This window comes from Mixophyes fleayi, chromosome 12, assembly GCF_038048845.1.
Source record: "Mixophyes fleayi isolate aMixFle1 chromosome 12, aMixFle1.hap1, whole genome shotgun sequence".
In the NCBI taxonomy this organism is placed as follows: domain Eukaryota; kingdom Metazoa; phylum Chordata; class Amphibia; order Anura; family Limnodynastidae; genus Mixophyes; species Mixophyes fleayi.
This window is the reverse complement of record NC_134413.1, coordinates 18,756,770-18,900,948: the sequence shown is the minus strand read 5'-3', so window position 1 is coordinate 18,900,948 and position 144,179 is coordinate 18,756,770. Positions and strand designations below refer to the sequence as shown.

General features: G+C 39.8%; 1 protein-coding gene across 8 annotated transcripts; it reads right to left on the bottom strand.

Moving 5' to 3' along the window:
- Positions 1-62,796: 62,796 nt before the first annotated feature.
- CEP170B (centrosomal protein 170B) lies at positions 62,797-124,085 on the bottom strand. Of its 8 annotated transcripts, none has more exons than XM_075193520.1 (23): positions 123,982-124,085; positions 118,628-118,733; positions 108,422-108,543; positions 105,100-105,240; positions 95,025-95,114; positions 93,938-94,016; positions 90,029-90,087; positions 89,350-89,488; positions 88,565-88,678; positions 85,724-86,197; positions 83,702-84,471; positions 82,539-82,718; positions 81,936-82,074; positions 79,244-80,968; positions 77,048-77,288; positions 76,438-76,597; positions 72,389-72,427; positions 70,456-70,596; positions 67,555-67,643; positions 67,343-67,436; positions 66,534-66,585; positions 65,214-65,356; positions 62,797-65,023 (listed from the first exon to the last, which is right to left on the bottom strand). In XM_075193520.1, exons 4-23 carry the CDS (start codon positions 105,202-105,204, stop codon positions 64,922-64,924), a joined length of 4,935 nt encoding a protein of 1,644 aa, XP_075049621.1. In that variant the 5' UTR covers positions 105,205-105,240; positions 108,422-108,543; positions 118,628-118,733; positions 123,982-124,085; the 3' UTR covers positions 62,797-64,921. The 8 variants fall into 8 exon arrangements, with proteins under 8 accessions (XP_075049621.1, XP_075049622.1, XP_075049620.1 ...); XM_075193521.1 differs by lacking the exon at positions 123,982-124,085 and adding an exon at positions 123,801-123,875; XM_075193519.1 differs by lacking the exon at positions 123,982-124,085 and having other exon boundaries at positions 118,628-118,827.
- Between the last annotated feature and the right edge of the window lie 20,094 nt (positions 124,086-144,179).

The following is a 144,179-nucleotide window of genomic DNA, read 5'->3' as shown; positions in this document are numbered from 1 at the left end:
TTCAATTAAATATGATTTATCCACTTCTGAAACAAAAATTGAGGTTGAAAAAGATAAAGTTGAACAAATTTCCCCTGAAACTAAAATGAAAGTAACAGTCCATGAAGAGAAAATACAAGTTATCACACCAGAAACAGAAGTAAGAACATTGGATTCTTCAATAAAAATGGATAAGAGTACAGACAAAACAGAGACTGTAGAAGAGATCACAAATATTGTGGGTGAAGTGACAACTACAGTCATAGAAGAGGAAAAGGAAGCAACCGGATGGAAATTGCCCACATTCAAAGTTCCACTCTTTAGTGCGAAGGAAGTTCAAATAGAATCTGTTCTACATGAGCCCAGAGATACAACTCCACAAACCGAAGTGGATTCTACTGAAACATTGATAACAGAAATTACAACTTCAGAATCTGAAATAAAAGACCATGACACTACAGAAGAAGTACGTCAAATTAGTGTAGACACAGAAGAGACAAAAGTAGACATTTCAGTGTCTGAGAGTGAAGCAAAATCCTTAGATACAGAAAGAGAATCATCAGGATGGAGTCTTTCCACATTCAAACTTCCCAAAATACCATTCTTTAGCACATCTGAAGTTAAAACAGATGATTTGGAAGGAAAATCTTCAGAAATTGACAGTGAGATAGAAACTAAGCAATTGTCTACTGAGGTTGTAACCACTGAAATCAAAACACATGATTTGATTGAACATATAACCAAATCAGAAGAAAGTGTAGACACAACCGAAACTAGAATGGATAGTTTGGTGGAAGAGGTTGAAGAGGAAACAGTGCAAAAAGAAAAAGATCCAAGTTGGAAAATACAATTAACATCTTTCCAAGTTCCATTCTTAACTAAATCTGATCAATCCGATAGTGTAATTTCGAAAACAATTTCAGTAACCACTGAAGTTGGAAAAAGTGAGCTCAAAACAGAGACTACTACTGAAGAGTCAACTGAAGCAACTGAGTCTGGGCTTCTGCCAGCAGAGACCATACCCTCTATTCCAGAAATCACAAAAACCGTGACTGCAAAAGTTGTTGGGGAGAAATTATACAGTGAGGCAGTCAAGTCATTGGCTTATAAAGAGAAAGTAGCAGTGGAAGAGGTTGACATTGACAAGGAATTGGAAATTGAAGTAAAGGAAATTACAACAGAGTTCATTGACACTGATAAACAATCACCTACAGAGAAAAGTGTGAAAGCAAAGGACAAAGTTAAAAAGCACAAGAAAAAGATTACAAAGGTAGAGAAAACAATTACAACTATAGCAAGCCCTGGAATAGATTTAATCACCCCTTCAATTAAATATGACTTATCCACTTCTGAAACAAAAATTGAGGTTGAAACAGATAAAGTTGAACAAATTTCCCCTGAAACTAAAATGAAAGTAACAGTCCATGAAGAGAAAATACAAGTTATCACACCAGAAACAGAAGCAAGAACATTGGATTCCTACATAATAATGGATAAGATTACAGACAAAGCAGAGACTGTAGAAGATATCACAAATATTGTGGGTGAAGTGACAACTACAGTCATAGAAGAGGAAAAGGAAGCAACCGGATGGAAATTGCCCACATTCAAAGTTCCACTCTTTAGTGCGAAGGAAGTTCAAATAGAATCTGTTCTACATGAGCCCAGAGATACAACTCCACAAACCGAAGTGGATTCTACTGAAATATTGATAACAGAAATTACAACTTCAGAATCTGAAATAAAAGACCATGACACGACAGAAGAAGTATGTCAAATTAGTGTAGACACAGTAGAGACAAAAGTAGAAATTTCAGTGTCTGAGAGTGAAGCAAAATCCTTAGATACAGAAAGAGAATCATCAGGATGGAGTCTTTCCACATTCAAACTTCCCAAAATACCATTCTTTAGCACATCTGAAGTTAAAACAGATGATTTGGAAGGAAAATCTTCAGAAATTGACAGTGAGATAGAAACTAAGCAATTGTCTACTGAGGTTGTAACCACTGAAATCAAAACACATGATTTGATTGAACATATAACCAAATCAGAAGAAAGTGTAGACACAACCGAAACTAGAATGGATAGTTTGGTGGAAGAGGTTGAAGAGGAAACAGTGCAAAAAGAAAAAGATCCAAGTTGGAAAATACAATTAACATCTTTCCAAGTTCCATTCTTAACTAAATCTGATCAATCTGATAGTGTAATTTCAAAAACAATTTCAGTAACCACTGAAGTTGGAAAAAGTGAGCTCAAAACAGAGACTACTACAGAAGAGTCAACTGAAGCAACGGAGTCTGGGCTTCTGCCAGCAGAGACCATACCCTCTATTCCAGAAATCACAAAAACCGTGACTGCAAAAGTTGTTGGGGAGAAATTATACAGTGAGGCAGTCAAGTTATTGGCTTATAAAGAGAAAGTAGCAGTGGAAGAGGTTGACATTGACAAGGAATTGGAAATTGAAGTAAAGGAAATTACAACAGAGTTCATTGACACTGATAAACAATCACCTACAGAGGAAAGTGTGAAAGCAAAGGACAAAGTTAAAAAGCACAAGAAAAAGATTACAAAGGTAGAGAAAACAATTACAACTATAGCAAGCCCTGGAATAGATGTAATCACCCCTTCAATTAAATATGACTTATCCACTTCTGAAACAAAAATTGAGGTTGAAACAGATAAAGTTGAACAAATATCCCCTGAAACTAAAATGAAAGTAACAGTCCATGAAGAGAAAATACAAGTTATCACACCAGAAACAGAAGCAAGAACATTGGATTCTTCCATAAAAATGGATAAGAGTACAGACAAAACAGAGACTGTAGAAGATATCACAAATATTGTGGGTGAAGTGACAACTACAGTCATAGAAGAGGAAAAGGAAGCAACCGGATGGAAATTGCCCACATTCAAAGTTCCACTCTTTAGTGCGAAGGAAGTTCAAATAGAATCTGTTCTACATGAGCCCAGAGATACAACTCCACAAACCGAAGTGGATTCTACCGAAACATTGATAACAGAAATTACAACTTCAGAATCTGAAATAAAAGACCATGACACTACAGAAGAAGTACGTCAAATTAGTGTAGACACAGTAGAGACAAAAGTAGAAATTTCAGTGTCTGAGAGTGAAGTAAAATCCTTAGATACAGAAAGAGAATCATCAGGATGGAGTCTTTCCACATTCAAACTTCCCAAAATACCATTATTTAGCACATCTGAAGTTAAAACAGATGATTTGGAAGGAAAATCTTCAGAAATTGACAGTGAGATAGAAACTAAGCAATTGTCTACTGAGGTTGTAACCACTGAAATCAAAACACTTGATTTGATTGAACATATAACCAAATCAGAAGAAAGTGTAGACACAACCGAAACTAGAGTGGATAGTTTGGTGGAAGAGGTTGAAGAGGAAACAGTGCAAAAAGAAAAAGATCCAAGTTGGAAAATACAATTAACATCTTTCCAAGTTCCATTCTTAACTAAATCTGATCAATCCGATAGTGTAATTTCGAAAACAATTTCAGTAACCACTGAAGTTGGAAAAAGTGAGCTCAAAACAGAGACTACTACTGAAGAGTCAACTGAAGCAACTGAGTCTGGGCTTCTGCCAGCAGAGACCGTACCCTCTATTCCAGAAATCACAAAAACCGTGACTGCAAAAGTTGTTGGGGAGAAATTATACAGTGAGGCAGTCAAGTCATTGGCTTATAAAGAGAAAGTAGCAGTGGAAGAGGTTGACATTGACAAGGAATTGGAAATTGAAGTAAAGGAAATTACAACAGAGTTCATTGACACTGATAAACAATCACCTACAGAGGAAAGTGTGAAAGCAAAGGACAAAGTTAAAAAGCACAAGAAAATGATTACAAAGGTAGAGAAAACAATTACAACTATAGCAAGCCCTGGAATAGATGTAATCACCCCTTCAATTAAATATGATTTATCCACTTCTGAAACAAAAATTGAGGTTGAAAAAGATAAAGTTGAACAAATTTCCCCTGAAACTAAAATGAAAGTAACAGTCCATGAAGAGAAAATACAAGTTATCACACCAGAAACAGAAGTAAGAACATTGGATTCTTCAATAAAAATGGATAAGAGTACAGACAAAACAGAGACTGTAGAAGAGATCACAAATATTGTGGGTGAAGTGACAACTACAGTCATAGAAGAGGAAAAGGAAGCAACCGGATGGAAATTGCCCACATTCAAAGTTCCACTCTTTAGTGCGAAGGAAGTTCAAATAGAATCTGTTCTACATGAGCCCAGAGATACAACTCCACAAACCGAAGTGGATTCTACTGAAACATTGATAACAGAAATTACAACTTCAGAATCTGAAATAAAAGACCATGACACTACAGAAGAAGTACGTCAAATTAGTGTAGACACAGAAGAGACAAAAGTAGACATTTCAGTGTCTGAGAGTGAAGCAAAATCCTTAGATACAGAAAGAGAATCATCAGGATGGAGTCTTTCCACATTCAAACTTCCCAAAATACCATTCTTTAGCACATCTGAAGTTAAAACAGATGATTTGGAAGGAAAATCTTCAGAAATTGACAGTGAGATAGAAACTAAGCAATTGTCTACTGAGGTTGTAACCACTGAAATCAAAACACATGATTTGATTGAACATATAACCAAATCAGAAGAAAGTGTAGACACAACCGAAACTAGAATGGATAGTTTGGTGGAAGAGGTTGAAGAGGAAACAGTGCAAAAAGAAAAAGATCCAAGTTGGAAAATACAATTAACATCTTTCCAAGTTCCATTCTTAACTAAATCTGATCAATCCGATAGTGTAATTTCGAAAACAATTTCAGTAACCACTGAAGTTGGAAAAAGTGAGCTCAAAACAGAGACTACTACTGAAGAGTCAACTGAAGCAACTGAGTCTGGGCTTCTGCCAGCAGAGACCATACCCTCTATTCCAGAAATCACAAAAACCGTGACTGCAAAAGTTGTTGGGGAGAAATTATACAGTGAGGCAGTCAAGTCATTGGCTTATAAAGAGAAAGTAGCAGTGGAAGAGGTTGACATTGACAAGGAATTGGAAATTGAAGTAAAGGAAATTACAACAGAGTTCATTGACACTGATAAACAATCACCTACAGAGAAAAGTGTGAAAGCAAAGGACAAAGTTAAAAAGCACAAGAAAAAGATTACAAAGGTAGAGAAAACAATTACAACTATAGCAAGCCCTGGAATAGATGTAATCACCCCTTCAATTAAATATGACTTATCCACTTCTGAAACAAAAATTGAGGTTGAAACAGATAAAGTTGAACAAATATCCCCTGAAACTAAAATGAAAGTAACAGTCCATGAAGAGAAAATACAAGTTATCACACCAGAAACAGAAGCAAGAACATTGGATTCTTCCATAAAAATGGATAAGAGTACAGACAAAACAGAGACTGTAGAAGATATCATAAATATTGTGGGTGAAGTGACAACTACAGTCATAAAAGAGGAAAAGGAAGCAACCGGATGGAAATTGCCCACATTCAAAGTTCCACTCTTTAGTGCGAAGGAAGTTCAAATAGAATCTGTTCTACATGAGCCCAGAGATACAACTCCACAAACCGAAGTGGATTCTACTGAAACATTGATAACAGAAATTACAACTTCAGAATCTGAAATAAAAGACCATGACACTACAGAAGAAGTACGTCAAATTAGTGTAGACACAGTAGAGACAAAAGTAGAAATTTCAGTGTCTGAGAGGGAAGTAAAATCCTTAGATACAGAAAGAGAATCATCAGGATGGAGTCTTTCCACATTCAAACTTCCCAAAATACCATTCTTTAGCACATCTGAAGTTAAAACAGATGATTTGGAAGGAAACTCTTCAGAAATTGACAGTGAGATAGAAACTAAGCAATTGTCTACTGAGGTTGTAACCACTGAAATCAAAACACTTGATTTGATTGAACATATAACCAAATCAGAAGAAAGTGTAGACACAACCGAAACTAGAGTGGATAGTTTGGTGGAAGAGGTTGAAGAGGAAACAGTGCAAAAAGAAAAAGATCCAAGTTGGAAAATACAATTAACATCTTTCCAAGTTCCATTCTTAACTAAATCTGATCAATCCGATAGTGTAATTTCAAAAACAATTTCAGTAACCACTGAAGTTGGAAAAAGTGAGCTCAAAACAGAGACTACTACTGAAGAGTCAACTGAAGCAACTGAGTCTGGGCTTCTGCCAGCAGAGACCGTACCCTCTATTCCAGAAATCACAAAAACCGTGACTGCAAAAGTTGTTGGGGAGAAATTATACAGTGAGGCAGTCAAGTCATTGGCTTATAAAGAGAAAGTAGCAGTGGAAGAGGTTGACATTGACAAGGAATTGGAAATTGAAGTAAAGGAAATTACAACAGAGTTCATTGACACTGATAAACAATCACCTACAGAGGAAAGTGTGAAAGCAAAGGACAAAATTAAAAAGCACAAGAAAAAGATTACAAAGGTAGAGAAAACAATTACAACTATAGCAAGCCCTGGAATAGATGTAATCACCCCTTCAATTAAATATGACTTATCCACTTCTGAAACAAAAATTGAGGTTGAAACAGATAAAGTTGAACAAATATCCCCTGAAACTAAAATGAAAGTAACAGTCCATGAAGAGAAAATACAAGTTATCACACCAGAAACAGAAGCAAGAACATTGGATTCTTCCATAAAAATGGATAAGAGTACAGACAAAACAGAGACTGTAGAAGAGATCACAAATATTGTGGGTGAAGTGACAACTACAGTCATAGAAGAGGAAAAGGAAGCAACCGGATGGAAATTGCCCACATTCAAAGTTCCACTCTTTAGTGCGAAGGAAGTTCAAATAGAATCTGTTCTACATGAGCCCAGAGATACAACTCCACAAACCGAACTGGATTCTACTGAAACATTGATAACAGAAATTACAACTTCAGAATCTGAAATAAAAGACCATGACACTACAGAAGAAGTATGTCAAATTAGTGTAGACACAGTAGAGACAAAAGTAGAAATTTCAGTGTCTGAGAGTGAAGTAAAATCCTTAGATACAGAAAGAGAATCATCAGGATGGAGTCTTTCCACATTCAAACTTCCCAAAATACCATTATTTAGCACATCTGAAGTTAAAACAGATGATTTGGAAGGAAAATCTTCAGAAATTGACAGTGAGATAGAAATTAAGCAATTGTCTACCGATGTTGTAACCACTGAAATCAAAACAATTGATTTGATTGAACATATATACAAATCAGAAGAAAGTGTAGACACAACCGAAACTAGAGTGGATAGTTTGGTGGAAGAGGTTGAAGAGGAAACAGTGCAAAAAGAAAAAGATCCAAGTTGGAAAATACAATTAACATCTTTCCAAGTTCCATTCTTAACTAAATCTGATCAATCCGATAGTGTAATTTCAAAAACAATTTCAGTAACCACTGAAGTTGGAAAAAGTGAGCTCAAAACAGAGACTACTACTGAAGAGTCAACTGAAGCAACTGAGTCTGGGCTTCTGCCAGCAGAGACCATACCCTCTATTCCAGAAATCACAAAAACCGTGACTGCAAAAGTTGTTGGGGAGAAATTATACAGTGAGGCAGTCAAGTCATTGGCTTATAAAGAGAAAGTAGCAGTGGAAGAGGTTGACATTGACAAGGAATTGGAAATTAAAGTAAATGAAATTACAACAGAGTTCATTGACACTGATAAACAATCACCTACAGAGGAAAGTGTGAAAGCAAAGGACAAAGTTAAAAAGCACAAGAAAATGATTACAAAGGTAGAGAAAACAATTACAACTATAGCAAGCCCTGGAATAGATGTAATCACCCCTTCAATTAAATATGACTTATCCACTTCTGAAACAAAAATTGAGGTTGAAACAGATAAAGTTGAACAAATTTCCCCTGAAACTAAAATGAAAGTAACAGTCCATGAAGAGAAAATACAAGTTATCACACCAGAAACAGAAGCAAGAACATTGGATTCCTACATAATAATGGATAAGATTACAGACAAAGCAGAGACTGTAGAAGATATCACAAATATTGTGGGTGAAGTGACAACTACAGTCATAGAAGAGGAAAAGGAAGCAACCGGATGGAAATTGCCCACATTCAAAGTTCCACTCTTTAGTACGAAGGAAGTTCAAATAGAATCTGTTCTACATGAGCCCAGAGATACAACTCCACAAACCGAAGTGGATTCTACTGAAATATTGATAACAGAAATTACAACTTCAGAATCTGAAATAAAAGACCATGACACTACAGAAGAAGTATGTCAAATTAGTGTAGACACAGTAGAGACAAAAGTAGAAATTTCAGTGTCTGAGAGGGAAGTAAAATCCTTAGATACAGAAAGAGAATCATCAGGATGGAGTCTTTCCACATTCAAACTTCCCAAAATACCATTCTTTAGCACATCTGAAGTTAAAACAGATGATTTGGAAGGAAAATCTTCAGAAATTGACAGTGAGATAGAAACTAAGCAATTGTCTACTGAGGTTGTAACCACTGAAATCAAAACACATGATTTGATTGAACATATAACCAAATCAGAAGAAAGTGTAGACACAACCGAAACTAGAGTGGATAGTTTGGTGGAAGAGGTTGAAGAGGAAACAGTGCAAAAAGAAATAGATCCAAGTTGGAAAATACAATTAACATCTTTCCAAATTCCATTCTTAACTAAATCTGATCAATCCGATAGTGTAATTTCAAAAACAATTTCAGTAACCACTGAAGTTGGAAAAAGTGAGCTCAAAACAGAGACTACTACTGAAGAGTCAACTGAATCAACTGAGTCTGTGCTTCTGCCAGCAGAGACCATACCCTCTATTCCAGAAATCACAAAAACCGTGACTGCAAAAGTTGTTGGGGAGAAATTATACAGTGAGGCAGTCAAGTCATTGGCTTATAAAGAGAAAGTAGCAGTGGAAGAGGTTGACATTGACAAGGAATTGGAAATTGAAGTAAAGGAAATTACAACAGAGTTCATTGACACTGATAAACAATCACCTACAGAGGAAAGTGTGAAAGCAAAGGACAAAGTTAAAAAGCACAAGAAAAAGATTACAAAGGTAGAGAAAACAATTACAACTATAGCAAGCCCTGGAATAGATTTAATCACCCCTTCAATTAAATATGACTTATCCACTTCTGAAACAAAAATTGAGGTTGAAACAGATAAAGTTGAACAAATTTCCCCTGAAACTAAAATGAAAGTAACAGTCCATGAAGAGAAAATACAAGTTATCACACCAGAAACAGAAGCAAGAACATTGGATTCCTACGTAATAATGGATAAGATTACAGACAAAGCAGAGACTGTAGAAGATATCACAAATATTGTGGGTGAAGTGACAACTACAGTCATAGAAGAGGAAAAGGAAGCAACCAGATGGAAATTGCCCACATTCAAAGTTCCACTCTTTAGTGCGAAGGAAGTTCAAATAGAATCTGTTCTACATGAGCCCAGAGATACAACTCCACAAACCGAAGTGGATTCTACTGAAACATTGATAACAGAAATTACAACTTCAGAATCTGAAATAAAAGACCATGACACTACAGAAGAAGTACGTCAAATTAGTGTAGACACAGTAGAGACAAAAGTAGAAATTTCAGTGTCTGAGAGTGAAGTAAAATCCTTAGATACAGAAAGAGAATCATCAGGATGGAGTCTTTCCACATTCAAACTTCCCAAAATACCATTCTTTAGCACATCTGAAGTTAAAACAGATGATTTGGAAGGAAAATCTTCAGAAATTGACAGTGAGATAGAAACTAAGCAATTGTCTACTGAGGTTGTAACCACTGAAATAAAAACACATGATTTGATTGAACATATAACCAAATCAGAAGAAAGTGTAGACACAACCGAAACTAGAGTGGATAGTTTGGTGGAAGAGGTTGAAGAGGAAACAGTGCAAAAAGAAATAGATCCAAGTTGGAAAATACAATTAACATCTTTCCAAGTTCCATTCTTAACTAAATCTGATCAATCCGATAGTGTAATTTCAAAAACAATTTCAGTAACCACTGAAGTTGGAAAAAGTGAGCTCAAAACAGAGACTACTACTGAAGAGTTAACTGAATCAACTGAGTCTGTGCTTCTGCCAGCAGAGACCATACCCTCTATTCCAGATATCACAAAAACCGTGACTGCAAAAGTTGTTGGGGAGAAATTATACAGTGAGGCAGTCAAGTCATTGGCTTATAAAGAGAAAGTAGCAGTGGAAGAGGTTGACATTGACAAGGAATTGGAAATTGAAGTAAAGGAAATTACAACAGAGTTCATTGACACTGATAAACAATCACCTACAGAGGAAAGTGTGAAAGCAAAGGACAAAGTTAAAAAGCACAAGAAAAAGATTACAAAGGTAGAGAAAACAATTACAACTATAGCAAGCCCTGGAATAGATTTAATCACCCCTTCAATTAAATATGACTTATCCACTTCTGAAACAAAAATTGAGGTTGAAACAGATAAAGTTGAACAAATTTCCCCTGAAACTAAAATGAAAGTAACAGTCCATGAAGAGAAAATACAAGTTATCACACCAGAAACAGAAGCAAGAACATTGGATTCCTACATAATAATGGATAAGATTACAGACAAAGCAGAGACTGTAGAAGATATCACAAATATTGTGGGTGAAGTGACAACTACAGTCATAGAAGAGGAAAAGGAAGCAACCGGATGGAAATTGCCCACATTCAAAGTTCCACTCTTTAGTGCGAAGGAAGTTCAAATAGAATCTGTTCTACATGAGCCCAGAGATACAACTCCACAAACCGAAGTGGATTCTACTGAAATATTGATAACAGAAATTACAACTTCAGAATCTGAAATAAAAGACCATGACACTACAGAAGAAGTATGTCAAATTAGTGTAGACACAGTAGAGACAAAAGTAGAAATTTCAGTGTCTGAGAGGGAAGTAAAATCCTTAGATACAGAAAGAGAATCATCAGGATGGAGTCTTTCCACATTCAAACTTCCCAAAATACCATTCTTTAGCACATCTGAAGTTAAAACAGATGATTTGGAAGGAAAATCTTCAGAAATTGACAGTGAGATAGAAACTAAGCAATTGTCTACTGAGGTTGTAACCACTGAAATCAAAACACATGATTTGATTGAACATATAACCAAATCAGAAGAAAGTGTAGACACAACCGAAACTAGAGTGGATAGTTTGGTGGAAGAGGTTGAAGAGGAAACAGTGCAAAAAGAAATAGATCCAAGTTGGAAAATACAATTAACATCTTTCCAAATTCCATTCTTAACTAAATCTGATCAATCCGATAGTGTAATTTCAAAAACAATTTCAGTAACCACTGAAGTTGGAAAAAGTGAGCTCAAAACAGAGACTACTACTGAAGAGTCAACTGAATCAACTGAGTCTGTGCTTCTGCCAGCAGAGACCATACCCTCTATTCCAGAAATCACAAAAACCGTGACTGCAAAAGTTGTTGGGGAGAAATTATACAGTGAGGCAGTCAAGTCATTGGCTTATAAAGAGAAAGTAGCAGTGGAAGAGGTTGACATTGACAAGGAATTGGAAATTGAAGTAAAGGAAATTACAACAGAGTTCATTGACACTGATAAACAATCACCTACAGAGGAAAGTGTGAAAGCAAAGGACAATGTTAAAAAGCACAAGAAAAAGATTACAAAGGTAGAGAAAACAATTACAACTATAGCAAGCCCTGGAATAGATTTAATCACCCCTTCAATTAAATATGACTTATCCACTTCTGAAACAAAAATTGAGGTTGAAACAGATAAAGTTGAACAAATTTCCCCTGAAACTAAAATGAAAGTAACAGTCCATGAAGAGAAAATACAAGTTATCACACCAGAAACAGAAGCAAGAACATTGGATTCCTACATAATAATGGATAAGATTACAGACAAAGCAGAGACTGTAGAAGATATCACAAATATTGTGGGTGAAGTGACAACTACAGTCATAGAAGAGGAAAAGGAAGCAACCGGATGGAAATTGCCCACATTCAAAGTTCCACTCTTTAGTGCGAAGGAAGTTCAAATAGAATCTGTTCTACATGAGCCCAGAGATACAACTCCACAAACCGAACTGGATTCTACTGAAACATTGATAACAGAAATTACAACTTCAGAATCTGAAATAAAAGACCATGACACTACAGAAGAAGTATGTCAAATTAGTGTAGACACAGTAGAGACAAAAGTAGAAATTTCAGTGTCTGAGAGTGAAGTAAAATCCTTAGATACAGAAAGAGAATCATCAGGATGGAGTCTTTCCACATTCAAACTTCCCAAAATACCATTATTTAGCACATCTGAAGTTAAAACAGATGATTTGGAAGGAAAATCTTCAGAAATTGACAGTGAGATAGAAATTAAGCAATTGTCTACCGATGTTGTAACCACTGAAATCAAAACAATTGATTTGATTGAACATATATACAAATCAGAAGAAAGTGTAGACACAACCGAAACTAGAGTGGATAGTTTGGTGGAAGAGGTTGAAGAGGAAACAGTGCAAAAAGAAAAAGATCCAAGTTGGAAAATACAATTAACATCTTTCCAAGTTCCATTCTTAACTAAATCTGATCAATCCGATAGTGTAATTTCAAAAACAATTTCAGTAACCACTGAAGTTGGAAAAAGTGAGCTCAAAACAGAGACTACTACTGAAGAGTCAACTGAAGCAACTGAGTCTGGGCTTCTGCCAGCAGAGACCATACCCTCTATTCCAGAAATCACAAAAACCGTGACTGCAAAAGTTGTTGGGGAGAAATTATACAGTGAGGCAGTCAAGTCATTGGCTTATAAAGAGAAAGTAGCAGTGGAAGAGGTTGACATTGACAAGGAATTGGAAATTGAAGTAAAGGAAATTACAACAGAGTTCATTGACACTGATAAACAATCACCTACAGAGGAAAGTGTGAAAGCAAAGGACAATGTTAAAAAGCACAAGAAAAAGATTACAAAGGTAGAGAAAACAATTACAACTATAGCAAGCCCTGGAATAGATTTAATCACCCCTTCAATTAAATATGACTTATCCACTTCTGAAACAAAAATTGAGGTTGAAACAGATAAAGTTGAACAAATTTCCCCTGAAACTAAAATGAAAGTAACAGTCCATGAAGAGAAAATACAAGTTATCACACCAGAAACAGAAGCAAGAACATTGGATTCCTACATAATAATGGATAAGATTACAGACAAAGCAGAGACTGTAGAAGATATCACAAATATTGTGGGTGAAGTGACAACTACAGTCATAGAAGAGGAAAAGGAAGCAACCAGATGGAAATTGCCCACATTCAAAGTTCCACTCTTTAGTGCGAAGGAAGTTCAAATAGAATCTGTTCTACATGAGCCCAGAGATACAACTCCACAAACCGAAGTGGATTCTACTGAAACATTGATAACAGAAATTACAACTTCAGAATCTGAAATAAAAGACCATGACACTACAGAAGAAGTACGTCAAATTAGTGTAGACACAGTAGAGACAAAAGTAGAAATTTCAGTGTCTGAGAGTGAAGTAAAATCCTTAGATACAGAAAGAGAATCATCAGGATGGAGTCTTTCCACATTCAAACTTCCCAAAATACCATTCTTTAGCACATCTGAAGTTAAAACAGATGATTTGGAAGGAAAATCTTCAGAAATTGACAGTGAGATAGAAACTAAGCAATTGTCTACTGAGGTTGTAACCACTGAAATCAAAACACATGATTTGATTGAACATATAACCAAATCAGAAGAAAGTGTAGACACAACCGAAACTAGAGTGGATAGTTTGGTGGAAGAGGTTGAAGAGGAAACAGTGCAAAAAGAAATAGATCCAAGTTGGAAAATACAATTAACATCTTTCCAAGTTCCATTCTTAACTAAATCTGATCAATCCGATAGTGTAATTTCAAAAACAATTTCAGTAACCACTGAAGTTGGAAAAAGTGAGCTCAAAACAGAGACTACTACTGAAGAGTCAACTGAATCAACTGAGTCTGTGCTTCTGCCAGCAGAGACCATACCCTCTATTCCAGATATCACAAAAACCGTGACTGCAAAAGTTGTTGGGGAGAAATTATACAGTGAGGCAGTCAAGTCATTGGCTTATAAAGAGAAAGTAGCAGTGGGAGAGGTTGACATTGACAAGGAATTGGAAATTGAAGTAAAGGAAATTACAACAGAGTTCATTGACACTGATAAACAATCACCTACAGAGGAAAGTGTGAAAGCAAAGGACAAAGTTAAAAAGCACAAGAAAAAGATTACAAAGGTAGAGAAAACAATTACAACTATAGCAAGCCCTGGAATAGATTTAATCACCCCTTCAATTAAATATGACTTATCCACTTCTGAAACAAAAATTGAGGTTGAAACAGATAAAGTTGAACAAATTTCCCCTGAAACTAAAATGAAAGTAACAGTCCATGAAGAGAAAATACAAGTTATCACACCAGAAACAGAAGCAAGAACATTGGATTCCTACATAATAATGGATAAGATTACAGACAAAGCAGAGACTGTAGAAGATATCACAAATATTGTGGGTGAAGTGACAACTACAGTCATAGAAGAGGAAAAGGAAGCAACCGGATGGAAATTGCCCACATTCAAAGTTCCACTCTTTAGTGCGAAGGAAGTTCAAATAGAATCTGTTCTACATGAGCCCAGAGATACAACTCCACAAACCGAAGTGGATTCTACTGAAATATTGATAACAGAAATTACAACTTCAGAATCTGAAATAAAAGACCATGACACTACAGAAGAAGTATGTCAAATTAGTGTAGACACAGTAGAGACAAAAGTAGAAATTTCAGTGTCTGAGAGGGAAGTAAAATCCTTAGATACAGAAAGAGAATCATCAGGATGGAGTCTTTCCACATTCAAACTTCCCAAAATACCATTCTTTAGCACATCTGAAGTTAAAACAGATGATTTGGAAGGAAAATCTTCAGAAATTGACAGTGAGATAGAAACTAAGCAATTGTCTACTGAGGTTGTAACCACTGAAATCAAAACACATGATTTGATTGAACATATAACCAAATCAGAAGAAAGTGTAGACACAACCGAAACTAGAGTGGATAGTTTGGTGGAAGAGGTTGAAGAGGAAACAGTGCAAAAAGAAATAGATCCAAGTTGGAAAATACGATTAACATCTTTCCAAATTCCATTCTTAACTAAATCTGATCAATCCGATAGTGTAATTTCAAAAACAATTTCAGTAACCACTGAAGTTGGAAAAAGTGAGCTCAAAACAGAGACTACTACTGAAGAGTCAACTGAATCAACTGAGTCTGTGCTTCTGCCAGCAGAGACCATACCCTCTATTCCAGAAATCACAAAAACCGTGACTGCAAAAGTTGTTGGGGAGAAATTATACAGTGAGGCAGTCAAGTCATTGGCTTATAAAGAGAAAGTAGCAGTGGAAGAGGTTGACATTGACAAGGAATTGGAAATTGCAGTAAATGAAATTACAACAGAGTTCATTGACACTGATAAACAATCACCTACAGAGGAAAGTGTGAAAGCAAAGGACAAAGTTAAAAAGCACAAGAAAAAGATTACAAAGGTAGAGAAAACAATTACAACTATAGCAAGCCCTGGAATAGATTTAATCACCCCTTCAATTAAATATGACTTATCCACTTCTGAAACAAAAATTGAGGTTGAAACAGATAAAGTTGAACAAATTTCCCCTGAAACTAAAATGAAAGTAACAGTCCATGAAGAGAAAATACAAGTTATCACACCAGAAACAGAAGCAAGAACATTGGATTCCTACATAATAATGGATAAGATTACAGACAAAGCAGAGACTGTAGAAGATATCACAAATATTGTGGGTGAAGTGACAACTACAGTCATAGAAGAGGAAAAGGAAGCAACCGGATGGAAATTGCCCACATTCAAAGTTCCACTCTTTAGTGCGAAGGAAGTTCAAATAGAATCTGTTCTACATGAGCCCAGAGATACAACTCCACAAACCGAAGTGGATTCTACTGAAACATTGATAACAGAAATTACAACTTCAGAATCTGAAATAAAAGACCATGACACTACAGAAGAAGTACGTCAAATTAGTGTAGACACAGTAGAGACAAAAGTAGAAATTTCAGTGTCTGAGAGGGAAGTAAAATCCTTAGATACAGAAAGAGAATCATCAGGATGGAGTCTTTCCACATTCAAACTTCCCAAAATACCATTCTTTAGCACATCTGAAGTTAAAACAGATGATTTGGAAGGAAAATCTTCAGAAATTGACAGTGAGATAGAAACTAAGCAATTGTCTACTGAGGTTGTAACCACTGAAATCAAAACACATGATTTGATTGAACATATAACCAAATCAGAAGAAAGTGTAGACACAACCGAAACTAGAGTGGATAGTTTGGTGGAAGAGGTTGAAGAGGAAACAGTGCAAAAAGAAATAGATCCAAGTTGGAAAATACAATTAACATCTTTCCAAGTTCCATTCTTAACTAAATCTGATCAATCCGATAGTGTAATTTCAAAAACAATTTCAGTAACCACTGAAGTTGGAAAAAGTGAGCTCAAAACAGAGACTACTACTGAAGAGTCAACTGAATCAACTGAGTCTGTGCTTCTGCCAGCAGAGACCATACCCTCTATTCCAGAAATCACAAAAACCGTGACTGCAAAAGTTGTTGGGGAGAAATTATACAGTGAGGCAGTCAAGTCATTGGCTTATAAAGAGAAAGTAGCAGTGGAAGAGGTTGACATTGACAAGGAATTGGAAATTGAAGTAAAAGAAATTACAACAGAGTTCATTGACACTGATAAACAATCACCTACAGAGGAAAGTGTGAAAGCAAAGGACAAAGTTAAAAAGCACAAGAAAAAGATTACAAAGGTAGAGAAAACAATTACAACTATAGCAAGCCCTGGAATAGATGTAATCACCCCTTCAATTAAATATGACTTATCCACTTCTGAAACAAAAATTGAGGTTGAAACAGATAAAGTTGAACAAATTTCCCCTGAAACTAAAATGAAAGTAACAGTCCATGAAGAGAAAATACAAGTTATCACACCAGAAACAGAAGCAAGAACATTGGATTCCTACATAATAATGGATAAGATTACAGACAAAGCAGAGACTGTAGAAGATATCACAAATATTGTGGGTGAAGTGACAACTACAGTCATAGAAGAGGAAAAGGAAGCAACCAGATGGAAATTGCCCACATTCAAAGTTCCACTCTTTAGTGCGAAGGAAGTTCAAATAGAATCTGTTCTACATGAGCCCAGAGATACAACTCCACAAACCGAAGTGGATTCTACTGAAACATTGATAACAGAAATTACAACTTCAGAATCTGAAATAAAAGACCATGACACTACAGAAGAAGTACGTCAAATTAGTGTAGACACAGTAGAGACAAAAGTAGAAATTTCAGTGTCTGAGAGGGAAGTAAAATCCTTAGATACAGAAAGAGAATCATCAGGATGGAGTCTTTCCACATTCAAACTTCCCAAAATACCATTCTTTAGCACATCTGAAGTTAAAACAGATGATTTGGAAGGAAAATCTTCAGAAATTGACAGTGAGATAGAAACTAAGCAATTGTCTACTGAGGTTGTAACCACTGAAATCAAAACACATGATTTGATTGAACATATAACCAAATCAGAAGAAAGTGTAGACACAACCGAAACTAGAGTGGATAGTTTGGTGGAAGAGGTTGAAGAGGAAACAGTGCAAAAAGAAATAGATCCAAGTTGGAAAATACAATTAACATCTTTCCAAGTTCCATTCTTAACTAAATCTGATCAATCCGATAGTGTAATTTCAAAAACAATTTCAGTAACCACTGAAGTTGGAAAAAGTGAGCTCAAAACAGAGACTACTACTGAAGAGTCAACTGAATCAACTGAGTCTGTGCTTCTGCCAGCAGAGACCATACCCTCTATTCCAGAAATCACAAAAACCGTGACTGCAAAAGTTGTTGGGGAGAAATTATACAGTGAGGCAGTCAAGTCATTGGCTTATAAAGAGAAAGTAGCAGTGGAAGAGGTTGACATTGACAAGGAATTGGAAATTGAAGTAAAAGAAATTACAACAGAGTTCATTGACACTGATAAACAATCACCTACAGAGGAAAGTGTGAAAGCAAAGGACAAAGTTAAAAAGCACAAGAAAAAGATTACAAAGGTAGAGAAAACAATTACAACTATAGCAAGCCCTGGAATAGATGTAATCACCCCTTCAATTAAATATGACTTATCCACTTCTGAAACAAAAATTGAGGTTGAAACAGATAAAGTTGAACAAATTTCCCCTGAAACTAAAATGAAAGTAACAGTCCATGAAGAGAAAATACAAGTTATCACACCAGAAACAGAAGCAAGAACATTGGATTCCTACATAATAATGGATAAGATTACAGACAAAGCAGAGACTGTAGAAGATATCACAAATATTGTGGGTGAAGTGACAACTACAGTCATAGAAGAGGAAAAGGAAGCAACCAGATGGAAATTGCCCACATTCAAAGTTCCACTCTTTAGTGCGAAGGAAGTTCAAATAGAATCTGTTCTACATGAGCCCAGAGATACAACTCCACAAACCGAAGTGGATTCTACTGAAACATTGATAACAGAAATTACAACTTCAGAATCTGAAATAAAAGACCATGACACTACAGAAGAAGTACGTCAAATTAGTGTAGACACAGTAGAGACAAAAGTAGAAATTTCAGTGTCTGAGAGGGAAGTAAAATCCTTAGATACAGAAAGAGAATCATCAGGATGGAGTCTTTCCACATTCAAACTTCCCAAAATACCATTCTATAGCACATCTGAAGTTAAAACAGATGATTTGGAAGGAAAATCTTCAGAAATTGACAGTGAGATAGAAACTAAGCAATTGTCTACTGAGGTTGTAACCACTGAAATCAAAACACATGATTTGATTGAACATATAACCAAATCAGAAGAAAGTGTAGACACAACCGAAACTAGAGTGGATAGTTTGGTGGAAGAGGTTGAAGAGGAAACAGTGCAAAAAGAAATAGATCCAAGTTGGAAAATACAATTAACATCTTTCCAAGTTCCATTCTTAACTAAATCTGATCAATCCGATAGTGTAATTTCAAAAACAATTTCAGTAACCACTGAAGTTGGAAAAAGTGAGCTCAAAACAGAGACTACTACTGAAGAGTCAACTGAATCAACTGAGTCTGTGCTTCTGCCAGCAGAGACCATACCCTCTATTCCAGAAATCACAAAAACCGTGACTGCAAAAGTTGTTGGGGAGAAATTATACAGTGAGGCAGTCAAGTCATTGGCTTATAAAGAGAAAGTAGCAGTGGAAGAGGTTGACATTGACAAGGAATTGGAAATTGAAGTAAAGGAAATTACAACAGAGTTCATTGACACTGATAAACAATCACCTACAGAGGAAAGTGTGAAAGCAAAGGACAAAGTTAAAAAGCACAAGAAAAAGATTACAAAGGTAGAGAAAACAATTACAACTATAGCAAGCCCTGGAATAGATGTAATCACCCCTTCAATTAAATATGACTTATCCACTTCTGAAACAAAAATTGAGGTTGAAACAGATAAAGTTGAACAAATTTCCCCTGAAACTAAAATGAAAGTAACAGTCCATGAAGAGAAAATACAAGTTATCACACCAGAAACAGAAGCAAGAACATTGGATTCCTACATAATAATGGATAAGATTACAGACAAAGCAGAGACTGTAGAAGATATCACAAATATTGTGGGTGAAGTGACAACTACAGTCATAGAAGAGGAAAAGGAAGCAACCAGATGGAAATTGCCCACATTCAAAGTTCCACTCTTTAGTGCGAAGGAAGTTCAAATAGAATCTGTTCTACATGAGCCCAGAGATACAACTCCACAAACCGAAGTGGATTCTACTGAAACATTGATAACAGAAATTACAACTTCAGAATCTGAAATAAAAGACCATGACACTACAGAAGAAGTACGTCAAATTAGTGTAGACACAGTAGAGACAAAAGTAGAAATTTCAGTGTCTGAGAGGGAAGTAAAATCCTTAGATACAGAAAGAGAATCATCAGGATGGAGTCTTTCCACATTCAAACTTCCCAAAATACCATTCTTTAGCACATCTGAAGTTAAAACAGATGATTTGGAAGGAAAATCTTCAGAAATTGACAGTGAGATAGAAACTAAGCAATTGTCTACTGAGGTTGTAACCACTGAAATCAAAACACATGATTTGATTGAACATATAACCAAATCAGAAGAAAGTGTAGACACAACCGAAACTAGAGTGGATAGTTTGGTGGAAGAGGTTGAAGAGGAAACAGTGCAAAAAGAAATAGATCCAAGTTGGAAAATACAATTAACATCTTTCCAAGTTCCATTCTTAACTAAATCTGATCAATCCGATAGTGTAATTTCAAAAACAATTTCAGTAACCACTGAAGTTGGAAAAAGTGAGCTCAAAACAGAGACTACTACTGAAGAGTCAACTGAATCAACTGAGTCTGTGCTTCTGCCAGCAGAGACCATACCCTCTATTCCAGAAATCACAAAAACCGTGACTGCAAAAGTTGTTGGGGAGAAATTATACAGTGAGGCAGTCAAGTCATTGGCTTATAAAGAGAAAGTAGCAGTGGAAGAGGTTGACATTGACAAGGAATTGGAAATTGAAGTAAAAGAAATTACAACAGAGTTCATTGACACTGATAAACAATCACCTACAGAGGAAAGTGTGAAAGCAAAGGACAAAGTTAAAAAGCACAAGAAAAAGATTACAAAGGTAGAGAAAACAATTACAACTATAGCAAGCCCTGGAATAGATGTAATCACCCCTTCAATTAAATATGACTTATCCACTTCTGAAACAAAAATTGAGGTTGAAACAGATAAAGTTGAACAAATTTCCCCTGAAACTAAAATGAAAGTAACAGTCCATGAAGAGAAAATACAAGTTATCACACCAGAAACAGAAGCAAGAACATTGGATTCCTACATAATAATGGATAAGATTACAGACAAAGCAGAGACTGTAGAAGATATCACAAATATTGTGGGTGAAGTGACAACTACAGTCATAGAAGAGGAAAAGGAAGCAACCAGATGGAAATTGCCCACATTCAAAGTTCCACTCTTTAGTGCGAAGGAAGTTCAAATAGAATCTGTTCTACATGAGCCCAGAGATACAACTCCACAAACCGAAGTGGATTCTACTGAAACATTGATAACAGAAATTACAACTTCAGAATCTGAAATAAAAGACCATGACACTACAGAAGAAGTACGTCAAATTAGTGTAGACACAGTAGAGACAAAAGTAGAAATTTCAGTGTCTGAGAGGGAAGTAAAATCCTTAGATACAGAAAGAGAATCATCAGGATGGAGTCTTTCCACATTCAAACTTCCCAAAATACCATTCTTTAGCACATCTGAAGTTAAAACAGATGATTTGGAAGGAAAATCTTCAGAAATTGACAGTGAGATAGAAACTAAGCAATTGTCTACTGAGGTTGTAACCACTGAAATCAAAACACATGATTTGATTGAACATATAACCAAATCAGAAGAAAGTGTAGACACAACCGAAACTAGAGTGGATAGTTTGGTGGAAGAGGTTGAAGAGGAAACAGTGCAAAAAGAAATAGATCCAAGTTGGAAAATACAATTAACATCTTTCCAAGTTCCATTCTTAACTAAATCTGATCAATCCGATAGTGTAATTTCAAAAACAATTTCAGTAACCACTGAAGTTGGAAAAAGTGAGCTCAAAACAGAGACTACTACTGAAGAGTCAACTGAATCAACTGAGTCTGTGCTTCTGCCAGCAGAGACCATACCCTCTATTCCAGAAATCACAAAAACCGTGACTGCAAAAGTTGTTGGGGAGAAATTATACAGTGAGGCAGTCAAGTCATTGGCTTATAAAGAGAAAGTAGCAGTGGAAGAGGTTGACATTGACAAGGAATTGGAAATTGAAGTAAAAGAAATTACAACAGAGTTCATTGACACTGATAAACAATCACCTACAGAGGAAAGTGTGAAAGCAAAGGACAAAGTTAAAAAGCACAAGAAAAAGATTACAAAGGTAGAGAAAACAATTACAACTATAGCAAGCCCTGGAATAGATGTAATCACCCCTTCAATTAAATATGACTTATCCACTTCTGAAACAAAAATTGAGGTTGAAACAGATAAAGTTGAACAAATTTCCCCTGAAACTAAAATGAAAGTAACAGTCCATGAAGAGAAAATACAAGTTATCACACCAGAAACAGAAGCAAGAACATTGGATTCCTACATAATAATGGATAAGATTACAGACAAAGCAGAGACTGTAGAAGATATCACAAATATTGTGGGTGAAGTGACAACTACAGTCATAGAAGAGGAAAAGGAAGCAACCAGATGGAAATTGCCCACATTCAAAGTTCCACTCTTTAGTGCGAAGGAAGTTCAAATAGAATCTGTTCTACATGAGCCCAGAGATACAACTCCACAAACCGAAGTGGATTCTACTGAAACATTGATAACAGAAATTACAACTTCAGAATCTGAAATAAAAGACCATGACACTACAGAAGAAGTACGTCAAATTAGTGTAGACACAGTAGAGACAAAAGTAGAAATTTCAGTGTCTGAGAGGGAAGTAAAATCCTTAGATACAGAAAGAGAATCATCAGGATGGAGTCTTTCCACATTCAAACTTCCCAAAATACCATTCTTTAGCACATCTGAAGTTAAAACAGATGATTTGGAAGGAAAATCTTCAGAAATTGACAGTGAGATAGAAACTAAGCAATTGTCTACTGAGGTTGTAACCACTGAAATCAAAACACATGATTTGATTGAACATATAACCAAATCAGAAGAAAGTGTAGACACAACCGAAACTAGAGTGGATAGTTTGGTGGAAGAGGTTGAAGAGGAAACAGTGCAAAAAGAAATAGATCCAAGTTGGAAAATACAATTAACATCTTTCCAAGTTCCATTCTTAACTAAATCTGATCAATCCGATAGTGTAATTTCAAAAACAATTTCAGTAACCACTGAAGTTGGAAAAAGTGAGCTCAAAACAGAGACTACTACTGAAGAGTCAACTGAATCAACTGAGTCTGTGCTTCTGCCAGCAGAGACCATACCCTCTATTCCAGAAATCACAAAAACCGTGACTGCAAAAGTTGTTGGGGAGAAATTATACAGTGAGGCAGTCAAGTCATTGGCTTATAAAGAGAAAGTAGCAGTGGAAGAGGTTGACATTGACAAGGAATTGGAAATTGAAGTAAAGGAAATTACAACAGAGTTCATTGACACTGATAAACAATCACCTACAGAGGAAAGTGTGAAAGCAAAGGACAAAGTTAAAAAGCACAAGAAAAAGATTACAAAGGTAGAGAAAACAATTACAACTATAGCAAGCCCTGGAATAGATGTAATCACCCCTTCAATTAAATATGACTTATCCACTTCTGAAACAAAAATTGAGGTTGAAACAGATAAAGTTGAACAAATTTCCCCTGAAACTAAAATGAAAGTAACAGTCCATGAAGAGAAAATACAAGTTATCACACCAGAAACAGAAGCAAGAACATTGGATTCCTACATAATAATGGATAAGATTACAGACAAAGCAGAGACTGTAGAAGATATCACAAATATTGTGGGTGAAGTGACAACTACAGTCATAGAAGAGGAAAAGGAAGCAACCGGATGGAAATTGCCCACATTCAAAGTTCCACTCTTTAGTGCGAAGGAAGTTCAAATAGAATCTGTTCTACATGAGCCCAGAGATACAACTCCACAAACCGAAGTGGATTCTACTGAAACATTGATAACAGAAATTACAACTTCAGAATCTGAAATAAAAGACCATGACACTACAGAAGAAGTACGTCAAATTAGTGTAGACACAGTAGAGACAAAAGTAGAAATTTCAGTGTCTGAGAGGGAAGTAAAATCCTTAGATACAGAAAGAGAATCATCAGGATGGAGTCTTTCCACATTCAAACTTCCCAAAATACCATTCTTTAGCACATCTGAAGTTAAAACAGATGATTTGGAAGGAAAATCTTCAGAAATTGACAGTGAGATAGAAACTAAGCAATTGTCTACTGAGGTTGTAACCACTGAAATCAAAACACATGATTTGATTGAACATATAACCAAATCAGAAGAAAGTGTAGACACAACCGAAACTAGAGTGGATAGTTTGGTGGAAGAGGTTGAAGAGGAAACAGTGCAAAAAGAAATAGATCCAAGTTGGAAAATACAATTAACATCTTTCCAAGTTCCATTCTTAACTAAATCTGATCAATCCGATAGTGTAATTTCAAAAACAATTTCAGTAACCACTGAAGTTGGAAAAAGTGAGCTCAAAACAGAGACTACTACTGAAGAGTCAACTGAATCAACTGAGTCTGTGCTTCTGCCAGCAGAGACCATACCCTCTATTCCAGAAATCACAAAAACCGTGACTGCAAAAGTTGTTGGGGAGAAATTATACAGTGAGGCAGTCAAGTCATTGGCTTATAAAGAGAAAGTAGCAGTGGAAGAGGTTGACATTGACAAGGAATTGGAAATTGAAGTAAAAGAAATTACAACAGAGTTCATTGACACTGATAAACAATCACCTACAGAGGAAAGTGTGAAAGCAAAGGACAAAGTTAAAAAGCACAAGAAAAAGATTACAAAGGTAGAGAAAACAATTACAACTATAGCAAGCCCTGGAATAGATGTAATCACCCCTTCAATTAAATATGACTTATCCACTTCTGAAACAAAAATTGAGGTTGAAACAGATAAAGTTGAACAAATTTCCCCTGAAACTAAAATGAAAGTAACAGTCCATGAAGAGAAAATACAAGTTATCACACCAGAAACAGAAGCAAGAACATTGGATTCCTACATAATAATGGATAAGATTACAGACAAAGCAGAGACTGTAGAAGATATCACAAATATTGTGGGTGAAGTGACAACTACAGTCATAGAAGAGGAAAAGGAAGCAACCAGATGGAAATTGCCCACATTCAAAGTTCCACTCTTTAGTGCGAAGGAAGTTCAAATAGAATCTGTTCTACATGAGCCCAGAGATACAACTCCACAAACCGAAGTGGATTCTACTGAAACATTGATAACAGAAATTACAACTTCAGAATCTGAAATAAAAGACCATGACACTACAGAAGAAGTACGTCAAATTAGTGTAGACACAGTAGAGACAAAAGTAGAAATTTCAGTGTCTGAGAGGGAAGTAAAATCCTTAGATACAGAAAGAGAATCATCAGGATGGAGTCTTTCCACATTCAAACTTCCCAAAATACCATTCTTTAGCACATCTGAAGTTAAAACAGATGATTTGGAAGGAAAATCTTCAGAAATTGACAGTGAGATAGAAACTAAGCAATTGTCTACTGAGGTTGTAACCACTGAAATCAAAACACATGATTTGATTGAACATATAACCAAATCAGAAGAAAGTGTAGACACAACCGAAACTAGAGTGGATAGTTTGGTGGAAGAGGTTGAAGAGGAAACAGTGCAAAAAGAAATAGATCCAAGTTGGAAAATACAATTAACATCTTTCCAAGTTCCATTCTTAACTAAATCTGATCAATCCGATAGTGTAATTTCAAAAACAATTTCAGTAACCACTGAAGTTGGAAAAAGTGAGCTCAAAACAGAGACTACTACTGAAGAGTCAACTGAATCAACTGAGTCTGTGCTTCTGCCAGCAGAGACCATACCCTCTATTCCAGAAATCACAAAAACCGTGACTGCAAAAGTTGTTGGGGAGAAATTATACAGTGAGGCAGTCAAGTCATTGGCTTATAAAGAGAAAGTAGCAGTGGAAGAGGTTGACATTGACAAGGAATTGGAAATTGAAGTAAAAGAAATTACAACAGAGTTCATTGACACTGATAAACAATCACCTACAGAGGAAAGTGTGAAAGCAAAGGACAAAGTTAAAAAGCACAAGAAAAAGATTACAAAGGTAGAGAAAACAATTACAACTATAGCAAGCCCTGGAATAGATGTAATCACCCCTTCAATTAAATATGACTTATCCACTTCTGAAACAAAAATTGAGGTTGAAACAGATAAAGTTGAACAAATTTCCCCTGAAACTAAAATGAAAGTAACAGTCCATGAAGAGAAAATACAAGTTATCACACCAGAAACAGAAGCAAGAACATTGGATTCCTACATAATAATGGATAAGATTACAGACAAAGCAGAGACTGTAGAAGATATCACAAATATTGTGGGTGAAGTGACAACTACAGTCATAGAAGAGGAAAAGGAAGCAACCAGATGGAAATTGCCCACATTCAAAGTTCCACTCTTTAGTGCGAAGGAAGTTCAAATAGAATCTGTTCTACATGAGCCCAGAGATACAACTCCACAAACCGAAGTGGATTCTACTGAAACATTGATAACAGAAATTACAACTTCAGAATCTGAAATAAAAGACCATGACACTACAGAAGAAGTACGTCAAATTAGTGTAGACACAGTAGAGACAAAAGTAGAAATTTCAGTGTCTGAGAGGGAAGTAAAATCCTTAGATACAGAAAGAGAATCATCAGGATGGAGTCTTTCCACATTCAAACTTCCCAAAATACCATTCTTTAGCACATCTGAAGTTAAAACAGATGATTTGGAAGGAAAATCTTCAGAAATTGACAGTGAGATAGAAACTAAGCAATTGTCTACTGAGGTTGTAACCACTGAAATCAAAACACATGATTTGATTGAACATATAACCAAATCAGAAGAAAGTGTAGACACAACCGAAACTAGAGTGGATAGTTTGGTGGAAGAGGTTGAAGAGGAAACAGTGCAAAAAGAAATAGATCCAAGTTGGAAAATACAATTAACATCTTTCCAAGTTCCATTCTTAACTAAATCTGATCAATCCGATAGTGTAATTTCAAAAACAATTTCAGTAACCACTGAAGTTGGAAAAAGTGAGCTCAAAACAGAGACTACTACTGAAGAGTCAACTGAATCAACTGAGTCTGTGCTTCTGCCAGCAGAGACCATACCCTCTATTCCAGAAATCACAAAAACCGTGACTGCAAAAGTTGTTGGGGAGAAATTATACAGTGAGGCAGTCAAGTCATTGGCTTATAAAGAGAAAGTAGCAGTGGAAGAGGTTGACATTGACAAGGAATTGGAAATTGAAGTAAAGGAAATTACAACAGAGTTCATTGACACTGATAAACAATCACCTACAGAGGAAAGTGTGAAAGCAAAGGACAAAGTTAAAAAGCACAAGAAAAAGATTACAAAGGTAGAGAAAACAATTACAACTATAGCAAGCCCTGGAATAGATGTAATCACCCCTTCAATTAAATATGACTTATCCACTTCTGAAACAAAAATTGAGGTTGAAACAGATAAAGTTGAACAAATTTCCCCTGAAACTAAAATGAAAGTAACAGTCCATGAAGAGAAAATACAAGTTATCACACCAGAAACAGAAGCAAGAACATTGGATTCCTACATAATAATGGATAAGATTACAGACAAAGCAGAGACTGTAGAAGATATCACAAATATTGTGGGTGAAGTGACAACTACAGTCATAGAAGAGGAAAAGGAAGCAACAGGATGGAAATTGCCCACATTCAAAGTTCCACTCTTTAGTGCGAAGGAAGTTCAAATAGAATCTGTTCTACATGAGCCCAGAGATACAACTCCACAAACCGAAGTGGATTCTACTGAAATATTGATAACAGAAATTACAACTTCAGAATCTGAAATAAAAGACCATGACACTACAGAAGAAGTATGTCAAATTAGTGTAGACACAGTAGAGACAAAAGTAGAAATTTCAGTGTCTGAGAGGGAAGTAAAATCCTTAGATACAGAAAGAGAATCATCAGGATGGAGTCTTTCCACATTCAAACTTCCCAAAATACCATTCTTTAGCACATCTGAAATTAAAACAGATGATTTGGAAGGAAAATCTTCAGAAATTGACAGTGAGATAGAAACTAAGCAATTGTCTACTGAGGTTGTAACCACTGAAATCAAAACACATGATTTGATTGAACATATAACCAAATCAGAAGAAAGTGTAGACACAACCGAAACTAGAGTGGATAGTTTGGTGGAAGAGGTTGAAGAGGAAACAGTGCAAAAAGAAATAGATCCAAGTTGGAAAATACAATTAACATCTTTCCAAGTTCCATTCTTAACTAAATCTGATCAATCCGATAGTGTAATTTCAAAAACAATTTCAGTAACCACTGAAGTTGGAAAAAGTGAGCTCAAAACAGAGACTACTACTGAAGAGTCAACTGAATCAACTGAGTCTGTGCTTCTGCCAGCAGAGACCATACCCTCTATTCCAGAAATCACAAAAACCGTGACTGCAAAAGTTGTTGGGGAGAAATTATACAGTGAGGCAGTCAAGTCATTGGCTTATAAAGAGAAAGTAGCAGTGGAAGAGGTTGACATTGACAAGGAATTGGAAATTGAAGTAAAGGAAATTACAACAGAGTTCATTGACACTGATAAACAATCACCTACAGAGGAAAGTGTGAAAGCAAAGGACAAAGTTAAAAAGCACAAGAAAAAGATTACAAAGGTAGAGAAAACAATTACAACTATAGCAAGCCCTGGAATAGATGTAATCACCCCTTCAATTAAATATGACTTATCCACTTCTGAAACAAAAATTGAGGTTGAAACAGATAAAGTTGAACAAATTTCCCCTGAAACTAAAATGAAAGTAACAGTCCATGAAGAGAAAATACAAGTTATCACACCAGAAACAGAAGCAAGAACATTGGATTCCTACATAATAATGGATAAGATTACAGACAAAGCAGAGACTGTAGAAGATATCACAAATATTGTGGGTGAAGTGACAACTACAGTCATAGAAGAGGAAAAGGAAGCAACAGGATGGAAATTGCCCACATTCAAAGTTCCACTCTTTAGTGCGAAGGAAGTTCAAATAGAATCTGTTCTACATGAGCCCAGAGATACAACTCCACAAACCGAAGTGGATTCTACTGAAATATTGATAACAGAAATTACAACTTCAGAATCTGAAATAAAAGACCATGACACTACAGAAGAAGTATGTCAAATTAGTGTAGACACAGTAGAGACAAAAGTAGAAATTTCAGTGTCTGAGAGGGAAGTAAAATCCTTAGATACAGAAAGAGAATCATCAGGATGGAGTCTTTCCACATTCAAACTTCCCAAAATACCATTCTTTAGCACATCTGAAATTAAAACAGATGATTTGGAAGGAAAATCTTCAGAAATTGACAGTGAGATAGAAACTAAGCAATTGTCTACTGAGGTTGTAACCACTGAAATCAAAACACATGATTTGATTGAACATATAACCAAATCAGAAGAAAGTGTAGACACAACCGAAACTAGAGTGGATAGTTTGGTGGAAGAGGTTGAAGAGGAAACAGTGCAAAAAGAAATAGATCCAAGTTGGAAAATACAATTAACATCTTTCCAAGTTCCATTCTTAACTAAATCTGATCAATCCGATAGTGTAGTTTCAAAAACAATTTCAGTAACCACTGAAGTTGGAAAAAGTGAGCTCAAAACAGAGACTACTACTGAAGAGTCAACTGAATCAACTGAGTCTGTGCTTCTGCCAGCAGAGACCATACCCTCTATTCCAGAAATCACAAAAACCGTGACTGCAAAAGTTGTTGGGGAGAAATTATACAGTGAGGCAGTCAAGTCATTGGCTTATAAAGAGAAAGTAGCAGTGGAAGAGGTTGACATTGACAAGGAATTGGAAATTGAAGTAAAGGAAATTACAACAGAGTTCATTGACACTGATAAACAATCACCTACAGAGGAAAGTGTGAAAGCAAAGGACAAAGTTAAAAAGCACAAGAAAAAGATTACAAAGGTAGAGAAAACAATTACAACTATAGCAAGCCCTGGAATAGATGTAATCACCCCTTCAATTAAATATGACTTATCCACTTCTGAAACAAAAATTGAGGTTGAAACAGATAAAGTTGAACAAATTTCCCCTGAAACTAAAATGAAAGTAACAGTCCATGAAGAGAAAATACAAGTTATCACACCAGAAACAGAAGCAAGAACATTGGATTCCTCCATAATAATGGATAAGATTACAGACAAAGCAGAGACTGTAGAAGATATCACAAATATTGTGGGTGAAGTGACAACTACAGTCATAGAAGAGGAAAAGGAAGCAACCAGATGGAAATTGCCCACATTCAAAGTTCCACTCTTTAGTGCGAAGGAAGTTCAAATAGAATCTGTTCTACATGAGCCCAGAGATACAACTCCACAAACCGAAGTGGATTCTACCGAAACATTGATAACAGAAATTACAACTTCAGAATCTGAAATAAAAGACCATGACACTACAGAAGAAGTACGTCAAATTAGTGTAGACACAGTAGAGACAAAAGTAGAAATTTCAGTGTCTGAGAGGGAAGTAAAATCCTTAGATACAGAAAGAGAATCATCAGGATGGAGTCTTTCCACATTCAAACTTCCCAAAATACCATTCTTTAGCACATCTGAAGTTAAAACAGATGATTTGGAAGGAAAATCTTCAGAAATTGACAGTGAGATAGAAACTAAGCAATTGTCTACTGAGGTTGTAACCACTGAAATCAAAACACATGATTTGATTGAACATATAACCAAATCAGAAGAAAGTTTAGACACAACCGAAACTAGAGTGGATAGTTTGGTGGAAGAGGTTGAAGAGGAAACAGTGCAAAAAGAAATAGATCCAAGTTGGAAAATACAATTAACATCTTTCCAAGTTCCATTCTTAACTAAATCTGATCAATCCGATAGTGTAATTTCAAAAACAATTTCAGTAACCACTGAAGTTGGAAAAAGTAAGCTCAAAACAGAGACTACTACTGAAGAGTCAACTGAAGCAACTGAGTCTGGGCTTCTGCCAGCAGAGACCATACCCTCTATTCCAGAAATCACAAAAACCGTGACTGCAAAAGTTGTTGGGGAGAAATTATACAGTGAGGCAGTCAAGTCATTGGCTTATAAAGAGAAAGTAGCAGTGGAAGAGGTTGACATTGACAAGGAATTGGAAATTGAAGTAAAGGAAATTACAACAGAGTTCATTGACACTGATAAACAATCACCTACAGAGGAAAGTGTGAAAGCAAAGGACAAAGTTAAAAAGCACAAGAAAAAGATTACAAAGGTAGAGAAAACAATTACAACTATAGCAAGCCCTGGAATAGATGTAATCACCCCTTCAATTAAATATGACTTATCCACTTCTGAAACAAAAATTGAGGTTGAAACAGATAAAGTTGAACAAATATCCCCTGAAACTAAAATGAAAGTAACAGTCCATGAAGAGAAAATACAAGTTATCACACCAGAAACAGAAGCAAGAACATTGGATTCTTCCATAAAAATGGATAAGAGTACAGACAAAACAGAGACTGTAGAAGAGATCACAAATATTGTGGGTAAAGTGACAACTACATTCATAGAAGAGGAAAAGGAAGCAACCGGATGGAAATTGCCCACATTCAAAGTTCCACTCTTTAGTGCGAAGGAAGTTCAAATAGAATCTGTTCTACATGAGCCCAGAGATACAACTCCACAAACCGAAGTGGATTCTACTGAAACATTAATAACAGAAATTACAACTTCAGAATCTGAAATAAAAGACCATGACACTACAGAAGAAGTACGTCAAATTAGTGTAGACACAGTAGAGACAAAAGTAGAAATTTCAGTGTCTGAGAGTGAAGCAAAATCCTTAGATACAGAAAGAGAATCATCAGGATGGAGTCTTTCCACATTCAAACTTCCCAAAATACCATTCTTTAGCACATCTGAAGTTAAAACAGATGATTTGGAAGGAAAATCTTCAGAAATTGACAGTGAGATAGAAACTAAGCAATTGTCTACTGAGGTTGTAACCACTGAAATCAAAACATATGATTTGATTGAACATATAACCAAATCAGAAGAAAGTGTAGACACAACCGAAACTAGAATGGATAGTTTGGTGGAAGAGGTTGAAGAGGAAACAGTGCAAAAAGAAAAAGATCCAAGTTGGAAAATACAATTAACATCTTTCCAAGTTCCATTCTTAACTAAATCTGATCAATCCGATAGTGTAATTTCAAAAACAATTTCAGTAACAACTGAAGTTGGAAAAAGTGAGCTCAAAACAGAGACTACTACTGAAGAGTCAACTGAAGCAACTGAGTCTGTGCTTCTGCCAGCAGAGACCATACCCTCTATTCCAGAAATCACAAAAACCGTGACTGCAAAAGTTGTTGGGGAGAAATTATACAGTGAGGCAGTCAAGTCATTGGCTTATAAAGAGAAAGTAGCAGTGGAAGAGGTTGATATTGACAAGGAATTGGAAATTAAAATACAGGAAATTACAACAGAGTTCATTGACACTGATAAACAATCACCTACAGAAGAAAGTGTGAAAGCAAAGGGCAAAGTAAAAAAATATAAGAAAAAGATTACAAAGGTAGAGAAAACAATTACAACTATCGCAAGCCCTGGAATAGATATAACTACCTCTTCTCTCTTACCCCTTGATGAAATATCTCCTGAAACGAAGATGGGTGTAACAAGCCAAGAAACAGGTGCTAGTAATTTGAACATTTTTATAAAAACTGAAGAGAGTGTAGAAGCAAATGATAATGTTCATGATAGCACATACTTTTTTGATAAGGTGAGAACTATATCTACACAGGAGAAATTCAAAATTCCACTATTTACAGCAACAAACGTCAAAGCAGAATCTGCTGTAGATGAGGTCAGATGTAGAACTATAGAAACCAATGATGAGTTCCTAGCTGACAAATTAACAACAGAAATTGCATCTTCAGAAATTGAAATTAACAGATACGATGCTTCGAAAAGAGCATCTCAAGATCGTGTATATTCTTTAGTTACTGTAGCAGGCAGTTCAGTTCCTGTGAGTGAAGCAGATGCCACAAATGAACAAAAATCAGATCCAGTTCTAAAGACATCTGGAGTTATAAATCTTCAAAAAGACACTTTATCCACAGCTTCAGAATATGACCTCAATGCAAGTAGCACACATCATGAAGCTTCTTTTAAGACAGAAGAACATCCATATTTCAAACTTTCTATAAAGGACTTCATCAAGGTTACTGTCGATAGATCAAAAGTAGACAATATTGCTGATAGTACTGATACACCTTCAGGTACGCTGGTTATTCCGTGTGATGATAAGCCTCCATCCATACAAAGTCCTAACTCAGACACCACAACATCAACAAGTGTTGAAGGTACTACAGCTTCAATGGCAAAAGTTGGTGTCAATGTCATTGGAGAAAGTATTAATATGACCACTGAAGATTTTAAAATGAATAAGCGAGAACTTTCTATTGGAAAATTAGATAGTGGTCCTGAAGATTCTGAACAGAAGGATCTAAAATCGAAATCAAAAGCTTGGCTAGATGGAAAAAGATCTTATTCAACAGATGTGTCTCACAGTGAAAGGCAAGTTAATGTGTCATTCCAAAGTAACCTACAGAAGCCTGATGGCTCAGGTACTGAGAGAAGACGCAGAATCCTCTTTCCTCAGCTTTCATATCCAAGATTTGGCATTACAGTTCTTCAAGAAAGTATTTCAATTGCAGATGAGGATTCTCCCACTTTTGACATGAGTTTACGCAGCGTGTCGGAAGGAGAGCTCAGCTTTACTTATCCCAAATCACAAAAAGAAGAAGAGACAGGAGATACAGCTGAAGCTCAATTAGCTAGTCTACCCAAAGAAAACAAAAACATTTCTTTGGTGACTGAAAGAGACAAACAAAATATTGGTCGCAGACTTAGGATAAATGAAGACATCATTAAAAGTATAGATGACATAAATGTAAAAGTACAACAGCTAATTCTAGAGGATGAAAACCCCACAACAGATTCCTTTGAAGAAAAAGATATCACTCAGTTCAGTTCAGTTGCCATTATGGAGTCGAAAGAAAAAGATACTCCAGGTGGCCCTTTTTCTCCTACATCCAAAGCACTTGAAAACATGGAATCAAAAGAAGATCACAACATTTTATATCAGTCTCCAATTCCAGAAACATCTAAAATATTTTTGCCTCGGTTTTCAACACCAAAGCTCGGTGTTGCTGTTATTCAAGAAAGCATTCTTATAGGAGATGATGAGAATACAAGAACTAAGCTGGATTACTCCACTCTAGAGGAAAGTATTATATCTAATGTTTTAACAGAGGAAGAGGTGGTTAAAACTGTAGAAGAACGTACTGAATCTCCAGGATGGAAATTCCAAATGCCAACATTAAAGATGAATATATTTAGTAAATTTGACAAAAAATCTGATAATATTGCCACAGAGTCTATGGAGATTGCTCCTGCTAAAGAGACCAGTGTACTCAAAGGTGATAAAGAGGACAGTATAATAAAGATCGACAGTGAAACACAGAAACCAACTGGAGAAAAACCTAGAAGTCCATTCAAGCTGCCATCTTTTAAGCTCCCTTCTCTTACTTTAAGAGGAAAGAAGGAGAAAAGCAATGAGAATATTTTTTCCATTTCATCAAGCGTAGACATAGGTTTAGACGATGACAAACCATCCTCTCAATATGACTTATCTACTGAAATTCAACAAAATACGGATGATGAGAAAGTAAAAGCTTTGGAGGATAAGAGCGAGGCTGGATCGGATTCTGAAAAGGCAAAGGCAAGTTTATTTAGTATAAAGGAAGATGAACCAAAGAGTAAATTCCCTATACTAGAATTTCCTAAGCATTCAACGACCACCTCAACTGACAATGTTGACTTCAATGCAGAATCATTCAACTTTAATGTCTCTCAAGATGATAGAAGCAAGCCTGAAGAAACAGATGTCCAGAATGATACTAACATGCCTGTGTTTGATTCTACAGTTGAGTTTCAGAGACTAAATAAAAGTGAAATAGATCAGAGGGTAATGCTTGAAGCTATTTCTGCTGAAGAAATCAAGATTGCATTTCCTTATTTCAAAACACCGGTGATTTCTGCTGCTGTTCCCCAAGAGGTCATTTCCAATACTAATGCCAAAAATGACGACTTCAATGTAGAGTCACAAGCAGAAGAAAATAAGGAAGGACAAGCCACCATTAGAGTTTATAAAACACCACTTCTTAAAACCAAGGCAATAGATGTAAGCGGCAACTTACCAGATACTGAAGATGATCCAATTGTTTCGGAGGTAGAAAAAGACATTCCTGTTTCTCTGGAACACAAGATCAAAGAATCTAAAATCAAACCAACGAAAAAAGGATTTAAATTATCCTTCCCAAAAGTGAAGATGCCTGTTTTAGCATTTTCTGCTCCACAAGATGAAAAAGAATCTTTCAATATTGTTGCTAGTCACGATGAGTCCGGATTAATTCTCCCAGAGTATGACCTGAGCAGCGAGGAGCAATTGCAAACTGTGGGTATTAGTTGTGTCGCAAATCAGTCTATCTTGGACATAACTGAAGCACTGCAGCCAAAGGAATCAGTAAATGCTGAAGATACTGCTAGGTCTAAGGACACGGGAATGTATGACGTTATTGATAAACTTGGTAAAAGTCTAATGGGTAAGAATGAAAAACTGCAGGATGACAGTCCATTGACCACAAGTTCTGTTGAAAAGAAAGACAAACTAACCACAAATACTAAGGAGACTGAAATACCATCTGTAGAATCTAGTCCTGGCAGTGAAGGTGTTGGATTAGAGACAGTCAAAATCTCCCAACTAAACTACATTAGATGCAGTTTCCCCTCACCAGATGCAATTATGGAGACATCAGAAAAAAGTGATAAAGATTTAATCTCAGACAGCAGTTCAGCCGAAATTCAAAGTGAATATGAAAATGTGTCTCCAGATACAAGCAGGACAACAGCTGGAGAAAATAAGTTGTCTTCTGGAATTGTGAAAGAATATGAGATTTCCTCATCTGAAATGCAAACTCCAACATATGGTTTTTCACTTTTAAAGGTCAAATTACCTGAGGTGAGCACCGCAGTTAACACCCAAGATTTAGAAAGTCAGATTTCAGATGGCCAAGAAAAAAGTCAAGATCAGCCTGTGATCTCTAAGGAAAAGAGTACAAAACATTCCCAGTCCATGGAAAGTGGGGTAGACATCTCCACAGGAGAGCTCATTAAAGGTGACCAAATTGTGTCATCTAAAGTCCACGTACCAAAGATGAAGTCATTTACAATTGAAGTAAAGTCATCCAGCCAAACAGCCGTCTCTAGTTTCCCTCTACATTCAAAAGAAGAGATTGCAACAACTGAAGATACCATTCATAAGCAAGAAAGCATACAAGAAAAAGAATCAAATCCAAAATCACCAAGCAAGTTTAGGTTCTGGCTACCCAGCATTGGCTTTTCTTCTTCAGTCGATGAGACCGAAAGCAGCAAAGGTGATCTAGGAGAGCAAAAGCAGGAAGATTCAAAATCAGAAAAAGGTTCATCAACATCTAAAGGGAAAGTTCCTTGGTATAAATTTCCCAAACTAGGATTTTCTTCTACAGAAAAGCAAAAATCAGTTGACCAAGCAAAGGTGGAGAAAGAAGTGGATACTACTGTGGCTAAAACCGAAAATAAAGAGAAACAAGACACCTCAGTAGTTGAAGGTGCAGAGGCATCTTTGGCAGAACCTGAAATCTTCACAATAGAAGAAAAAGACCCTGAAGATAGTTCTTCCCAGTCAGCAAAATAAGTGGAAGTCAACAATAAAATAAAATTAGATAATGTCACAAATCAGGGTCTTAGCTGCACTTACCACATCCGCCCCTGTCAACAGCTACCCGGTTCCCTTATGGTCGCCTGCAGCATTCCTGTCCATCATACTGTTTGTTCTGCTGCATGGGCACGGCCATCTTGGATGCAGTCAGGTGATCATTCCAGAGCAACCAGATTCAGCAGCTGTGATCACATGAACTGTGCAGCCAATAGTTGTTTGGTACACCCTATTTAAACCAGTTGCTGAGATCTGTTCATTGCCAGAAGCACACTTCTCTCCTGAGGATATTTCTTGGCTCCAGGTTCCAGTTGTTCATGCACTGTTCCTGATTCCCTGTGTTACAAAGTGATCATCTTCTGCGTACATCCTGCACTCTAAAGAGCATATATTTTTACAAGTATTCTGCAACTACTTTGCACTTCCAAGCTGCTCATCTTCCTGCAATATTCTACTTCAGCAAGTTCGCTTACCTCAGTAAGAAGTTTGCACCATCCAGTATCTATTCTGCAGTACCAGTGGCTTTACCGGTATCACCTGTTCTGTTGCTATGGCTGGTTCTGAGTCTCTAGGGCTTATATCCAGTTCTGTGTATTTGTGGGTTCCAGGTCTGTGGCTGCCACGCAGACCTGACTTTGCCATTCCATGTCATGGTTCTGACTTCCTAGTCCCTGTCTCCAGTTCCAGTTTATTCTGTTTTGCTTTTCTGTGTGTTTCCTATCGGAGTTCTTATTAGTGGTTCCAGTCCTGTGTGCCTGGCTACAGGAGCCGGGATTGAGTTCCCACGAACAGTTCCAGTCAGTTATTACGCCAGATTCCAGTTCAATACTGAGTCACAGACTCCGGTCCTTAGATTCCTATACTGGTTGTGCTACTCTGAGGACTCTAGATAAGTAGAGAGATCAGCAAGGCCACTAGGTTCCGTTTTCAGTCTGCTCCAGCTAGACCCAAGGGTCCCGAATCGGATTGAGAAATACAGACGACCGTAACACATATTTTGTTTCTCATTTTGGACTCCAAATCTACGATACTGTGAATTAAAATAATGGAAATCCCAATACCGCTCAATGAAAACAAAACACAATGATTTTTGTTGCCACCATCCATACTAATATATTGATGTTGATCAAGTAAGAGACGTGGCTGCCAAACACATTTAATTTAGGATTGATTTTCATATGGAACCCGTGCAAATAAATGTAATGATGTCTTATGCGGTATAAAAAAAAAGATTTTCTGAAAAAAAAATTTGGGTGGTTGCAGTGAAAAATATTGGTGCACCAAATTTTCAAGATAAAAAACCACAAACTTTTTACTATTTCTCTTATTTTATGTTAAGATAAATATATTAATGATTTAAGTCATTGGCTTCCAACTTCTTGTGGCACAGTTATAATTCAGCTTTTTCATGACACTCCAAAGTTAAATTTTGTTGTGAATAAAAATGTAATCTTGCGAAAATATGAGAAACAAAGACAAATCATTTTCCAAAAAATGTCAAAAAGTTTGAGCAAAAATATATAATTTCCATGGTATACATGTTTCCTTATAACACATATTTTTTTATGACACACAATACTATGATATAAACATAAACATGTTCTGTAGTGGAATAAAAATATCAACCTGCGTATAAAGATCTATCAAGCTAGCTTAAACGTTTAACATCATAATTAAATATCAACCCTAGAAACAGAACCAAGATTGGCCTTAATATTTATTAAGATGGTCATCTATAATAATATAATAACAAAGGGAAAACGTTGACCTAAACAGAATTCTATCTTGGTGAAAAGTCATATACCAAATATTATTAGTTATAAACATAAGTATGGGATGTATGAAGTGCCAAACACTATCAACTAAAGTAGCCAACTACATGCATAGAAAGTTGCAGTTGGTTTTAAAAAAAAAACCATAGAGTTGTATCCCGAAGGAGTCCGTTGGGTGTTGACTGACACCGTATATATATTCACCGCGATGGCTTTGTGGGTGCACAGCACCTAGGTACATCCTGTGTGCCATCTCCATGACTATATGATTGTATAGTCCGTCGAGTGTATCCACTTGGTATGGTGCCAGCATTGGTCAGCTGGTAAGTGGATTCACAATTGGGAAGCATTAGTCACTAAGTTATTGCCAATCGGGCTAATTTCTTATTGAGTGGCTACTGGATATATATCATAATTACACTACTACGTCATCAGAACTTCCATTGCTTGATATATCAGAATTCTTTCCGTATTTATGCTGCTGATGAGTTTTAATTAATTGCAACTTTTTAGCTGTATGGTAACTACTACAGAGTCTAGTGTTTTGTATTTCAACCTCCCTAAATGTATAACAAATAAAATTTGGCTTACAGCTTCTTGCCAAGATTGTGTACTTTTGAGGTCTGCTTTCCTTATATTATACTCAATTAAAATGAATGCTGTTTTTAATGGTCATGTATTACTATTTTGAAAAAACAAAAATACATATTTCAAAAAGCTGCCACCACTGATTAAAAAAGCCTATTGCCATTGTTCTATGGCACATCATTTAAAATCGACCAACAGTGTTGTAGATAACTTATTATTTTATAGTCTGCATGCTCTTTTGTTTCAACTGCTGTACATCGAAGCACCCAAATGCTTTCTAGAGAGACAACAATGACATCTGCAGGCTAGAAAAGGGTACTGCACGCCATTAAATGAATTATAGTGGAACAAAATTATAATAATTCAACTTAAAAAAGATAAATAAATTGAAAAGTTCAATTATAATATTTACGATACACAGCATCACACCTGAAGTCCCTTTTTTTCTGTTTAATTATAAATTAAGCCCTTTGTATGTCCATTGATTGACTGTTTAGTTATTACCCTGCTCTGTACCAACATCTGAGTGCAATCAGGTGAACTTAATACGTAGAAAATGTCTTTCATCTATAAATTAAAGTCAAGATGGATAAAAATCTTAGTGACATAAATCAAACTGTACTTGCACTGCTTAAACTGTATTTGTACTATGTGCTGGCGACTACTGTTTTTGTAAATATAGGAGCATATTTTCTGGAATATAACCTCAAGCTGAATCATTATTAATAATAACAATCCATTGGTTTTACATAAGTGACCAACATCTACTGTGAAGTGCTTGAATTTATTTATCATAAAGGTATAGTTTTATAAGCAGTACATTGAATTTTTTTCATCATCCTTAAAGTGTCAGTGCTTGCGTTGGCTTAAATCCTATCACTGATACACTGATAAATCATATCACTCATACAGTGATAGAATCAAAGTATGATTGTTCTTTTGTTTGCAACAGCTGTAGATTATTCTAGGTGGGGATCTAGTTTGTATTGTATGTAGCCAAATAAATTAATCATGTAAAGAAAAAAAGAAGGCTTCACGCTTTCTTGCAGGTTGTAAGCCCAATTATTTTGCAAGTTCAATTGGAAAAAGTACAATATTTTGTTACATATAACAGGACTTCTCTTTAATAGTCGGGGGGAATTAAATATTCATCTTACGTATGTTTTGATCACATTATCTAACATATATATATATTGATGAAAAGTGTCCGATAGCAAGTGATTTTATTGTAAAATTAAGTTTCTGATTAAGAAGTTTATAAACAGAGCAAGTTACACTTAAGAACATTTCTAAGTATCCTCCTTTGTAACAAAAGCAACACTTCCCAGGTTCTGGCAAATTCTAAAATATTTACAAGTACACAAAAGACATAGACAGGACAGGCTTGCAGGACAAAGGGGGAAAGTGTGACTCTTTTATGAAAGCAACATGACATTTGAAATAATTTGCACTGCAATTGATCAATTTGCCACTGGAATTATGTGTTCAGTGTTTCAGTGCTAAATGGTCTCCAAAGTTACCTGTGTATTCCTTATATACAGGTAGCTACCAAATGAAAGGAAATACTGACATCATTTATTTTACTTGCCCCAAGATGAATGTACCCAAATAATCGAGCACCTATTTTCAATATTTGTTGTATCCCTCATTTATTCAAGTGTTTTATTTTTGTATTGTGGTAGTTACCTGTAATTATGTTTAACATGGGACATTCCTGATAAGGAATTTGTTATCCAGGGGTGTATTATTTAATGCAATAAAGGGGCTTATGTGGGAGCCTAGACAATATGAATGCATGATTATCAATATCAGCCTATATAACGTGTGTACTAACCACATTATAAAGTATGTTACTGCTTTTATACAATAACATGTATATGATGAATGTTCTCTGTTTACAATATAAGGGTTAAATACTGATCTTTAAATTAACCAAAAATATTATCATTCTGGAAAATGGAATTTAATCTTCTTGCCTCTACTGTTATATATATATCTGAGCTCATCAAACAATATATTCTGTATATAAAAGCTTTAGGGAAGGTGTCAACATTCTTGTATCAATATGTATTATTTACTGCCAAATGGTTTTAAGAATATGAAATATATCTCAATATATAATAAAGACAATATGTTTTTTACTATTTGTGGTGTGTGTGTTACTATTGGAAATAAAGATGTTTACACGCATGACAGTATGGAAACTAAAGGAGAGACCACTAAGGTCTTTATCTTAGCTGTTTGCTAAATTTATGCAGAATTATTATTATTAATATTATCTCTATCTATGTAGATAGACAGATAGATAGATAGACAGATAGATACATATGAGATAGATAGATAGATATGAGACAGATAGATAGATAGATAGATAGATAGATAGATAGATATGAGACAGATAGATAGATAGATAGATAGATAGATATGAGACATAGATAGATAGATAGATAGATAGATAGATAGATAGATAGATAGATAGATAGATAGATAGATAGATATGAGACATAGATAGATAGATAGATAGATAGATAGATAGATAGATAGACAGATAGATACATATGAGACAGATAGATAGATAGACAGATAGATACATATGAGATAGATAGATAGACAGATAGATACATATGAGATAGATAGATACATATGAGACAGATAGATAGATAGATATGAGATAGATAAGAGATAGATAGATAGATAGATAGATAGATAGATACATATGAGATAGATAGATAGATAGATATGAGATAGATAGATACATATGAGATAGATATAGATAGATAGATAGATAGATAGATAGATAGATAGATAGATAGATACATATGAGATAGATAGATAGATAGATATGATATAGATAGACATGAGATATATAGATAGATAGATACATATGAGATAGATAGATAGATAGATAGATACATACATACATACATACATACATACATACATACGAGACAGATAGAAAACACTGATACAGGATATATAGACGTCCCTGTACTTATGCTTACAATCTAAAGGTGTTACAAACCGCTGTGGTGTCCTGAGCTGCCATGGTTCATTGTTTACAGTGGGGCCGCATCCCGGCTGTCGCCATGACGACCAGGATGTCACTTCCTCTTTGTATCGGCTGTCACCTAGGAAACGGCTTGGACACTGTCCCAGCAAGTAGGGCAGCCGGGTGCTTCCATACTAAGGTTGCTGAGCTCCTATTGGTCCATGCCAGTATTTAAGGCAGGAAGGGCTTAGCTTCCCTGCCGGTTACACCGTTTGAGACTGTCAGTTGCTGACCTGTTCCCTATCCTCTGGATATCTAGTTGTTCTGTTTGATTCCTGTTGTGACCCTTGGCGTGTTTCTGACTCTGACCTCTGATTGCCCTGACCTCTGGCTCTGTTATTTGGATTTTCCCTGCTCTCTGCCAGCCCTGACCTTTGGCCTGTCCCTGACCACCCTGCTTGCTACAGATCCCTGACCTTGGCCCACTCCTCACCATCGCCTCCTACCTACTAGCTGCGGTACTGTATCCAAGTACCTGTGAGCGCAACAAGCTCTACGATCAAGGCGGCTGCTATAGCCGAAGAGCCGTCAGCGGTTCTGAAAGCTCATCAGTAGCCGCTAGCCGTAACAAAAGGAAGAGATAAATGTGAAAATACGGATAATGCGGACATGGTTAGATTCACTAAGGAGGAAAGAAGGGAAGGTGTACGTCTGTCACAGATGGGTCTTTCCCCAGACTTAAGAGAAAAACTTAAGGAGGAGCAGAGAATATGTGAGAAACAGCAGTTGCTTTAAAGCTGTGGGATAAAATGAAAAAGAGAGAATGGGGCATATTGTAAATTGTGATAAAGTATAGCCAACAGAAGTCTGGAATAGCTCAGAAATAAATAAGTTCAAGTCCATCATACCTTAACGAGTATAGGAAATTACCCTCTTCAGATAGTCATTAGTTTGGTCCAATAGATGTGCTACTGTCATTTCTGTTGAATTAAACTCTGACCACAAGAGCATGCAATTAAGTAATTAAGTAAAGTAGCTGTCATAGATCAAGGAAGAAAACAGCACCTTCCTATCTTGGATTAATTTAATCGAGATTTACAAGAAAGCAATAATACAGAGCCAACGCTGAACAACTTTTCAAATGTAATAATTCCATATACCAATCTATGCATAAGGCACATAAATGTAGCTGTTTTTTACTGCAGATATTGTAAAGGGTTAAATGTACCAATTCAACTATAATTTGGAGAAATGTAGTAGATCATCATTAGGGTTTCTCTTTCCACCAATTATTAGTCATTGACTAAAGTGTAAGTTAGAGTTATCTGCACATTAGCTCAACTCTATGTCCTACTTCTAACTTTTTCCTATTGTCACAACTATAAAGTGTCATTTGCAGAAACTTTTGGAAAATTTCACAGTGCTGAGGTGTTTCATCAAACCACAACCAAGGCTGTTTCAAGGGTCTACTGAACTACAAACTCTATTCATCTGCTGGACCCACGGAGCCAAACAGCTCAACTGTCATAGCTGTTTAGCTGCTGGTCCCACTGAGTCAACCGTCATTGCTGTTATATCTATTCAGTTGCCCACTAAGCTCAACTGCGATTACTGTTGCCATGGAAAAGAGAGGAAACGTTGTGGACACAAAAAGGCACTCCGATGCTATTAAGAAGATTATAAAATACAAGGATTTACACCTTTATTATTTGTATTCTTAAAAACAATTTAGAATTATACCCCTAGCATATAGATAAACCTTGGTCCATAGCAGTGAAATATTAAAACATAGAGAGAGGTAAGTGATCAGAAAGAAAATTGTGTGTATAAAAACTAGTCAACCCCTAGGTGGGGCCAGTAATTGAAATCCCTTAACAATAAGCACTAATATAATGACAAAATTTGTTACATTTATTAGTATATATCCATGTCATAGGCTAACCACTTGTGTGACTCTGACAGATTCGTGAGCAATTGTATTATATTAAAATATTCAACTGTGTGTGTATTGGTGTCTATGTCACTATTTATTGCACATACACTCATAATATTTGCACATTCCAGGTATTAATCAACCCGAAACAAAAATAATTAGCTGCCAGTAGTTACACTTAATTAAAAAGGATTTCTTTAAATATCTTCTCCACAGAACAATTGCACAGTATTTTTAAGGGATACAGGGGCAGTCTGGGCTGGGGGGCATCTGCCCAATGGGCTGGTCCCATAGTGGGCTACCTTGGGCTGTGTCTCTTGGCCACCTGCATTTGTTTTCCCTTTAAAATAAGCTGCTAAATCGAGTCCTGCCCCCTGGGCAGATATTTGCCAGCCCTCCCCTGAAGGGATATATCCTTGCTTAATCCCTTTCTGTCTTTCTGAAACGAATATAATTTCCAAAGGGTACTGCACTGGCAGTCCAATGAATGTCTGATGTTGTTTTTAACTGGTGTTAATTTAATAGCCTTTAGTCAAATGTGTTAGAGATATTATTTTTCACATAGGTGTTAATATATTCCTTATTAGAAAAAGCAGTCTCCTGCCGTAGTAATCTCAGACACTAATAGATTGGTTATCCCCAATCTTGTGGTTAAATCTCTACCTATAATACGATAGATACTGCATAAGATGGCTATACTTATATTAGGCCTAATAGAGAACTGAGTTCAGGATCCAAAATATAAACTAGCGAATATCGATATGAACATTTAGGAAGCGATTGTCATGGAGCACTAGTGGCACTGCCTCTTACTGGTCCCACTGCCAGGTTGTGACGTCATACGTAAAAGTCAGTTACCCGATGTACGTTTCAATCAAGGGAACCCGATTGTTGGCATAAGCCTTGCCTTTATACCGGAGATCAGCCAATCCAGTTGTTGATCTTTTATGGACATATCAAACAGCCTGTCAGATTTACATATGCTCGTTTCACTTGTTTATACACCAAAAAGGACATTAATAAGGATGGATTATTTTATAATATCAAAATCTTCAATCGAGAATATATGAAAGAGGGGAATTAAGGTAAAATTAATGATCATAGGTATAGATTAGATTATTATATTGATCTGAATAAACATAAAGTCATGTATCATGTAGTTAATATTCTAACTGTCCATGTCCATAGATACAACACTTACAATAAATTTCCTTTATCTTGACAAATTAATTTTGATAATAAACTTAATAAATTAATTCATTAAATATAAATTAAATTGTGCTATGAAATACATTTACAGTGTGAACTTAATTGTAATAGTGAACATAATAACTAATATTAATAAATATAATAATGAGTGATTAAATTGTACTTTATCATTTTATATTGTACATGAATTGAAGAATTAAGTAAATATTACCATTTAATGTGAATAGAAAAGAGACAGTGAAAGGGTGGGAATTGTATGACATGATTGGGCAAAATAAAAATTGATAATTATTATATACAAAAATGTGTCAACTAATCATTTATTAATTTATTAATAAGTGATGTGTTGAAAATAAGATGTAAAAGTGAATAATAATATAATATAACCAAATAATGTAAATAAATGGTGCGACCATGTGATATAAGTGAATATAATTCAAAACATTATTAATAATTCCAATAGTGACATTACATAGCTATGTCTGAGGAACATATTAATCTCACTGCATTTAATTAATGGTTCAAAATATCCCATATATAGGAGGCTCCTTGCATAAATTTAAATAGTGGAATTACATGAGCATAATTCAAAGTTCAATTGAGATCATTAAATTCCATTCATAATCAAAATGTCCGCTACATCCATACATTGAAATATTCATTTATGAATATGTACTCTCAAATTGATTATCCATTTATCTACATTATATTCATAATAATATGATTGGACAGATTAGATTAGCCAAAAAAACTTGCATGGCTGACACTCTCATTACAGCCATTTGGTATCAGAGTTCAACATAAATATACATCTGCTCTCCCTCTGAAGTAATTATTAGTATCTCCTTCTTTTAACCCCAATTGAATTATCTCCTCCTGTTAATCCACGTGTTGTCCCCCCATGCTTAGTCAAAAAATGTCCTGCTACGGAGGTAAATTGCTTAAATTTGTCTTTATCAGTTCTTGCGTTCCTTATCGTGCCTACATGTTCCAAGATTCGCAACTTCATAGCTCTACTGGTCATGCCCACGTATAAGTTTTTACATGGACACCTGAGAACATACATAACTCTCTTTGAGTTGCAGTTGAGGAACTGGTCAATCTTATGATTTTCCCCATTTTTATCATAGAATTCCGAAGTTTTAGTCATATAGTCACAGGCCTTATAGCTTCTACATTTGTATGACCCTTTCATCTGTAAAGATGTTCTTCACTGGTGAGTGTAATGACTCTTGACTAATCTATCTTTTTTTTTTTTTTTTACGGAAACTAAGTTTATTGAGTGTTATAAAATATTTGCTGGGGGTACAGAAAAAAAACAGGGGAAGGGAAGGGGAAGACATAGATCAGGGGGGAAGGGGTACATAGTGGGTATGGAACACAACAATGTATCATAAAACACTGGCAATCTATACAGACACCTCTCTGAAGTAGTCAAATACAAGTATAGTCAATTGGCTAATAAAGATAGATTTCAAAACCATAAACATATAAGTCACACCTTCTTTTACCATATGGAAATCAGCCCATTCTAAACATGTACTTAAACCTAAACACTCTGAACTTCTTAGATAAAAAAACATAACGAAAAACCAAACACCAAAAAAAAAAGAAAAGAAACCCCCCTCCCATTAAGGCCCAGGAGGACCAGTCATATCGAACTGAAGGGGGGACCGAGGTGGGGCTCCCTCTCCCTCCATAACATAAATATGCCACCTACACCATTTCACTAGTGGGGAAGTGGACAAATCTATATTTTAAATTCTTGGCTCGTCGACATGTCAAGTTCACCCTGTCATCCAAAATGGCTCTTATGCCCTTATCATTCAGCAAACAGGCCAATGCTTCTGTAAGATTTGACGGATCTCTTTCCACTTACAGTAATAATCACCAATGAAACAAATTTTATTGGGTTCTGTTTTCCGTTCTGTTGGGTATAGAAGACTATCCTGATCCCTTATTTTAGCTTAATTGAATGTCCTTTTTATCATACATTTGCTGCAACCTCTCTCCAGTAATCTGTTCTTAAGTTCCTCAGATCCTCTCAAGAAATCCTGAACATTAGTACAATTTCATCTGATCCTTAGAAGTTCCCCTTTGGGGATATTATTGACTACTGGAGGAAAGTGGAAACTCTCCTTATCTAGGACACTATTTGTTGCTGTCTCTTTTCTAAATAGATCTGTCTCAATGATACCTCCTGTTCCTTTTCTCACAGTAATATCCAGAAAGTTAACCTTTTCCAAGTTCATATCATAGGTTAATTTTAAGTTGTTTTCATTAGTATTGCGAATATTAAGTAATTCCTCAAACTTCAATACATCACCCCTTCCAAAGGATTAAAATATCATCGATATAATGAGCCCAGGTTATTACATGATCTGTATAGTTTTTCAATTCCTCTCCAAAAACAGTTTCCCTCTCCCAACCGAGATAGAGATTGGCGAAGGTTGGCGTGTGTTGCTCCCATCGCCGTCCCATGAATTTGGAGGTAGAATTTATCATCAAAAATTAAAAACTTTTTAGTCAAAATGAATCTCAATAGTTCCACAAGAAAATTTCCAAATGCCACATCACTACTCGTCTGTAGAAAGTATCTGGTGGCCTCAATTCCCGTTGTGTGACTAATACTAATATACAAACTTTCCATGTCACATGTAATCAGCCATACATCCGGATCTATTGTTTTTTCCATCCATCATTTTTAAGATATCCATTGTGTCCTTGACATGATAGTAGGGAGCCGAAATATTTCCTGAGATGTACATCAAGGAAAATACTTGCCTGTTCAGTCAAACTACCTATTCCGTACACAATTGGTCTACCTGGTGGGATCTTTTGGTTTTTATGAACCTGCGGTAGTAGATATATAGTTGGAATTCTAGGATTAGTTACCTGTAGAAACTCAAATTCAGTTTTATTTATAACCTGTATGTCAAAGGCTCTTTTGAGGATATTATCATATAATACTTTAAATTCTTCTAGAGGATTAAAAAAAAAAAAAAAGAGGACAATAACAATTAGTATCTCTTGATTGTCGATACATTTCTTGTTTATGCATTGTTATAGGCCAGATGACGACGTCCCCCCCTTTATCCGAGTGTTTAAAGACCACATCATTCCAAGCCTCCATTTCTTTTAAGCCGATTTTCTCCTCTAGTTTTAAGGTTATCAAAATCCTTGGATACTAAACTTCCGAAGACCTTAATTTCTGTGCAATTAACATCATTTGGAAAAAATACAGATTTTTTTTTCTTACAGATATGTCTAGTTTCTTGAGTAAGATTCTGTGATACAGGGACTTGTTCTTCAATTAGTTGTTCCAACATTTCTACAGCTTCCAATGCCCCTGCATTCTCAAACAGAGAGGTAAATTCCATCCTAGTAGTATTGTCCAAAGTTGAATTATCTTGTTCATTTTTACTAAAACAATTGGACAATTTCAGTACACAGGTAAAAAGATGCAAGTCTTTCTCCCATCTAAAGCGATCAAAGATTGTGACAGGGGAGAAGGATAGGACCCAGCCAAATAATTTCAAATGTGTGTCAGTTAAAATTCTATCCAAGAGGTTAATAATTTGTAGGGATTTATTTTCTATTTGCCTCTCCGTTGTCGCCGAGTGTATTTGCGACTGTCCTTCCATCCCCACTGGTTTCTGTCCCTTAGATTTCTTATTCCCTGTCCTGGTGGCTTTGTGCCTCCTTCGTCTCCTGATCTGTGAGGATTTCCTAAGAAATTCCTGCTGGAGAATTGGCTTCTGTCTCTACTCTGAGACCTGCTCCTATTTCCCTCAATATCTGAGGTTTCCAACTCTGAGGAGTCATAGCTCATAGATGGATCCTTATTGTTAGTATTGTATACTTTTCTACTCCACTTAAAGATGTTTCCTTCCAAATAATCTTTTATGATCACAAATAAATTTGTCCCTTTTTTTTCTCCATGATCAAACTGTTCCAAATCATTTTTATATTTGGTGCTGATTTGTTCTATTTCTATTTTTGTACCTAAATGCGCAGTATATCCTAAACATATAGGGTGTGGTTTCAACTGTCTACAGTGGATGGAAGAATAATTACATTTCACTTAAAAGAGCTGTAGTGGAAAGTTAGGATTACACTAAACAATGTATTTCATCTTAATGCTTTATATTATTATTATTATTATCCTTTATTTGTTAGGCGCCACAAGAGTTCCGCAGCGCCGTACACAGCATAAACAGTAGACTAAACAAGGTGAAACATTACACACAGTAAACAAAAAATACCAAAACTTCAGAGACTCCAGGCAGGCTAATGCAGTAAAGACAGAGCAGAAGAACAGGTATGGAGAACAAAGGGAAGAGGGCCATGCTCAAATGAGCTTACATCCTAAGGGAGGGTAGACAGAACACAGGCACACAGGGAGCAAGTTGAAGAAGTGGTGAGAGAACAGGGGGGCTGGGAGGAGAGAGGGGGAGAGCAGGCGGAGGAGATGAGATGAGGGGGTTAGGTGTAAGGTTGGTAGACTTTTAGGAACAGGTAAGTTTTGAGTGCCTTCTTGAAGGAGGACAAATTGGGAGAAAGACGGATAGAGCGAGGGAGGCCGTTCCAGTGAAGGGGGGCAGCACGGGAGAAGTCTTGGATTCTGGAGTGGAGGAGAGGCGACAGTAATTGGCCGAGCGCAGGGGGCGGGCAGGGGTGTGAATGGAGAGGTTAGAGATATAGGGGGCGGTAGACTGGGAGAGAGCCTTGAAAGTGAGGGTCAGGAGTTTGAAAAGGATTCTGTAAGGAATGGGGAGCCAGTGTAGGGCAAGGCAGAGAGGGAAGGCAGATGAGGAGCGGTGAGAAAGGAAGATGAGCCTTGCAGCCGCATTGAGTATAGAGTGGAGGGGGGCGAGATGGGAATGGGGAAGGCCGGTAAGAAGGAGGTTGCAATAATCAAGGCGGGAGATGATGAGTCATCTGTGAACTTCACTTTTGGGATTAAGTGAAGCCTTTATAATGGTTCTCTATCCAACCACAAAATAAACTCTGATGATACCAGAATTATTGGCTGTTGAACAATTAGTGTAAAAGTACAATATTGGGTTTATTTCAGTGTCATTCACTGACAAGACAACTGGAATGTGTTACACAGTCCTTTTCACCTACAGTCGCACTGATTTTTTGGGGGGACAGACCACATACTGTACAAACATTTCAAATGGCCAAAGGATATTTCCACTTTTTGGGTAGAAGATTTTAAAAAAAGTTTCATCACCTTAAATGTGGGGATCCCTCCTCTGAGACCACCATCCTCTGCACTGTAGGTATTTCTAAGGAAATGAAGCCTCAAAAAGGAAGGTCTGATTTGGAGTAGGCCACAAGTAGAGCCCTGTCATAGCATCATTGCACCACCAATAATGATTGACACTGGGGGCTAGATTTACTAAGCTGCGGCTTTGAAAAAGTGGGGATGTTGCCTATAGCAACCAATCAGATTCTAGCTATCATTTTGTAGAAGGTACTAAATAAATGAAAGCTAGAATCTAATTGGTTGCTATAGGCAACATCCCCACTTTTTCAAACCCACAGCTTAGTAAATCTAGCCCTGGGACTTTGAGCATTGGCAACCATAGCTATTGATAACGGTGGCAGGAGGCAGGTCTGACATACAGCTCTGCTTTAGGTTAACTTCAAATCATGTCCTCCTTTGGGGGCTCCAGATTTGTTAATGGATTCCTACAGTACAGAGGATGCAGGTCTCAGGGGAATGTCACCCACAGTGACGGTAAGGAGGATTAAGGAGGGTGGGGCGTACTTTTTAAAAAGGTTGAGTTATTTTTTAAGACTTGTGGAATCAAACCAGGCAACATTTAGTTGTGTAGAATGCTTCATATATTGCATTTATGAAAATGAATCAGCAAAAATGAAGTGTTTACCTGCACATTCCCTTCCTGGAATGAGAGCTCCTCTTCTATTGAGGTGCCCAGAGCAGATCAGCTGTTGCCTAGGCTTCACCTTTGGTACGGATCATCATCTGTTGCAGGCGGTGGTAATCATTAATCATTTTTACGATTACCACTATTCAAACGGTTATTAGAAATTTAAAGCTTTAAATTTCTATTGACAGATGTCAATCGGAATCACTTGCTGTCAGCTTGGAGCTCCCATCTGAGAACTCCAGTGTCGGGTTGAAGATAAGTCTGTTTTCTTTTCCAATCAGTTTTTCAGAATTTTTGGATTTTCTTTGCAGGCCTTCTCCATGTCGGAGTAGTGAACATCGGTAAAACGCACCCAACCCGTTGCAGAACAGTGCTAAGCTCGGCACAGTCAGAAAATGGTGCTTCTCTTCTCATGCAATAGTCGAACTACTGGTATAAGATAGACACTAATGGCATGAGTTGCATATAAGTGCATTTGCACAATGTAAAAATAAATTTTGATGCACTGTTTGCGAACAATATGAACCCATATTTTTGATGGCAAATACCTTACACCCGAGGCCCCTTGTGCTAGAAAAGGCATTTCATGGGCTTAATGTGCCATTGCAGGATAGCTAGGACGTGCAGATGCAAGTTAAGTAGGCCCCTTTCAGATGCATCTACTTTTGAGTTACATGGATCTTGAAATACATAGCTATGAAAGCTAAATTTTGACCTCCGAGCATGGGAAATCCCTTGGTTATAAATTTAACTGCACTGCCGCTAAGAGGTCATCTGTGACTGGAGCTCTTAACAAGGCTAGTCTAGCAGTATCTGTGGAGGTTTTTATTTTATGAAGACTAGGATTGTTTACATGCGAAAATGTTCTGGTGACAATCTTATGATTAGAGGAGGAAATAAAAGAGGGTCCCCCTAGTGAATTCAGCCCTGTACTGACTGGCCTAGGCCTGGTTTGGTATTGTGGTAGGGAAATCCTGTGTTCCAGGTTTCTCTGTGCCACCAGTCTGGACCAGTGGCGGATCCAGGGGGGGCGATCGGGGCGATCGCCCCCCCCCTAGCAGGGGCTAGATGCCGACAGCTGCACACTGTGCAGGTCCGTTCGGCAGTGACAGTGTGCTGCCCGGCTGCTCTGATTGTTTTAAACACATTCAGAGCAGCGGGGCAGCACACTGCCACTGTAGAGCGGACCTGCACACATACTGTGCAGCCGCCGGCAGCCTTAGAAATCAGAAAGGGGACGGGGCCTAAATCGCGCCCCCTAAAATCGCCCCGGGTATATCAATTGTCTAGATCCGCCCTTGGTCTGGACTGACATAACTATGTCCAGGTGTTGCCAATTTCCAGGGGTCCTCCCATTTTAGCAATGCCAGCCAAAGCTGGACACGTTCGACTTTTAGCCATTTAACATTTAAAGAGAATGATATGCTTTTAATGTACGATATGCTTTAAGCGTATGGAGGGATACACATATCTTAAATTATGGGTGGCTCTGAATAGCAAGTAAATTACGTCTTTTAAATGGATGCAAGTTACGCTTACGTTTTAAGCATAAATAACATCCAACTCTACATAAGGCCCTCAGTGTATTTGGAGGTATACCCGACAGTCCTCATCTTCACACAATTGCTTTTGACAGGTGTTTTCGCTAATAGGACTCCATTGGTAAGTAACACCATACAAAGTGGAAAACCAGAGGTTATGGGTAAGTATTGTACTGAATTGGTAGACTCAAAGAGAGCTGTGGAGACAATAAAAGTCTCATGGTAGCTCCATGGAATTCGTACTGGTATCTCTGCTAGCTGTAATTGCTAGCTCATGACTATCCATGTATGTGTTATTATGCTTATCGTGTTCATGTATCTGTTAGTATGTTTACTATATTCATGTAGGTCATATCTGTAAGATGATAGATAGACTGATGCTACGGATTCTGTAGCCCCCTATAATTGATGGTAATACCCACAGAAGTCTCCAGTGTATTCATTTTCAATTACTTTCCACCTCTCTGCAACAAATTCCCCAATTTCTAAACTCCCTCCTCCACATTTGACAGTCCGAAATCTTAATCACTCCCTAAGCAATAGCCCTTGATCAAGTGACTCTAGCTCTTCTCTTCTCTTCTCTGATCATACTTTCATCCATGGCACATTAAGGAACCTCTCTGGCTTCCAAACTTCTTCCACAAAGTAGAATGGCAAAAGTCTTGTACTTCCCATGAATTCATCTCTGCTCAGGCTGCTAGCCTCAAATATCTATAATACCAGTGTTCTCCCCAGCACCTATTTCCCGGGTGCTCCACCTGGCTGTTTTTTCTTATCACCCGGCACTTGGAGCCCAACAGAGCCCTATAATAATATATTACTATTGTTTCTCATGTTTTATCAGACATTACGTTAACACTTCAGCCATCAGTGTGTGTTAGACCAGTCCTGGCAGGTGTGGGCAATAAGCTCCAACAATTTTCAATTTTATTACTGCAAAGTATTACACTGCCCCCACCTGGCTTCTTCGTAATGTCACCTGGCTGACAAAGTTTTCTTGTGCGAACACCGTCGGCACATACAAATTTCTTCTCAACTCTCCCACACTGCTGTTATTACTGTAGAGCTAGGACTCACAGTCATTGCCAGAGCTACCTCTCCAGGGTGGAAGTTGTTCTTAATAGCCCGAACTTTATGAGTTAAAGGGGTTTCTAGGTGATGAAAACTTGGTTCTCTAAGCAATTTTTGTAGCTGTCCAAGGGAAATGCTTTATCAGATACGTTATCTTATGTCTACAAAATAGTGAATAGGCCTATTATATTCAAGATGGTCAAGTTAAGTTCAGCTCCTTATATACCAGACTTGTGTAATCACCAAGAATAAAGGAATGTGTACCAAAAAGAAAACAGATTTCTCAGTTAAATCTATTTGTGTACTTTGTGTTTACCTTTTCTTTTTTTCCTTATTTAAAGCTATAAACGTGCAGGTACTTCATTGACACCAGGACTTGCCTCTGTGGGCAGCACGGTGGCTTAGTGGTTAGCACTTCTGCCTCACAGCGCTGGGGTCATGAGTTCAATTCCCGACCATGGCCTTATCTGTGTGGAGTTTGTATGTTCTCCCCGTGTTTGCGTGGCTTTCCTCCGGGTCACCGGGTTCCTCCCACATTCCAAAAACATACTAGTAGGTTAATTGGCTGCTATCAAAAATTGACCCTAGTCTCTCTCTGTCTGTATGTGTATATTAGGGAATTTAGACTGTAAGCTCCAATGGGGCAGGGACTGATGTGAATGAGTTCTCTGTACAGCGCTGCGCAATCATATAAATAAATGGTGATGATGATGTGATTTTTCACTATTCTGCATTACTGGTGCAGTAACATAACCTGAGGTGTCGGTGTATGCTGAACTTTTGCCATTCTACCAATGCGAATGTTAAAATTGTCCTTCAGCCAGTAAGGAGTTCACATGTGCTGTGGTTTTATAACGCCGCCTCTCATAGTGCTAATTATAGTTTCTGTTCTTGGGACCTACTGTGTTTTGGTTTGTTCACTGTTGCGGACCCTGTGTAGACTATGCTATTTGCCTGCCTTGACCTAAGATTATCACTCGACCAGGGGCGGATCTAGGCAACTGCTCTACCCGGGGCGATTTTAGGGGGGGCGATTTAGGCCCCGCCCCCTTTCTAATTTCTAAAGCTGCTGACGGCTGCACAGTATGTGCAGGTCCGTTCAGCATTGGCAGTGTGCTGTCCCGCTGCTCTGATTGTGTTTAAAACACAATCAGAGCAGCCAGGCAGCATACTGTCACTGCTGAACGGACCTGCACAGTGTGCAGCCGTCAGCAGCAAGCCCCTGCTAGGGGGGGGGGGGGGCGATCGCCCCGATCGCCCCCCCCCCCTGAATCCACCACTGCACTCGACCAAATACCCTACTTTAGGGTAAACACCCTCCTTGTTTGTGTTGAACGATAAGAATAATGTGTTTCCAAACACACTCCTATACTATCCACCACATCTCTTCCCTTAAAAAATAAGTCATGTTCTTGTACATGTCTGTTATTCTGTTTTTGTTGTCTCATTACATATGAAGGTCATAAAATTATCCCTTATTCCTCCTAACTTCTCCATTCTAGGAATGGGTCTGAAGTTCCTCCAAACAAACCAATTGTGGCTACGAATACAGAACTACCCATCCTACCCCATGACTGCTAAAATGTTGGGCGTTCATCCCCCATTGCTGTAACGCCACTCTAAACCTAGGTGGACATCATCAATAGTAAAGCTACAGTTCTATACACAAAAACACAAGAATGTTGGAGTACATAAATATCTTCCTATACAAGAAATGTAGTTGTGTTCTAATATAACAAATAAAATAAATGTGATTATGCAAGTTATATATTAATACAGTTAGGGGCAGATTCAATTAATTAAAAATCCGAACGAGGTGCCAACAGACCGTGAGACACCTTGCGTGGATTACTTTTTACAGAAGTAATCCTGACTTCACGTTACTTTTTACCGTAATATCGGTAAAAAAAATGCATCCGCGATGTTAGGACAATTGAGTCTGCCCCTGTGAATGAATGTTGAAATTTCGATGCTCAAAATTGAAGTTACTATAATTCTGCAGCAAGCTGAACGTTCACTGTTACACCAACATAAACATAGCTGTTTGACATGTTTAGATAGATTTAAACCATCATTTTGTAAACAGCAACGCGTTTCTCCACACCGGCCCAAATAACTTCCTCTTCTCCAAAAAAGCATTTTTTTATGACCCAGATCATAAGACGCCAGATGAAAACAAACCAATAAATTACAATGTTGCATGAAAAAAAAATGATTTATTACAATATTTTATGGAAAATTAGATAAAATAGCAATCTATTGTCTCAAAAACAAACATTACCACTTTTGAACAGAATGTACAGATGAAATGAAAATAAATTACCATTCAAAATAAACAAAAGGTCTGAATAATCATAAACATTTGTAGCCGTAAAATTTTAGCTAGAGGGTGAGAAAAAAAAATATTCAAGTTTCATATAATTAATTCAATTTACGGTCATAGAGTCATGTTGCATCTGTGTGGCATGCAAATGGAATGATCTTGTAGATAAAAAAACAGCAGCAAGACAGTAAGACCTTATGATTCTGCAATACATAGCATTGCAAGCCCTGTGAAACTGAAGTGTGTATAGACGCACAATATTTTCAGCACAGGACACATATAAACCAAATTAAGTTTCTTTTCACTTTTTCTAGATTTGTCACAATACCATTAGAGCATCAGATTCCATATTTTCCAAAAAGGCAATATACAGAGTACCAGAAAGCAAAAACAGATATTATTCTCATGCACCATGAACATAAAATATTATTATATTTATTTTACATAAAGCACTCCTAAAAGGACTGTAAATATCCCACAGCTGTGCAATAATAAAAAAAATAACACATTCTCATAGAATATTTTAGATGTAAGCATTAATCACATCGGTCTGTTTTATTTTTTACATTAACCTTTACCCAGTTTTCAAGTACCCAGGATGAGAATGAATCCTATTGTGTCAAATGCTATACCAAAGAAGAAACAAAAAACAAACAGTCATATAAAGAGACATATACAGAGTACTAAATAAAATTAGTGCAAGAATAGAAAGTGTAAAAAAAAAAAATGGAAAACAAACACTTTAAAATATTAATAAGCTACAAAGAAAACAATGTCTTATTTTAAGGCATCATAGATGCATAAATAGATAAAGAGGATGGGGCATGGGTAATGGAATACTCATGAATTGCAGCAATATGAGAAAAGACATTCGCTCAACTGAATAAATTGACTCTTATTAACAAGAATTGTACCCTTAAAGTGCCTCAATGACCTAACATGGAGGCAGCCCTTCGTGTGCGGAGCAGATAAATACAATACATGAGAAGGCAAACTCAAGTTTCAGTGAGGTAACTAGATCTTAGCGAGTGGATAGGCTGCCTTCTGATGCCTCAGTGAGGTCACAAGGTCCTAGTGAGTGGATAGGCTGCCTTCTGATGCCTCAGTGAGGTCACAAGGTCCTAGTGAGTGGATAGGCTGACTTCTCATGTCTCAGTGAGGTCGCTAGGTTCTATTAAGTGGATCCCTTATCATGTCTCAGTGAGGTCAATTAGTCCTATCGAGTGGATATGCTGCCTTCTCATGCCTCAGTGAGGTCGCTAGGTCCTAGTGAGTGGATCCCTTCTCATGCCTCAGTGAGGTCGCTAGGTCCTAGTGAGTGGATAGGCTGTCTTCTCATGCCTCAGTGAGGTCACTAGGTCCTAGTGAGTGGATCCTTTCTTATGCCTCAGTGAGGTCATTAGGTCCTATCGAGTGGATAGGCTGCCTTCTCATGCCTCAGTGAGGTCACTAGGTCCTAGTGAGTGGATAGGCTGCCTTCTCATGCCTCAGTGAGGTCACTAGGTCCTAGTGAGTGGATAGGCTGCCTTCTCATGCCTCAGTGAGGTCACTAGGTCCTAGTGAGTGGATAGGCTGCCTTCTCATGCCTCAGTGAGGTCACTAGGTCCTAGTGAGTGGATAGGCTGCCTTCTCATGCCTCAGTGAGGTCGCTAGATCCTAGTGAGTGGATAGGCTGTCTTCTCATGCCTCAGTAAGGTCGCTAGGTCCTAGTGAGTGGATCCCTTCTCATGCCTCAGTGAGGTCGCTAGGTCCTAGTGAGTGGATCCCTTCTCATGCCTCAGTGAGGTCGCTAGGTCCTAGTGAGTGGATCCCTTCTCATGCCTCAGTGAGGTCATTAGGTCCTAGTGAGTGGATCCCTTCTCATGCCTCAGTGAGGTCATTAGGTCCTAGTGAGTGGATAGGCTGTCTTCTCATGCCTCAGTGAGGTCGCTCGGTCCTAGTGAGTGGATAGGCTGCAGTCTAATGCCTCAGTGAGGCAACATGAGCTCATATTTAGAATGACACATACCTTGCACCTGCAGCCCCTTATGCTAGGGGAGATGTTTCAGGGGTACATGTAAAAGTGCAGGATAGCTAGGGCATGCAGATGCAAGTTAAGTAGGCCCCTTTGAGATGCATCTAATTTTGAGTTACATGGATCTTGAAATACATAGCTATGAGAACTAAATTTTGACGTCCGAGCATGGTAAATCCAGTGGTTATAAATCTAACTGCACTGCCGCTAAGAGATCATCTGACAGGAGCTCTCAACAAGGCTAGTCTAGCAGTATCTGTGGAGGTTTTTATTTTATGAAGACTAGGATTATTTATATACGAAAATGTTCTGGTGACAATCTTATGATTAGAGGAGGAAATAAAGAAGATCCCCCTAGTGAATTCAGCCCTGTACTGACTGGCCTAGGCCTGGTTTGGTTTTTAATTTAAGACTAGGGGATATTTTTACTAAACTGTGGGTTTGAAAAAAATGGATATATTGCCTATGACAACCAATCAGATTCTAGCTGTCAATTTGTAGAATGTACTAAATAAATAACTAGAATCTGATTGGTTGCTTTAGGCAACATCTCCACTTTTTCAAACCTGAAGTTTAGTAAATATTCCCCTAGGATTGTTTACATCTGAAAATGGCAACAGTTCTGGTGCCAATCTTATAATTAGGGGAGCATATAAAGAGGACCTAGGGAATTCAGCCCTTTGCTGACTGGCCTAAGGCTAGTTTGGTACTGTGGTAGGGAAACGGGACTCTCCGATATAGTGCCACCAGCCTGGGCCAACATAACCTTGTCCTGGTATTGCCAATTTCCAAGGGGTCCCACCATTTCGACAATGTCAGCCTCCTAAGCTGCCAGCACTAGGGCTGGTTTGCCTTTTTTGAGAGGGACACAGTTGACTATCAGCCTTAGCATATGATATGTGTAAAGAGAATGATACGCATTTAACGTATGATTTGCTTTTTTGAGATTCACGTATTTTAAGATATAGGAAGTTCAGAATAGCAAGTAAATTGTGTCTTTTAAATGGATGCAATTTATGCTTACGTTAGAAGCATAAATGACATCCAACTCTACATAAGGCCCTCAGTGTTTTTGGAGGTATGCCCGACAGTCCTCATCTTTACTCAGTTGTCACTGACAGGTGGTTTCCGTAATATGACTCCAAGGCTAGGTAACACCATACAAAGTGGCGGTGGTAGTCATTAATTTGGCTGCAAGAATGCAGACAAAACTTAGAGCAACGTAAAAATTGCGATTAGTATAAGGCCGGCAAGGAGTAAATGTAAGACATCCAAAATTCCCCACGCGCTTCACTGGCGACAGATGTAAAATGCGACTTTCTAAAATGTTTCCATTTGAGAAAGCCGCATTTTACATCTGCCACCAATAAAGCGTGGGGAAAATGTGTGATGTCTGTTATATGGTAAGCAGAGCTGTAACTTAATATTTTAGTGCCCAGGGCGAGAAGGAAAACTGCCACCCCCATAGCCTTCAATATTAACCAAATTAACCTAAAATATTCATAAACTGGGCCCCCCTTCAGCATTGCGCCCAGTGCGGTCGCCCCTCTCGCACAGCCCTAGTTACAGTCCTGATGGTAAGTCTATATTTATGCCTTGACGGCCTTATATTAGTCGCAATTTTTACGTTGCCCTAAGTTTTGTTGGCATTCTTGCAGCCGGAAAAACCTACCCCACCCACAAAGTGGAACGCCAGAGGTAAAAGGTAAGTATTGTACTGAATTCATACAAGTGGTAGACTCCAAAAGTGAGGTCACTAGGTCCTAGTGAGTGGATCCCTTCTCATGCCTCAGGGAGGTGACTAGGTCCTAGCGAGTGGATAGGCTGCCTTCTCATGCCTCAGTGAGGTGACTAGGTCCTAGCGAGTGGATAGGCTGCCTTCTCATGCCTCAGTGAGGTGACTAGGTCCTAGCGAGTGGATAGGCTGTCTTCTCATGCCTCAGTGAGGTGACTAGGTCCTAGCGAGTGGATAGGCTGCCTTCTCATGCCTCAGTGAGGTGACTAGGTCCTAGCGAGTGGATAGGCTGTCTTCTCATGCCTCAGTGAGGTTACTAGGTCCTAGTGAGTGGATCCCTTCTCATGTCTCAGTGAGGTCAATTGGTCCTAGTGAGTGGATAGGCTGCCTTCTCATGCCTCAGTGAGGTCACTAGGTCGTAGCGAGTGGATCCTTTCTTATGCCTCAGTGAGGTCACTAGGTCATAGCGAGTGGATAGGCTGCCTTCTCATGCCTCAGTGAGGTCACTAGGTCGTAGCGAGTGGATCCTTTCTTATGCCTCAGTGAGGTCACTAGGTCATAGCGAGTGGATAGGCTGCCTTCCAATGCCTCAGTGAGGTGACTAGGTCGTAGCGAGTGGATAGGCTGCCTTCTCATGCCTCAGTGAGGTGACTAGGTCCTAGCGAGTGGATAGGCTGCCTTCTCATGCCTCAGTGAGGTGACTAGGTCCTAGCGAATGGATAGGCTGCCTTCCAATGCCTCAGTGAGGTGACTAGGTCCTAGCGAGTGGATAGGCTGCCTTCTCATGCCTCAGTGAGGTCACTAGGTCCTAGCGAGTGGATAGGCTGCCTTCTCATGCCTCAGTGAGTTGATTAGGTCCTAGCGAGTGAATATTCTGCCTTCCAATGCCTCAGTGAGGTGACTAGGTCCTAGCGAGTGGATAGGCTGCCTTCTCATGCCTCAGTGAGGTTACTAGGTCCTAGTGAGTGGATCCCTTCTCATGCCTCAGTGAGGTCACTAGGTCGTAGCGAGTGGATAGGCTGCCTTCTCATGCCTCAGTGAGGTGACTAGGTCCTAGTGAGTGGATAGGCTGCCTTCTCATGCCTCAGTGAGGTCACTAGGTCCTAGTGAGTGGATAGGCTGCCTTCTCATGCCTCAGTGAGGTCACTAGGTCGTAGCGAGTGGATAGGCTGCCTTCTCATGCCTCAGTGAGGTCACTAGGTCGTAGCGAGTGGATAGGCTGCCTTCTCATGCCTCAGTGAGGTCACTGAAGCAGCTGCCTTCTCGAGATTCATCCCACAAAATGGCTGCCCTCACTTTCTGCAGGCGACGCGTGCACTGCATCTTAGATTTATATTTTGTAAGCTGCAAAATACAGCACACTGTTGCTGGTTCATAGTTTGGAATCAGTGAGGCTTAAAAATAGAATCTCTTCATTTTTTTTTTTCTTTGGCTCAGTTCCACTGCATAAACACAATGCACTGTAATTACACTTCTGGGTTAGATCCTAGTGACTCAACTCAACCATGGTTTTACATAGAAAAGATTACAGGAGAATTCCTCACTTCACACACTAGATGCATTGAGCAGATTCAGTATTGAGAACCTGCATCATTTTTGTGCTTTATAGTTATGTCATAAGTTAACACTTCATTTTATGTTTTCATTGATATTTTCTATAATCATAAAGAGAACATATTTATTCTGAATGGGGATAATATTTAACCTGATTGCAAACAAGCTTGGGATTGGCGCATGGTAAAATGTAGAAATAATTCAAACTACAAAAGAAATGAACACTGTAAAATGTACAATCTTTGGAATTTGTATAAAAAAAAAAAATAAAAAAAAAGGAATTGTTAAGATTTACATTTTCTAGGTAAACTAATGACAATCAAAGTTTGGCAAATATCGGTGACAATGGGGGGATTCCATTGCCGATGAAGGCCGTATTGTACAGAATCTTCGCTCATTTTACCCGGTATCTCTATGGGGCAGATGAGCAGAGTTTTGAGGAAAAAAACAAACTCTGCCGCTGTGCGCCTCCGCGGACTGTTCCGGAAACACACCGCTGCTCCCTATGCCGTACTGCATTCCCCACAATACGTCCTCAATATTTCCAAGTTGCCTGGAATAACCTCTGAGGCCGACGTTCTTAAAAGTGGATTAAGTATTCTATTCCATGCCCGCCAGGAATACATTGATAATTATCATGCCTGAATTTATAATATTCAGGTGATGTAAAGAAAAGGGTCTATCTCTAGTTGACAAATAAAAATAGGAGATAAAAAGCTTCTCCGAGTGCCCCTCTGCCCCAGACTGGGGCTATATGGCCTTGCCATAAATCTAGACCTCATTATCTTTGTGTGTATCTCATTATTTGCAAAGCCTTGTCCATTTCTAAAATGCAATAGGAAAATGACAAAATCTGATTGCTTGCTTCATAAAACCCAATAAGCGTGCTAATCAGTAAAAAGTCTCATGAAGAAAGAAAATGTTAGACATTTTCTTTGAGTAATTTACCTCAAAATTATTAATTGTAATATTCTGTTATATGCTATATATTATTAGGTCATGCCATTTTGTTTAGAGAAGCACTTTACTACAAAGCTGCCCAAAGACAATACTAGCAGCAATATCATCATAATTTTCAGAAGAAGAAAGTAAATGTAATGAAAAAATGTTAAAACTGTACCTGTCCCCTCTACACAGTGGAGGCCGCCATTGTGGGATGTCAACCAACATTCAGCCAATCAGGTTCTAGGTGTCATTTTTCTAGTGCACTTTAGTTGATGAAAGTAAACATCTGATTGGTTGCTATGGGTTACAGGACATTTGTGAACATATCATGGCATCTAATGCAAGCTTGACCAAGGAAAGCAAATGTCTGATGTGTTGTAAGCTACAACAACTAATTTGTGTACCTGAACCAGTAAGTCAGGTCTAGAAAGGGAACAACAACAAAAATCAACAAAGTGACTCTTAGTTTAAAAAGTATTGATTCAAGAACCCTTGTTTTAATTCACACTTTAAGATTTTTTACAACTATGTGCAAAATAAATAACATACATAAAAGCTGACAAATATACAAACGAGGGAAAACAAAAAGATATTTGTGCTCACAGGAAACAAACAGTATTAAATGCTCTGCCAAATAATAAAAAACAAAAATAAAATTAAAGTACCTGAAGCTGAAGATGCATATACTTTACATTTGTACCATGACCACAAGGAGATTCCCTCATCCCCTAAAACAGCAGCAGTTAAATCAGTCACTAAACTAAAATATAAAACAAAATAAAACAATATATATGACAGCAGTATTGTCCACATTGATTCTGTTTGGCGGGTTGGCGGTACTAAGTTATAATGAAGGTGCGCGCATTTTCTAGGTTAATAACGAAGTATCACACGTGGTTGTGTTTTAGTGATTGAGAAAAAAAGAAAACTAAAAAAGGTTTGAAACGTGTAAACCACAGATTTGAAGCCAGAGAGAGCTGAAGTGCATAGCACAATCTCCACATTAATAAATAACTAGTTGTACCGCTGCCTAGGACATATTGGACATCAGTCTCAATGCTAAAGTAAAAGAAAATTAAAAGAATAGCTTAATCTATGGCACAACTCCAACTGTTAAAAGTCAGACTTTGCAATAAGCCTGGCTCAAGTTTAACCCCTAGTTTCACAATTGTTAACATGTGATGAGCTTTTTGACAGAATCAACCCTCAAAGAAAATCTCATCACTAAGGCTCCGGATCTCGGTTAGGCCGAAGGTTTGGATCAGACAATGCAGCGCTAAAGTAGATGAATAATGACCGCATACACATTCAGATACAGGGATCATGCAAACGTTCCTACCGTCTACCCCAACCAAGAGCACATAGATCCCAATGAGATGTTGATCTTGGTAGTCAGCCTTTCAGGGCCAATACATACACAGATTTTCAGCCAATTAAGTCTAACACAGCCTAACAAACATACCTGCAAGATATATGGGCACGATTATTGCCAGAATCTCAGACTTCCCAATACACTAAGGATAGGAGGCTGGTATACACAACATGTCTGGTTTGTAAACATAAAGTCATGCCTTTGTGACTGCGGCCTAAGGCATAAGGCAAGCTTGAAATATAAAATGGTTCAGTTGTCCGTCTAAAACCACCCTATTCAAACGTAATGAGAAGCCCTGCACAACCCACATAAAAATACAGTTCTGTAATAGCATTTGCATCCCATTAACTCTGCAAGAATATAAACGACTTTGTTTTACTCCAAGAATGATTATCAGTGGAACACTCTGTTTTAAGGGATATACTTTAAAAATAGTCCCGCAATGGTTTCAAAACGTAATTATTATTTTTTTTACAATATTTTTTTTTTTTTATACACAAACCTAAATATATGCTGATCATGGCACGGGTGAAAATAGCCCGCTGTTTGGGCATCTAAGCAAGCAAACCCTATTTGAGATGAGCTTACGGAAGCAGTGTTGATTGCAGGGTTACCAATATAGAAACGGACCAACCCCCATCGTCCAGGTCTGGTGTGGTTACATTAATTACATTGCCAAATACACACCAGCAGCACAGAGTGACCTGAGCAAGTGGTCCACATTCCATTATTGCAAGCCATTGATTCTAGAATTAACAGATACTAGCGGAATGTTCGATGACTTTAGGAATTCTGATTGGATAAACACGAAGAGAAAACCAGTGTTATTGTGGAGGAAGGTCGGAAAGTCCCCAGCAACAGTGTTTTGCACCATGAACCATCAAAATTGTTCTTTTTTTTATCTATACAGCCTATTTTGACATTTAAATAAAAACACAAATATTAGCAATTATGAGTAAACGGAGGTTGATGTAACTGTATATGTTTTGCCGTAACACTGTTTTTTTGGCAAGAGACGGGGCACAATTTTCTTTGCACCATCTTTAACTATTTGTTTTGCAAATTACAGAATATTGATAAATATATTTAAGTGCAATCTAGCTACAAGAAAAATATGTCAGATATCTGGCATAAACATTTACAGCATGTAGGTATTAAAGTTATGGCACATTTTTAATGAGCAAAGTCAAAACTGTTGGAAAAATGTATAATATTCAAGTAAATTTGCCTCTATGTGGAACAACAGCTGGCAAACGGTGCTAGATTCAGAAAGTGACGGTCAACATTCGTTTGCACAGAACAGACTTTGTGCATCGGTGAAGACGGGGCGTCCTGCAGAAAACAACAATCACTTAAAATACTCTGCCAAAAAGCCACATTAACATAGGCTATTCAAAACAAAAAACAAAAATAAAAAACCCCCAAAACATTAAACAATATAACCGTCTTCCTCGTCTCTACCAAAGCTGGACTCTGGTGATCTCGAGGAGCCAGAGCTAGACTTATGTATGTAGTTTCTCACACGGCTTGGTTGATGGGACTCTGTTCTTGTAACAGAGCTGTTAGTCCTAAGTTGAGGTGTTGATGATTGAATGGAAGGGGAGGCTTTCTTGTTACTCGAAATGACCTCTAGGTGTCCTGCTGGGTCAATGATTGCATTTATAACTGTGGGGATGAGAGAAAAAAACATTGCTATCATGATCTAAAAAAAATATTAATGAAAACAAACATCAAAGCAATAAACACGCATTGGCTTTTTTTTTTTTTTTTTTTAAATAAAGAAAATTTAAAACGAGTAAAGGAACATAAGAGAGTGCAAAAACTAAGGGGCCGATTCCATTAGCGGCGAACTGCCGCAGCAGCATTACGCCGCGTGTTACCGCATGATGCTTTGGTAATGATCTTCCCTATTTTTATTGATTGCACCCAATAGGGATGCGTGCAAAAAAAGTGCAAAGTTTTCATCACCTTAATTGCCGGTAAAGTGCGCCCATAAACACAGTTGCGAGGTTACAATGGAACCTTGCGACTAATTAAAATGCTCAAAAAGGTGTTTAAAATGTGCAAAGTCCTTATTAAAAAAAAATGTGTTAGCCAAAAGGAACATTCAAAGTTTTGTCCGCTGTCAGCTAGCACAGTATTTTTAATAGGGTCAAAGATTTAAGAACCAACTGTGGGAATTATAGTCTTTAAAGAGACGCCAGAGTTAAGCTTTCCCTAGGTTCCTCTTTTAGCACATACACACACACTAGTGTTCCACATGGGAGTAATTGGTTTGCTTTGCTGTGATTTGTTGTAGTGCTTGGGTGGAGGATAAAGACACTGTATGTGTGGGTGGGACCACCGATGCCAGTAAGTGGCCGGCTTGCAGACAGGGAAGTTATGTCTAGCCAGATGTAGGTGGTGGGGATTTTTGTGTTACTGTCCCTGGATGACTGCTGTACCATTGCTAAAAACAGTTTACCATCCTGACAACTGCTAATAAACAGTTAAATGGTTCATCATACCTGTGTCCGATTAATGTGAATGCTGTACTTTCTCATAATAATATATATATATATATATATATATATATATATATATATATATATATATATATATATATATATATATATATATATATATACACACACACACACACACACACACACACACACACACAAACACACACACACATATATATATAGACTCCTTGAATTCAATAATTATTGTGTAGGTTTGTCATGATGGAATGCATAAAACAGACTTATTAGAACAACAGACTACTAGATAAGAGGATCAATAACTAAACACATTTTAGGCTGTATATATTGGTAAAATATAATAAAATTTAAATATCTACCCTCCAGTTGTTTCTGAACTCTTCGCAACTCTTTCAAAATGGAACTGATTTCCTTAAAAAAGAAAGACACAAGATATTGCAGTGAGTCAAACTAAGAAAGCATTAATTAATAAAATAAAGTACTTTACAGTAGATTTATCTCCACATAATAGCTTTAAAAATTATGTAGTACGACTTAGTGAATTGATAAACTGCATTCTCAGTGATGTCCGTGGTTCTTTGTGAATAGTTAGACTAAGAGCCAGTGACGTCACTGAGAATGCAGCTTATCCATTCACATCACTGAGAATGCAGCTTATCAATTCACTAAGAACCAGTGACGTCACTGAGAATGCAGCCTATTAATTCGCTAAGAACCAGTGACGTCACTGAGAATGCAGCCTATCCCAGGGACATCACTGACGAACCATATGATCAATATTCATGCTCTGAATTGATTGTGTGTGTTCTCATGAATATTGGTTCTCCCCACAAAACGGCTGCCTCCACTGTGTATAGACATCAGGCACCTCTTACGGATTTGCTCCAAATCCCAGTAACAATCTAAAGGCAAATAAACATCTTTAATAATCAATTAGGGCATTACTTAAGGCTGTTATGAAACACTTATATACTGTTATACCATTGGAAAGAGACAAATACAAAACGGTTTAGCTGCACAAGGCTATAAACAAATATGTGAGTATACAAACAAGCAGTTCTATTTAGTACAAACATTATTTAACAAATAAATCAGAAATGGACAACAGAATCATGCCAAACCTCCCACTGGAACTTTTACAACAATGTATATGAAAAAGGAGAGATACCTTGTTAGAAGTTTTAAGAATTGGCACTTCATTTTCAGAGTTAATTTTGGCCTCAATCTCTTCCCAACTTTTCTCTTTATTCAGAAATAAAATTCTTGGGGAAAAAAAAAAAAAGGAAAAAAAATATTTTAGACTTAATACTGAGCACACCGGCTAAAAAAAAATATATTTTTCAAAATATTGGGGACCTTAAAATATAAACTGTAACCTACTTCATTTTCTCAGTGAGTACTTCAGTATTGGCACATATTGTATGTGATAACTGCGAGACAGGATTCAACATGAGATTGTCAAATATCACCTGAAATATGAAATAGAGAAGGGTTAGCTCGTTTAGGAAATTGATGTAAACGTATACCGTTTGTGACACAATATATGCTTGTATTTCTACATTATGGAGATTATTATATTTTTGTTTTCTAAAACCATTACATATTTGTGTTTTGTAGCATATAAACAGATACAATGTGCAATTTGCTTTGCCAACATTTGATCTAATACAGGTGAGCTATTTAGCAAACGTGGGCTTTTCTAAGAATTCCAAACCTGGATGTGCCCGAAGACCTAGACATTAGAGACATTCTCCCTATGGGAAACTCCTCGCTGCACCCAGAATCTGCTGTTCAGTACAACCCTATACAATAAACATTTCATAACAAGTTTGTTTTAAACACTATAATTTTTTACAGCTTTTAGGGAGAGTGTTTGAGGACTTTTACTAGGTTGCTTGTTTGAGCCATAATAGATTCTATACAGCTCACTTTGGTACATCAGATGTGTTTTGCCATATTAAATAGGGTTTCTGATAAAAAAAATACTTTATCAAACCATTAAGCGTGAAATACCACCGGCTACCAGCCAATATGGAGAGGACGCTACACAATACTGAAAGCATCAGCCTCTATGCACAGCCTGCTGCAAAGTAGCTAGATCGATTCTTTAGCAAGGAGATTTTAATCTGATATTCCCACTGAAGTGCAGTATTTTCATTCTGGTATAATTACATATGGGAGGACACTGCAACACAAACTTCAGTTGCAAGTAACTACTTGCCAAGTAGCGATTCACTTACTCCTTCGTAAGAGACGAGACCATACTTCCTTACACCCTACTAACTTTTCCCACCGTGGTTATTACCCGAGCCCAGGGCCGGATTAAGGGAATGGAGGCCCCCGGGCTAAGACTATGACTCATAGGGCTAGATTTACTAAGCTGCGGGTTTGAAAAAGTGGGGATGTTGCCTATAGCAACCAATCAGATTCTAGCTGTCATTTTGTAGAAGGTACTAAATAAATGAAAGTTAGAATCTGATTGGTTGCTATAGGCAACATCCCCACTTTTCAAACCCGCAGCTTAGTAAATGTAGCCCATAGTCTCAATCTCACGAGATCTCCTCAGTAAGGAGATTACTGCGCACCGCGGAAGCACTACAGTGACAGCAGGCAGCTAACAGCATAACATTTGCTGTTAGCTGCCTGCCATTCACCTTGACCAGCTGACAGTCAGAGCCAGGGACGCCCCCGCCCCAATGAATGCCGACGGGCCCCCCCAGACGCCCAAGGCCCCTGGGCTCTAGCTCAGTTAGACCTTGGGTTAATCCGGCCCTGCCCGAGCCAGCTACAGACCAGTAACAAGTAACCGACTGTTACATATTAAATTACCTGTACTAGGCCTCGTTTACGCCATCGAATTTACCTAACATTTGAAATCTAATCTTATTATTGGTGCGTGCTTTGCATCCGTTACGGAGAATACATTCTCATAGGAATGCCACCAGATCTTTTGGAACAGTTTGAATACTCTGGTACACAGAGGATGGTTGGAACAGCGCTGGTTTTAGTAAATATTCAGCACATAACACACTTCATCTCGTTGTCTAATGCGAGATCCTCTAATCAGAAAATTAGTATCAGCTATAGCAGACAGCTTGCTCAGTGAGCACTGTACAGCCAACGCTAATAATGTTAATAGGAAATCTATTGCTTGGATTGCATTTTTTTTTTTAATGAAATCAAATACTTGTATTAATAATTTGAGTTACAAGCCACACACACAAAAGAACATAACATTCAACCCTGAACCACTAACAATTCTAAAATCTAGAAAGGGAAAGATAAAGAAAACTTCTCAAAGAACAAAAAGAAAACGGCATCAACGTAACAGATCGTACAACAGACCAATTCGAAATAGAGCACAGATTCAATCAACAGATATTAGCTATATTACAGATTAGAAAGTGGCGTTGGTAAACAAGGGAAAATCAGAATGCATATACAATAATATATGGAAAATTGCCCATGACTAATATATATATATATATATATATATATATATATATATATATATATATATATATATATATATATTTATGTATTAATTTCTGCATGGTATTGCTGGGATGGTTTCCTAGATACACACAGATATGCGGTGTTAAAGGGTAGGCGCTGAGACCAACTGTCTCTTTGCTTTGTATAGATATATGGGCATTAATATTGCCAAGCAGCTGGTACCATATTTAATGTGGGATATATCGAGCGCAGGCTTATTTCTTCTCTGGTTTAGTTTCAAATATTCCCTTATGTTGTGTTAGCAGCTGTCCATCAGGCCTATTTAAGGTTCTTATGGGTGTGGCTCACTAGCCAGCCTTTGCTACATGTCAGCCCCTATACCTAGGAGGTGAGTGCATCTGATTCTAACAGCACTTTAATGGTGTTTGAAGCATATAGGTGCCCTTGACGCTGGGATGCAGGCTTAAATGTTTTGATCAAAACATGAACTAATACGTCATGTTTTAATTTTTCTAAAATCACACAGATATGCAGTGTTAAGGAGAAGTGTTAACAATTGTCTTTTTGTTTTATATACATATATGGGCATTGATATTGCCATGCAGCTGGTACCATATAGCCGACACATAGCTGGCACCAAGTCTATAGAGGTTGCCAGGGACAAGGGGCTTCAAAAATAAAACACAAAACACATTGGAAGGTCCTTGTTTCACCCAGAGGTCAACAGCTTTCCTGGTCCAGTGTGATGCAGAAAGTGGTGGTATATTCTACAGTCTATCATACGTTTCTATGAGACACGCACACGGCATTAACACGGTACCCCACCTCTTCTCTGTTTCTTGCCCTTCTCTTGGCGGGATCCTCGTCACGGTTGTCGTTCATGTTCTGGTCAAAATCTTTAAACGCCGTTGTTCCGGGAGGAACTTTCTGATAATTTAGACTTGCCTCTGGGATATGGTGAACCAGCTTTAAAGTAAGGAAAACATGAAGGTAAATTACACTATTCGGTCTTACCCTGGCGTCACACCGTAGACTTATTAAAAGGTAAAGTGTAATGTTGCATTCCCTGTACTATAGATAGCAGAGAATGCAACTTCCACATAGTTATGTTAGAGAGTGCAGTGTGTCAAAAATGTGTATGTTAGGCTCTAAAGGCTCAGGGGTACTTCTAATGTGGCAGTCACCAGAAGGATACCGATGTAATGATACTTCCATATATGGTGAATGAATGAATGAATGAATGAATGAATGAATGAGGTTACTATCCTTATTCTGAAATATGTCACAGAACAGCTGTGGTATGTATGAATATTTGTAAATTAATTCTAAAATTTTTATAACAAAAATGTAAAAATGTCTGAATTGGTAAAAACAAAACAAAAAACACCTAAAGCTGGGTACACACTACAGGTTTTTAATCCAATTATCGTGTCGATCTAACGATCAACAACCGTTAGGTCCGATATCCCATTAGTGTGTACGCTCCCACGATCATGTTTCATCGTACCAAAAAAACACATCGTATGGTTTGATTTGGTTTTATAAACTTCCTAAAAACCACTATGAACGATGTCGGGTAAACGTGGAAGTGTGTATGCACTCACCACCAGCAGCCTGGGCAGATATCTGTAGAGTGTACAGAGTCACCATCTTTTCAGCAGATGGTTATGACAGATGAAGAGCACAGATCTGACGGCAAATCGTGTACAGTGTGTACACATAAATCTGCATGCTCATCGGGACTTTCAGTCATTGATAAAATCGTTACAGAAATCGCATCTGCAGTAACTTTCTATAGTGTGTATCCAGCTTAAGAATCTTTGTTTACACTATATATTTTCAATTTATCAGATTTGTTGTATATTTTTATTCTTTGTTGAAATGTTTGGTCACATTTTCTTTACCACTCTGACTTTGAATTTTTGTTTTGTGTTTTGTTTTGCAGTATAATAAAAGCTTTCTAACAATTATTCACATTCCATTTATGTCAATATTATGGAGGTTTATTACTCAAGTTCACTGATCGTGTACGATTCTAAAACAGACCATAGGCTAGATTTACTAAACTGCGGGTTTCAAAAAGTGGAGATGTTGCCTATAGCAACCAATCAGATTCTAGCTGTCCTTTTGTAGAAGGTACTAAATAGATGAAAGCTAGAATCTGATTGGTTGCTATAGGCAACATCCCCACTTTTTCAAACCCGCAGCTTAGTAAATCTAGCCCCAAGGGTCATTTATGCAGAACCCAGAGGTAATGTAATGTAACCTACTTATTTCTACGCGACTGCACCTGCCAAGAGGGCAGGATGAATACACGCTGATGCAGATGACTGTCGCCAACATTATCTAGCCGATTCCGATTGGCTGATTGCAAATTCACCTCTGAAGCCGATAGGTGCTTTCTTCATTGATCATACATATATTATAAGGTTTTGTGGGCATATTGTAAAAAAAATTGTATTGCTACTTTCATTTGCACACAGTAAGGAGCATTATATCTGCTGCATTATTTCAAGCCCATCAGAAAAACTGTTTTTCGCTACCAAAACTACTGATAAACTTTTCTTTTGCTTTTACTTTAAATATTTTTAAAGGACAGCTTATTTGAGTGTCCCAACAGGCCCCTGACCGTTTACATTTCTTCCCCTATTAGTAAACGCCCTATCAGAGTATTTCAATGACAACTGAAAAGAACATTTCAAAATCAAATGAATAAAAGAAAAAAAACCAAAACAACTAAATAAACAAAAACATGCACCTGTGATGGGTATGCTCTTTGTGAGGATCTTTTAAGTATCTGTGTTAAGAAAGAAAAGAAAAGATGAAGTCATGGATGTAAAAGATAGAAGAAAGCCAATGATAATGTTCGTAGACTACTTCAGCATAAAATGCGTATGTTTTTCAGCTTATTAACATACTGCCAATAATCTACTGCCGTGCTGTACTTTCTAACAACCAGTAGGTGGCGTCATGCGCTTTGCCACACAGAGAATGGGATAGACTTCACAAGTCACATAACATTTGTAAATACATGTATTAACATAGTTATCCAGAAAGCACTGTAAGGTTTTGCGGAAGGTGCCAGAGGCACCATTTACATATTGGAACAAATTATATGTGGTCCCTGCTCATTGAATATACACAGAGGTATGCAGCCTTATTGTATTTACTGTAGAGTTTATGGAGCTGTGCTCTGTGAATATAATATAACATCACAAACTGTACTGTAAATACAATAGAGTCGCATACAGCAGAGAGCTTCCAGGCGAAGCGAAAGCGCCAATCGTTGGCCAACATGCTCTATAGGGGGCAGCGCAGGGCACTAGGAGGGTGGAGATCTTGGCATAGAAAAGGGATTATGATTCTGCAGAAAAAGCTCATGGGCAAGAAGCAGTGCCCAACTGGTCTAACACTATGTACTAAGACTTGGCAAGCTCCAAATCAGGACTGGTGGAACACGTTTAGCCCAGTAAACACGGTAGGAGGGCATTGTGCTTATCGGGGGCGCGGTGAAGCTCTAAAGGTTCGCAATGCCAGCGCCGGCCATGCGCCAAATTAAAAATAAATAAATAAATAAAGTCCAATCTGGATAACAGGTTCTAAACCTGTATATTGCAACAGTAACACCAACAAGATGAAAAAAGATGAAAACGCAAAACAATATATAAAGTCAATGAAAAAAAATATCATGCTCAAATGTATAATTTATTTTATTTATTTTTTAAATATCATTTGTTTCCACATGGCCTTTATGAAAAAGAGATTGATCATTCATAGCGTTCTGCAACTTGCAGGATCACCTGATAAGCATGTGACTCCGGTGGTTTCATTAGACAAAAACAGAAAAAAAAAATCTGAACAGAAAGCTCTAATTAAAGTATAAATGAGTATTCCTTTGTGCCTATTATTCACCCTACTGGCAAGTTTCATTTTTTTTCCTGTGGGAAAGAATCAAAGACTTTTCTCCTTAATCTACTAACAAAAAATGTGATCTTTTTAAGAACAATTGTTTTTTCTTTTTAACTTAATTAATGGGCAGAAGTTGGCAAGATGTATTAATTAGACGTTCTTGCCCTGGACAGAATCCTCTCCCTGATCATACAACAATTTTCGCTGCAACACGTCCATTAGTCAGTAATGAGGTGGCCATTCCTAAGCAAGTACAGTGGTTGATCCCTCATCCCTGTAAATTCTGAAATTAATGCTTACCAACAAGAAGATTTTATAGGAGTCTAAACATGGGCAAGAAAAACTATTCTTGGTCAGCATGAAAGATTTTATTGACTGACCGTTGTACAGTGAAGAAGCAATAATCTTGTCAGGTAAAACTCAGAATTTGTAAAAATTTTGTATCCTGGTGACAATAAAGGACTCTCTTGTTTCATTCGGGGAAGGGGGGATGGAATGTTTGTAAAAGCTTTCTTTCCAACTTAAAGCACGTTCTCTACTGCAAGCTATGAATGGCAACAAACATTTTACTCTGCTAAAGGCTTGAAAACTACATAGAGCTTCTAGATTAGGGGTGTCAAACTCGCGGCCCAAACACCTATTTATTACAGCCCCAGCAGAGCTGCCAGCCCACAAAAATAAATAAAAATAAATAAAATAATAATTAAAAATAAATAAATAAAAATATATATATATAAACTAACACGGCTGTGTCCGGCACCCTCCTCCCTTCGCACTGTATGTCGGGTGTGACGTCATCAGGCCCGACATTTTCAGTGAGGGGCGCACAGAGAGGAGCCGGGACGGACAAGACAGAAGAGCAGAAGAGAAAGACAGAAGATAAGAAACCAGAAGAAAAAAGGCAATAGAAAGGTAAGTGAAGGGGAGCAAAAGCAGTATGGAGGGCACAGTGTGATACAGGGGAGACAGGTGAAGGGGAGGAAAAGCAGCATGGAGGGCACAGTGTGATACAGGGGAGACAGGTGAAGGGGAGGAAAAGCAGCATGGAGGGCGCAGTGTGATACAGGGGAGACAGGTGAAGGGGAGGAAAAGCAGTATGGAGGGCGCAGTGTGATACAGGGGAGAAAGGGAAAGGGGAGGAAAAGCAGCATGGAGGGCACAGTGTGATACAGGGGAGACAGGGAAAGGGGAGGAAAAGCAGCATGGAGGGCACAGTGTGATACAGGGGAGACAGGTGAAGGGGAGAAAAAGCAGCATGGAGGGCGCAGTGTGAAATAAGGGAGACAGGTGAAGGGGAGGAAAAGCAGCATGGAGGGCGCAGTGTGAAATAAGGGAGACAGGTGAAGGGGAGGAAAAGCAGCATGGAGGGCGCAGTGTGATACAGGGGAGACAGGTGAAGGGGAGAAAAAGCAGCATGGAGGGCGCAGTGTGAAATAAGGGAGACAGGTGAAGGGGAGGAAAAGCAGCATGGAGGGCGCAGTGTGATACAGGGGAGACAGGTGAAGGGGAGAAAAAGCAGCATGGAGGGCGCAGTGTGAAATAAGGGAGACAGGTGAAGGGGAGGAAAAGCAGCATGGAGGGCGCAGTGTGATACAGGGGAGACAGGGAAAGGGGAGGAAAAGCAGTATGGAGGGCGCAGTGTGATACAGGGGAGACAGGGAAAGGGGAGGAAAAGCAGTATGGAGGGCACAGTGTGATACAGGGGAGACAGGGAAAGGGGAGGAAAAGCAGCATGGAGGGCACAGTGTGATACAGGGGAGACAGGTGAAGGGGAGAAAAAGCAGCATGGAGGGCGCAGTGTGATACAGGGGAGACAGGTGAAGGGGAGAAAAAGCAGCATGGAGGGCGCAGTGTGATACAGGGGAGACAGGGAAAGGGGAGGAAAAGCAGCATGGAGGGCACAGTGTGATACAGGGGAGACAGGTGAAGGGGAGAAAAAGCAGCATGGAGGGCGCAGTGTGAAATAAGGGAGACAGGTGAAGGGGAGGAAAAGCAGCATGGAGGGCGCAGTGTGAAATAAGGGAGACAGGTGAAGGGGAGGAAAAGCAGCATGGAGGGCGCAGTGTGAAATAAGGGAGACAGGTGAAGGGGAGGAAAAGCAGCATGGAGGGCGCAGTGTGATGAAACAGAGTGATAAAATAACTTAAGACGGTTTCTTTTTCTTGCAGCCCACACAATCTTAGACTATGATTATTTGGCCCAATTGGGGTTTCGAGTTTGACATGCCTGTTCTAGATACTTTTGGCACCTAAACTGTGCTTTGTATTAAGATATGGGTATGAAATATGTGATGCAGAAAAAAAATAAAAATAAAGGGAAACAATGTTCTCGGTTCACACAGACATGTAAACTGTCGGCATCATTTTGAGTTTGGAGCAAAGTTTTAAAAAAATAAAAATAAAAAAACAAACCATGGTGCAATGCAAGAGGGACAAATGCATTTATTCATTTTTTGGCACGCAGGGGAAGCACCTTTTGCTTTTTCATGGAGCACACCAATACCGGACAGCTTGATTTTTACACTGCAGTTAAGTGTTAAGCTCTAAATCTATCCATATACTTTAAATTTGTTCACCTTCCCTGCAGTGCAACATTGTTTTGCCAAGGTGCAAATTTGCTCCTTTTTCTGCCTACCTCTGTAATAGGACAAACCTAGGGCCTCAATTAGTCACAGTGTGGAGCACCGCTAGACAATTTAGTAAAGAGGGCAATGCCAGGGGTGGCATGGGCATTATTATTTTTTTAAATTTAATTTATTACACAATGCTCCAAAAATGGGGGAAAATAACCTCCATCCAAAAAAACTAACGTTAACTACCTTCCTTAGTGTGTGAAAGGTTAACTCTGTGTGAGACAGCAGTCCAACAACACTACAAGAATAAATGACAAAAGTCTTACCTCTTCTCTTGCAGATATGATGGAAGCCGGTGTGTTTGGCACGGAGCTTATAGAGGTGCTGTGTCCCGTTCCTGAGGAGCTCTGAGAATCCCCATCGCCAGCTACATCGTGTATTTCTTTAGCTAAGCTGGCTACATCTTTTACCAGGGTTTGACTCAATCTGTGGCAGATACCAGGAATTCAATGTATGTTAGTTGCTGTTTTTGTGTTTTGTTTTTTTACCTATTTCACTGCCTGTCATATAAAATTAAATGGTCGTACCCCTTTCTTTCTTTCAAATCTTCACCTCTTCTCCTAACAAGAATATAAAATTAATGAATGGGAGGGTTTGAAGATAAACTTAAAAGAAGGATGTAATTGGGGGTATTTGTCTTTCTTATGGAAACAAAATAAAATCCCACTGAACAAAACCATTGTTCCTTGCACTAGGAGTGCAACCAAAACAATTATCCAACTAAGAGAACTGATGGGACTATTTAGGTAATCTGTAGCAAATCTGGACTGCCTGACACTAATGCAGCACTACTTATAACTGCAAATGAACCATAGTTCTGCTCGGGATGGGAAGAAAATACATTTATAGCATCTATTCTATTTCGTCGGCACTCACCTGGCTATTTCAGCAATTTCTGCAGACTGGGCTATGAAGTTATTGTACACCACCTGGTCCTCATCGTCATCACCATCCTGCAGTCTGTTGTGGCGTTGGCGGTGGGATGCATTGTGTGTCCTAGGAGTCTGTGTGGCTGTTGAAGCATGGGATCGTTTGTGTTTAGGAGTGCTTTGGTTAGAGCCATACTCCTCCTCAGATGTTGAAATATAATCTGAACCCTGCTGTCTTCGTCTTGAAGCTTATAAAATGAATTGGTTTTAGAGAAAGAGAATGTTAAAAGATCAATACTTTCCTAACCACCGGTGAGATAGTCAGGTAGGAATTCTGTGAATTAATGAAAACCAATATACAAGTTGCTTACTGGCTGTGATTTGGGAAGATATGATGCCAAACACTCCTAAGTAAATCAGATAGGAGATAATTCACAGTTAAAACATCCACAGCCACTTTCCACTAAAACCGTGGAACACAATGTACGATTTGGCAATTGGGTTCCAATCTACGGCTAAGTCGGGCACACAAATTGCAGGCCAGATTGGAAAGAGTCACATCAGTGAATGGCTGTCCACAAAGGTCCTCTAACTAATTTGGCCTATTCTGTGTATGCTGACAAAGCTGTAACATGTAAAAGTCACACAGCAAGTTGCTAGTGTAGCCTTCAATGTACAAGAACATAGGTTTTGGACAGAATAAAAAAAAAATAGCCTTATAGAACAGCAACTGGTATTTTGGCTCTCTAAGTCTGTAAAAGAAGAAGTTTAGGTAATTTCCTCTAGACAATTAATAGAAAAGAAACTTGATTTTGTAACTTAGGGCTAGATTTACAAAAGCGTAAACTGCAAATAGGCGCAAGGTCAAAAACCAGTCACAAATTCCCGACCATGAAATTAGTTAAACAGACACATAGTTCACCATTTACAGCAACTCAAGAATTATTAAACCTAGCCCTTAGAAGAAAAAACTTAATTATGTATTTAATTGTGACGATTTACAGGCCTATACATGTTTCTTTTGTTATAGAAGCACAATTTGTATGCAGGCACTTCAGTTGTTCCAGGGTTGCAAATATGCACCCTCAATTTGCATATTATTTGGTAGAGTAGAATACAATAGCACATGCTGACCTGTGCCGTCACAATGCATTGCATTATGGTATAAATTTCGAGAGAGCAGGTCACCCTCCCGGATCTCGATTCTCTTTCTAGGAGAGCCAAGAGTTGCTTAAAGCAGCTCTAATGCTACCTGCAGGGCACCAGTTTCCAAAATAAAAGAATATTGGTAACAAAAGAAACATAAATAGGACTGCAAATAAAAAATAAAAAATACAAGAGTATGTACTAATGTGATGGAACCGCAAATGAAAATTGATAAAACTTGATAAAATACAATAATTCTAAACCCATCGTATACAAGCATAGTGTCAGAAAATTATAAAAGTTCACCAGTTACTTTTATAGGACTTAAATAAATTAACTGCTAATATGCAACAGCTAATGTGACTTCCATAAAACAAAGTCACAAATCCCCCCCCCCCCCCCCCCAAAAAAAATAATTGTGGTAAATTTCTACCACAATACACTTTCTGTTGCTACACCAACCTATTTGCGGTTTCCATGCATTAATACATACACCCCCCGAGAGATCTACAAATATTGATAATTTTTTTAAAGCGTAAAAAAGCAAAAAGGGACTCTGAAAGAAAAGGTATAAAAATTAAACCAGTGATCGAGTTACAGACTTTGGAGTATAAGGGGTTAGTGTGCTACCAAGAGGGGGAAAACCAATTCATTTGAATACAAAATCTATTATGCCTGTACTCTTGGAACTTCCATTTTTCGTTTTTGTTTTTCGTTCAGCTAAAGCCAACATTTTCTACTCTGTCAACTATAAACAATGGCATGTTTCTTTAAATTATTCTCAAAAGGAACATAAATGACAGTTTATAATTGGGAACTAAGAAAGATAATCAACAATGACCTTGTGCTATTGGACAATGGAACGGATGTCTGGATTCCAAAAACTACATCTCTATACAACAATCTGCATAACATAAATACATTTCTAAACTTGTACCAGAAATAAACCTCAGACTAAAGCAGTAGACTAGCAAATAAAAATGTATTAGCAATACAAAAATGGCAGTAAACCCCCCCCCCCCCCCCCCCCCGCCCAAAAAAAACCCCAAAACCTTACTGGAAGTGGAAGAGTACTTGACGCCACCAGGCCGCGCTCTAGTTAGTGGCTGCTTGGGTGTAGGCACCAGTGGTTTCACGATGGGTTGTTTAGCTTCAGCCATGACCGGTTTGCGACTTGAATAGCTGTTGTCTATGCTACGCCCTGAAAACCCTGTTCTTGGAGAGGAAGTTTCAGAGTCACTTGGAACAGTGAATGAACCAGTCCGCTTTCTTGGCATTGCCAGAAGATCAAGCCGGGAAAGCTTTTTGGATTCATTAGAACTTTTAGCAGAAGAGGAGTTTGCAGAAGAAGCTTCTGGACTTATATTCAACTTTTCTGTATCTGCACTTTCATTGTCAGATGCTTCGCCAAGGCGGGCACGACGTAACTTAGATGCCCTTGTAGGTCTGGGTGTTGATAAGCTGTTTGAACGGGTAAGAGCTTGCTGAACTCTTTGAGCATTTGCTGACGCTTTACTCACATCCTCTTTAGTTGACTGGGCAAAAGGTCTCCTTCTGGAGACATTCCTTGAAGAATGTTCATAATCTGAGGACACAGTGTCAGCAACTGGTATGTAAGGAAGACTGGAACCTCTTTCTTCATCTGTGAAATCTAGTGAACCACGTGTTCCAGTGCTGCGCTTCATTTCAAACCGCTTGGTTACATCTCTCCTGGCTCCTGTGTCAGCAGGGCCAGTCCTGCGTTTTTCAGAAAGTCTTTCTCGAGCACTGGATTGGCTGTATTGATTTTGTGTAGAGGAAGCAGAGGAGGACTTTTCCTTATGAAGACCCACAACCTTGCTTTTTTGTGGGTGACTTGGCACGTTCTTATCACTTACCAAACTGACGGTGCTTGCTGTATCAACATCGGACTCCGGTGATAATGAGTCTTCTGGTGGGCCAGGAACATTTTCTAACTCCTCAAGATTATTCTGAGAAAAAAGCTTGGCTTCTAGAGCGGCCAAAGCATTCTCTGTCTCTTTGAGAATCTGCTGGGTCTCCTGACTGTAGTCAGTGTTCGACTTTGTAACATGCAAATCTTTAAGCAGGGGATGGGTTGAGATATGTGGAAGTTTATTTGTGGAGACGTTGCTGCTGGATTTCTCTTTGGTAAAACTTTCCTGCCTAACAAATGAACTAGGATCTCTTGCCGGTTCATTTTCTTTTTTCAGTTGAGTAACAATTTTTCCAGCGCTTGGAGGCTCCTGTGTGGAGTACTGGCTACCTTTTGGTTTTACGTGCACCTCATGACTTTTATATTCTTTGTGCATCTCTACACTGGATAACATTGAGTTTGCATGGGATGAACTTCCTATCTCAATATTTCCTACATTAAAGCAAGTGGATTTTGGTTCGCTAGCAATCTTATTCATTCTCTGAACACTTGGTTCTTGGCTACCAGTCACGTCTCTCCCCCACTCATTTCTAGAAACATTAGATAGTTGGGTAGATTTTCTGCTAGACAGAACGCCGTCATCTGACTTGCTGGCATCGCTAAGACTATCTGGATCCAAATCTTCCTGTATAAAGAGTAAGCTGTTAGGCTCCGTAGGCACAGTTCTCCCCTCATCTTCGGTCACCCTTTTTTGTATAACGTCTGAGTAAGACTCCGAACAGATCAAAATAGTTGGAGTAGGACTTTCAGACTTGTCGTTGGGTGGGAGCTGAGGAAGAAGTCGCCTTGTCCTTGAGGGGAAAGAAAGATCTCCTTCGCTAGGAACTTCCACATGTTCATTAAAATCTCCTAAAAAAGGAGGAAGGCAACCAATTGGTGGATGTTTATTTCAAATGTAGGGGGTAGGGGAGAAAAAAAAAGGAAGATTAAGTTAAAAGATGTTGGTGACAGATAACATATAAGTATATACTATCTAAAATACTAAATCTAAATACTGCATTCCAATGCTGATAGCTAATCACCAAACCAACAAATTCCAATATATGACAAAGAAGAACCATAAATAACATTATTATGCAATAAATTCACAAATAAAACATTTTTTTTTCTTCTTCAAATGTTCAAAAACTGGAAAAGAACGGACATCACAAAGTTTATTTTCAAAGCTTTCAAGAGGCTTCAGGTGACTCAAGAGGTCAAACATGCGAGAGATGAAGATCAGCAATCGAGAGGACAATTTCTAGTAGGAGGTGTCCACTCTGCTCCAGAAACACCAGCTGCTCATTAGGTATATCTACAATACTGGTCTTTGAGGAAGTCACATTATAAAAATTTACCATGGCTGATTCTTTAGAGATCTCTCTTGTAAATTCCAGAAATTAAAAATGTTTTTTTTTGGTTTTTTTAAATGACAAAATTGAAATGTAAGCAAAATAATGATGAACCAAGTTACTCTATAGCTGGAAGTACAGATCAGACAGACTAGTGTATTATTCAGATTTCAAATTTTAAGTATTTAAGTGGATTTTAACAACAGTTTTTAGTTACTGTTGTGATTATAAGTCAACAAAAATAAATTCTACAGATTAAACCAGATCTAGACGAATCCCAGGAGCCCAGTAGCCAATGCACCACAAATTTAAAATAAAACAAACCAGACTGCTGGTGTGTATAGCTGACTGATTGGCTCCTGAACTCTACATCCTTTTGTCCACCCCTGGAATAAACAGCGGGATCAATAAATACTATAACCTCAAAACACTTGCTTGCATTCATAGGATATTATTTTATACTGCAGACGTTTTAATCAAATTACCATCATCCGCACTTAATCCAAGCTTCTGGCCTTCTGGGGGAGAAGTCGGTGAGGCATCAGGGTAGCTGTCTGCAAGACTTGCCCATCGAGAAACCCACTTCTGACCACCTTTAGCATTGGAGCCAGACGATTTTGCGGCCTGTAAAAGCGATACAAAAACAAAACAAGCTGGTTGTATAAACTTTGCCTCATACAGAGATGTATTTGACATCACAATCTTCCAGAATAAGGAGCATCACACTATTCTGATGGTAACAAAATGCTGGGTCCCTCAACAATAAATTCTCTACCAATTTGCCTCCAATACTATTCACACATCATGACACTGCCCATCACGTGCAGTCCAGTCCTCACTTACACAATCACAGGAACAGACTCTCACAAGATCAGAACATTCATGTCCTCAAATACTTCGCCGCTGTGAGCATTCTGAGGTTTTCATTGACTACAAGTTTTTCTATCCTTCCCTACACTAAAACCAGGGTGCTAAGGACAAGCAGGAGATGAAGACTGAAAAAGTAAGGTGCTCAGACCCTAGTCAAACTCATTGCTAAAGTACATGGCTCAGTACATTAACCAGTCAACTGTGGCTCCTGATCCTACCTGGACATCCGTTTGGGGACCACTGTTAATTTTTACAGTGTGAGCTGTTGACGGCATTAGAGTCTTGTGATTCATTGTGTTCTCATTCAGTGAAGATTCTTCTTTTTCCAAATTAATGACTGGCCTGTAAATCGAAGAGGAAATCCTGGAATACTCCTCTGGTTCAAAGACTCCAAATACCTACATACAAATGAATTAATTACAGGTTATTCAGTACACTCTTCTTTATTTTCCTTTTTACATTAAGCAGAGTTGGCTAGTTGTGCAGTTTTCTGTACCTAATTGTAAGTGTCATCAAATAAAACAGTAAAAAATCATGACAACTGCACTAAATACACAGACTAGAGAAGACTAGTTGGAATTCGGAATGACCCGAAATAAACAGTCTAAATTATGCTACATATTCCAGTCCCTTTGGATGGATAAATAAAGTATAAACAAACACTTTATTGCCTAGTGATAAGGATACCTTATTAATAATAAAAGTAAAGGACTTCTGTGGGAATACTATATTAGAAGTTACAGTAAAGCCTATTTTAGGCTTTAACACAAAGTGATATAAAATTATAAGCACTGCAGAATGAAGATGTAATGCTGAAGGATACAGTGTACAGAAAACCCGTAGACAAACAAATCTTCAAAACGGAAATAGTTTCAATATAACTATATTCACTGTTATAGAATCAGTGTTAGTAAGTAATTGTAGTGATATATTTTCAATGTTGAGACCTGGGGTTAATGGCTACAGAAACTCCTGGTAGAGGGGTCCCCCGAACATGCCGATATGGTCAATGTCATAGGTTAGGTCAGTTGGGAACTTGCTTATTTGTCAATATCATTCTTTCCTGACCACTGATCTCCTGCGGAAGCCCGGATGTGGGAAAAACAGGACTGAATGACAGGTTTATTGATAAATGATACATTAAATGTAACACTATTTTCATCCCTTATATGAAGCCAGAGGGTGCTACTGAATTAAAAGAAAAGTTGAAAAATACTGCTCTATTCAATGGGAAATGCAGATCAACTGAAAGTCCTGGCAATTAATATCTATAAGAAACTAGTTAGTTTTGGTATGAAAATGATTCGCTCTCCTAGAAAAAGACAAAACAAAACTTCGGACTCTTCTGAATTGAAGCTCTAATGTGAACCTCCAGTTTTACCTGGTCTATCATTTTCCTAGCTTCTTCGACTTCCTTATCTTGATTCTCCGTTTCAATTGTGTATGTCCCGGCATCACTCAAACTGTCCTCCTCTTCATTTTTCTTGAGTGCCACTGTTCGGCTATCGGAGGGTTGAGCCACAGATGCCGAAGGGGCCATTGTGGAAGGCTGCATTTGGTTGGCCGACGGTGGCGTCACTACTGTTGACAGGGACAACGTCGTAGGTTTTTCTGCTGCTTCCTTCACGTCTTCAACCTGCTTGCGCAAATACTCGGCCACAAACTCCTGAGCCAGTTTGGACTTTTTCCCAATACTGCCAAAGTTTTTCACTGGAGGCTTTGCTGCTGAAGGGGTGTTGGTATTTATTCGGTCATCAGTCTTTTCTCTTCTGAAAGAATTAGACCTTTGAGGGAATGAAGACACATTGGTCACTGGTTTGGAAACTGCTGTGGGTGCAGGTGTCCCGTTTGTATTTAGCTTCTCTGCAGGTAAAGGTCCTTTTCGTTTTTCGTTTTTCCCCTTGTTGGTGGGGTCGGCATCATTTTGAGAAGAGTTTGCGCTGTGCGTGAAGGACTGAGACCTCTTCTTTCGAGGGGTGTCATCGTCGAAGAACTCTATGACAAACGCTTGTTGACTGTGCAGCAAGTCTTCCGTCTCTCGTTTTATCTGGCGTTGAAGCTTCCCATGATCAGGTGGGGCGGTCTCCTTTTCTAGAACGGGTATTGCTGGGTCTTCTGAATCGCTCTGTGTGCCATCTTCGTGACGGTTACCTTAATGAAAAGAAGACGTTTCTTAACATATATTCAAGTACTTGATGATCAAATTTTTTGCTTTATGGAAAAGTATTGTTAAAATGGTTGCAGCCTATGCCACAGCGAGGAACACATTGCTCTCACTGGCTGTAACAGAATTTACCCTCCCCTATCACACCACTAAGCAATTTCATTAAACCTCCTGTTGCTATGCAACAAGTGACATCTGTGCAGTTTCATAACGTGAACTCACGATATCATTGGACCCCACATTTGCACTGGACGGCTCTCTACACTAGAAGGCCGTTATCACTCCTGGTAACGTGGAAAGAACATTAATCACCAAGTAGGGGGGCTGGAGAAAGGCATGGGGCTGCAATGGTGACAATGGGGCTGTATATAGGTGGTACAAAGCTGGCAGTTGTCAGAAAGGGAGAGGACCAAACTATATTGTGATGGATTGGAGGCTGTACGGCAGGCAAAGGGCTGTATATAGAAAACACATGACAATACTGCAGTGCACATAAAGCCGATATGGTGAGCACTACAGCACAGTCTATAAACGCCACTGCTCATAGTCCTTTGGAGCTAAATGCAGCAAACCAGGTATACAAGTCTACTGAAATACAGAAATAACAGGAGATGCCACTTCGGAAAACACTAATCCGGGCCCTTATGTCAACGCTTTACTCACTATGTACAGGGAGGACAAGTTGGCAGACAGAACTCATATTACAGACACAATCAGGGTAATGTAAGTCTCTTCTGCCACATATGTGAGTCACATACAGAGAAAGATTATAGCTATGTACATAGAACTCTCAGAAGCAGCAGCTTCTATAATGGTGCATGCAGTCACTACTAGTGAGTAACCAGAAGACTCTCCCCGATGGTATTCACAGTCTCAGTGAGGTTCTCTATAGCATAGACCGTGATACAAGGAAAAGTAAAAAAAGAAATGAAAGAAAATACTGAACACTGAAGAAACAAATACATAGGTCAATGTTAACTACATGAAATCTTAAATTTTGGCTAATATATGAATGTCTTCATTTAAACTTGTTTATTGGTCCTCCTGCCAGCACCCAATCTGTTTTCCAAACATATGTATTGAATTTAATAGGCCCAACCACTTAGAGCATGATTAGGTTGGAAAGTTGAGATAGGACATCTACCAATGGGGAGCTCCTTAAATATTAAACTAGTTTACAACTGGTAAGTATCAGCACCAGAAAGTGGGGATTTGCTGACAGTGCATGTATGGGCTTACCTTTGAGAGTTTTGTTGTGGATAGGAAGGTCACTTTTGGTACTGTAAGCATCTTCTACAGGAGAAGGCCTTCTTATTAAACTTGGGTCGTTCTGAACCAACCAGTCCGCCACTTTACTTTCTACACTCAACATATCTGGTGGACCAGGTTCCTTTCCACCTGACCTCTTCTGTCTCATTGAGAACTTCGTGACGTGGTCCTTAATCTTTATTTTACCAGGCCGGCAGTCATCAAACTCAATCGTAAAAGAGGCATGGCTCTGCACCACAGGTGGGGTAACAGAATCGGTGTCTTTAGTAGGGATTTCGTGGACCTGGGCTTCAGGGCTTTTGGCAGGTTGCGGAAAGTCTTTTGTGGGAATTTCAAAATAGCTGGGTTCTCTCCTGAATGAGTAGAGAGATTGGTCAAGGGAATCTCGGTATCCCAGGTTGCCATTCATTTCTTCTTCATGCTGAGACATCTCTTTTGGGTGTTCTACAATATAATCGAAAAAGAAAATGTTTGTATTTTACACAATTTTTGTTGTTTTATTGAGACAATGCATGTTCATATTAATGTGCTTTTATTTTTCTTTATTTTTATTTTGAAAAACAACAACAAACAGCCACAACAGTATCCAGCTCAACTCCATTGTCTCACTAGTTGATGGTTTTGCTTCCTTTGTGCAACCTTCCCATCTCATGATCATTTTTCTTTCTCAGAGTAAGGCTAGGTACACACTGAAGTATTTTCCGACAGACGTGTTATCCACAATGATTTTACCAACTACTGAAGGTCCGATCGCTGGGGCGATTCATGCGTACACACCGACACGATTTACCTGTGCTCTGCATAAGGTCCTCTAGTCATTTAGAAAATGATAGTACAAAAGTCACTCAGTCATTCATTCCTATCACATTGATTAAAACCGCCTTGTTATAGCTATCCACATGTCCTTACGAATTTCGTTAGCTTCTGTAACTCTGAAATGAAATTCTCAGAACGAATGAAAAAACTATTCCATCTAGAGCACTCTCTACATTTAAGTCACCAGTTCATGCTCATTGCCAGGATCGGCTGAAAAGACCATGACTCTGTAAACTCTATGGAGATCGTGATCGTGAGTGAATACACGCTACATGGAACGAGATTATTAATCAGTACGACCAACCAAATAAAACGACAATCTGCACTTTGGAACGACTGTCGTTCAGCATGCGATTACACACTAACGCGATATGTGAGCGAGCGGTTGTTTATCGGGTGATTGGCCTGATAAAATCGGCTGAAAAGTAGAGTAGAGTCTAGAATCAACCCCTAAAACTTTAGAATTGCTTAACGCGAAGTTGCCAATAGAAACTATATTATGTTGATCAGACAAAGACGAATTGGTCAAACTAGTCTGCCCATGTAATTCATGAATGGCTTATTCTCTCCAGTTGTCCAATGAGTGTTTCATTTTTTCCAGTTTCATCAAAACTCTTAGATGGTATATAAATCATGATGTGTCAAAATGTTTATAGAAAAAAATACAGCAGATGTTGAAATAATTACGTATTTTCATGCTAAAATTATATATTGTCATTAGATGCAGTTGTCAAGTAGATGTCAAAATGATTAAGTCACAAATGATTTGCAACACTATCATAAAGATCTATTACAAGCCATCAACACCTCAATTATCTTTTGTAGTCAGCAAGAACAGACAACTATAATCCTCCTCCACAAATAAAAAAAAATAAAATAAAAAAAAAAATGTATGAATGTTCCCATAATGTCAGGCTACAAAGCTTTCCGCTCATTGCATTTACTTCCTAGTCACCTGTGAAAAACTAGTGAAAGATAAATACATCTTTGTAACTCAGGTTACACAGGACAAAAGAATTGTACTAACTGCCAAGATTCTATGACAAAAGAAAGCTCTTACATTATATTTGCGCTCTATTGAGACGAACAATGAATAATTCGAATACATAAACTAATGGGCTTCATATTTTTTTTATTCCACACCAACTCACGCTGTAACTTATTTTACGAGACAGTAGCCATGCCTACTTTTTAACCATGGTCCAGCGTAGACCTTTTCACCAAGTTTCTCTGCACAGATTCCCCTAGCGATCCTGCCAGCTATAACCATAATGTATATAATGTGCTATGTTAGTAAATTATAGTCTGACATATTGTAAACAAATATAGTTATAAGAACAGTGTGAGGGATTAGGGCTTCAGGATTCTATCAAATGTGGAAGTACAACATCCAGTTTCAGGGAGCTGTGCAGTGTGATTGGCAGGGAGTATAAATTACTCTGGGAATATATGTATAATATATTTACGAGAAGAATACATTATAAACACTTTCCAGTTGTCATCAATATATGATCATATTCCTGCATGAACTCGGGCAAAGAAAAACTATTTAAAGCAAATTGCACATATTCATTTATCTGTACCGAATGAGGCCTTGACCATCTTGAAAAAGACCAATTTAGGTCATGCATTAAACCGTCAGAATGATATATTAAATACTAACACTGCAACTGATGGAGAGATACATTGTCATTGGTGAGGATATGAACTAAATGGTTGTACTGAAAGGCAGACTATGAGCTTTGAACAGATGGAGTTTACAGAAAGTTAGTGGAGTTTGTTTTACTGAGGAACTCAACTACCTATAGGCTGACTTTTCTAATGATAATCCTAACTGAAGAAAAGGACAATAAGACTACACCCATTTTGCAAAACGTGGACCGGTCGTCTACAAATTCTTAGTGGCAAAACTAGTTTCTAGTGAATAGATAACTTCAGTATTTACGGTCAGCAGGTGAAGGGTCCACTTTAAGAGCGGATATGAGGCTTGCTTACCTGCATAATGATCTTCTGGCCTCCTGCCTTCATGTGCCTCATGCATATTATTTGCATCATCCTCCCCCCACCAGGATGGCTGACCGTACAGGGGTGTGCGATAGATTGGAGGTTCTACAGAAAGAACATCAGACAGATCATCAGATTATGTGACAAAGGCATATGTTGTTCAGAATTCTACTATGAAGCCGACAAGTCACCTGCCCACACACTGTGATGTGGTAATCCTCCCAATGAAAGTGTCTATTAATCACATAGCAACATCTTTACAACAGCTGGCTGAATCCCAATAACAATTGTCTATGACAGAACGCCATTGTATCAGGTCTAATTATAGTAGAGCGTGGAAGGTTTATGCAAAACAAAAAACATGAAGACGGCTCTAAAAGTCATCATTTTAAAATGTATTCTAGATATACACACCGTATTTCCCCCATGTATAAGACACACCTTTTCCCCCAAAATTTTGGGTCTAAAACCTGGGTGCGTCTTATAGAGGGGTAGCGGGGATACAGGGGGGGGGCAGCGTTATATATATATATATATATATTGTGCAGAAACCACACATCACTACACTGTGCAGTTAATGACTATATGCCCTATGTGTTGTTCCAGTACGGGTTTGAGCGCACAAGCCATAAATGCACTGGGTTCTCATTTGCACCAATCAGCACCATCTATAAAACTAAAAATTGAAAGCTAACCAAAAAAATTAAAAAAATAATTAAATAAAAAAGTTCCCAACAACCTGTCTCCGTCGGGGAACTGAGACAGCTAACACATACCCCCAGGGACCTTCTTGTCCATCTTTTCATGTTTCCCTGGTGAGGAGTCTACATGTGAAGGCGGTTCCTTCAGTTGCTCCGCCCTTACGGTCACCGGGGTCTTTAAATTCATCTGCAGTTGGCTGGTGTATTTTTCATGCTGTGGATAAATAAGGTTTTTGGGGGTTTTTTTTATCAGAAAAAAAGCAAAAATTACTTGCAGTGGCCAAATGGCAAATATGTGAAATATTTTAATTTATCTCATTCTGGACTACAAAATGTATGAGGGTCCTGGCTACAAACGACATCCTAAGAGATGGATTATTGAGTACACACAAAGAAATCAAACAAGTAGATACCTGGAACATATAGTACAATACAAAGATATTAAAAGTTCCCATGGTATTCCTTTGACAAATAAAGTCAGATATAAGGAGGTAAAAGCAACGTGAATACAGCAGTCACATTGAAAACTATATAATAATGATAATAACCAATTATAACTAATAGTAGGGTATTTGAGCACATAACCTATCCTAACAGCCAGTAATTATTCTCCAGGTCATAGGAGTTGGTTTCACAACTACCCAATTACTATCTATTACATCTCTATGCTCTGATTATAGCAATATGATGTGTAGCTTATTATCACATTAGTCTTCAGTTTTGGTATACTAAATATAGCGGCGTAATAACTAACCTTTAATGCTTCTTCCGGGACCTTATGCTGAATATGTTCCAATACGTACATATTAACATGTATACAAGTCGATAAGGAAAAAGATCAAAAAAACAGAATCGTGGATTAACGGGAGAACTGGGTCATCCTTTGGGGTTGAAACTTACCAAGCCAAGACCATAAAGTAAATCTATCCAATTATATTTGTACAACTCTAGCTGGAAAATCTGGTTGTCCAATTAATGCATTTATAATAAAACAGTAATTTTTTTCTGGAAAAGCGAAGAGAGGCGATATATCTGGGACCTGGAAACCTGTACTGAGAACACATAATAGGACATTCCCGGTGGTCAGGTCTATGTCCCATCTATATCTACCAACAGCTCTAATTGATATTCTGCTACCTTATGTATTAAAGTGTCACCCACATCTGTAAGATGCGAAGATCATTCGGGCAATGCCATCATCCAATACACCGGTAAATTCAGATACAAGAAGTGTTATGTTGTGAAAATAAGAATTCTAAAGTTAAATGGTTCCAGCTACTTCCGTATTTCTCTATGTATAAGATGCACCTTTTTCCCAAAAATTTTGGGTCTAAAACCTGGGTGCATCTTATACAGGGGTAGGGGGGGGGGTGCAGCATTACAGTGGCAGCGGGGGGGAATCGAGGGGAAGGGGGGCAGCATTAAAGTGGCAGCAGGGGGATCCAGGAGGAGAGGGGCAGCGGTACAGCGGTATGCGCGCATCCAGGAGGAGGGGGGCAGAGGCACAGTGTCAGCGGGGATCCAGGAGGAGGGGGACAGAGGCACAGTGTCAGCGAGGATCCAGGAGGAGGGGGACAGAGGCACAGTGGCAGCGGGGATCCAGGAGCAGGGGGACAGATGTACAGTGGCAGCGGGGATCCAGGAGGAGGGGGACAGCGGTATGCGCGCATCCAGGAGGAGGAGGACAGAGGCACAGTGGCAGCAGGGATCCAGGAGGAGGGGGACAGAGGCACAGTGGCAGCATTGATCCAGGAGGAGGGGGGCAGAGGTACAGTGGCAGCAGGGATCCAGGAGGAGGGGGGCAGAGGTACAGTGGTAGCAGGAATCCAGGAGGAGGGGGGCAGAGGTACAGTGGCAGCAGGGATCCAGGAGGAGGGGGGCAGAGGTACAGTGGCAGCAGGGATCCAGGAGGAGGGGGGCAGAGGCACAGTGGCAGCGGGGATCCAGGAGGAGGGGGGCAGAGGTACAGTGGCAGCAGGGATCCAGGAGGAGAGGGGCAGAGGTACAGTGGCAGCAGGGATCCAGGAGGAGGGGGGCAGAGGTACAGTGGCAGCAGGGATCCAGGAGGAGAGGGGCAGAGGTACAGTGGCAGCAGGGATCCAGGAGGAGGGGGGCAGAGGCACAGTGGCAGCAGGGATCCAGGAGGGGGGCAGAGGTACAGTGGCAGCAGGGATCCAGGAGGAGGGGGGCAGAGGCACAGTGGCAGCGGGGATCCAGGAGGAGGGGGCAGAGGTACAGTGGCAGCAGGGATCCAGGAGGAGTGGGGCAGAGGTACAGTGGCAGCAGGGATCCAGGAGGAGAGGGGCAGAGGTACAGTGGCAGCAGGGATCCAGGAGGAGGGGGGCAGAGGTACAGTGGCAGCAGGGATCCAGGAGGAGGGGGGCAGAGGTACAGTGGCAGCAGGGATCCAGGAGGAGAGGGGCAGAGGTACAGTGGCAGCAGGGATCCAGGAGGAGAGGGGCAGAGGTACAGTGGCAGCAGGGATCCAGGAGGAGGGGGGCAGAGGCACAGTGGCAGCAGGGATCCAGGAGGAGGGGGGCAGAGGTACAGTGGCAGCAGGGATCCAGGAGGAGGGGGGCAGAGGTACAGTGGCAGCAGGGATCCAGGAGGAGGGGGGCAGAGGCACAGTGGCAGCAGGGATCCAGGATGAGGGGGGCAGAGGTACAGTGGCAGCAGGGATCCAGGAGGAGGGGGGCAGAGGCACAGTGGCAGCAGGGATCCAGGAGGAGGGGGGCAGAGGTACAGTGGCAGCAGGGATCCAGGAGGAGGGGGGCAGAGGTACAGTGGCAGCAGGGATCCAGGAGGAGGGGGGTAGAGGTACAGTGGCAGCAGGGATCCAGGAGGAGGGGGGCAGAGGTACAGTGGAAGCGGGGATCCAGTAAGAGGGGGACAGAGGCACAGTGGCAACGGGTATCCAGGAGGAGGGGGACAGAGGTACAGTGGCAACGGGGATCCAGTAAGAGGGGGACAGAGGCACAGTGGCAACGGGGATCCAGTAAGAGGGGGACAGAGGCACATTGGCAACGGGGATCCAGGAGGAGGGGGCAGAGGTACAGTGGAAGCAGGGATCCAGGAGGAGGGGGGCAGAGGTACAGTGGCAGCAGGGATCCAGGAGGAGGGGGGCAGAGGCACAGTGGCAGCAGGGATCCAGGAGGAGGGGGGCAGAGGTACAGTGGCAGCAGGGATCCAGGAGGAGGGGGGCAGAGGCACAGTGGCAGCGGGGATCCAGGAGGAGGGGGCAGAGGTACAGTGGCAGCAGGGATCCAGGAGGAGTGGGGCAGAGGTACAGTGGCAGCAGGGATCCAGGAGGAGTGGGGCAGAGGTACAGTGGCAGCAGGGATCCAGGAGGAGAGGGGCAGAGGTACAGTGGCAGCAGGGATCCAGGAGGAGGGGGGCAGAGGTACAGTGGCAGCAGGGATCCAGGAGGAGGGGGGCAGAGGTACAGTGGCAGCAGGGATCCAGGAGGAGAGGGGCAGAGGTACAGTGGCAGCAGGGATCCAGGAGGAGAGGGGCAGAGGTACAGTGGCAGCAGGGATCCAGGAGGAGGGGGGCAGAGGCACATTGGCAGCAGGGATCCAGGAGGAGGGGGGCAGAGGCACAGTGGCAGCAGGGATCCAGGAGGAGGGGGGCAGAGGCACAGTGGCAGCAGGGATCCAGGAGGAGGGGGGCAGAGGTACAGTGGCAGCAGGGATCCAGGAGGAGGGGGGCAGAGGCACAGTGGCAGCAGGGATCCAGGAGGAGGGGGGCAGAGGTACAGTGGCAGCAGGGATCCAGGAGGAGGGGGGCAGAGGTACAGTGGCAGCAGGGATCCAGGAGGAGGGGGGTAGAGGTACAGTGGCAGCAGGGATCCAGGAGGAGGGGGGCAGAGGTACAGTGGAAGCGGGGATCCAGTAAGAGGGGGACAGAGGCACAGTGGCAACGGGTATCCAGGAGGAGGGGGACAGAGGTACAGTGGCAATGGGGATCCAGTAAGAGGGGGACAGAGGCACAGTGGCAACGGGGATCCAGTAAGAGGGGGACAGAGGCACATTGGCAACGGGGATCCAGGAGGAGGGGGCAGAGGTACAGTGGAAGCAGGGATCCAGGAGGAGGGGGGCAGAGGTACAGTGGAAGCAGGGATCCAGGAGGAGGGGGGCAGAGGTACAGTGGCAGCAGGGATCCAGGAGGAGGGGGGCAGAGGTACAGTGGCAGCAGGGATCCAGGAGGAGGGGGGCAGAGGTACAGTGGCAGCGGGGATCCAGTAAGAGGGGGACAGAGGCACAGTGGCAACGGGGATCCAGGAGGAGGGGGGCAGAGGTACAGTGGCAGCAGGGATCCAGGAGGAGGGGGGCAGAGGTACAGTGGCAGCGGGGATCCAGTAAGAGGGGGACAGAGGCACAGTGGCAATGGGGATCCAGGAGGAGGGGGACAGAGGTACAGTGGCAGAAGGGATTCAGGAGGAGGGGGACAGGTTTAAAAGTGAATAATTTGTAAAATGTCCTAAACTGGATAATTTATTCATTTCAGAATTTCACCACTAGTGCATTCCTTCCAAACACTTATTACAGACATGACTCACATTAATGGGCAGCCTCTAATATCCCTGGCTATGACCTTACTACACCTACGCACAACACGACTGTCAAAGGAACTCTGCTGTCTGCATAATAATTATAAAGGATATCATAGCCAAACCGGATGCTGTCATTTAGTTTCAGTGTGATATATTTCTGGTCAGGGATCCTCACATCGTTCACAAAGGTCTGCAGAGAGAGAGGGAAATTATAAATAATAGGATATATGGGATGATGCACTGCCTACTCTACATTATATGGATATTCAAAGTCTCCGAGGCATTTTGTGACCATATAAAAGCACAAGATCGAAGGCTGAACTAATTACTGTATAATGAATATACTGTATAAGAAGAACAAAAATAAAGAACATTCGGGGCTAGATTTACTAAACTGCGGGTTTGAAAAAGTGGAGATGTTGCCTATAGCAACCAATCAGATTCTAGCAGTCATTTATTTAGTGCACTCTACAAAATGACAGCTAGAATCCGATTGGTTGCTATAGGCAACATCTCCACTTTTTCAAGCCCGCAGTTTAGTAGCTATACCCTTTAGTTGGGTAAATTCACTTTATCCATCTCTTTTCATGTAAGGTTCATCCAGGTGTGAGAATATTGAAAGGGTTTATCAGGGGGTTTGAAACCCACCCTAAAAAGACCTTGGACAGTTCATATCTGACCCTCTTGGGGGTAAATGTATCAAGCTGTGAGTTTCCAGCGGGTTTGAAAAGTGGAGTTTTTGCCTATAGCAACCAATCAGATTCTATCTATCATTTATTTAGTACATTCTACAAAATGATAACTAGAATCTGATTGGCTGCTATAGGCAACATCTCCACTTTTCAAACCCGCTGGAAAAGCTCAGCTTGATACATTTACCCCTTGGAGTTGGAGTAGATTTAAGTGCACTGATCAGTGGATCTTGGCCAACGATTATGTGGAGAACCCATACCACTTATCTTTGACTAATTTAACTGTAAACAGCCCTAAATATTTGAGTGAACTGCAGTAAGGTCCACTCCATCTGCATGCACCTATGTTGTTCAAATTTACCTTTCCCAAAATGACCACTTGAGTCACCCAAACAATAAATAGCATTAACATTATTATTTTTCCTTTTAATAAATAACACACATAGCTAGGTATGGCATTTTTTTGTCGATCTATAAAAGTTATGAACATACGGCGCGGTACTTACTCCATTTAAACTCCCAAGGTCCTTCACGCGATGCTCATCCTTGTCCCCGTCGTAGTTAATGACAGCATGCTGTTTATCCACACTGCGGGACTGAGAACACACACAGATCTATAATTCATCGGATGCTGTAGACAATGGAAACGCACAAAGAACGGCAAGCCTACAACTTGTGTAACAACGCATTGAGGGAACCTACGCTGGGCCTTCCTGTGCCATCTACAGGAATTATTTCAAACGTTAAAGTGAATACTTTAATCCCATTATTCCAAGAGAATGAATGCAGACAACAAGGCATTTAACGGCATTCTAGAAACCACAACTGGCGCTGAGAACAGGTAGAATTAAGGTCATCTGACTAATGCTATGGGGACAATCAATGGGGTCATTTCAGGGTTCTTAAGACATTAGGGGACCTTCTGCTGTTCTGCAAACGTGTCCCATGACAATGTAGTACCATGTTTTCATAACATCAGTTCAAAATAAAAATAAAAAAAAATATTTATTGTTATGTTTTCCAAGTATCCTTTTGCATTTTTACAATTTAGGTTGGGGGCTGAGTTAAAGTTAGGGAGAGGTGGTGGATGATCACCTCTCAATTAATTGTATTTGAAAAGACACATACATACATACATACATACATACATCATACTTGCTAACTCTCCCTGAATGTCAGGGAGACTCCCTGAAATAGGGGTGATCTCCCTCACTCCCTGAAGAGTCTGGCATTCTCCCTGATGCTGAACCAGTACAAGACGTGGTTGGCTTCGCAATCTGTGGCATGATGACACAGTTCAGAAATTGTGTCCTATGTCCACGTATTGATGCCTATGGAGGTGGCCATTTTCATGGAGACCAAGATTTAATCAAAGACTGACAGGTAAGACAACATGACTTCAGTAATGGAGACAGAAAAGTAAAAGACACTTCAGTCTCTAGAGATTTATTAGCTGCTTTTCTTTAAAGCATAGTAGCCTACTCTCCTGGAATGTATGAGAGACTCCCGCATTTCTGGAAGATCTCCCGGGCTCCCAGGAGAGCAGGGCAACCTCCCGGTTATCGCCCCCGCAATAGAATTTTTTTTGGGGGGTGGGGCTTAATGACGCAAATATTGCACCATCTTGGCCCCGCCCCCTGCGGTTATTGGCCAAAAATGTGACAATCGTTTAGGTGGCGGGGCCAAAATGATGCTATTCGTCAAGCCCCACCCCGCACGCCCACCTCCCCTGGGATCTCACTGAAGCCAATGACGAAAAGTTGGCAAGTATGACATACATATATACATACATACACAATGACCTCCCAGTAAATACACACTAAGAACAAAGTGCAATAGATAACAATGTTCATTAGAAGACAGGCTAAGTCCACAAATTGCCTTATCTACTGAATGCAGATTCCCATTAAATACAGTTCACTATTAGTCCACACAAGAGGGCAGTTAAAACAAATCCATATGCCTCCCAAATTGTGTAAACAATGTGCAGTGTGTACAAAACTCAAACAACAGTACAAGTGAATACAACATATCATCATCATTTATTTATATAGCGCCAGCAAATTCCGTAGCACTTTACAATTGGGAACAAACATTAATAAAACAATACTGGGTAATACATACAGACAGAGAGGTTAGAGAACCCTTCTCACAGGCTTACGATCTATGGGATATCTGCCTGCACTTTGGGCTGCTCCAATACTAACAAACGTCCCAACACACTAGCACAACTGCAGAAAGACACAGATTAACGCTACTATTTTTACTTTCAAACATGTAATTCAGGATATTTTTTTTAACCAAGGCGTCAAGCTGGTATACAGTTTCACCAGACAGACTATTTTCTGTCACTTTAGCTGTGGAAAAGCATGAGCTTAAAAAACACTTTGTGAGACAGTTTAATTATAATATTGGCTGTACAAGCTCTGCTATCGCAAAGGACAATAGCAAGAAACTAAACCCATTAAATCTGCACAGTCGCTGTGTCTCCATCCAGCACAGACACCATCATTGCGCTCAGCAGTATTTATCTTTCTACTTTTGGGCTGCAAAGACAAACAGAAACTTCGACCAGTATTATTGTCGCACAAGTTCTACACTATGGATGTGATCTTGGTCTGTTTAAAGGTTACAACGAATGTAGCATAATACAGATAGTTATATGACATCTGTATTATGCTATTAATACAATATTTTGTTAGTAAATTGTCAGATCCCACATTGGCTGAATAATTGTCACAAGAGAGAGTTAAACAAATACACAGAACTTTGAGGATGGATGATATATTATCTTAGGTGCAAACTTGCACAATTACAGTAACTCTACCAAGACTCAAAGTAACCTCAATATGTTTAGTGCCAGGTACTAATGAAGGCAAAGGTCTGCTCGCTGCACTAACTAAGTTAATATTTTAAACTGGTCATATATACAGCAATCCTGTGGCTCGGCCACAGAGCCAAGGGAGGCGATGACAACACATAGGTGGGAATCACTACCGGCGTCTCTGGGGCGATAGTGAGACATATCATCATCATATAGCGCCACTAATTCCGCAGTGCTGTACAGAGAACTCATTCACATCAGTCCCTGCCTCATTGGAGCTTACAGTCCAAATTTCCTAACACACACACACACACACACACACACACAGACAGACATAGAGAGAGACTAGGGTCAATTTGATAGCAGCCAATTAACCTACTAGTATGTTTTTGGAGTGTGGGAGGAAACCGGAGCACCCGGAGGAAACCAACACAAACACGGGGAGAACATACATACTCCGCACAGATCAAGCCATGGTCGGGAATTGAACTCATGACCCCATATAGCCATCTACCTCCCATATTTATCAGATTAGATTATTATCCTATCAAGTTCAATGGGTGTTTATCCGGCATTCGTAAAAAAAAAAATACTCACAGGTTTTACTTTTATGCAAAGCAATTTTAACCCATTTATTTAGGTAGTCAGCACAGAAAAGATTTCTATATATGGATTTCCTTTCGTCAGATAAACCAGATACACGTGACTTATCAATGACTAATTCAAATAGCTCATTATTCGTAAAATGCTTAGAACATATCTCAGCACAACCAGCTACTTAATAAACAGCTGTTTTCAACACATCTGGAGAACAAACTATACGTATTTACTGTCATACTGCACTGCTTCTGAGACATGGGGGTAAATGTATCAAACTGCGAGCTTCTGGCGGGTTTGAAAAGTGGAGATGTTGCCTATAGCAACCAATCAGATTCTAGCTGTCAATTTGTAGAATGCACTAAATAAATGATAACTGGGGGCCTGATACATTGATAGCTTATTTGTACACTGAAAGTTAAAGTTGATATTTGTGTGCTACATGAAAAAACAGTCAGTATTTAACTTATGTGCAAAACAGAATACTAATTTGCACCCCTTGCATTGTAACATGGTTTTGTCCAGGAGACTTAAATAAGAAGTTTCTTAAGTTAAGATCCTTAATCAGGCTCTAGAATCTGATTGGTTGCTATAGGCAACATCTCCACTTTTGCAAACCCGCAGTTTAGTAAATATACCCCATAGAGTCTATGGCGGCGGTAGGCAACCTGATACACTACAGGGGCCACACGGGCACCCTTCTAACCTTCAAAAGTGCAGCACATCACCCTTAATCTCAGAAATAAGTTCAAACAATATATTTAATCAAAGAGAGAGACACCTATCTGTAATAACACATCAGCAGGCATGTTAAACAAGTGTTACAAGCAATAAGAAGTGAACCGGACAATAAAACAGGAAGGAGCCGAGGGCCGCATGTGAAGACTCAGGGGGCTGCGTGCACCCCCATCACTGGCCCATGGTATAGCTTAGAGGAGGTGAAATTCCGAGGAAGAAACAAAATCAGCTAGTATATAACATGACATCAATCAACATGTTTAATAAGAGTATTGTATGACCCAATCCCGCTGGGGTTGGGTACGCTTGACAGACGAGGAAATCAGACATCGACAAGCCCTACATTAAAATCCGAATTTCTGCATAACCGATTGGAAAATAAACAGACTTACCTTGAAGCCGACGCTGGAGATCTCCGATTGGATCACCATGCGGACAGCAGGTCATTCCGATTGGACAAGTGTTCGGCACTGCAGCTTGGCATTATCACGACGTCTGTTAATAGAAATTTAAAGCGGCAATGTGGGGACCCCTAAGGTTAAATGTTTAAACACTTAATCCAACATTGCCACTTTAAATTTCTATTGACACACGTTGCGATGACATGAAGCTGCAGTGCCGAACACTTGTCCAATCAGAATAACTTGCTGTCAGCATGTTGATCCAATCGGAGATCTCCAGCGTCGAGTTTAAGGTAAGTCTGTTTATTTTCCAATCGGTTTTTCAGAAACTTGGATTTTGTTTGTAGGGCTTGTCGATGTCGGATTAGTGGTAATCGTGAAAGCGATTACCACCGATCCAGCTACACACCTCAGTTATGTTACATTTGTATTGTCTCAATAGTTATTTACCAAGTGCTGTGTAGTTCCTAAGAACAAGCTTGAACAGCCCAGCTTTGTAGCTACAGTCAGGGCCGGTGCTAGGGTCCATGGCGCCCTAGGCAAAATCGGCGCCCTCTCCCCCCCGCAAAAATCGGCGCCCTCCTCCCTCCTCCCCCCGTCTTTTCTTACCTTGTCTCACCACCGCCGCCTCTCTGCTCCGTCTACTCCCCTCCACTCACTGACACTAGTAAGTGGAGGGGAGGAGACGGAGCAGAGAGGCGGCGGTGGTGAGCAATAGCCTCTTCCCCCCCTCCCCGTGCATCTGAATGCTGTGTGGCGGCCGTGACAGGTATGGTCAGCGGTCGCCGCACAGTTTTAAAATTAATTTCCAGTTCTGTGGCGCCCTCCAGGCACCCTCCAGAGCCCGGCACCCTAGGCAAGTGCCTAACCTTGCCTAATGGGAGCGCCGGGCCTGGCTACAGTTAGGTTAGAATTGTAAAGATAATTATATAGGGCTTAAAATTAAGTACTGTATATTTTAATTTAGAAAATACTTGATAAATATTACATTGAACAGCGCTAGACATTATTCCATACAGAAGTTAAGGAAGTTTTTCTCTTCTAGAGACAGCTTCCATCCCCCAGCCGACACAACACTTATTGCAGTAATCCAGAAACTAGATGACATCACCAGTAGTCTGCCCCGCCCTAAGTATACACTCCAGATCTACAGCAATCCCTTCTCATTTGCATCACTGTCAGACCCAGGTTTGTGACATCACTAGGTTAAGGCTATACATAGATTAAGCCTTTATGTGCAGCTAGGAATACAGAAAGATTAGCCGCTAAACGTCAGCTCTACGGAATTTTGCATTTCATCTTCGGCAGCAAATAAATTGTTTTCGGAAAGCAGCAGCAATTTTTTTCAAATAACATCCATGATTAGGTTTTGCTCATTTAAAATTACACGAAAAATGGTATTGATTTTTGAATTTATTGGCAATTCGGTCTGTTAATTATTATTCTGATCATGACTACAGCAGCAGAGTTAATGACTGACTACATGCATCGAGTAGCCAGGAGAATTTGCCTGTCCATTAACTCAAGTAATGGACAATGTTAAAGAGGATCAATTGTTGGAACTAAAATGCAACCTCCCAGACCGAGCTTCTAATACACAAGACTTTGTTTACGAAGCTTTAGCATGTGGGCTAGGTATATAAGAACGTTTTATTCTATAGTAGCAGGCCTGGCCAACCTGTCGCTCTCTAGGTGTTGTGGAACTACAAACACCAGCATGCTTTGCCAGTACAAAGCCAGCCGGTAGATGTAAGGGCATGCTGGGACTTGTAGTTTCACAACATCTGGTTGGCCAGGCCTATTAGAGAGGATGGAATCAGAATCACAGGAATATGGTAGTTTGAAAAGAAAGAGGTCTCTACCAGTTTGGGCATGTCAAGAACAACGTTTCTGTTTCAAACACACAATTATTTAAACAAATCCTTATTTAATGGTTTAAAGACATGCAATACGCTGGATCTAGCTGTTAAAATACGTTTTGCAGATAGACAAACCTAATGCCGGCAGAACTATATTTTGCCACTTCACTAGAGGTGGACAGGTAGAAGATTCAATATGAGGAATAAAATGCATACTTGCCAACTTTTCCTCGTTGGCTTCAGGGAGATCCCGGGGGAGGTGGGTGTGCGGGGGCGGGCCTTGACGAATTGCATCATTTTGGCCCCTCTCCTAAACGATTTTCACAATTTTGGGCACTTATAGCAGGGGGCGGGGCTAAGATGACACGATATTTGTGTCTTAAGCCTCCCCCCCACCAACTTATCTATTGCAGGGGCGAGAACCGGGAGGTTGCCCTGCTCTCCCAGAAATGCGGGAGTCTTCTGGACATTCTGGGAGAGTAGGCAACTATGCGTTAAAGAAAAGCAGCCAATTAATCTCTAGAGACTGTCTCCATTACTGAAGTCATGTTGTCTTACCTGTCAGTCTTTGATTAAATCTTGGTCTCCATGAAAATGGCCACCTCCATAGGCATCAATACATGGACATAGGACACAATTTCTGAACTGTGTCATCATGCCACAGATGGCGAAGTACTGGCTCAGCATCAGGGAGAATGCCAGACTCTTCAGGGAGTGAGGGAGATCACCCCTATTTCAGGGAGTCTCCCTGACATTCAGGGAGAGTTGGAAAGTATGATAAAATGACTCACCACCTTTCCACCCATTGGAATAAACATTTACATACACACATTGGTATAAACAATGGCTTTTGTGCTCCAGACTCCCTCAGCCTGGGGGCCATGTAAGCACAAACATGCAAGAACGAAGATTCCATGCTCCTCTATAACTAAATGGAAGGATTTATAAAGATAAATGATTTCTGTACCATATATACAGCCATCATTAGCCCACTGGTTGGGTTATGGTGGCATAAATGAGAATTTCAAACAAAAGTGTACAAATATGGACAGATGACTGTAGATTGTGTTTAGATCATTCTATTTACTAAAGCATAAGTAGCACAATAGCGTCAGACTCCATAGGCCACACAATATTTTATCAGTGTATAGTTTGTATTGGAGAAATGCTGAATTCGCCTCTTGATCGTTAAGTGAACAAACAAACCAATCGGATTATAATCCTATAGGCTGTAGAGCAGGCCTTGCCAACCTATGGCTCTCCAGATGTTTTGAAACTACAAGCCCCAGCATGCTTTGCCAGTAGATAGCCAGCCAATGGCTGGCAAGGAATACTGAGACTTGTAGTTTCACAACACCACAGATTGGTCTGCTGTAGAAACAAAACATGCGAGTTGCCCATGGACCCAATGTACCAGCCCGCTCCCACACCAGCCTGTTCCCATTGGCATTACTTTAGTTCTTCGATCCCACACAACGTAACAGCATGAGTCACTAGCAACTATACCTCCCTATATCAATATACTATTACACACAGAAACACAGATGCAGGGGTAAACGCAGGATTTGTAGAAGGTGGTTTCCACACCACGCCGCCAGTGTTCGTGACCAACATGCATGGGGGCGTGGCTATAATTATAGACACTGCTTGGCTGCTCTCCAACTCTTGCTATTCCCATAATACACATGGACAATGCTGCGTGCACTACTGTTAGGTGCACGCAGCTCTCTTTTCAAGCAGAGCTGTGTGAAGTGGAAGCAGGGTCCAGACACTTCAATTATACAGTGCCCCAGGCTTGAAAGGGGGGTTTCCAGGCACTAGGAAACTCCACCTCGGTTTGCCTATGAAATGGGACATCAACGGGGTTTTAGAGCAGGATTCATCAGCTCTGGTCCCCAAGTATCCTCCAACAGATCAGGAATAAAGATTTACTCAAATCATGAACATTTGGTAATTATTACACTTGTTTCCACAGTGTAAAAGCCTCAAATCATGGGATACTTGAACACTAATACACTTCTTGATCACCCCCTCATTAAATAATCTTACCCCCATAAAATAATACAGGGTGGGTCCTCCCGGAAGCTCCCTCATTATCTGAAGCAGAGAGACAGCTAGCGCTGAATTGTGCTGATTGTAAAACGATCACATGGCGTCCATAGGACATCAATACATTTCTATAAAATAGCTTCTAAACGGGCTCTATAGGATCGGATGAAATCTTCCTTCGCCAAAGCTCCATGGCAAACGCCGGCTGGAGTCAGGTAAGAGGAAACCTAATTTGCTATAGGTGGGGGCATAACAGATTAAGAAGTTGCATAAAATGGATATTCCCATAAGTAAACCTGAATAGTGCTCAGGCAATGTATGTGTTCCAGATCTCTGCTTCCAGAAGCACAAAAGAATTAATAAGTGACTGATTCTTGAAGACCCACATGTGTTACTGGTTATTCCACCAGTAATTCTGTGAGTAGATATGGAAAACTTGCACTGCTGAGTGTGTAAAGCTGGGTACACACCTAGGCAATTATTGTGCAGTTCACACGATGCACTACCGTTTGGTCAGATATTGCAAAAGTATGTACGCTCCAATGAACATGGTTTATCGAACCAAAATACATTGTATCATTTGATTTGGTTTTCTGAACTTTCTAAAAATCACAATCAAAGATGTCGGGCAAATGTGGAAGTGTGTGCACACTCAGGACCAACAGTGTAGGCAGATATCTGTAGAGTGTGCAGAGTCACCATCTATTCAGCAGATGGTTATGAGAGATGAAGATCACAGATCTGAAGGGTATTTATGTAGGTGTGTACACATGTATCGACATGTTCTTCTGGACTTTCAATCGACTGTGAAATCATTACAGAAATTGCATCTGAAGTAAGATTGCATAGGAGCGTACCCAGCATAAGGACAGTATTAAAGGGGAATGCCTACTCATGGACAAACTTACTCCATCGCTGTGTCTCAAATGTTTAATAGTGGGGGAGAAATAGCATATCCAATTCTCCAGACAAGTTGCTCTGAGTAGCACTAGTTGCATACCAGCAAGATCCACCCAAGCCAGTGTCACTTACACTTCTACAACAGTCACTTTCTAAGTAACTGTTTGGGGAACTGAACTACTAAATAGAAGAATAGAGTAGACCAGTGTTGGCTAACTTGTGACACTCCAGGGGGTAAATGTATCATAGTCCGGTTTTTGCATCCCGCGCGAGATCGACAAGATGACAGCTAAAATTTAAAGGGAAACTTGCCTTGCAATGTTGTCTATGTTCCTCATGGGACCAGGACCATCTAATAACCGTTATATTTTACAAATCTTGACATTTAAAAAACAATCAATGCAGCTTTAAGATGATATATTACACAGACAATATTCCTGGTGCAGTCCTACAGCTTTAATACACAATATAAACAGAAATCAATTTCAATATAAGAGAATTATGCTTGTAGAAGGAAAGTAGCTTTGTCAGGACGTTCTACTGATGTCGAACTCTGGCACAAAACCATCATAACTCAACATTTGTACTTAAACGCAAATAGAATCATTGTCAAACACCAACCATGTGATGGTTCGAGGAAACACAACACACACTTCACTGGTAATTAATTACATTACATTACTGAGATATGAGGCTCACTGTGACAGCAGTAGCACCTATTGAATTTAAAGCCAGGATATCAGCTCACAAAATTGCTTTTAAGGATGAGAAACAAACTTCTATTGACAACGCATAAAAATCCACAGCACCCTCCTAGAATGTTGTACATTTTATCAATGGTGTAGACAATGGATAGCCCCAAGGAACAACTTCTAATGCAGAAAACTCGCTGTAGACATTCAATCTGCAACATTAGACAACACAGCTACATTTAGAATTGTAAACAGCGACAATCATTATCTCGGGCGTATCTCAGCGCCTTGCAGGAGATTTGCACCATTAGCAGGATTTTTTTTTTTTTAAACCCTAGGTCCTATAAACTAGTGTTTTCTGCCAGCTCACTGAGACTCCCACAAAAAGTCATTTATGTATCTTTTCTCAGTGCTATGTGCACTGACCTTCAGGCATAACATGTTCTGCAAAAATGCATCTTTTCAGATCTGTATACAAGTTACTTTGCGCTTGTTAACTACAGCAAGTCTGGTGAACTTACCTGAAGCATTAGCTCACAATCATCTCGGCCAACGAAGATCATCTCCCGGGGCAGCCGATGGCGAGTGCCGGAGCTGCTCACCAGGAACCACGAGGTGACACTCATCTTGTCTCTCGGCTAAGCACCTACCAGTGGGACATCCTGCAGAAAGAACAAGCAGAGTCAGAACAGATTCATTCCATAAGAGCGTTAGTGTTAAAATACTCATGGTCGTCATCTCTTACTGCTCCACTACGTAGAATGAAATAACCTTAATATCGACCATACACAACGGCTTGTCCAAGGTTGGGACCACATTTAGGTGAAGATGAAAGCAAAGGCCAGATAGGGGTATTCTTAACCCTCAAAGTACCAAACCAACATGCCTGCATGCAACTAAGTACCAGATGGTGCAAGTCATCATCATCATTTATTTATATAGCGCCACTAATTCCACAGCGCTGTACAGATTGATAGACTGAGGCATTCTGTAACCACTACAAGGTTTTAGTCATGAGGACCAGAATGATAAACCCATCAGATGGGTGAGGTATTTAGGACCAAAAGAGGGATTATGGAGACTTGAAAGGTAAATCGTCATCAGCCAAATTAATTCTCTACTCCCTCATTTTAACTTTGTTTTTCCATGTCTACGTCAAGCCTTGAACTAGCAATCTGTCAATCCTGTAACACCTCTCGTTTCTGACCCCTCTTTCCCCATAATTTGCCCGGGCAAGGGGTAGGTTCTGTCTCAGAAGTCAGGTGCACCCAATTGAGCCCAGCCTCACCAATAGGAAGCTGATTATACCATCACCTGACCTGTTAGGGAGTGACTGACCACCAGCGAGGTCTACCTGGAGTTATCTGTACCTTGCACCTTTTCCTGGTGCAGTTCACAAATACACAGCACAAAATATGCTTTCAATCACACAACACAGTTCTTGCAGCAGCTATTAATCAGCCTCCCATAGCAGAATAAAGTCAGGACGGTCATGTGACCCAACAATTGCTGTGGCCCTATAATTCTCCCTATACTTCATTTTCAGGTTCAAATGAGCTGAAATAGTTCTAGAATTCTACACACATGTAGATGTTTATTTTGGGTGCAGAATTCTACTGTAAAAAAAAAAAAAAAAAAAAAAAGAGTAATAGGAAAACATTTTTTATTTTCGACAATACTCCACACAGATCAGAGAACAGGAAGCAAGTTTCACATGTTATGTGTGTTCCCATCAGGAACCTGTAACCCAGCAGGAGCTGTCTCCAGGTGTTTTCTCGTCCTCAAACCTATCTATCTCATCCACTATGCAGGGTGGAAGCAAACAGCATGACACGCAGGAACAAGAAACTAGGCCAACGTACACATATTAATCAGCTTTAGAAGGGTTTCCTGATCATTTTGTAGTTTAGGGATAAGCTGGGATATTAGATCCACCTTCTATTTAATTCCTACCTCATCAGTGCAGTCATTACAGGTTTGGCCAGTGTCTAAAACTCACTGACTAACCATTGCGGAGGATGTATAACCATCGGGTCTCTTCAATTTTATATGCAAATTACTCTCTCACCTCTCTCTACTAACATCCTCAAGATCTGTCCTTTGTCTATTTAATGTAATGAATACTTTGGCTTTGCACACAATATATTATGGCAGTATTTATCCAGTTACGGTGGTGTCACACAAGCTTTTTTAATCATACTTTCTTATCTTTTAGACCTCCACTATAGGAGATCATGAGGGGAGGTTCAACGAGCAAGAGTTCCCTGAAATTCGGGAGTCCCTCTGATATTTCGGGAGGGTAGACAAGTATGCTTTTTAATGTCAAGCGTAAAAAGCACTTTATTAGGGCTGGTGTCACATGAGCAGATTAGAATGCAGCATTTGTCCATGCAGAAGAGAGCGGCGTTGTGACCTCCAAGACGTGCAGTTCCCAGACACATGGGAAGCACTTTACACTGTGCAGATTAAGCTCTCCAACGTGCTCTGGAGCAACAGGGAAATCTCATTTTTCCCATCCAAGGTTTAATAAGACCACAAGAGTGTTTAGTGCCTTCAGCACAGAGGAGATTTATGGTTGTAAACGGTAATATTCTAAACCACCCATTTAACACTGCCCTTAACCAGTGATAAAGCATTAATAAAATTACTTGGCATATTCTTGGCTGGTAAAATGCAAGAGCCCAAACATTAAAGCATTAAATACCTAGCAGAGTATATTTAGCACTTGAAAAAAATTCCACAACTTAGGTAGTTCATACATATTTGCTACTTGTATCCATCAAAGTGGAGGCAGTTATTTCTGTGCCCCAGTTATATGGCATTCTCATGGATATAAGTTAGATACAAAAAAAATGCTGTCTCCAGTCTGTGTAGGCACCTTCTTTGGAAGGGGGCGGGCCATAGTGACTTCATTCATTGTGAATCTATCATGGCTCCGCCCCCTGATGCACGATGATGCAGAGGGGAGGTCCAAAAACTAGGCAACTATAGTATATAAAAGTAATCATTTTAGAAGTGGCAACACCACAATTCTATTTATATTTTATCCCTTTCTAAGCAGAGCTAAGGCTTCTACATTTTATATATCTTGGGCCCGATTCATTAAGGAAAGGAAAGCAAAAAAAATTAGTAACTTTGGACCTTGGATAAACCATGCTGTATTGAAGGGGGAGGTAGATTTAATATGTGGGAACAGATTTATAATTGGGGTAGAGAATGTCCTAGTTCAACTTTTAATGTCAGTGTAAAAATAAAACTATCAAGTATTTGCGTCCTACATGAAAAAACAGACAATGTTTAATTTATGTGCAAAATAGTAAACTCATTTGCACCGCTTGTATTACAACATGGTTTTGCCAAGGTTCAAAGTTACTATTTTTTTTTGCTTTACTTTCCTTAATGAATCAGGCCCCTAAAGTTTTCTAGTTACGTATAACTCTGTCTAAGCAAACCCACTGTTGTCTACCGGCATTTTCATGCTGGTCTTTGCATTAGTTCAGTCTGTCAATCTAGTGTACAGGTGAATTCTATATAAGCATGTTTCATTACTACTACAAGTGAGAATGGATACGGCAGGTGTACATTGGATGAAATGTGGTAATCGCCTTTACTGTATCCCCCATGTCACCAAATTTTAGCTGTGAAAAAATCTAAAAAGGTGGAAGAAACAATTCAAGTGGTCAAAAAAAACAAAACAAAACTCAAACTACTCTAAGTACATAATACACAATATATTGGTTCCTTACATGCTCGTGCTTAATGAAAACTATCCTATGAAAATAAAAGCTTTATGATAATTAAAAGCCTAATTTAAGCATAAAACAAGTCAATCGATAAACAGACCTTGTGTTTAGGATCAATGCGGGAACCAGCCCAGTCGCAGCGACACATGTATCTTGAATTATTTACACATTCAGTTATCTTTAGCCATCTGATTGCTCTAGGAAGTGCACTGTCAGCTCAACCTACAAAGAAAACCATAACGTGAGAACATTCCAATTCTAGAACTCCAGAGGTGAATGAAGTTAAAACATTCTATGTAAATGAAACAAGGATTCTGAGGCCAAGTCGTGAGCAGTAACTTGGCTAACCTGTACGGCGAGACGGACGACAGGTGTTTTTACGCACAAACCTATTATGGGAAGTAAGTGTACGAAATGAGGACATAGTCATCTGACAGGCATGGAGACCATAATTGGTCTAATGTGTGGACATTACATACTTTAGTGAGATCCACACCTTAGCACATTTATGTAGATAGAAAGTTACATTCCAACATATTATACATTACAAAAATGCCAAGAGTTATACAACGTAAAAGGTAAACTATAATCTCTACACAAAAGGTCTTTTTCCCACACAAGATCTGGTTCTCACAAAGGTATCTGGACTGCTGGATGACAGCCCTTTAGTGAAAGACTTTGACAAATACTTAATCAGATACCTCTGTGTCGCTCACTTTAGTAACATAGTTGATCAGGTTGAAAAAAGAAGACATCAGTCCATCAACTTCAACCTATTTTGGATCTCCTGCGATCCCTCTCTTAAGCTGGGTACACACTACACAGTTTTCATCCAATAATCGGCTAAATGAGCCGACATACGACCGCTCGTTCAAAAGTCGGGTCAGTGTGTGCAGTGACACAATGGTCGAAAGTCTGCCCAAATGGACGATTGTCCCCTCATTTGGTTGGTGGTACCGTTTAATATTTTCGTTCCAATCTCGTTTCCGTTGTGTAGTGTGTATAAACTTCCGACCTATCCACAACAGTGAGTACGAAATTACAGTCATTGCTCACGACAACATGGCTGTAAAAAGTCGCTAAAGGGACGTCCGCTCTTCCCTTTATCGTCCTAAACAAGGCTAGTGTGTATGCAGTCCATGGACCGAGCGATCGGACCATCGATCGCATGTAAAATCGCTCTGCATAAAAAGTTGGTTGAAATTTCTGTAGTGTGTACCTATCTTTATATTTGAATCAAGTTAACCCGTGCATGATACTCGTGCATTCTAGTCAAATCAAGCTACTTAAGGTGTTAAAAAGGTTCTTGTCATGCATTTGGGCCTAGCCCAGGCCTCCTCAGGGGAAGAGCGTTACTTCCCGACGCAAGCGCCCTTTTTTAACGTGGTTTTGTCCACATGTCACCACCTCATCATTTTTCTCCATCACCTCATCCTTCATCTTTATCGCCACATCTATCCAGATGTCTATCCAGACACAGGGATCTCTCTCAGTGGTCCTGAGTATCACACGCCTCTCGCTCTGTCACCCCCGGCAACCACCAACCACTCCCAACTGTCACTTCTCCTTCAAGAAATATATATATATATATATATATATATATATATATATATATATATTTTTTTTAAATCTTTATAAACACTTTTAACAATTAACAAATTAAATTAACAAATTAAAAACATCTTAGTATACCAAATTTCAGCCCTTTCTGAGGTTTTTTTTCCACACACACACTAAGAATTTAGTAGGTCAGTGTATAGCTCCGCCCAGCAGGTGGCGCTGCAGCTTGTTGGGTTTTTTTTCACACAGACACAGACTAACACACGCCACTAGGCTTATATATATTAGATTGATCCAGATGAAGCAACTGCCAATCTGTTCCAATCAGATAAAATCCCTCCCAATATTGCAGTCCTATTTCTCCCTGGATCCACTAACTATCCACTCACTTTAATTACCAGTCGTAAACCCTGGATTCCCTTTTCCGCTAATAATTTGTCTAACCCTTTCTTAAACATATCAATTGAATCTGCCATTACAACCTTCCCTGGCAGTGAATTCCATATCTTGACTGCCCTTACTGTAAAGAACCCCTTCCTTTGCTCTTTATGAAACTTCCTCTCCTCTAACCTTAGGGGGTGACCGCATGTCCTGTGTATAGTCCTTGGGGTAAAAAGTTCTTATGAAAGTTCTCTGTATTGACCCTTAATGTATTTGTACATAGTAACAATATCTCCTCTTAGACGCCTCTTTTCTAAAGTAAACATACCTCAACTGGCTAACCTTTCCTCATAACTTAATGACTCTCTATCAGTTTTGTCACCCAACTCTGAACCCTTTCTAGTTCCAAAATTTATTTTTCATAGAGTGGTGCCCAGAACACCTGGCAGACATGGTCAATAAAAAAAACTGAAGCAAAATCATAAGGATATGCAACAGTGATACCAAGGGAGAAGGCCGTAATGCTAATTGGTGAGGCAGAAACTATGGGCTAGATTTACTAAACTGCTGGTTTGAAAAAGTGGAGATGTTGCCTATAGCAACCAATCAGATTCTAGTTATCATTTATTTAGTACACTCTACAAAATGACAGCTAGAATCTGATTGGTTGCTATAGGCAACATCTCCACTTTTTCAAACCCCGCAGTTTAGTAAATATACGCCTATGGGTTCTGTCATAGGTTAATGAGTCCAGAGCATTTTGTCCCCTGCCAGAATACAGAACAAATTTTTTTCAGCTGCTTTCCAACTGAAATTAATGGGATTTGCCGGTCAGAGTGAAAGCACAAGCAGTTTCCATGCTCAGCTTTTAAAAATGTTGTATGAAGCACTTTAAGTCATCAGGAATCCCACTGAAGCAGCAACAAGAAGTGCCCCACACAACTTATCGGGTGGCATAAGGACAGCAGAAGTTGGGAACACACTTACGCAATTATCGTGCAGATCACATAATTCTCGACCATTTGGTCAGATATTGCACGAGTGTATCATGTTTCGTCATACCAAAACTCATCGCATCTGTTGATTTGGTTTTATAAAATCACAATCAAAGCTGGAACGATGTCGGGCAAATGTGAAAGTGTGTATGCACTCAGGACCAACAGTGCAGGCAGATATCTGTAGAGTGTGCAGAGTCAAGATCTTTTCAGTAGATGGTTATGAGAGATGAAGATCACACATCTGAAGGTAAATGGTGTAAGTGTGTACACATGAGTCGGTGTAAGTGTGTACACATGAGTCAGCATGTTCATCGAGACTTTCAAGCGCTGGTGAAATCGATACAGAAATTGCATCTGAAGTAGGATTGCATAGTGTGTACCCAGCTTTAGAGGTGGCTACACAGCCCTATGCCCAACCTCCCACATAACCTTTAACAAGCATCCTGGCTCCGTGTCCAGCAGCACGCACAACACCAATCAAAACCAGGGTCAGGTAACGACTACGAACGGGCTGCTAACAAGGTGAAGGCGGAGGAATGCATTAACAAGCTGAAAGACAGTCCGTGCAATCTGATGGCCGAGCAGCACAATCACTCACTGTCTGACACCAAATTCATGAAGGATCCAGGCGGAGGGAGGACTCTTAACTTTGATGCATCCACCCAGTACCTTAGTCAAGAGCTGTGCAACACAAAAGAGCAAGCCTTCTCCAGAACCAGAACAGGAAGGAGGGACAGTTATTATAAATGATCATCATCATCATCAACATTTATTTATATAGCGCCAGCAAATTCCGTAGCGCTTTACAATTGGGAACAATCATTTATAAGACAATACTGGGTAATACATACAGACAGAGAGGTAAGAGAACCCTGCTCGAAAGCTTACAATCTATAGGACAATGGGAGTTAGAAACATAAGGGCATGTGCTACATCATATTGCACAATGGACCAGCCAGCCTGCAAAGGTAAAAGTATTGAGTGGGCTGTGTGTGTTGCAATGTTGGTCAGATGGTTGTTGTCTTGCGTTAGCAGTGTAGAGGATGGTAATAGGGTAATCTAGGGAAATTAAGATGATGGTTGAGGAATATCATAACCTTGTCTGAAGAGGTGGGTTGTCAGTGAACGCTTGATGAAGAATGATGAAGAATGGTCACGGTTGCCAGTCTTGTTACAATGAATGACTAGCTCATATTTCATGTCTCCACCCTCCACTCTCATTCCAACCTTACCAGACCACCTGTAGCCGCACAGAAATGCCAGTCACAATGCCTGCTTTCCTACTGGTGGATGATCGTGCTTCTGACTTACAGTAGTCACACACACCTTCCCCATCACCAGCTACAATTCTCATTCCACTACCTTATGTATCAATTCTTCCCATCACTTTATAAATAAAATATAATAGTATCCCAGCTTTTTCTCCTGCAGTTGTAGGCTTAGATATTATATAGAGGTTTGCAGTCACCAGTTTTAATTCCAGCATGAAAAACGCAGACAAACACTGATGGGAGGTTTACCTGTTGAATGAACGTCAGCCGCACACAGCTTGCGAGTTGGGCGCACAAGGTAATTTTCCCCTATCCATTAGTTCTTTATTCTGTGCCCATGAAAGCACACTGTGCAAGAACGTCATACCTCTATCCCTCTGCTGACCCTAAACACAGGACACATGCTAAACCTAGCCCTGACTACAGAATCAGGCAACATATAACATTTTTATGTGTTTACCTGCATTTGTTTTATGACCGCTATGGCCATTTTGTCGGCCTAGTTTTTTGAATACGTAATGTAAATGTTTCTTGTAGAGATCAATATTAGATGGCATTCATCTAGCGCAGGGGTCAGGGAACTTTTTTACCTTTAACCCCCAAATATATTTAGATACGCTGACGTTACCCCATTGATTTGAAAGAAAGGAGATTATATATTATTAAATTATTGGAATTTAAAATTTTATTGAGTCTATAAAAATTTTCTTTGAAAGCTTCAACTTCAAACCTTCAGGTTTTGGAGAAATGATGTTGCTTCATTTTTGATACGAGAGCATCAATATTGGGGCATTTTGATGTCAGAGCAATTTGGATACAATCTTCAGCATCCAATCGATATCTCCGCTTTGTTTTTATGTTCGTTAGAGTGGAAAATAATTGTTCGCAAAGGTAGGTTGTTGCAAAAGGCAGCAACTTTTTGACTGCCTCCTCATGGGCAATGTTTAATGCCTTTGCAGCTGTTGACATCCAAAAATATGACAGATCTGCTTTGTTTTCAAATGCAATATGTACTTCATTATTGCATCGAAGCTCAAGAAGTGCCTCTGCCAACCCTTGCGGCTCTTCTGGTACAACAGCAATTTCACATTTAAAGGGGTCTACAATCCAACTGACAGCATGTGAATCGGCAGCATTACCCCCAGGAATTTCATTTTTACCCCATTTGGGGTAATTTACCCCTGTTCCCTGACCACTGATTTAGTGTAACATAGGGGGCTCTCCTTCTCACAGAGAGGCAATGTTTAGGTTCTGTGTAACCCATTGTCAGATTTTAAATGTCTAGGTAACCTAGAAACTGTACTTTTAAGCCTATCACTTGGAGCACAAATTACTGCCCAACAGCACCCAGAATTAATGATGTCACTAGGTCCTAGTAAAATTGAGAGGCTGTGCTACCACCTAATCACTATATTTTACGCAGCTGTAATCTCCTCTCCTGGGGGCCACTCAATGCACCCAATTATCTTTGGGCTCCTGTAATACAGAACGAGCAAAACTATTAAGCTCATCTCTTTAAAATGTCTGTGGAGGGATGGGGAAAGGGGGAAGGTGGGGGGGGGGGGGGGGGGGGGTAAGCAGGATAACCAATCAGAAGACACAATCATGGATTGGTCCCCCCACTCTCACACCTCCCCTCCGCAGGGTCACATGACAATGATTTTCATAAGCTGCTTTTCACATTTTTCTACCTCTGGTTACACAAACAAAAAAAATTAACATGGGTTGAAATTGCAGAAGAATATTTCTAGCCAGGCAATGGCTGAAAAGTGAAAAGTGAAAAGTATAAAGTGTCACAAAATGAAAATTTGCCTCTTATACTGCTGGGGTGTTTGCATAGTTTATGAAGTGGGTTGGTGTGTTACCTCACCTGCAAGGTAATACAAGCCCTGTACTTTGCGGCAAGTGGTTTGTAAGGCTTCATTGTCATCCAATAAACCAGGGTGGAGAATAGTGTATTGTGTGAAAAGAAAAAAAACTTCAGTTTATATCTCACGATGAGAACAAAAGGTTGGCAAGACCTAGGACAATATTGCTTGAATAAGGACAATTACTGAATAATCTATATGACTAACCTCTCCTGAAAGAGCCATTATACTGGAACAATACTTATTTTAAAAACAATAAATGTGGTAAAGTGCTTATCTTTCTGAATACAAAAAAAATCTTTCGTTTAGTCCAAAAGATTTTGTTTGGTAGTGCCAAGCAAATATTCTGGAACTTTAGGACAATTTGGTGAAAGTGTACTTGCTACCATCCTGGGGACTGAAGCAATAAAATCCTTTAAAACATATGACTAATATTTAATGTTACTTTTGCCAGGCAAACTGGCGATCAGTGACATTCCATGTTAGTAATTGCAAATTAAGGTTCATTGTGCAAAATTATGTATGTCCATGTGACTTTCTAAAAAATAAAACAAAAAACAAAAAAAACAAACTAAAAAGAACATTTTCTCTATAGAGAACTCCACCCACTGGTAACATTATACAGTAACTGCTACTATCTCCAGTTAGCACAACAGCATAACCCTGATGTCAAGAACCCCTACCATATGTGATATATACACAAACACCACACATTGTCAATGGTCATTTCTCCTGCAGCAGATGTCCAGTCAACACAAGAGAACCCTGAAGTGTCAAAATATAATATTATAATCGGGCAGCAGAATTGAGCATTGCCAAAACACCAAGGATGGGCGTGTGGTGAGCACCTGACAAGCCATTGTCTGTGGTCCCCCCCCCAATCCCTTCCCTGTCTTGTCTCTTCCACCTCCCCATCCCCTTGATCTTGTCTGTGGTCCCCTCTTCCCACTCCCCATCCCCTGGATATTGTCTGTGGTCCCCCCTGCCCCCTCCCTGTCCCTTGTCTGTGGTCCCCACTCCCCCCTCCTTGTCTGTGGTCCCCTCTCTCCTTCCCTCTGTCTTGTCTGTGGTCCCCTCTTCCCACTCCCCATCCCCTGGATATTGTCTGTGGTCCCCTCTGCCCCCTCCCTGGACCTGGATCTTGTCTGTGGTCCCCTCTGCCCCTTCCCCGTCCCTGGGTCTTGTCTGCGCTCCCCCCTCCCTTCCCTCTCTTGTCTGCGCTCCCCTCTCCCCCCTCCTGGGTCTTGTCTGCGCACCCCTCTCCCCCCTCCTGGGTCTTGTCTGCGTACCCCTCTCCCCCTCCTGGGTCTTGTCTGCTCCCCTCTTCCCCCCCCCCTTCCCTCTGTCTTGTCTGTGGTCCCCTCTCTCCCCCTTCCCTCCTGTTTCTTGTCGTCCCCTCTGCCTCATAATGGTCATATATTGTTTTAGCTGCCACGTTACCTGGTCTGCGGCTCTGCACAGCAGCTCTAGCACGTGAGCAGACTCACATAGATTAATGATGGAATATAAATGCAACCGGGGTGCCATAAAACTCCCTAGGAAGAGGGACCCAGCTGAATAGTGACTTCTGTATCTGGACTGCGATCCCCTCTCTCTTCCGAGTGTAAACCTGTCGTTACCTTAGTGTCAACAGCCTGGCACTAATCAGAATCTCACTGTGACCAATTGTAGTGCAGACATGGTGGCACTATGTAGGCACTGATATCGCTACAGTCACCCGGCAATGATACCATGAAGCCATAGACTGAGTACGTACCATGGTAATAACAAAGGTAAATAGTCATATTGCCTTACTGTCATTTTTTATTACATCAGTTTATATATCCACTATAGTCCCAGATAGGAAGGGGTGTTACTGCCTAGTTTTATTAGCTGAAACAAAAACAAATGTATACCTCTGTCCCTGAGCACTACACCCAGGTCAGACCTTGTACTTCATACCTAAAAGTAGCTTTGGAAAAGTAATTTTTTTTTCTATTTTTGCCCAGTGATTCCTATGTAAAGCCTATCAAACTTAATACATTCAGTCTAATATGCTACCAATGGAAAACCCTACCTGTCCCTAATGATAAGCAATTTACTGGGATTTTTTTTTTACAAAATATTAAAATTTCTACTTTAGCTTTCTTTGACTGACTAGAGTTGCTAAGGCAAAAATACAAGTTAATCTAATATAGTATAAAAAAAAACAAAAACAAAAAAACCATCATGACAAATTTACAAATATAGATGGTAAAGTTCTCATGTGGCAGAACTTTGGATGTTTAACCTTGTACTATGTAGCCTACCTACAGCACTTGTTTCTGCATCAGACATTTCAGGTGCTCAAAAACTACCTGTCCGGTTTGTTCTTCAATAGGTTTAAAAACAGGAAGCCCGCAGTGCACAGGAAAATACTTCCCACAACCATAAAGTTATCTAAAATATCTGATGAGCTCTTGAAATTTTTACATACGTTATTAATAGAAACTATTTTATCGAACAGAATTGTAGGTTACATTTATTGGTCCTTGCTGTTGCCCAGCAATTATTCTACCATTGGTTGTAATAATATTGCTACTGACCACACTTGAACTTTTGTCTATGCAATATTAGTAAATATTTAGTGAATAGCAGACTCTGTCCAAAATAACATGTCCTACTATTTGTATCTGTTTGTTTTTAGAATACAAATGACAATAAACACTACTTATAATCACCGTATAGTATTCTATTAAATGACAATAAAAAAAAAGCTTTAATGATACGTACACATACATATATGCTTGCTGGACATCTCTGAAGGGCTTAAACCAAAGGTCTGGACCTTGAGAGTGTCCAGATTTTGTGGAACGATTAGTAGTAGTAAGCCCTGTAATTATGGCTGAAGAGTCACAGTAGGCCTAAATTAAAGGTCGGGGTGGCAAGCTGGGATCTGTAGTTCCACAACCGCTGGAGATCCACTGGTTAAGCTAAGCCTATTTATAGAATACCAAATGACACATACAGTAAGCTGCAAATTGCTTCACTCAACCACCTTCATAAAACTCAAGTTTATTTTATACACTGTATTTTGTTCCAATTATAACATGCCTCCGCGACCATTTTGGAAACTGCTGCTAAGACCCAGGGAATAAACAGACCTTAATCTTCCTAACAACCATAATACACAAAGCATGTGCAGGAATTCCTAAGGCAGACACCAGCCACTAGCAGATACTGAGCCTTCTGCAGTATTTGATAATATAGTACAGACATACATGGCGATTAGCTATCAGTCGCTGGCAATAACCCTTCTCCTGCCAGACCGGCTTGAATTAAACGGGTGCATCATTTTGTACTATAGATCTGCAGCTGCAAGGTCAGTCAGAGGCATTGTCTTGTTAATTCAGAAAGATACCCTGTAGAACTGCAGCCTCGATCATTTGTACCACTTTGCATCTCAAACGTTTGCACAGCAGTATACAAAGCAATCTGGGCTAGAGGCCTTGTACTTCAGCTCCAATTTGTGGTCACAATGCTTAAGGAAATAAAGTGACAGCAGAGCGTGTGATGGAAACACAAACACAGGCATTGCCACCAGAGAGAAACCAGCGTTTTTTCCCCTTGGTGTGGGTGGAAGAAGCAAGACCCAGCTCGGAGATCAGCAGCAGCTGCCAAACAGACAAATCAAAGCTGCTCATCATCCCACTGGTGTCAATTCAAAAAAGCACCAGAGCCTGCAGTGACCAAACCCAATCTTCTCATCTATTATTCACTGCGACAGATACAATGTAGCAGAAGACAGGACCTTGGTAGTAGATATGTACAACTATTGTGTCATCTGGATGCAAAACATCCTCCGGTGGTATTGCAGATGCAATATTTTTATCCCTTTAAATGCAAACCACTCCCCCTTCAGGATCTATCCTTGTCAGAAAGTAATCATTAATCCATTTCTGCTGCTGAAGAACAGTGGAAGGGGGAGGGGAAGCTGATTACCAACACAGCAGCTCTTCCAGCAGTGAAAGTGTTAATATTCACACATTTCCCCCCCCACCCTGGCTGACAGAACGCATTTGTCAACCCAACATTAATGTGATCGTGGCTAGAGAGAAGCACATCTCTGTAATAAGCTGCATCCATCCAAAGCAGAGGTGTGATTATTAAACATTCCAGCCAGGTACAAGCTTGAGGCCGCAAGCCAAAATATGGATGATCAGCTGTTTCCTGTTCCCAAGGTAATATCATGCACTGCATTCCCACCTACCTGCCTTGGGCTCCGTGTCTGTCACAGTCTCAGGCTGGATTCATGCAGCAGTCCCTGGATCCAAGAGAAAATGCTTCACCTTTTTTTTTTGTCCTCTGATGCAGATCTGAAGGTGTATAAAGGCAGGTAATGAATATACACCAGCTACACACCCTCTTGCCTCCTGCTAAGACACCCTCCTCCGCCTGCACTTGCACGACAGGTTCATGACATCACCAGCCAAACCTCCCTCCCCCTCTGGCTTGGAAATCCAGGATAGGTGACATTCTTGCTCTGCAATGGAGAAGGCACACGCCATCTGCTGGTCACTCTAAGCAAAGCAGTCACTCTCTACCTGACTCATGCAAGACCCAGGCTCTCTCTTTGCAGAATTTTAATTATTAACATTTGAAGGATCATACTCATGGAAATTTGTACGTTTACTTGTTTTCATTAAATCTGAAAGGGTAGAAACAAATGACATTAATTTGTACAGGGCCCAATGGATACCAGCTACTCTTTATGGTGTACGCTACCACCTCTCCGGTATTAAATTTGTTGAAAGAAAAGCATACCATGCACATATACATGCTATAATCAATCTGTGGCTCCACAGTACTATGTAACTACTAATCCCAGCATGCCTTGCCAGACAGAAAGCTACAGAGCTTCATCAGAACTAGTTAATCACTCCATACAGCTGCTGTGGTCTGTCTACACTACTCCTTCCCTGCACTCTCACCTGACTCCCCTCTGCCTGATCTCCCAACACTGTCTCCACTACTCCTTCCCTGCACACTCACCTGACTCCCTTCTGCCTGTTTTCCCAGCACTGTCTGCACTACTTCCTACCTTCACTCTAACCTGACTCCCCTCTACCTGGTCTCCCAGCACTGTCTCCACTACTCCCTCCCTGCATTCTCACCTGACTCTCCTCTGACTTGTCTCCACTTCTTCCCTGCCCTCTCAGCTGACACCCCTCTGCCTGGTCTCCCAGCATTGTCTCCACTACTCCCTCCTTGCAAGGTCAGCTGACTCCCCTCTGCCTGGTCTCCCAGCACTGTCTTCAAAACTCCTTCCCTGCACTCTCACCAGACTCCCCTCTGCCTGGTCTCCCAGCACTGTCTCCACTACTCCTTCCCTGCACTCTCCGCTGACACCCCTCTGACTGGTCTCCCAGCACTGTCTCCACTACTCCCTCTGTAAACTCTCACCAGACTCCCCTCTGCCTGATCTCCCAGCACTGTCTCCACTACTCCCTCCCTGCATTCTCACCTGACTCCCCTATGCCTGGTCTCCCAGCTCTGTCTTCACTACTCCATCCCTGCATTCTCACCAGACTCCCCTCTGCCTGGTCTCCCAGAACTGTCTCCACTACTCCTCTCTACACTCTCACCAGACTCCCCTCTGCCTGGTCTCCCAGAACTGTCTCCACTACTCCTCTCTACACTCTCACCAGACTCCCCTCTGCCTGGTCTCCCAGCACTGTCTTCACTACTCCTTCCCTGAACTCTCAGCTAACACCCCTAGCCTGGTCTCCCAGCACTGTCTCCACTACTCCCTCCGTTCTTTATCTAGACTTAGCTGGTCTCCAACTACAGCTATACTAGTAGTCCTGTCATACACACACAGCCTCTGCTGAGTACGACAGAAGGCTCCTCACCTCAGCGTCCCCTTCTGGGAATGACCACTATCTCCACTTGTGCTGCTGAGCTATCAATCAGCTGCATTATGATGTAATCAACAGCTTACTATGACTTCTGGCCTCATGTCATGCTGAGGACAAACCAGTGTTTGTAATTCAGCATAACATAAAGTGCAGACTTCTCAACTCTACGTTTGCAAAAACAATTAGTCAGGAGGAACTCTGCTAAACCGCTCCCTTCCTAAAAGTCTGCCCCTGGCCTGTGGTACAACAAGTCCCAACATGCCCTGCCAGAACAGCCGCTACAGAGCCACAGATTGTCTAAAGAGTGATAAATACATGATATGATTTCATTTTACCACATCGTACACAAAAGATGGGCAATTCATTCCTGAAACAGAAATTAACCGGTTTCAGTTGAGCAATATACATTTCTGTCTGACAGGCCATGCTGGAACTTGTAGTTCCCCAGTAGGTGGCCAGCCAGACTGCCTATGCCTAACAGTAAATAGAAATATTTATATTCTACAATATTCACTTTATATTAGCCAATACGGTAGCAAATATATATATATATATATATATATATATATATATATATAAACATTTACAATGTCAGTGACTATACCCAGACACTTAGTACTGAATACACACAAAGCGCATCTGCCTCAGGATTCTGCAAGGCTGGTGTAGTTTTTGCCTCTTAGTCATCACTGTGGCTCTTACTGCAGCCTTTATCAATATGTCAGAAAGTGTTAATTTGTTGACTAAGCTGGAATAAAATTCCTATGCACTAAAAAACCATGGGAGGGCTGGGTCCTTTTAAATTATCTGCAATTGCTGACAATGTACCAGCACCCAAAGCAAGTATGTAGATTCTATTTGTTATGCCTCTTTAAAGGGACAGTCACCCATAAAACGTATATGTGAGGTCGTTAAAGTGTGGCTCAGCTTCCCACCTGACGTAATACACCCCTTCTCCACACTTTCTGTGTACACAAGGCACTCATTACTTCAAAGTCTAATGCACTATGACTTCACGAAAATTTCACTCTTACAGCTAATCTGAGAATACCATTAAAGGGACATATTCTATCAGCAACGTGTGTGTGTATGTATATATTAATATTATCGTTTATCTATAGTGTCAACGAATGATATAGTTTATCATTCAAAGGTGTCCCTGCCCCATTGGAGCTAAATTCCCCAACACGCACACTCTAGGGTGAATTTTGTCAGAAGCCAAAACCACAAACTCCACACAGATACGGCCTTGGTCTGCATTGAACCTATGACCCGACCACTGTGTGTTAGCAATGCTAACCAACATGCCACCACGCTGCCCAATCATCACCATTTATTTATATAGCGCCACTAATACACACAGAGACAGACAGAGAGACTAGGGTCAATTTTGATAGCAGCAAATTAACCTACCAGTATGTTTTTGGAGTGTGGGAGTAAACCAGAGCACCCGGAGGAAACCCACACAAACACAAGGAGAACACACAAACTCCACACAGATAAGACCATTGTTGGGAATTGAACTCATGACCCCAGCGCTGTGAGGCAGAAGTGCTAACAACTTAGCCACCGTGCTGCCAATATATTATTTCAGTTTTGGAGGTGGGTACATGAATAATTACCATTAACCTGCATGTCGCAAACTCATAAAAAACTTCCATACACGGTCTTCAATAAACCGCACTTTCAGGTCTTGTAAACAGCAAACATGTATTCAAGTATTGTAATAACAAATCAACGTTTCGGTTGCTAAATAAATCTTTAAAGGTTCATTTAGCAACAGAAACATAAGATTTGTTACAAAACAAACTACTTGGATATTTTTATTTGCACAAGACCTGACAGTTTGATGATTGAATAGATATATAAATATTGTTCAATTCACTCATCTGCAGTGTACATATTATTTTTTGCTAGGCATACTTTATAAACACTCTGTCAGCCAATGCCATTTTTCTTAAAACTTTTCTCCATTTATCATTAATGTAACATTCTTATAATAAACAGAATGTGTACAACTTCCACCTAAGGCTGGGTATACACTACAGGGTTTTCAGCTGATTATCGGACCAATCAGACTATAAATATCCATTTGGCCCAAAAGCACATTACTGTGTACACTGCAACGATGAACGATCATCATTCCAAAGCTCATCGTATTGTTTAATTTGATTCTTAAACCAGACTAAAAATGTTGTTCAACGATGGAACGATGTCGTTCCAATTCTGCAGTGTGTATGCACTGACGACCAGCAGTGTCCATAGATCTCTATGGAGTGTGCAGAGTCACCATCTTTTCTTGGTTATGACCGATGAAGAGCACAGATCTGATGGTAAGTTTCCTGTAGTGTGAACAGAGCCTAATGAATGTATTCACACTACACACTGTAAGTTCATTTATCTCCCACGCTTGATATCACTTCCATTGTTTGTCAATCACCTATTTATCTAGTTTTTACCAATAAAATGTCTATGCTGGGACAGCAGCTATAAAGTGCAGTTCAACAGTATAGATTGTTTAGAACTTCCAATAATTACTGGTTCCCACAAGATACACCCAGCATAACTCACATGGGTGTATCTTTCATTGAAATGTTTAGTAAAGGAAAGAAGACACATAAAAGAAATTGCTTTCAAAATCAAAGTACAATAAACAAACTAAGACAACTGTACTTTCCCCCAATTTCTCCAGTTATTATACCAAGACACGATAGATGGTAAAAGAAACACCACTATACTAAGGGGTATATTAACTAAACTGCGGTTTGAAAAAGTGCAGATGTTGCCTATAGCAACCAATCAGATTCTAGCTGTCATTTTTTAGAATGTACTAAATAAAAGATAACTAGAATCTGATTGGTTGCTATAGGCAACATCTCCACTTTTTCAAACCCATAGTTTAGTAAATATATCCCTAAATGTTTTATATATGTCCCTTTGTGACCATTACAGAATTAACGATAACTCTACACAACTATTACCACACTGTTTTACAGACACCCATGCACACCTATTGCCCCAAGATTTTGTCACCTTGTTTTAGGAAAACCCACACACAACTATAGCCCCAGAGTTAGTTGCACGGATTTACAAATGCCCCTGTATGACTATTATCTCAGATTTTGAAGGATGATTTACAGCTGGCCTACAAAGCAATACCTCACGCAGTACAGTGCCATGGTTTACAAATGCCCTACAGTGACACACTGTTTTTCAGCACCCCCCAACACTGCTAATGTCCCACAGTGTGGCACACTGATTGCAAAAGCCCCTACACAATCACTGCCCCAGTTTTACATAGGCCCCTGCACTGATAATGCCCCATACATTGATTGACACACTATGCACATACATAGATATTGCTAGAGATTGAATCTCTGTTTTACAGATCTCTCAAGTGAGTGACACGTTGATTTACAAACACAGCTATTGCCCAGAGTGATGCTACTGCACACCTATTGCCCACAACTTGGCACACTGATTTACAAAAGGCTCTTATAAAAAAAAAATCCATATAGATCTAACCTCATAACTGTCTTCCCAGACTTTGCCAGCAAAGCAGAGTGGAAACAGTGACAAACAGACAGAAACACATCAAGGCTGTTTCCACTTCCTGTTTTCCCAGCAATGCTCTGATGATGATCAGCATTCTGCAAACACTGCGCAGAGTTCCAATCACACACAGCTAATCACACAGCGTTCTCACCTTCTCTTCCCTGCTGTGCTGGGCTTGGGTGACTTGAGTCCATCACCATCTCTCAGGGAGCTTCAGATTCCTTCTCCCATTGGCTAACGTGTTAATCAGTCCGTGTGGAAAATACTGGCTGGACCCTGATAGTTTCACTTTCCTCTCAGTCCCTCACTGGCTTCTATGACAGCTCCTGCAGCTGTAGTCTGCTGCCTTGTGCTCTACTCACAGGAGGCTTAAGCAATCTCACTATAGGTATTATAGCACCAATTATTTTGACACTACAACAATAGAGGGACAGCTTATCTTAAGGATAGTATATTTTGGATAACAAAAAAGGATACATTGCATTGAGCAACTACCCCTCTCCCCCCCCCCCCCCCTTCTCATTCTTGTTTGTTGGTCACCCTTCTTATTTTCTGTACCACATATATTTGCAAAAATGTCTCAATAAAAATGTATTGATGGAAAAAGAGGACACACTGCAAATTACAATTTTTATACATGCAGCCACATTTCACTTCATAATGCCAAAGATATGTAGCCCTTTAATTTTTATTATTATTACTATATATTTATAAGGTGGCAGAAAATTCTGCTGCGGCATCAAGTGGGGATATAGAACATATCAGATAAAGTGTAAAGGTCCCAACAAGCAGAATGCAGAACATTTAATATTAGTGGTCACTTATCCTGTGAATGGTACTCAAAAAGAAGTACTACTGCAGGGGCAAACGCAGGATTTGTAGGGGGGGGTTTCCACACCATGCCACCAGTGGGTGTGACCAGCATGCATGTGGGCGTGGCTATAATATTAGACAGTGCTTGGCTGCTCTCCAACTCTTCCTATCCCTATAATATACATGAGCAATGCTGCGTGCACTACTGTTAGGTGCAAGCTGCTCTCCCTTTTCAAGCAGAGCTGTGTGAAGCGGGGGCAGGGTCCAGCCACCTCAATTATACAGTGCCCCAGGCTTGGAGGGGGTTTCCAGGCACTAGGAAACCCTCCCTCGGTTTGCCTATGTACTGAGGAGTGGGTGTACAGGACACACTGTAGCTCCACACACACGCTGGAGGGAAACCGTGCCACAGATATGTCTTTCCCGTGGCTCCCCTCCTGCCTCACCCTGTGTGAGAAGGAGGCGAGTGACTCCCAATTGGTAGCTGTTGCTGTGTGAAAAGCGTGGACGAGGATGGGAAAATCTGTGAGAGAACGAAATCGGTGGCGGTATCCATTACCAAGCGGGTAGAACCAATGCCATTTTTTACAGCAGAAGGGTCCCTGGGCAATCCTCAAGTATGGAGCCCCCCATAGTGCTAGAGCTCTTTGTAAAAAAACGACACGCAGAATATACAGTAAAGTGGAAGTAAATTCGTCCATTACCAACAGATGCTGAAAATGACATAAAGAGAAGTTGTACTGTGCAGTTGTCTATATGTAGCAATACAATTCAGAATTGCATGCAAGACAGGAACTAGGCAGTAGTCACGTGAAAATTAGAATAAAATTAGAATAGTGGATCCACTGGCCTACTGTCTGCTGCTGCTGTCTATGGGAAATCCCAGTGTCAGTGTCAAATGTCTCACAGACTATAATGTATCTGCTGCATTGGTCTAGACTTGTTAACATGATACATTTTTTTTATTGGAGCCAACATTTTCAGGCCTCATGATATTTTACTTTTATTTATTTTTCAATTTCTTGTAATGCATCCTATGCATTCTTCAATATAACGCACAGTATAACAAGAAATGTTTGTGTAAATATTTCCATCTAAGCTTGTTTTCAATAAAACTAATGGTATATTAATAATAAACCATAGTTTGTGTTATTCTACTCCAGTCTGAATAAAATAAGTGTGGAATTAGGAGGCACAAGTTTTTACAAATTAAATGCACTAACATTATATTCAGGCGCGGGCTGGCATAGTACAGCCCGGTGGGGCACACAGGCGGCCGCATCACATGACACGCGATGCGGCCGTGTCATTGGATGGCTAGTGTACATAGCAGACGCAAAACAGATTTTCAGAATTATATTTTTGTGCTCCTCTGATATACAATACAGACTCCAACCATGTTACAATGCAGGGGGTGAAAATTAGTTTATTATTTTCCACATAAGTTAAATACTGTTTTCTCATTGAGCACACAAATACTTGATAGCATTATTTTTATGCTGAAGTTTAAAGTTGATCTAGGACATGCCCTACCCCAACTATAAATCTGTCCCTACATTTTAAATTTATCTCCCCCTCCAATGCAACATGGTTTTACCCAGGTGCAAAATTACTCCTTTTTTATGCTTTGCTCTCCTTAATGACTCAGGTCATGTGTATATAGCCATTGTTGGGTTCAGACAATAGGGGCTATTGTGAGGTAAGAGACCAGGTCACAGGAGATGATCCAACAGCATAATGCAAGTTAGGGGGGTTTGCTTAAAAAAAAATAAAAAAAATTGGGAAATGTTGTGTTTTCCCCTAAAAGGGCTGGAAACTTAGTCCACTGACCCTAATCCCTAGGGTGTTTATCAGACAGCAAGCTTTCAATTTATACAAATGTATCCGAGTCTAAAAGACTAAAGAGTCATTTCTGATTTTAATGCTTTTTAATTTTCATGGTTTTGCACTGCGATGATTTTACTGTGAATAACATTCTTGCTTCTTCATTTATCCAAAGGTGTTATGTTTTGCTTGTTTGTTTTGCAGATCACTTTTGATAACAAGTTGGAATAGACTTTTTTTTATTATATAGACATTAGGAAAAAGAAAACGCCACATTTTTCCATAATTTTCCCATGATTACTTTTTTAGGAGCAACCTAGTACCGATTGAATTGTACCCCAGGGACTGGCTCTTGTGTGTATATTTACACTACATGTATTATATATATATTTACCTAGTTATGTTTTATTGCATTGACTATGTCACATGATTATAGTGTGATTGTTAACTTGTTCCTAAAAATGTTATAGGCATGTGGGTGATCTAATGGTTAATAAACTCCAATTATATTCAGATATTTGACTGGGTGTGAAAACACTTTTTCTAACTTCACGGTATTGGGGTAGGCCCTAGTTTGAAAGGTGTGCAAGTAAGCTCTGACTTGGTGTGGGAGTCATCGTCATTTAACTCCAGGTACAAGCTCCACCAGTTGGCACTGTTATACAGCCCGTAGGTGCCATGGTAGGGCAGCTCGGTGGCTAAGTGGTTAGCACTTCTCCCTCACAGCACTGGGGTCATGAGTTCAATTCCTGACCATGGCTTTATCTGTGTGTAGTTTGTATATTCTCCCCGTGTTTGCGTGGGTTTCCTCCGGGTGCTCCGGTTTCCTCCCACACTCCAAAAACATACTAGTAGGTTACTTTGCTGCTATCAAAATTGACCCTAGTCTCTCTCTCTCTGTCTGTGTGTGTGTGTGTATTAGGGAATTTAGACTGTAAGCTCCAATGAGGCAGAGACTGATGTGAGTGAGTTCTCTAGTACAGCGCTGCGGAGTAAGTGGCGCTATATAAATAAATGGTGATGATGATATTGAGACAGCTGCTATGTATGCAGTACCTAACATTTCATAGCTATCACAGCAATTTACAGATGCTATATTCCCTTTTTGCTATATATTACAAATATACATATTATTCATTACGGTGTTAACTAACTCTATTACATATAAGACCTACTTAAAAAACATTACAATTACATAGTAGACTGTCAACATGTAATAAATCAAAATAACATTTTATCGATCGAGGACCATTTTCCTCTTTGACTCTGGCATGCTCTCTGATGTTACCCCAAAGCACTTTATCTACATTTATAGGTCAATGTTCCATTTCTGAAATCATGCACTTGTACCTGCTGTATCGCTCTTGTGTTTCCTATTGGAATGTAAGCTCTTGTGAACAAAGACATCACTCCAATTGTCTCACATTATCTTCTGTATTGTAATTCTTTATTGTAATCAATTTACACTTGGTTTAGTTCTCTGTCGTACCGTGCTACTGAATATGTTGCTGCTTTATAAATAAAATAATAATACTGGGAGGAGAGAGTCATTTCAGATGGTTTTCCAGTGGACGTTCTCTGCAGAAACGAAAACACACCAATTGGCAGCATAATTCTTATCTGTTTGGTATGGAAGCAGTTCACCCATGTAATGCATATATTTTTATATTTTTATACAAATGAGTGGATCTCAATTCGATTCAGACCATATTAATGGTTCATTAATAGGCTTGGAAGTCCATATGAATCGGATAAGTACTCGAGAAATAACGGCTCTGTTCTACCGCTGGTCTAGTAGAACAGATCCTAGAATCAGTTCATGATGCACTGGATGTATAGACCTGTCAGCCTATACCTGCTATATATAGGGTTGTGGAGCCAAATACTAGCTCCAGAAGAGAGTTTTCTATTTACACTATAAATGCTGTTTGCTCTGCTACACCTCTTTATAAAAACCATGTCCTACATTATGAGGCAACCGGAACCCTAGGTGGACACATAACCTTGTACTTCCTTCACAACACTAGGAACCATCTACTAATTACCCTTGTATCTAGTCACTGCCAAATGTTTCAAAACAAATTCCTAACAAAAATTATGTGCCGTGACGGTCAGAAGACGCATGGATATTAAATAACATACTCATCTCTTCTATCTCTATCTTTTCTATTCCGATTATGCTGGAGCCCAGAAAGCTTGATCTACATTCTATGATTCCCCAATCTACAGTCACACACATTAATACAATGGAAAATGTTCCTCTCTCGTGGAACTGTCTTGCTATCCAACGGTGGAGTTGATGGACCTTTTATATTGATTTGGCAACTAGTGAGATTCCCAGGGATGGCCTCTTCCTCATTCAATATAGGGGGACTCAGTGGTAATCATGGGAGAAATGATTGAGGGTTCTCACTTACCTGTTCATCTATAGTTTAACTTCCAAGGCTTCAATTCTCTAAATGGTGGTGGCATGCTAGTTGTTAATATGAAGAAAAGATTAAGGTTCAAGTGATCATATCACTGACCTTCCTCCTTCCACCTCTGTGGCATACTTATTATTATTATTATTATTATTATTATTTATTAATAATAATTATTATTTTTAAGGACCTTATTATAAGGAGGATGCCCAGCTATAGTTTGGGAGAATATGGCACAAGACTACCTCACCATCTTCTGGGAAAGCAGCCAGATAATTGCCATTGACTGTCCAGAATGGGAATTACAGCAAATGACACAATAGGAAATGACTGGAGATGAGAAAGTCTTTAAAAATTCAACCTACTTCCAAATTGTTGAATTTGCTAGCAGAACTTGGAAATCCGCTGATCAATTTAGCACTCTGGTTAAAGCAGAATTACCTATTGGAAAGATGTAATCGGCCACTTTTCTCTGTCTGGTGTGACTAATGTGAATGGAAACAATGGAGGATGTCTGCCAACAGTGTTGTTCATCTTTTGATTGTTTTCACCTTTTATTTTTATACTTTACCAAGTCTAATTTGACTATATTCAGGGTCAGAACATGGCATCATCAGGCCCCATAGAAAAATTTGGGGGAGGGCCCAGCTCTGCCAGTCCAAACTCCTGAGGCCCCTGCTCTGCTCTTCTGAGCATACGCAGGGGGGCAACAGAGAGAAGCCCCATTTAAGAGAGACAATTTTCTGATGTAATTGGTCTTAACTGTTTACTGAATTTAAACCACACCTATAGCAATATTTATTAAAGTGAATAAAAATGTTTTAAAGTCTCTGTAAATTATAAACAACACACATTGTATTGTGCTGGTGAAACCCTTGCTGGTCATGCAAACAAAAATCAGATGAATCATACAATACTTTAAATTACCATTATCTATATAAGCTTTCTCTAATTGCTTGTCATTTTGATTAGACTCGGAAAAATGATATGATTACAGATATCAGTTTAATGTAATGAAATATGTTGATGATTGTTAATATCACTGTATGTTAAACTTGTTCAAAACATATGATATTAAAACTAGTGGTTACAGTCCATATTATTTTATTTTATAAACCATTAATTAACATACCGATGTGGGCAGTTTTATGCCACCAATGAAAACACTCTCTAGGCTATATATGGAGTCCTGTAACAATCCAACAACACTTTCCTGGACAACCTGTGAAATGCGTAGAAGTGCCTGTCTTATAACATATCACAGAGTTTCACAAATAACTTATTACAGGTCCAGAGAAGCATTTTATCTCAAATACAGAACTTTTGTACTGGGTATCCTGGGATTCCTATTCTACATCACTGTGGTGTGCAGCACGGTGGCTAAGTGGTTAGCACTTCTGCCTCACAGCACTGATGAGGGTCATGAGTTCAATTCCTGACCATGGCCTTATCTATGTGGAGTTTGCATGTTCTACCCGTGTTTGCGTAGGTTTCCTCCCACACTCCAAAAACATACTGATAGGTTAATTGGCTGCTAACAAATTGACCCTAGTGCCTGTATGTGTGTGTCAGAATGGATAAATGGATAACACAGCATCTGCAGTGTCTTCAGCGATCGCACAAAACGTATTTAAATATTTACAAAGTCCCATAGCCCTAACGCTGGCTATTACAGTTAGATCCCTAACTGGACACTGGCCACATGTTGGCACCAGTCTTTCACATACAGCTCAAACCCAGCTATTTAAGCTTCCTGTCAAATCATTGCTCTAGCTGATTCTTTAATTGATTAGGCCAGGTGCTCCACCGGTAATTCAGTGCAGTGTGTGTGAAGGTGTACAGAGTTAACCCTGTCTGCATCCTCAGCCTGCAGATTCCCAGGGAAACCACCAGTCCTTCCTCTATTAGTATGCTGAAAACTGCCCCCATTGTCACAATCGTCTATTAAGAAAATACTGCACTATGAGTTTATTTTATAAATACTTTGTCACGCTTCACTGGAAATCACAGCTATGGATATGATGAAAGCATAAGATGTTTATTAAATAGGTTTAAATCAGAGAATACAGGAAATGGTATGACCTGAACATTGCAGATACTAAGCAGGGATTTCAGAGTAACGCTAAAAACTGGTAGCAAAGGAATACAGCAGTTGCAGGTGGAATGGCTGAGTGAAGAGAAATCCGGTGAGAGATATCCGAAGCAGCATGTAAAAGTCCCAGAGCAAAAGAGAAGCAGGTGAATACAACAATAAGGAACAGCTACATAACAACAATGACCAGCACAGGTAATAGAGAGAGGCAGGTATAAATAGGGAACCGCGAGGTGCAGGTGATAATTATTGCAACAGGTAAACCCCTAGAGTAAGAAGGAGAAAGACACAATAGCACCACCTCTGGTGATGATAAGTACTGGCAAATGATACATTCAATGTAACAAGTCCAATAGTCCTGGAGGCAGGAGCTGCCAATACAAAGCAGCATGCAAATGCAGAAAGGTGAAGGTAGATCCGGACATACTTAACAACGGTGGATGTCACTTCTTTACCCACTGTTCAAGGCACTTTGGACTCCTATTTATGGTGAATGCATCCTATATGATTATATTTATTCAGTCAAGTTTATACAGAAAGCGTAATATTTCTTTTTTTGTTCCCTTAATTAATGGAATCACTCGTGGACAGAAGTATTGGAGTAATAAAGTATAATAAAGGCTTCATTATACCTTGAAAAAGTTGAGTGCAATATAATTATTCAATTATATACAATTGTTTTTTTTAAATAAACAGCGTACACTATTTTTTCTTTTTTTATTCTCCATGGGTCCAAACTGAAAATAATGTCCTACACCTATAAAGAAATGATTGTGGTTATTTTCTAAGCACATTTGTTACCCAAAATAGGTAAGTGTTCAAAAAGAAAAGCACAATATTATAGGAATGTCATTTTCTCTGGTGTCCAACTGTGCAGAGTATCACATTTTCTGGTTTCAGAGTAGATCCATTGTAAGTAGTTCCACTCAATCGTCATCTGAAAACTATTGCCCAAAAGATTTCTGTATTGCATATTTTGTATTTATAAATAGAACAGATGTGCTACAAACTATCAGATTATACCAGATCAATGCAGACTCAGCTGTGGGTCACTATAATGGGACTTGATTATAGGACTTTTCCAGGAGGACACTCTCAGCCAATAAAGGCTCTGATCAATGATATCTTTTGGGATTTCTGGAAAAGCCAGAACAATAGCAGATATGGATGTTCTCTAGAAGAGGTTGCTGACACTTTATATATCTGCTCATTAGCAAGTCTATTGGACACATGCAGACTGGTCAACCAGCTGTCATAGAAAAGCCCTCCCCTTCTTCACTTCAAGTACTCCAGTCCAAGCATAGACACAGTGATATAAAATATTACAGTGATATCACAGGAGGTGATTTAGGGATGATACTGAATTATCAGAAATTTATTTAAAAAAAGGTTCCCTAACAATGGCACACAAAATTATTTTATCTACTGTAAGACAACAGTGAGTAAAGTTGAATGTATGATCCACTAAGTTCTGCATGACGAAATGCGTTGAGTCATGGCCTGGTGTCTCACTTCACTGTGCATCTTCCTTCAGCGACACGGATAAAGGATCAGCTTGTGTGTATCCTGTGTGTTGTCTTTTAATCTGGTATGCATGATTCCAAGAAGGTGATAAGGTGGTAATTAGTTAATAAAAAGTAGAGACTGCACCATGGAGCATATATATATATATATATATATATATATATATATATATATATATATATATATATATATATATATATTAGATAGATATGTGTAGATGTAGATAGATAGATATAGAACAGAAGCTTCCTGCCTGACATTTCTATTTCTGTTGATAACATGACCGTAAATCCCACCCCGCAAGCTCGCTGCCTAGGTGTAATCCTTGACTCACAACTATCATTTATTCCCCACATCAACTCTATATCTAAATCATCATCTCCCGCATCGACTATTGCAATTCCCTCCTTACTGGTCTTCCCAAAGTCAGACTTGAACCCCTATAATCTATTTTGCACACAGCGGCTAGATTGATTTTCATTGCAAACTATTTTTCCTCTGCTGAGCCACTCTGTCAGTCTCTACATTGGCTGCCTGTATTTCAGCGAATCCAATATAAAATTCTTCTACTAACATACAAGGGCGTCAACAAAATTGCACCGACATACATCTCCTCACTGGTCTCAAAATATCTCCCAACTCGACACCACTGTTCTGCACAAGATCTGTGTCTCTCTTCCACTCTCATCACATCCTCCCATCCCCGGTTACAGGACTTTTTTCGGGCTGCACCCACTTTGTGGAATTCCCTCCCTCACACAGTAAGATTTTCCTCTAGTTTTCAAACCTTTAAGCGTTCTCTGAAAACCCATCACTTCAGGCAAGCTTATGATATTCCTCTACCACCCTCTTAATCTCCCTAGGTTACCCTATTACCACCCTCTACACAGCTAACACAAGACAACAACCCTCTGACCAACCTTGCCACACACCGCCCACTCAATACTTTTACCATTTGCATTCTAGCTGGTCCAGTGTGCGATATAATGTAACACATGCCCTTGTGTTTCAAACTCCCATTGTCCCATAAATTGTAAACTTGCGAGCAGGGCTCTCTTACCTCTCTGTCTGCACACATTACCCAGTATTGTTCTATTAATGTTTGTTCCCAATTGTAAAGTGCTACGGAATTTCCTGCCGCTATAGATAGATATACATGATGATAGATAGATATACATGTAGATAGATAGATATGTATATAGATAGGTGTGTGTATATCTATAATATAAAAGCCTAGTGGCGTGTGTTAGTCTGTGTGTGAAAAAAAAAAAGCTGCAGCGCCACCTGCTGGGCGGAGTTATACACTGACCTACTAAATTCTTAGCATTGTCTAATATATAAAAGTAAAAGCCTAGCGGCGTGTGTTTGTGTGTGGAAAAAACTATTTTCTCAGAAAGGGCTCATCCAATTGACCTAAAATTTGGTATACTGACATGATTTGACAAACAAATTAGAATAGTGAAGTCAGTTAACTTCCCTCATCCCCCCCTCCCCCTGTGGGAGGGGTAGTAAAGGCTAAATTTACGAGTTGAGGGCTCAAACTCATTTTTGTGAGGTAATTTTACCTCATGAACACACATTAAAAAGGGTGCTTGTGTCGGGAAGTAACGCTCTTCCCCTGAGGAGGCCTGGGCTAGGCCCAAATGCATGACAAGAACCTTTTTAAGACCTTAAGTAGCTTGATTTGACTAGAATGCATGAGTATCATGCACGGGTTAACTTGTGTGTATATATATATATATATATATATATATATATATATATATATATATATATATATATATATTATATAACCTCTACAAGAAGCAAAACAACATTGACCGCATTTGTTACCTGTAATATTGAGCCATCTGGTTACCTCATGTCCCTTGCCATGCCATTGTCACTCACACTTCCAGCATTGCTTTACTACAGTAATCATGAATGTTGGTTTATTTTCATAGTCACCCTATGCAAATATTGTTACTCTGAACATTCTCACTTGACATTCTACTGCTGTAGCTTTTTCCTTCCTAACATTGTGTCTTTTCTCAAATGCTGCAACATTCCAAAAGGCGGAGCTCTGTATGTAGGGATCAGCTTGTTGGTAAATTGCCGGCTCTACAGAAATGGAAGTTGCTCAATCAATTCCTAGGTTCACAGCAGGTGAAATGTAATTTGGTGACATTTTAAAAAAGGGTCAGTAAGACAATTTAAAGCATTCTCACACTCTAACGTATGCCATGCAGTCAAAAGAAAATAGTTTTGATCCCACTGAGACGCTCATGTCAAAGTTTCACCTATCTCTTTTCAGTAAGCAGTCAGAAATGTAATTTCTTGTGCTTTATATTTAGAATCTAAATGGCCTCCACCTGCCATGATGTTATAATGACATTTGATGAGATGATTGGTGTCAGGTGTGTAGGTGAATTGAAAGTCATGTCAAAAATGTGTGTGTGAGTATGCAGTGCTTAGTCTTCACTATCATCCGTCACTTACACGTGACCTGGAGTGAGTGCAAACCTTACATCTGAAAAGGAGCCTACTCCCCCCCTGTGCATGATCTTGAATATCCTTAGGAACAACTTTACTGTACTTCGGAAACGTTCAACTGCCCATTTGCACCCCTGTTCCTCCCTTCAAGTTGTAGGTTGTCGTAAGTATCATTTGTGTTTGAAGATAAAGTGCAAGACTTAGGGGTATATTTACTAAACTGGGGGTTTGAAAAAGTGGAGATGTTGCCTATAGCAACCAATCAGATTCTAGCTGCCATTTATTTTGCGCATTCTACAAAATGACAGCTAAAATCTGATTGGTTGCTATAGGCAACATCTCCACTTTTTCAAACCCGCAGTTTAGTAAATATACCCCTTAGTATTCTCTGGCGCATAGTTTGGTTCGGAGCATGCGCAGAGCAATTATACGCAAAATACAACACGTATCGCCACTTGCGTTTCTTGATGAATCAGGGCCCTGTCTCCATTGTTCCCCTTATCCGTTTAAATTGTAAGCGCTCACAAGGAGGGTGACACATTGTTCAGAGAACAATGAACTGTGAACTGTTGGCACTTTATAAATAATGAATAATAATAGGAATAGAAATATTAACTTCTATATATTACCCACCTTCTTCACTCTCCATTATTTATGTAGATATTTTATAATGACACTTTTTGTGTTTTATTTACTGTGTAATGTTATACTGTATGTATGTACTTCTACGCACTCTGTACATAAATATAAAGAAAAAACAAACAAACTGTATTTATAAAACGTAAAAAAAGAATTATAATACAAAGTATTCCATACTGCCTAACATGTGGACAATACATGCAAGAACACATAGTAAACACATAGGGCCTGATTTATTAAGGACGTACAGTATATGCTAATACATGCAGTATTTTGTGTTAAATTGCACAAAAATGAACTATGCGCCAGTAAATGCAAGTGTATGCAATTCATCTTGGAGTGAAAAGGACACTTCCTAAAGCCTAGGATTTCATGGGCGGAACGGAGAGGGGAAGGGGCGTATGTACGTAGTCAATGTACAATAAGGACGTGCTAAGCTTTGGGCATCTCTCATCTTTACAGTTGTATAATAGGACAGGTGTAAGAGCCGAGTGATCGTGATGTCAGATGCGTATACATGCTACAGTATATATTTGTAATTGGAAGCAACTGCATGTAATATGTACAGTTGACATTTATAACATCCTAATAAATGTATGATTTTTAATTAATGACTATTATTAACAGGTGACAATAACTGAATTCTTTTGAATCCGCTTCTAGTTGAATACTGACGTGTGTATTCCTGATTCACGTGCATTTAAATGTTTTTGGTTTTTTTAAAAAAAAGCACAATATGTTCATTTCGTGTGTCTTAATAAATCAGGCTTATAGTGATCATTGTGAATGTTATATTCTGGCAGCAATTATTATTATTATTATCTTTAATTTATAAGGCGCCACAAAGGGTCCGCAGCGCCGTACATTACATATACAGAAAACAGAGACCCAAGACACAACATGATAAAAAAATATATACAAACACAGATGGCAGGGTAAAGAAAATCAGATTATTTCTAGGACAGATAGTGAAAGGGATGGTAGAAATCAGTGAGAAGAAGGCCAAAGCTTAAGAAAACAGGGCTAGGGAAGCAGGCCAAGAGGTACAGAGGGTGATGGAATAGTAGAAGGAGCACACAAGGAAAAAGGGCCCTGCTCCTGAGAGCTTACATCCTAAAGAGAAGGGGGAGACACAAATAGGGTGGTACTAACTGGGGGTGAGAGCCAGGACAAGGGATTTAGGAGGAGGACTGATAGACTTGAATAAAGAAATGAGTCTTAAGGGCATGCTTGAAGCCTTTGAGAGTAGATGCTAACCTGATGGAACGTGGAAGATCGTTCCACAGCTGGAGAGCAGCCCGGGCAAAGTCCTGGAGACGAGAGTGAGAAGAGGTGATCAGTGAAGTAGTGAGGCGGCGGTCACAGGCAGAGGGGAGGGGGCAGGTAGAAGTGTAGGTAGAGATGAGATTGGAGATGTAGAGAGGGGAGAATTGCTTAAGAGCTTTAAAGGTGAGGGTGAGGAGTTTAAATTTAATTCTGTTGGGTATGGGGAGCCAATGTAGTGACTGTTGGAGGGAGACCGCAGAGACAGAGTGGCGGGAGAGAAAAATGAGGTGGGCAGCAGCATTGAGGATAGGTGAGAGGGTCAAGGTGAGAATCAGGTAGGCCAGAGAGAAGGAGGTTTCAGTAGTCAAGGCGAGAGATTGCAAGCAAGTGAACAAGGGTTTTTGTAGCTTCCGTGGGGCCAGCGGAACAGACTGAGCCTGGTAAGCATGGCAGGAGGTCACTGCACTAATTGGGGCACCCCGCCAACGCAAAAAAATTAGATTTTTCAGAGTTGGCAACGTGCCCCCTTGAAGCCCAACAGGAATAAGCACAGTGAAGTGTGTGTGTGGGGGAGGGGGGGCACATGCACAGTGAATGGGAGATTACATGTATATATACATATACATTATATTACCAGTGCTCCTCACAGTGACCATGGAAAAAGACACATGGTGATCATGTTTTCATAGGATATTTTCATCACAGTTCTTTGTTTCTTACAATTAGGTGAAGAGTAATATTTAATCACCTCTAAATAAATATTTACTATTATATAAAGCTTAAGATGTAATTATTATTTTTTATACCTAAGGTTGAGGTTTCCCTGCTCTATGAAAACTATTGGGCAAATGTATCTTTCTTATGTTCATAGTTCTTTTAAAAACTAAAAGTTGATATAAATAAAGATTTACCACAATTGAGATTGAAATTCACTTGAAACCTGGGTGAATGGACAGCCAGCCCCAGGATGTTGACACTGATGTCTGAAATTGCCTGGTATATCTTAAAGGAGAAATATTTTTAAACATATGCATTTGTTATGTAAGATTTGAGGAACATGCAATATTTCCATTATGTTTTCAGCTTTGCGTGGGTGTAACTCATCTATTTTCCTTATGGAAACTGAGTATTTTTTATTGCATATACGCCACTCCCAGAATCGCTTATGTAATTTGCAAATAAATAGGATATTATGCCCTAAACTTGTTATGTGTTTCTTAATTACTGTTTTGCAAGATTAAATGAAAACACTGGGCTGCTATGGGACTGGCTACATGTATCACATTCTGTCCTGACAGTTGGGGAGAATTGCAGTATGCTGCAGTTAAGGTTTGATTTTAGCTGTCAGGTGTGGGGTTCGGCCGCAGTACCAGCTACAGACAACAGGTGGCAGTGCACCATCAACACTAACAACTGCACATTCTTTTTCACTTAATGCAATCGGCACTTTGTTAATGGTCAACTCAATTAAGACTAAGAGACCTCACCTGTCTGCAGCCTTTACAAGGTCCTCACTCCTACCAATCTTTCCATGGAATATCTTAAGTCTGCTGGTGCTTCAAAGGTCTTGTTGTCTTCACCTGTTTATCAACTTTGGTTTTGTCTCTCACAGTTCAATCTACTCTAACCCATCAACTTCAACTTTGTCCCCAGCCAGTTGGAGAAGAGGGGTATGAAGCATGGAGAGACACTGCTCTCCAGTATTTAGAAGAGTAGATTGCCTGGAATTCGCCAAGTGCCAAAGGATAGTTGGGAGTCTGTTAGGCCCCCTTAAGGAGATCATACATTCCTACCAGGAGGAGTTCATTTCAGGCTAGGGCTCCAAATTACATTGGGAGCATTGGAAGATGGATATGGGACATAAGACAATTTAGATGATGGGATGGTTCTGCTCAGTTAAGAACTACATGTTAAGAGCTAGGGGAGAAGCTAACTGAGTACCTATATCGGTTAGACAAACTGTTCCATCAAATCGTGGAGAAAGAAAGGATGACCCTTGACAAGGTATACAAAAGCAGGATGAACCAACTCCTTAAGGGAGCAATTACACAAAAGGAAATGGTGAACAGATGGTTTGCCAGAACCCAAAGTGTTGAAGTCAAAAGAAATCTCTACCTCCAACTGTTCGCAACAGTTGGGAAAGGAGGGCCAGTGAGTCTTGCACTGGTTCTCTAAAGAATACAGACATCTATACTGTGTTCAATCTTTGGAACACTACCTCTGGAGTGCTGGAAAATTGGGGGAGAAAACTATCCACAAACTTTGACCATCTACCCAGTGTACTTGGCTGCTTACCAGAAGAAGAAGAAAGAGTAGGAGGAGTTAAAAGAACATTGGTCAGAAAGGTTTGAGCCCTTTTCGAAGCAAGCTCCAATGGGGCAGGGACTGATGTGAATGACAGATATTCTCTGTACAGATGATGATCTTTAAGTCAGAGAGACATTTTTAATGTGGCCTGACAAACTGAAGAATCTGCCAGCATATTCCCAGTGTTCATTAAACTAGTGATCTACCAATGTTGCTCATGTAAGCTCATAGAACTTCTTAATATGGATCACTGTTTTCCTGCTGCTCATTACAGTGTATTCCTGATCTCTGTAATATAAATGTAGCTTTGTTGAATTCCATCAACTAGTAGTCTCATGCACATCAGTCAGTTAAACACACATCAGTCAGTCTCATGCACATCAGTCTGTTACATACACATTGCTGTCTTCTCTCCCCCTGATCCACTTCCATATACCCCCTGCATCCTTCGCCCACTCATTTGCTAGTCTATCCTCTCCCATCTATCCTTCCTCCCCCTTCTCCCTTTCCCCTTAGTTTTCACCATGACTCCTTGTGCCCACCCAATACCCATTCTCACCCTGTGCTCTCATGTCCGTCCCCAGATCCAGTTCACCCACACACACTAGCAACTCCGCCAATGTCATCCATATCCATATCTCCCCACTTCCCTCTCTCCCTTTCTCCTGTGCTCTCTGGAATTCCAGATCCATTCACAACAAGCTGCCCTCTATCGATGACCTCTTCATCTCCAACTTTCTAAGCTTTCTCGCCATTAAAGAGACCTGGCTTTCTTCCATGGAAACGGCTTCCTCTGCTGCTCACTGCTATGGGGGCCTCTCTTTCACCCATTCCATCAGACCTGATGATTGTCCAGGCGGCAGGGTGGGCATCCTCCTATCCCCCAATTGTAACTTTCGTGTCATCTCCCCCGAGCCCTCCGTTTCATTCACCTCCTTTTGAAGTTCACTCTCTCCATCTCTTCTACACCATTCATCTTCATGCCTCAGTCATCTACAACCCACCTAGCTCCACTTCCCAATTTATTGATAAGTTTGCTGCCTGGCTTCCCCACTACCTCTTCTCACACCTCCCCTCTATCATCCTAGGTAACTTTAACATCTCCATTGACAACCCCACAGGCCCAGCGTCCATCAAACTTCTCCCCTTATTTTCCTCCTTTGGCTTCTCACAATGGAGCTCTTTCCTCCACTCACTGTCTAGGTCACTCCTTTGACCTTGTCTTCTCCCACTGATGTGCTCTTTCTCACTTCTTCAACTCTTCCTTCTCACTCTCTGACCACCATCTCCTCTCCTTCACTCTTTTCTCATCTCATCTCCTGCACCCCGCCCCAGGCACACATTTGCCCTTTCTAGATGCAATCTTTATGCTCTTGATCCTGCTATTTTTGCCTATTGCTTGAAACTTTCCTTTCCCCTATATCCAGTCTGGCCCAACCAGTTGTCCTCCCTCTATAACCACACTCTAACCACCGCTATTGACTCTGCTGCTCCTGCCCTTTTTGTCTACCTTCCACTCTCTTACTTGTTAAACAATCCTTCATCATCTTTTCACAGTCCTCCAATCCCCACCGCCTTTTGCCACTCTCAACAAACTCCTTCACCCCCCCCACCTTACCTCCCATCCTCCCCTACTGCTACAGACTTTTGCCTCTTTTAGGACTCTATCCTTATTTTGAATCAGGCCTGTAGTACCGCTGTGCTACCAGAGGTGCTGCTGTTATACTTGGAAATTTTCTCCTCACCTGCAAGAGTTTTTCTCACTCTTTTGTTTACTTAACTGTGTCTGGCCTTTATAAGACTGCCTGCGCCAGCAAACTGTGCCAGTTCAACTGTTTCTGCTGCTAGTATCTCCTGTGATCTGATTCTAATTGTCCCCTGGTATCTCACTCCTGTTTGTTCCATAGTTTCTCACCTTTTCTTGTGACCCAGACCCTGGCTTCATTTGACTTTGCACTTGTCTACTCCCTGGTACTGTTGTGATCTACCAACGTGTGACCTAGGCTTGCCTGACCTTCCTCCTGTCTGATTCTTCCGTGGACCATACAGTGTCCCCAGTATTCCGAACGAACCTAGTAATCCTGATATCCTGTACCTGCAGCCATCCTATTGTGTCAGGTATCCACCTTCTCCATCTTCCCAGCTAAACCTGATTATCCTGGTATCCTGTACCTACAGTTATCCTTTTGTGCCTGGTAATTTTGTTTTCTTGTTCCTGCTGTTCCTTTGGATTTCTGCTAGCTGCTTTACCATTGACTGCATTTAATATTATACCTGTGTGATCTGTGTTTAAAATAAAGACTCTGTTATCATCTCACAACTACTCTCTGTGGTATTCATACTGGGAACCCTAACAGTCTCCTTTTTCACTTCCAAAATTGAGGCTCAAGAAATCTCCTGCTCCCATCACTCTTCTGCCACCCCTACCACTCCACCCTCTTCTTCCTCCAGCTACCACCTCTTGTGCTCCTTTCACTCCACTACGGGTTATGAAGTCCATTCTCTTATATTATCCTCTCCACACTCAACTTGGTCCGCTTGTTACTCGTCCCCATCCCTTTTAACCACCTTCGCTCCCTCTCCCGCACTGCCTGCTCACACCTTGCTCACCTCTTCAATCTGTCCCTCTCCCCCTCAGCCTTTAAACATGCTTTTGTCTTAAAAACCCAATCTTGACCACACCTCACCATATAACTGCCACCCCATTTCTCTTCTCCCATTTGCCTCCAAAATATTTGGATTGCATATCTACAACCGTCTTCGCAGCTACCTCTCTGACAGCTCCATCCTTGATCCTCTCCAATCTGACGTCTGCTTCCTCAACTCCACAGAAACTGCCTTGACTAAAGCCACCACTGATCTTCTCTCTGCCAATTCCAGGGGCCACTTTTCCCAGCGTATCCTCCTGGACTTCCCTACAGCCTTTGACACCTTCTCCTATTCTAGACCGTTCACACCATTGGCCTTTCTGACAACGTCCTTTCTTGATTCATCTCCTACCTCGCCAACTGCTTCTTCTCTGTTTCTTCCTCTGGTCCCACCTCCCCCATCCATCCTTCGCGTAGGAGTCCCACAGGGTTCTATCCTTGGCACTTTTCCCTGTACACCTCCTCCCTGGGTGAACTCATCAGTTCCTTCGACCTCCAGTACCACCTCTATGCTGATGACAATCAACTCTACCTCTCATCTTCTGATCTTTCCCCTTCCTTCCTCTCTTGGCTGTCCAGTTGTCTCTCCGCATTTTCCTCCTGGATGTCTTTACGGTTTCTCAAACTTAACATGGTCAATACTGAACTCAATGTCCACCTTTCATCAAGAGTCTCCTCTCCTCCCGACCTGTCTATCACTGTTGACAACACCACTAACTCCACTGCCTGGTTGTCATTTTTGACTCCTCCCTCTCCTTCACCCCTCACATTCAATTTCTTTCCCTATCCTGTCGCTTCCAGCTATGCAACATTGCCCATATCTGACCATCCTATCCCAGGATGCCACCAAAACTCTTATCCACTCAGTGATCATTTCTCGTCTCAACTACTGAAACCTTCTCCTTACTGGGCTCCCCACTCCTATCTCACTCATCTTCGATCTATACTTAATGCTGCAGCTAGACTTATCTTCCTCTTTCACCGCTCCACATCTGCCTCCCCCTCTCTGCCAATCCTTACACTGGCTCCCCTTCCCCTACAGAATACTCTTCAAACTCCTCACCCTCACATACAAGGCTCTCTCCAACTTCACTGCTCCCTGCATCTCCAACCTCATCTCCAACATACTCCCTCATCTCCATACATACTCACTCCCGCACTCTCCGGAAGGCCAAGGACAGTCCCCTTTCCTCTTCACTGGTAACCACATCTCATTCCCTTATCTAAGATGTCTCCTGTGTTGCCTTCACCACTAGATCGATCTCCCTCATACTATCCCTTAGCCTGTATAGTTTGAAATGGTCATTGAAAACCCACTTGTTTAGAAAAACCTACCAGTCCTCTACTTACCCATTTCACCATGTAGCATACCTCACCCTCTTTCATCCTTCTTCTCTCCTACTCTTGTTTCTTGCCCTCAGATCCCCTTACATTGGCTCACTGCCATATGTCAACCGTTTTTCAATACCTTTTCCCTTTAGATTGTAAGCTCTAGTGAGCAGGGCCCTCTTCCCTCCCATTCTCATCAAATATAACTTATACATACCAGCTACACTGCGCACCTCCTCCTTGTGCTCTCGTGCCATTGACTCCCCTTTTCCATTGTTTTGCACCTCTTTCAGTGGCTCTAAACCTGTTAGTTGCGCCCACGCTAATGGGCACAGGATTTATTCTGCATTTAATTTACCCCTTGCACCCCAGTAGCTGTGTTGATCACTGTAGTGTTATTTGGACTATTAAACCATGTACTATCTTGTTGTTTGCCCTCTGTATGGCGCTGCAGACCTCATGTGGCGCCCTGTAAATAGAGGTTAATAATGCCGTTCACTGTCCATGGTTTCTTAGCAATAGTGTAGTTTGCAAGAGTGCGCTGTATACGAACAACAATGGGCTCTGCAGCTGTTGTTGACAGGGCCGGATTATCCAATAGGCTAACGAGGCTGCGGCCTAGGGCGTGAGGCATTTGGGTCGATGCAAATATTTTTGGGGTGCAAATTTGTGACAGGGAGAAGTATAAACCGAAATTCATTTTAATATATAAGCGAGTAGTTGTTCTCCAAACATTAATCTTGACTTATACCCATGGTAAAGGCTGAAGACGACGAGTCATCCTCGGGTGTGCGCTTGAGGATAAGCGAGCATGAGACAAGGATGGCGACAGATGCAGGCGTGACCACCCCCATTCACCTTCACATCTTCAACCTCAGTAGAGCTCGTTCATACCTCCACTCTGTTATACAGTTCTGAGTGACAAAACGAGTGACAAAGATTGCCGTGATACACTTAAAATGCCAATTGGAGCAGAGTTTCTCAATACACGGGAACATAATCATTGATTGGGGGT

Bases quoted from the DNA above. Each gene is read 5' to 3' on its own strand.
- CEP170B (XM_075193520.1), bottom strand. From the start codon at position 105,204: ATGAGTGTCACCTCGTGGTTCCTGGTGAGCAGCTCCGGCACTCGCCAT. The intron at 94,017-95,024 runs GTAAGTACCGCG...CTCTCTCTGCAG, and splicing joins ACCTTGGGAGTTTAAATGGA to ACCTTTGTGAACGATGTGAG. The intron at 70,597-72,388 runs GTGCATGTTTTT...CTTACTTTAAAG, and splicing joins AAAGAGCATACCCATCACAG to CTGGTTCACCATATCCCAGA.